At 48.3% G+C, this 121,896-nt stretch overlaps 1 long non-coding RNA gene across 3 annotated transcripts; it reads left to right on the forward strand.

Moving 5' to 3' along the window:
* Positions 1-64,350: 64,350 nt before the first annotated feature.
* LOC112546074 (uncharacterized) lies at positions 64,351-101,257 on the forward strand. 3 transcript variants are annotated; one of them, XR_012897359.1, is made up of 5 exons: positions 64,351-64,422; positions 82,182-82,254; positions 82,780-82,925; positions 94,587-94,846; positions 100,919-101,257. It is a non-coding gene; the product is annotated as an uncharacterized LOC112546074 (long non-coding RNA). The 3 variants fall into 3 exon arrangements; XR_012897361.1 differs by having other exon boundaries at positions 100,923-101,257; XR_012897360.1 differs by having other exon boundaries at positions 64,371-64,486.
* The last annotated feature ends 20,639 nt before the right edge of the window (positions 101,258-121,896 follow it).

The following is a 121,896-nucleotide window of genomic DNA, read 5'->3' on the forward strand; positions in this document are numbered from 1 at the left end:
GGTGCTCTGAACCCACATTTGGGGCTGTGAAGTATAGCTTCCAATGCAGCCTGCTGTTGCTCATTGGGATAGAAAGGAGAGTTATTCCTACTGGAGTGATGCTGCCGCTCTCTCTCTGGTCACCCGCTATCTAGATGTTTTATCTCTGACTTTTACTCTGTCTCTAGGAGGATAATAGAAATCATCCATTATTATGGCTCTTTCTGCTTTTGTAGCCTGTGGAACCTTCCGTAGCATTTCACAGTCCCCATCAGGAGGATATTCACGTGTGGCATTCCAGCCGTTTCTATCCATAACGTTCTGTCTTCCTCCCCCCACCCCGCTGCAGGTGGGTGAGATGCAGGATGCGCAGCGGCTGATGTGAAATCCTGAGCACATTCTCTGGTCTGGCTGTTTGTGCCCTGGGCCTTTCCTCTGGCTAGCAAAGGAGTTCTGGGGTTCTCGCTGCCAGAATGAGAGAGGGAGCGCTCAGTGGTTTGAGCATTGGCCTGCTAATGCCAGGGTTGTCAGTTCAGCCCTTGAAGGGACCATGTAGGGATGGTACTTGGTCCTGCTGTGAAGGCAGGGGACTGGACTTGACTGAGATAGGCATATCCCCATAAAGGGCTGGGAGCAAAGACATCAGTGCTGCTCTGAGTCACACGTCACTCAGAAGAGGGCTGATTTCAGTGACAGCAGGCAGGAGGGTCAGTGGCACCTGAATTAGGCAGCTGCATTCACCTGCTCAGGCATCTGACTGAAGGGCCCAGGCATCATCTGAACTGGTTGGCAGGGAAGACTTCTGTGTGACCGGAAGCTTGTCTAAAAGCTATGGGCTAACTGGCTGCTGATGGACAATTCCATCTGCATACGGGGGGGGGGGGGGGGTGGACCATCATGCAAGCCTGCTAGGGCAGGGGAGGTACATACAGTGGCCAGCTTCGAAAAGAGAGGACTGTGCAAACCACAGCAGGGGAAACCACTCCTAATGTTCCCAGCTCACGCCCACCACAGCTGCTGCCTGGAGAGTCAAACATTCAGCATGTCCCATAAAAAGTGTTCCCTCATCCGCTGTTGGGGGAATTCAGAGTGTCGCAGGGAGGGGAGAAATGCTACAGAAAGAAACCTGTATGGATTCAAGAGAAAAACGAAGGGAAGTGGGTTGGAGCAAGTCAAGGGGGTTGGTTTAAAACAAGGAGATAACTGTATTCTGCTGCCATCTGTGTTCAGAATAACCCTGGCCAATCACGCTCCACAGATTGAACCTCTCTAGTCCGGCAGCCTCGGGACCTGACCCGTGCCGAACCAGAGAATTTGCTGGACCATGGGAGGTCCATATGGCTGCATTACCAACACATCCACAGCTTGCTGGGCTCTTAGAAGAAATTTAGGGGTAAATTAAAGCTAAATAATAGCACAGAACACTGAGAGCCAGGACTGGTGGCTGTAAACAAATTTTATGGGGCCATGGGAAACGTGGCCACGCCCATGGTAAGTGGACATCTGGTTACTGAAATCATGCCAGATCACGGAGTCTGCGGAACCAGAGAGTGCCGGACTAGAGAGGTTCAACCTGTGCTGTACATATTCACAAATGTAGACAAGCAAAATATTAGCAGCACCTGAATACCGCACTGCATCTCCAGGACCCAAAACATGTAGGCCTGTCATTGAGTTCTAAATAACACAGGGCAAAAGTTCTGTCTCTAGCTGTTCCATGACACCGCACCAGGTGGCTTTGGGGGAGCCATATTGACAACAGTGAATGTGACGCCACGACAATCTTGTCACCTGTGAAGTCACAGGTGTCAGTTACTCCACATCCTTGCAGTGAGTTAAGGAGTACAATAGTTCCCTAAGGTTATGTCTACACTAGCCCCCTAGTCCGAACTAGGGTGGCTAATGTAGGCATTCAAAGTTGCAAATGAAGCCCAGGATTTAAATATCCTGGGCTTTATTTGCATCTTCCCGTGCGGGCTGCAATTTTTAAATCCCCCTTAGTTCGAGTTAACTTTAGACTGCCGCGTGTAGCCATGGGCAGTCAGTTCGAACTAAGTCCTTAGTTCAAGTTAACTGTTACACATCATTCCACAAGGTGTAACAGTTAACTCGAACTAAGGACTTAGTTCGAGTTAACTTTTGACTGCCGCGTGTAGCTGTGGGCAGTCAGTTCAGACTAAGGGGGATTTTAAAATGGCGGCCCACACAGGAAGATGCAAATAAAGCCCGGGATATTTAAATCCCGGGCTTCATTTGCAACTTTGAATGCCTACATTAGCCTCCCTAGTTCGGACTAGGGGGCTAGTGTAGACATACCCTAAGAAAGACAAGACTGATGATTCTTCCCTGCCAATGTGGGAAGCCACTGGCAGGAGACACGGCTCTGTGCAAGCTTGGGAAGGGAGAAAAGTGACTTTTTGAGATGCAGCTTCCTGCTTTTTCTTCTGGCCCATGCTCCCGGGCTGATCAGAAACAGGTTCATGGGCATTTCAGAGTCATGACACCTGGCATCAAATCCACTCCTGGGACCAGTTGGGCCCTGATTCCTTGGGAGCTACTGTCATCACCATGGATGTAGTGACAAATACCAGCAACCGCACTGGTGGATTCATGCAGGGGTAGCACATTCTCTCCTCACTAGAAGGGGTGAACACCAGGGTCGGTCGTGAGCCCCTCCGGCTGACCCTCACTGATGGGCTCTGCAAAGAACGCTGTCAGATCCTTTGCTAGGACAGTGGAGCATGGTGGGAAGTTTCTGAGGACGGACGAGAAAAGCTGGGAAGGACAGGAGAGACCAGAGGAACCACGGATTTAAAAACCCTCAATGAAAAGCAAGTCAGCAGCTATGTCTGGACCCAAGCTTGGGGAATGGCTGCTGTCCAGCCTTATGAAAACATGGCAGTGTTTGGCAGGAAAGAAGGGAATAATGTTTTGGAGAACAAGAGGTCGGTGACGATTATCATAAAGCGCTTGCGGGATTGGGAATATGGCCTTCATTTGTGCTGTGGTCGTTTTTAGGGGATTAGTATGCTACCGTTAACCATGTTGCTGCGTGCCACTGGACTGTGTGAAAGGAAGGTATTGAAGCCTACCCAGAATATGTCAAATGAGCATCAGTTTAATTGTAAGTGTGTAAAGGAAAGGCAGCATTGTGAGATACAGGAGATGTAAAATAAAAACAAAATTTGATTAGATGACCAACAATAACCCTGCTTTTAAAGAAGTAAGTAACTCAGACAGCAGTATGCCACAAAGTGCTGATTACCCCAAATAGAGCAGACGAAAGTTTTTGTAAAAGCAAAATAAGTCAACAAAAATCTAACGTCAGCAATTGTCAGGCGAGTGAAAGAGTACCAAAATACTGAAACAGAGTATATAAAGTTAGGTGGAACAAACCAAAAGTAGACAAGTTGCAAATCCAAAAAGCTAAGTCTGATCAACCAGAGCTCTCTCCCCAGTGCTGAATCTCGCTGCCGCACATAAGCTCCGAAAAAGGAACAAATAAGCTCCGAAAGAACAACACCAGTCGTAAGTTGCAACGAAAAATCCAAAAAAAGGAAAAACATAAAGAAAAGAATATCTCCTGAATCGAAGCAATGCTTCTCTCTTTCTTAACGTAAGTATTATATATTTGTTAACTCCATAAATTGTTTAAAGGATTTGAAACTACAGACAGAGGAATACTTCTTTTTAGGGTTAAACAAAGATTTTTTATTTTTTTATTTACTTTATAATTAATTTTCTATTTAAATTAATTCACTATTTTTTATTCTTTTAAGACAATATAATATACAAAGAAAAAGTAGAAAAACAGTACAGTTAAAAAAAACCAAGGAATAATAACTTCCCTTACAGATATACTCTCTTGATTTACCTTTAAAGAACCAAACCCAGTTACCAAAAGACCTCACAATTAACAAGGCTTAGTTGCTACCTTTGCCCGTGTATTTATTTGTATTCTTATTTTCTAGGCATTTCTACAGTGTCCAGGACCGGAAGAGCTGCGCCTCCCATTGCTTTATTTAACTGTCATATTTATAAGGTACAGGATTAGCAACACTCCTGCACAGACCAAAGCATCATGGAGGTCAACATTTTCAGATGTAGATGCCTGAAGTTAGTCTTTCCGTCGTGTATAGTCAGGCGTTGAGCAATTCTAAAAAATGGGCCACTTCTCTAGGGGATGAGCAATCGATTGGGGTATCCTTGGGCTTTGTGCCTAAGCTTGAAAATTGTGGCCTTTGAAAAGCGGGGTTCTTCAGTTTCTCGGTGACAGTTATTCTCTGAGGCTATGTCTACACAGCAGCATTATTTTGGAATAACTGATGTTATTCTGAAATAACATAGTACACATCTACACTACATAAACCTTTATTTCAAAATAACGTTGAGATGGAAGACTTCTTACTCCAAGTCCTGTAACCCTCATTTCATGAGGAGTAAGGGAAGTGGAAGGAAGAGAGCTCTTCCTTCAGCATCCCACTGTGTAGACATCATCAAAAGCCAAATTAAGCTACTTTGACTTCAGCTACGCAATTGACGGAGCTCAGGTTGTGTATCTTAATTTGACTTTAGCCTTGATGTGTAGACATGCCCTGAGTGAAAAAGTCTCTTTGGAAAAACTTATATTCTGGGTCTTGGTTATTCCTTTACTGCTCATCTGCAGTATATGACAGAAAAGGAAGAGGCAAAAAAACTGAAACAAACCCTGTCAATTGTAGTACCAGTGCTAAGGAGGCTAATTGAGTGGGCTAGAAGTGTCCCCTACTTAGCTTTTGATATAAATAAGGTGTTAAATGCAGGGAAGGCTGGTTTTATAATGGGCTATCCAGTTAATGTCATAGTGTATGTCTACATTACAGCGTTATTTCGAAATGTCTTATTTAGAAATAGTTAATTCGAAATAAGTTATTTTGAAATAACGCATCTACACATAAAATGCATTTCAAAATAGCATTTTGCTATTTCGAAATAGAGCGTCCACACTGATTGGACACTGAATCGCATTTAAGGCCAGCTGAAACCAGTTCCAGCAGGGCATCAGGTCAGTAGTTGCTCTGTGGCTGTTGTCTGAGGCTATCTGAGGGTATGTCGACACTACCACCCTAGTTCGAACTAGGGTGGTAATGTAGGCAACCGGAGTTGCAAATGAAGCCCGGGATTTGAAACGAGGAGTAACGGTAGTTCGGAATAGGAAGCCTAGTCCGAACTACCTAGTCCGTGCCGCGTGTAGCCGCGCAGCACGGAGTCCGCACTAGCGGACATTTAAAAATGGCGTCGCCCGGCAAATTCAAATCCCGGGCTTCATTTGCAACTCCGGTTGCCTACATTACCACCCTAGTTCGAACTAGGGTGGTAGTGTAGACATACCCTGAGGCTTGTGCTTAAAGGGACCCTCCTGGACAGCCGGTTCTCAGGTTTTCCTGCTTGCTTGCCTACCTCACTGAGGGACAGCAAAGCATTTTTTTTCTCTGATTGCTTTGGTTGCCCTGACTTGGGACATCACAGCACTCGGCACCATGGAGCCAGAGCTGCCTCTTGGCACTCTGGTGCTCATTTTGGATGTTTTGCTGCAAGCCTGGCAGCAAGTGCTAGAGACTGCCTGGCAGCTTCTGTGACAGCCCAACCCCCAGGTCCTCTTCCGGACACCCCTGGGGGCCATGTAGGTGCAGCGGCCGGACACATCTGGCATCTGGACCCCAGCAGCGACTGGTGGGACCACATCATCCTGGAGCACTGGGGAGACCAACAGTGGACCCAGAACTTCAGGATGAAGAAGGACACCTTCCAGGAGCTCTGCGAGTGGCTCGCTCCTGCTCTGCGGTGACGGGACATGCACATGAGGCCCGCCATCCCCCTCCAGAAGCCTGTGGCCATCACCCTATGGAAGCTCTCCACGCCGGACAGCTACTGATCCGTTGGGAACCAATTTGGTGTGGGGAGATCCACCATCGGAGCAGTGCTCAAGGGCTGCCCTAGGGAAAAGAGGGGGAGAGGGTGCAAGTCCCCTCCACGGGAGGGTTTGTTCTATCCCAGCCACACTAGAGACTGCCCGCGGTGGCCAGGATTGCTGGAGAGGTTGCTCCAGGGGAGGGGGCATGGGGCAGTGATGGGAAAGGAGCACTCTCAGCCACCCTGGCACCCCAGTGACTCTCGGTTTTGTGTGTCCCTCTGCAGGTGATCAAGGCCATCGACAGAGTGCTGCTCCGCAGAGTCATCTGCCGCACTGACGTGGATGCAGTGATCGAGGGGTTTGGCGCCCTGGGCTTCCCCAGCGGTGGGCGGGTAGGAGTGGGAGGAGGAGCGATAGCTGGAGCAGCAGCAGGCAGCAATCTCTGCACCATGGTCTGCAGGTGGTTGCGGATGGCACGGCCCAGATCACGCAGCTCCCGCAAGCTCTCCCACCGCAGCTGGAGGTCTTCCTGCACCCAGTGCTCCTGGCTGTGGACCTGCCTTTCCAGTAACTCCAGGTGCTGCTGCTTGTATCCCTCCTGGTTCTGGGTGCGCCTGCTGGCCCGGGTGCGGGAGCATGTCCTGGGCGGGGTGGTGCGCCCTGCATTTGCTGCTGGTGCAGCTCTGGAGAAACCAGACAGGTGGTCAGTTCTCCCTGTGGACACAGTGGGTGAAGCCCAGCCCTCCTCTGCAAGGTGAGGACGGCAGGTCTCTGCACCATCATGTCCTGCTATCCCCAGGAGTGTGAGCTGACCCGGGACTGTACCCATGCCCCTGAGCTGTATATAGTGTGGGTGTGGGGGAGAGGATGTGCCCTGCCTCTGCGGAGAGGGGGCTTGTGGAGGGAGGGCATTGTGCAGTGTCCCTCCCCGGGGTATGGAGCATGTCATGTGCCTTCATACATACATGTGTGTGGGTTACCGGCCAGGGCCCCTGTGTCCACATGCCCCAGCTAGCACGGCACATGCACAGGTTGCTGCGTGATCCGTGCTCAGCAAGACCCACACTCATGGTCCCCGGGCTTCCTCCCCCGCCGGCCCCGCATAAGGGCAAAGTGATGACACTCGCATGTCAAGGCCTCCCCGGCCTTGGAAGGCAGCGGTGCTAGTGCTGCTGTGACCCTTCGGGGGTCCAGGGTGAGGGCCAGGCTCCCTCCAGGCTCCTGCGACTCCTGGCCATCGTCCTCCTCCATGGCCTGGTCAGGGCCTTTTGCCCCAGGGTCGATGACCACCTGGGGGGCACGGACCATCCGGCCCCCCCCAAGATGCGGTCCAGGGCCTCAAAGTAGGGGAAGATGTCTGGGTCTGCCCCTGGTTGGGAGCTGCCCCCTGTGGCCCTGGCATAGGCTTGCCTCAGTTCCTTTGTCTTCATGCGCACCTGCTCCTGGGTGCGCATGTGGCCTTTGGTGGCCAGGCTGTCAGCCATCCATCTGTAGACAGCCGTGTTCCTGCGTCTAGTGCGGAGATCATGGACGTCGGAGGATTCCCCCCAATCCTCAATGAGGTCCACGATCTCCACACTGGACCAGGAAGGTGCCCACCTTTTCCGGCCCCTGACAGGTTCCTGGGAGCTGCCAGACTGCTCCTGGGGAGCGGTGGAGGGCTGGCTGGCACTGGCTGGCTTGCTCATGCTGGCAACTGGGTCGGGGCAGCACCTGCAGGCTCTGGGCTGGCAGACCTGGAGCTGGCACAGGCCCTGTGGCCAAACAGACTCTACCCTTTAAGGGCTCCGGGGCTGGGGCGGGGGGAGAGCAGCAGAATTTTCCTGGTTTGGCCCAGAGTGGCCACCAGGGCACCCTGGGAAGGGCTGGAGGCCCCCTATTTCGAAATAAGTGTCTACACAGCGCTTATTTCGATTTAGCTATTTCGAATTTGGCGTTATTCCTCATAGAATGAGGTTTACCAAATTCGAAATAAGCGCTCCACTATTTCAAATTTATTTCAAAATAGCGGTTTGCCTGTGTCGATGCTATTAAAGTTAATTTGAAATAATGGCTGTTAGACCTCCATGAGGTCTTTAATTCAAATGAAGGGGTTTATCTCGGAATCGCGCTTCTCTGCCACGTGTAGACGCGGGCAGTTACTTCGGGCTAGTCAGTTTCCAAAATGGTGACCGGCTGGGAATATGCTAATCAAGTGTGAGATATTTAAATCCCGTGCTTCATTAGCAATTTCGGTCGCCTTCATTAGCCTCTCTAGTTCGAACTAGGGGGCTACTGTAGACGTACCCTCTCTCTCTGTAGTTGGCTTCTGAAATTCCTTTGTAGGAGAACGGCTACTTTTCAATCCGTGACTGACTGCACAGGCAGGTTAAAATGTTTTCTGCACGTTTCTGTGTGTTACCATTTCTCTTGTCTGACTTGTGTCCAAGTATCCTTTGTCAAAGAGACTGTCCGGTTTAGCCAATAGACATGGCAGAAGGGCCCTTGCTCGCGCTCCGAGTGAAGAAAATTACTTACAGACCATTTTCCCTTTGCATAAGGTGTCACCTCCCAGATCACCCTCTTTTTGCAGGAGAGCGCAGCGTTCAGGACAGCTATAAATATATATTAATCAGTGACATATAAAGGAGCCATCAGACTATGCCTAAGATTCTGAGTACCTCTAACCAATCTAATTAGGCAGAGGCCTTTTCTTCTCTTTCCTTCCTTTCTTAAGGCTAAAAATAACTAATAAGATTAGAGGTAGCATTTTGTGCTAGAACAAGGTTAATTCATATTCTCTCCAACATTCAAATGGGATCTCTCTTTGAGTGCCATTCAGTGTTCCCTCTAATTTTTTTCCTTCCATGTGCAGAATAAATTTTGTTATGTGCATGGAGGCATGTGCAGATGTGCACCACCAGGGAAAAAATATGATGCTGGCTGTGGGTGGTCTGCTAAGCAGCTGAGCGGCATTTGAATCTCTCCTGAGTGTTATTCCTCTACCTGGATACTGTAAATACAGCCTTAGAGGGCTCCATACTTGCTGTCTTTCTCTACTTTCCAGATCCAGTTTGCTCAGTTTGGTTCTAATCTCAGTGTTTGTTACTCCTGTTTGCTAAGGAGAGATCTGTTCATCTCCCACCTGGCCCGATGTCTCCTTCCACACTGAACCATGCAGTTTGAAAAATGGCTCTGTTCAGGGTACTTTTCCTTGTCACCAGAGTGTGGCTGATGCTGTTCTCTCTTTGCCTGTGCTGTTCTCCCGCTGGTGCGAACAAGAGAGATACCCGCGGGTAATGACCGAATGTCTGGACCGAGACACACGGTGCAATAGAGGGAACAGTGTTTTTGGCTGTTTTGCTGAATTTGGCACAGTGTGGTCTTTCCGATGGCAACAGACTGTTCTCCGAGAGCGAGCTGGCAGGATTCAGGTTTGTGGGCTCACCGGTTTGCCTGCCCCACACCTTTAAGACTAAGGAAGAACAGCGAGAACTGTCAAGCCACAACCTCCAAGCGTTGCTGCCTCTCTGAGTGCACGCTCAAGCATATTTCGGTGATGACACCCGAGGCTCTGACCTCACTTATAAATGACCCCCTGGCAAACAGCATCTGTTTTCAGTGTGATCAGCGCCTAAGTCCCCTGTGCAGCAAGACAACGGAGGTGACAGCAAAGCAGTTTTGAAGCCAGGGAAGCAATGAGGAATGCTTCCCCAGGGAGGAAAAATGTCCTTATGCAGCCAGACTCTCTCCCTGTGAATGGCCTCGAGGGCAGGTTTTCAGATGCAGCCGCAGCAGAATCCCAGCCAGACAGCTCACCTTGGGCAGAAGAGCCTGATCTAGGCGGTAAGATAAGGGAGACGGTCTGAGTGCAGGGCTTGCTGACAATGACAGAGAGCACCCAGCAGCTTGCTGTCCAATCCCTGGGATGAATTGGGAGTCGGGGGGTGGGGAGGGGGATGCTAATGGGAAGAACATTCCCAGCCCTGACTATTAAAAAAAAACCTGGGGGAGGATCTAAAAGCTAATAGAGATCCGCAAGAACAAAGAGCACCTATAGCCCCTGCGTCTGGGTTACCTGGGAGCCATTGAAATCAACGACAGTGGAAAGACTCCCCGTGGCTGTGATGGGCTGTGGATCATGACCTAAGTAGGGTGCAGTAGGAATTGAGTATAGACCTTTAAATAGTCTGTGAGCGTTAGTGGTGGGCCCCATATTCCCGATCCCAGAAGCCAGCAGCACCTGGGCAGAGCCATGGCAGATGAACACAGCTAGGCCTTGCGTGGGTCATTAATAAAGGCAATTACCTGGAATGCCTGCATCCATGTGATCCCTTCCTGCTGCAAAGAGCGGGGGCAGCGGGTCATGTGGGCAAGGGAGGGCACAGCCTTCCCCAAACGGCCTGCACACCCAACCTCCAGGAAAGCCAGGGCCGCGGCACGGCTGCCCGGCTCCCCGGTAACAGGGGAAGGCTGGGACCGCAGTGCGGCAGCCCTGCTCTCAGGCCATTGCAGGGGCTGCGGCAGTGGTGAGGCAGCCTGGCTTCCTGGCCATCAGGTGGCCAGGAAGGAGGCAAGGTAGGCGGGGCTTGGCTCCAAGGGCGGGCCTCAAGTGGAAGGGGTGGGGTTGGGGTTTACCTTCCCCAGCTGGGCCTCCACCCACGGCAAAGAGGAAGAGACTTCAAGACTTTAAAGACTCTCTTTGGAGACTTTCTTTGCTGGCCTTGCTGACCCTTTGGCCGTCGTAGCGATTGGCCCGGGAATGCAGTTTCTTCTTGGGATCTGTACCTGACACCCTGAACGCCAGTGGAGGGGAGGTGCTGGGAAGCCAGGCAAAGATTCTCCTTCTCCGTACAGCAAGGAACCAAGTGCGCCAAACCCCCACTATCCAGTGGCGAGATATGGTGGAAACTCATCGAGCAAGCGTGGATCTGTGCAGTGCAGCAACCATGCGACACTCCACAAAAGCCTCATTTTTTATGTCCCAGGCTGTCCTAATCAGGAGTGTTGACCAGCACCTGGTGACTAAGGGTGTGTCTCGACTCCAGGGGTTTTTTCGAAAAAGTGGCCTTTTTTCAAAAAAACTTCTCCTGCATCTCGACTGCTGTTGTGTTCTTTCGAAATTAAATTGAAAGAATTCAGCGTTTTTTTCTCCTGCAGTAAATCTTACTTTACGAGAAAGAACACCTTTTTTCAAAAGTCCTCTTTTGAAAAAAGGCGTTCTTGAATGCAAACAGGGCTTTTTCAAAAGAGAGCATCCAGACTGCCTGAGTGCTCTCTTTCAAAAAAGTGGCTCGCTTTTTCGAAATAAGCGGTTGCAGTCTAGATGCTCTCCTTTGAAAGAGGCTTTTTCGAAAGATTCTTTTGAAAAAGCCTGTTTCAAAAGAGGCTTGTAGTCTAGACGTAGCCTATGGGGTTAACTCTGTCCCTAGCCAGGTATCTGGTCAACCAATAACAATGCAGGTAGGAATTTCAAAGTATGATAAAATAATCTTTATCTTTCCCTCCTTTGTCTGAAAAGCAGAGAAGTTTTTTCCAGGTATTAAAGGAGATGGAAGCCACTTCTCTCTCCAAGAACAGACTTCTTAAAATGTGTAAGTAGGGAAAAGTTTAGCTAGACCGTCAAGTTGTGTTGTTTTCCTGGATTGGGAATTTGGAACTAATGTCTGAGTTGGTTAAGTATTTGGTCTTTCTTTGCAACTAAGTTTTAATCCACGAGGTTCCCTGAGAATCTTTATCATTTGGTGGCTCTTCCCATCTAGTCACTTTATTATGCTTGCAACTGTGGTTTTGTTTTGATAATAAAAGTTTGTTTTCTTTTTCTAATTAACCGGTACTGGTTGATTTTTGTGTCCTAGAGGGTCTGTCTGTGGGTCCTCTCTGTTTTTCTCAACTCCAAGCAAAACAGAGGTTGGGGCAGGGGAGAGTTTTACCTTAGGGAGAAGGTTTCCCAGGTGATCTCTTCCCTGGTTTTCTTGGAATTACTTGTGTGGGGGCAGTAGATTTCCCCAAATCCAGGTATTAGGATTTTGGGGGGAAGTTTTTGTACCAATACCAAATCCTGTAAAGACAAGGTTTGGGGGTGTTCTTGAGGGCATCCACTTCAGCATTTGTTATGCCGGAGTGGGGAACAGCCTTAACATAGGTCCAGAGGCTTCCGTGTCTCTGTCTCTCCCTTTTTAGGAGTCGCACGTGCCCGGTATGAAAGTAGGTCTTTTTCTCCCTCTAGGTTAATGGTATTGTTCTGTGTTGCACAGGCTGGAGAAAATAGGCCATGTTTCCGCCTTCCGTGCCATTGCCTATCCGTCTCCTCTGTGCATCCAAATCCTCTCTCCGTGCTGCCCTGCAATGCCCTGTGACATCAGAGACATCATGCGCCAGCTGTCGCTCACCGCCGTGGAACAATGCCACCTCAGCTCAATCCTTCTAAATCACTCGGATTATCCGTTCCTGGGTTTTAATTAAAGGAGACTTTATTAGCTAATTTTAAGCCATTCTGAGAGCATCACATCTTATGCCTGCCACCCCCGCCGTGGCACACGCACACACACACACTCAGTCATGAGTGACTCTCCAGAATGGGTACTAGACCCTCTGGTGGGAATGCTTGGATGAAAACTGCAAGATGAGTGGCTGAAGAGGCTTCCAAATCTCCACAGAATCCTGGTTTCCTTCATGTTGAGTGCGAGAGGAAGAATCCCCCCCATGCAGGCCCTAATAATCACCACTGCAGCCCTCCACCGCTCCCCAGGACCAGTCTGCCAGCTTCCAGGAGCCTGCCAGGGCCCAGAGAAGGCAGGCGCCTTCCTGGTCCAGGGTGGAGATCATGGACCTTATTCAGGTTTGGGGGGGATGCCCCCAATGTCCATGATCTCCACACTAGATAGAGGAACACGGCCGTCTATGGCAGGGTAGCTGCCAGCCTGGCCACCAAAGGCCAGATGCAAACCCAGGAGCAGGTTTGCAAGAAAATCAAGTTGGTCCGGTGAGACCCTGAGCTTCCCCTCCCCCTTCTTCCCCTTGATTCCCCCTTCCAGTTCCCTTCTCCCAGGTTTCCCCCTCCCCTCTCCCACCCTCTCCTCTCCCCTCTTCTGCCTTCTTTCCCCAGTCTCACCAGAGTTTCATCCCACCTCCCCCAGTTTTGTTAAATAAAGACAGTTTGTGTTCATGAAAATACATGTATTTTATTTAACATCAGGAAGTGAGGTTAAGGAGGGGTAAGTGGAAGGACATGAGGGAGGAATGAGGCACAAGCCCCCGGTGGGACAGACCAGGGAGGCTCTTAGTGCTCCTCAGGGTGGAAGCTCTCCCTCAGGGCCTCCTGGATACTGACAGCCCTCCGATGGACCTCCTGGATTGCAGCCTGCAGCAAGTGCAGCCAGGCTCACAGCAACGCGTCCAAGAGAAGCACCAGAGTACCCAGGGGCAGCTCTGGCTCCATGTTGCAGAGAGCTGTGGTGTCCCAAGTGAGGGCAACCAGAGAACGCAGAGACAAAATGCTTTGCTGTCCCTCATCGAGGTAGGCAAGAAATCAAGAAAAGCTGAGAACTGGCTGTCCAAGGTGGTCCCTTTAAGCACAGTCCTCAGATAGCCTCAGGCAGCAGCCACACAAAGTAACTCCTGACCTGGTGCCCTGCCGGAACTGGTTCTAGACAGCCTTAAACGCGATTCAGAGTCCACTCAGTGTGGATGCGCTATTTTGAAATGCATTTTGTGTGTAGACGCGTTATTTTGAAATAACTTATTTTGAATTAACTATTTTGAAATAAGATATTTCGAAATAATGCTGTAGTGTAGACATACCCAGTGACCAGATTTAAATTAGCTGGTCTAGTTCATTATTTCTTTTCTGATTTCCCTGGATTTCTTCTGCCATCTTTCAGGACTTGCTCAGTGTGACTTTCTTCAAGCTACTGTTTGGTTGAAAGCGTGGAAAGTGCTGGAGCACGGGTCTTGCTGTAAATTGGGTTTCCAGCTCCTCTTCTCCTCCTCATCCAGGTAAAATTCACCCCATGCAAAGGGTCAAAGTGCAGGGTCTGTGCACTGCTTAAGTCCTGCTTTATCCTTCCAGTCCTGAGCGGTGTGCGGGCCTGGGGCTGTCTGTCTGTCCTGGGGCATGTTGCACCCTTGGAGAACTCAGGAAATGTGCCTTTCTCCCACTTGGAGTGGCTCAGCATTCTCCCCTGAGTCTGTAGGGCTCCGCACGGGAGACCACTCGTGCGACACATTTCACGCCTTAGAGAACCAAATGAGCTAAGGCATCGATTTTACTAAACACTTACCCGTACAATCTGTGACAAAGGATAAATAACACAAATTGGACATCAGAAATGGTAACACAGACAAACCTGTAGGGACCATTTTAACCTGCCTGGTCCCTCAGTCATGGATGAAAAAGCACCATTCTTCTACAAAGGAATTTCACCACCAATTACAGAAAGAGACCACAGAGCTGGAATTCATCCACAATTCTGACACCATTACACTGGGCTTGAATAAAGACATTGGCTGGTTAACACACTACAAAGCCAATTTCCCCTGACGTTGATATTTGCCTTTCCACATGTAAAGCTATGAATGGGATACATCCAGCCCATTTAAATAGCCTCATTAACACAGGTGCTACAATTGGCAGGTACTTCTTTTGCTGAGATATATATATACACCTTAGGTTCTATTATTTCCAGTCCAACTCTTCTGATGAAGTGGGTTTTACCCATGAAAGCTCATGATTCTACATGTTTTGTCAGTCTCTGAGGCTACGTCTAGACAGCAGAACTATTTTGGGATACCAGAAGTATCCTGAAACAGCAATTCCATGGCTTTAAACATGCCTGTTATTTCAAAATATATTTTGAAATAAGGGGTGCGCTATTCCGGCGTCCCTGTAACCCTCATTCCATGAGGCTTAATGGACTTGTCAGAATAGCGCTGTATTTGTGTAGACAGCGCCAAATTTCAAAATAAGCTATTTCCAGGTCAGGGTGCTGTGTAGACGCACCATGAGGTGCCCCAGGACTGCTCTTTGTTTTTAAGAGAAGAAATAATTCCCCAGTGAAACAGGGATCATTTTAGTAGTGGGGATACTGACAGCCAACTCCCTCACCCCAGACTGTCCCCTCCCCCAAGCTAGGGGTGGGCAGAGGGCCATGAGCAGAGTCCTGGGACCAGCAGCCAGGACCTGGGTGTCAGACAGGACCCCAGAATGGGGCTTTGTGTGGCAGTGGGACCCTGTGCAAGAGGCAGCGGTCACTGGGGCCCTGCAGTGTAACCCCAGCTAAATCCTGGGGGTGCTGCAGCAGGTTCCTTAGTTCCTACCTCTGTGTAATTCCTACCTACTGCACAGGGCCTGCAGGTACTGATCACGGCGAGGTGACATCCAGCAGCAGTGCATTGGCGTGAGGCGTGAAGAACGCAAAGCGCAAAGCTGTCTCTTCTTAGAACGTAGGTGCTGAGGAAACAGCGTAAGAAACACAGTGCCCCACCCTCTGTGCGCCCATAGGCAGCCGGGTCTCACAAGAGGCCAAGGAACGTTAAAATAAAAGCAGCCACCGGGAGCCTGTCTGGCTGAGGGTATCAGTGAAGGGATAATGAGCCTTTCTCACGTCCCTTGTCAGTCTGATTGTCTCCGGAGCGACTGGCAAGCATTTCTCTCCAGGGGCCGGGTGAAATTAGCTGGCAATCCAAATGTTTTCTCCCGGCTGTTTGCACATGGCCCGGTGGTCACATAGGGCTGTCAGCAAAGCATTCCCAGGGAAGTCCTGCTTTCGGGATTTAATCTGAAGAGATGTTCCTGAAGCACCCCAAATTGCGCCTCCTCTCAGCACTTTGAAGGATCTCCGCACTGAGGAGAGGCGACTTCCCCTCTCGTATGTACATGCCACAGACTAGAGTCATCGCAAGCCCCGCCATGGAGCTTATCTTGGAAGATAGTATACTTCAGCTGTGTGACTGACACGCCGTCCCTTTCCATCATGTCGCTTGCCTTTCAAGTTGAAACCAATAAAATTAGGACCGATTCTCCAGGTGTTCTCTGTCACGGGTTCCCTGAAGTTGACATCTCTCCGTGGGCTGTGTTATTTACTGTCATCCATGTTAGTTTTAACTCACCTTTCCTGGTTAACAAACAAAAACATGAGACAGCAACTCAAAGATTAACCTGCATGATGCAAGTTTCTGCAAGGACAAGAATTAAAAACTGCAGCAAGGGAGGTGGAGGTTGAACACTAGGAAAAATTTCCCAAGTTCAGTTCCCCCACTAAGTATTAAGTATTTCTGCCCCATTCCTGACAGCTGTTAATAATGAGTCATACAAAACACACTGGAGAAATCCAACTGCACCACAAAGAGCTCCTTGAAAGGTCAGTGATGACAGAAGGAATGTAGGGTGGGGTGAGAACAAAGGGAGGGGCGAATGGAGATACTTTCACCTCAGGTTAGAGATTTGAATGGGCTCCAGGCTTTGCAAAGTCCATCAGTGATTTTGACCCAGAGATGGTTGAGCGGGGATAAACCTCCCCTCTGCACCAGGAAGTCTGGGCAACCAAACTGAACCAGCCTCACTAGTGCTTTGTGGTGAGGCCAAAGGCAACGTGGCGAACGACGGGCTGAGGAGCTACAAGGCTGGTCGTTTCGCCCAACAAGGTCCGGGATTGTACCGAGGTCTGTGAAACGGGGCCTCAGTGCCCGGAGGCATTGACCCAAGCATGGAATGTGTCTTGTGGCCATAACTGTCAGAGGGCCTGAGTAGGGCGTCTGTCCTGACAGCAGGGAAGAACGGAGGCAAAAATCTGAGGTTGTGTCACGGCCTTTTCTTGGCTGGAACCAAGAAACGTGACTGGGGTCAGCCCATCCCCCGGAGACAGGGGCCTTTCAGAGTGGTTGGTGATTCCCTGGCCTTTCTGGGGTTTGCTCTTTGGTCTTTGCTTAGTGACTCAGGTTGGCCCTGGGTCCATTTGTTTCGTGTCAATAATCTAAAGCAACCCCCAACAATAGGTTTGGAGCTAGGGCGCGGCACGGGAGAGAGGGGCTGATGGGCCATATTCCGAAATCAAGCAGCACCGTGTAAGTCTTGGTGGGACTCTCATCCGACATGCCAAGACTGCCGGGTGCTGTGGCGATGAGGCCATAGAAGGATTTTAGACAGACATTCCGCGACCTACAAGCCCCCAGTGAGACAAGTCAGGCTTCCTGAGTCCCTCATGGCCTGAGTAGATTTGCCCTCCCAAAACTGCTGTGAGGCAGGAAAGTGTGTCATCTAGATCCTAGTGGGGGCACTTACTGGCCTCCCCCAAGGCCAGAGTGGGCAAATATCGGCCCACAGGCCAGATCCAGTCCCCAAGGGAGGCCCCCACACCGCCATATTTACCTGCACCTCTGCAGGTACGGGGACCACAGCTCCCACTGGCCGTGGATCAACGTTCCCAGCCAATAGGAGCTGTAATTACCTACTCCTGAGGAGGTGCAGGCTAACCCTGGTGAACCGCCGCCATTTTACTGCCCACCCTTGCCTGAGGCTGCCATGAGGGGAATCCAAGGCTCTGTGCTCGGGTTCCTCAAGACATTTCAAGCCTTGGGAGCCTGAGTCTGCTGCCCCACTCTCAGGCCCTCTAGGCATACTCAGGCCAGAGACTTCCAACTGGGCCTGTGCTTCCGATAGCTGCCGAGCCCCACTAAGGGGAGCGCTGGCCCTTTAGGCGCCCCAGCGCATAACCCCCTGCTCCCCCAGAACTCTGCTCCCAGCAAGGGGTGTTTGTGGTTGACAGTTTAATGCTCTCGGGGGCTTGACTTGACTAAAAAGGCCCAGGAGAGCACAGCTCCTTCAAACCAACGGCGCAGCCTCAAAGCGACGTTCCCCCTCCCTCGCTCACTCTGCGTGTGGGAGTCCTTAGGGGAGCAGGGGATTCCGTCAGGCCGTCGTCTCCTCCCCTCCCCGCCTCCATCCTCGCCTCAGCCTGGTACAACATGGCTCTCCCCGCGTCCGCCCAGTGAATCCCTTTCCTTTCCTCTCCTCTCCGCCCCTCCACATCAGACAAGAGGAGGAAGGTGCCAGAGGTTCTTCTGTTCCAGCAAAAGCAACAAGAAGTCCGGGAGCACCTGACAAAGTAACAATTTTAGGCCATAATAACACGGTAAGATCTTAAGAGGAGGAATCTTCTTTTGCCCACAACTTCTTTATCTCAGAGCAAATGTGTTGCCTTGCGGTGTTTTACTTGTCACAGTCTGCTCTGGCCTGGCAAAGACATGGCTGACTAACTCATGGAGGCTTTCCATGACGGCGTAGTTTTATACCATTTCATAAAACAGGGGCAGGCAATAATTTTTGCAGGGGGCCACTTAACTAATTTTGGCATGGAGTCATGGACCGGCTCCAGAAGGGGCGGAGTCTGGGGCAGAAGGGGCTGGGTTGGGGATCAGCCTCCCTCCAGGGTTGTCTGGGGCCGGAGGCTTTGGAGTAAAAACACAGCAAAGGGCTTGCGGCTCCCGGCCCCACAACTACCGGGTTGCCTGGCAGCCAACTCAGGTTGCCGTGACTTTTTTAAAGGCTCATGGCTCCAGCCCCTGCTGGGATAGCTCCATGACAATGAGCCGTGAGCCATTTAAATAGGATCCTGCTGCCTGAGCCAATGCCTGAAAACGCAGTGGCATGGACAGCAGGACCAGATCAAAGTGTTATGCTGGATCTGGCCCCTGGGCCGTATCTTGCCCAGCCTTGTCATAAAATATTCCACCCTTCACAAGTGGCATGGGCAGAACATCCCTTCTGCACACCGCTTTATTCCTAGTGTACACCAGGGGACCTGAAACACAGGGAGGCTAAATGACTTGCCCAAGGTCACATAGGAAAGCTGTAGCAGAGCAGGGTCCTGAATCTCCCTTAACTACTAAGCCACCCTTCTTTTCCTGACTGACGTTAACAGAAATGCTTGGATCAGCCTCTTCAGATATTTCCAGCCTCTTGTTTTGGATGCCTCCGACATGATAGCATCTCTGGTCTCCCCTCACCTAGCCACATTCCTTCCAGATCAGGATGAAGGGCAGTGACAGGGGCCTTGCTATGCAGCCCAGCTGCTTTCTGGCCAGGCTGTGCTCATTATCCTGATAATGAGGCTTCCAGAGTTGTCAACCCACTCCCTTTTACCCTTGCTAGATGCCGTCTTCTAATGAAAGGCAGAGAAAGAAAACAATTAGCTGGGCGCTTGTTGGAGGGGGTGATGTTTTAATAACCAACTGCCTCTTTTTTCTCAAACGCCTTGAAATAATATGAATCTTGATTAAACGCCACAGCGTTAGAGGCATCTGTTGCGAAAGCCCTGATGAGCTGACAGCATGCAGCTGCCAAGGAGGTATGATTAGCTGTCAGGAAGTGACCACTGCTGTGGGAATACATTGGATACCACGGAGCAGCCCTCGTGTGACAGGCCGTATCATCCAGACGTGAGCAGCCTCGCTTGTCAGTCCCAGCCAGGACAGCAGAGGTCGGGGGGTGCTGACCAGTTTCTGTCAAGAGTTAGTTCTGAACTGCCTGCCCCCACGGGGTCAGAGCAACGGGCCAGCTAGCCTACTGTCCTGGCTTTCGATGGTGCCCGATGCTTCACAGAACAGGACAACTTCTCAAGCTGTCCATCTCCTGTCATCCAGTCCCAGCTTCCAGCAGTCACAGACCAAGCACACCCAGGCTATGTCTAGACTGAAGGCTTCTTTTGGAAGAAGCTTTTTCCGGAAGAGATCTTCTGAGAAAACTTCTTCTGAGAGAGAGCATCCACACTGCCAAAGCACATCAAAAAAGCATCTGCTGTTTCGAAAGGGAGCATCTCGCATGGAAGCTGTGATTACCATGGGCGGAGTGGCCACCAGGGTACCTGTGCTTTTTCCTCTTCCCTCTTCTTCCGCAGGAACTCCCCCTTCCTCGTCCACACGTGCCTTTTTGTGAAAGAGCTCTTTCGGGAAAAGGCTTCTTCCTCGTAGAATGAGGATTACCAATGCCGGGAAATCCCCTCTGTTCTTTCGATTTTCTTGTGGAAGAACGCAACTGCCGTGTGGACATTCCTCAAGTTTTGTCGGAAAAACGGCCATTTTTCTGACAAAACTCCATTGTGTAGACATACCCCCAGAGCGTAAGTTGCATCCCTCGCTACCTTGGCTAATAGCTTTTGATGGACCTATTCTCCATGAATTTGCCTAGTTCTTTTTTTTTAAAACTTACTTATACTTTTGGTCTTCACAACCATCCCTGGAAAATAGCTCTGCAGATTGACTGCACGTGATGTGACAAAGTTCTCTCTTATGTCCATCTTAAACCTGCACCAGTTCATTTCATTAGGAGACCCTGTTTTTTGTATCATGAGAAGGGGTAAATAGCACTTCCTTATTTACTTTTTCCATACCATTCAGACCTGTAGAGCCCTTTATCCTATCCCCCCTTAGTTTTCTCTTTTCCGAGTTGAATACTCCCAGTCTTTTTAATCTCTCCTCATAGGGAAGCTGTTCCAGGCACCTATTATTATTTCTTTTGCCTTTCTCAGTATTTTTTCCAATTCTAATATATCTTTTTTGACATGGGGTGACAAGGCCTGCACACAACATTCAAGATGTGGGCGTACCGTGGGTTTATGCAGTAGGATATTTTCTGGCTTATTATCTCTCCCTTTCCTAATGCTTCCGAACATTCTGGTTGCTTTTTTGACTGCCGCTGCACGCTGAGTGAATTCGCAATAAGTAACTATTCACCACAGAGAACTGTAGGTTAATTTGGAGAGGGAGCCGTGTTAGTCTGTTTCAGCAAAAGCAACGAGGAATCTTGTGGCATTTTAGGGCACATCTACACAGCAGGGCTTAACTCGAAATAAGCGACACAAATTGAGCTAACTCAAATTGTGTAGCTTATTTCAAAATTGGGAGCGTCCAAGCAGCAATTATTTTGAAATCGAGCGCTCTTCCTCTGACTTCCCTTGCTCCTTGTACAATGAGGGTTCCAGGAGTGGGAGTAAGAAGTCCTCCAGCTTGACAGGATTTTGACACTATTTCAAAATAATGTTGCTGTGTAGATGTACCCTTAAAGACTCAGGGTATGTCTATACTAGCCACCCTAGTTCGAACTAGGGTGGCTAATGTAGTCATTCAAACTTGAAAATGAAGCCCAGGATTAAAATATTGCGGGCTTTATTTGCATGTTCCCGGGCACCGCCATTTTTAAATGCCCGGTAGTTCGAACTCCCTGCCTGCGGCTACAAGTGGCACGGGCAAGGTAGTTCAAACTAAAGCCCCTAATTCGGACTACCGTTACTCCTCATTGCAGGAGGAGTAATGGTAGTTTGAATTAGGATCTTTAATTCGAACTACCTAGCTCATGCCGCATGTAGCCGCGGGCAGGGAGTTCGAACTACCGGGCATTTAAAAATGGCGGCACCCGGGAACATACAAATAAAGCCCGCAATATTTTAATCCCAGGCTTCATTTGCAAGTTCGAAAGCCTACATTAGCCACTCTAGTTCGAACTAGGGTGGCAGTGTAGACATGCCCTAACAGATGTATTTGGGCATACGCTTTTGGGACAACGGAGATACAATCTACAAAAGCTTATGCCCAAATAAATGTGTTTTAAGATGCCATAGGACCCATGTTGCCTGTAAGATGAGTGCTTTGGCAACCGCCCAGGAGAGATTCAAGTGCTGCATATCTGATTGCAGAATGCCCACAGTGCCCACAGCTGGCGGCATGTGTTTCTACTTGTGGTGCACATCCACACATGCCTCAGTGCATACCACAAAATGTATTCCACACACAGGTGGGGAAAAATAGAGGGAACATTACCCAGGACTCCCAGTTGGTTTAGTTGAATTTGGTGAATGGAGCATTGGGATTGCTTTTCCCGTGTGCATGACTTTGCATTTATCCACACTGAATTTCATCTGCCATTGTGTTGCCTTGTCACCCAGTTTTGTGTGATCCTTTCGAAGCTCTCCCCAGTCTGCTTTCCCCTTAATACGCTTGAGTAATTGAACACCCCCATGTCACACCAGTCTGTTTAATTGGTTTTGCTTTGCTTTCACCCCGAGCATGATGGTTACAACTGAGCCCCTGAGATTTGAGATTGATGCAAACCCACCCTTCAGCATGTGCAACCAGACGAAGATGGCTTGTTCGAAAGTCCCTGGAGAGGGGACTCAGAGCTGCCAAGTAGCACACAGGTGTTGCGTGAACTCCAAAGAGAAAGCGAATCTGTGCTCCCTCCTGTGATACCGCTGGGGCCCTGCTCCGAAGTGCCTGCGGTTAAATGAAAGGACTGTTCTTTGCTTTACCTTGAAGCCGCCTCCCTTGACTCATTCTCATTTAAGCTCCCTGGTCCAGCGGGGAGCGATTCATTTCCAGGGCTCGCTGCTCAAGGACACACACGTGTCCCCGCTGCAGGTCTTTGAAGGGCCGGCAGCACAAAGCGAGGGGTGAAAGGCAACAGCATCATGCTTAGTCCCCGTCCTTCCTTTGCCCTGGACAGAGGGTGTCGGTTGAAATGACAGCTGGGTCTCACCCCTTCCTCTGGCCTGGGCCCTGCATTGCACCTGGTCTCCCCTCTGAGTATCGGAGGAGCTGTCGAGTAGACTGGAGTGAAACGTGACGGCCGTTTTGAGCAGGAAACGAAGGGTTACTTCACGCCGTCTTACGACTATTAATCTTCCCAGTAGCACCAGCTAGCAACCTTGGCTTATTTTTTTATTATCCACTTGCTGCACCGACCCCCCACTGTTATTTCCTTGCGGCGCAATTATCCGACAATTACTGGGATATTGTTAAGTAAATGGCATGCCAGAAACAGCCACTCCAATGTGCATAACTATATCAACAACCGAATGCAAGAGCACCTCCAAAGGCGGAGGGGAGGGCTTTTCTCAAATAAGGTCACGTGCCCCAAAGCCTTAGGGATGCAGGAACGGCCGAACTGGCATTCATAGAATCGTAGAAACCTAGGGCTGGAAGAGACCTCTGGAGTCATCGAGTCCAGCCCCCTGCCCAAAGCAGGACCAACCCCGACTCAATCATCCCAGCCAGGGCTTTGTCAAGCCGGGACATCACACCTCTAGGGATGGAGATTCCACCCCCTCCCTAGGGAACCCAGCCCAGCACTTCCCCACCCTCCTAAGGAAATCGTTTTTCCTAATATCCAACCTAGACCTGCCCCCCGTGAAACTTGAGACCATTGCTCCTTGTTCTGTCACCACTGACAACAGACTTTCTCCATCCTCTTTGGAACCCCTCTCCCCCCAGGTAATTGGAGGCTGCTCTCAAATCCCCCCTCACTCTTCTGCAGACTAAATAGGCCCAAATCCCTCAGCCTCTCCTCATAGGTCATGTGCTTCAGCCCCTTCATCATTTTGGTCGCCCTCCGCTGGACTTTCTCCAATTCATCCACATCCTTCCTGTAATGGGGGCCCAGAACTGGACACTCTAGTTCTGAATAAAGGAGAATAATCTCTTCCCTAGATCAGCTGGAAATGCTCCTCCTAATGCACCCTGTGACAGGGCGAGGCAGCCCCGCACTGAGCCTGCAGGGCCCGGCCACGGTTACCAGGCTGCAGAGGCCCCTCCCCCACAGCCCTACCGAGCATGCCCGGGCTGTAGCTCCACTATAAAAGCCTGGGGAAGGACTCAGTCTGGGGTGGCAGCCGGAGGAGAAGGACCTGTGAAAGAGGCTCCTGCACAGCGGTCGCCAGAGACTCCAGGAGAGGCCAGTGGGGACGCAGGGGCAAGCTGGTGCACCCCAGAGACTGCCCGCAGAGGAGACACTGGCCCAGAGGCCACAACAAGGTGGACGAGTACAGGGGAAGGAACCCCAGTGAACCAGGTAGGGAGTGGCCCAGGGCAGGAGTGGGAACCGCCTCTCCCGCCCCGAGAATCTCAGTGTGTTTCAGCCGGATTGCCCCGCCGAGGGAGTGACCCGCTATCCGGTCACAGGGCTCTGGGCTGGGACCCGGTGGAGTAGGGTGGGCCCGGGTCCCCCTACCTGGGGTGCGTCCCTGCTGCAACCCTAAACTGTGTTTTGGACTCAGGCCGGAGGGCCTTGGCCTTGCCTTAAAGGGGCCAGACTTGGGTTAGGGACTCAGGCCGGAGGGCCTTGGACTTAAGAGGTCCTGCGGGAGGGTCAGGCGGGAAGGGCCCGCCACACACCCCAATATGCCGTTAACCTTCTTGGCTACAAGTGCCCACTGTTGACTCCTCTCCAGCTTCTCATCCACTGTAACCCCCAGGTCCTTTTCTGCAGAACTGCTGCTTAGCCAGTCGGTCCCCAGCCGGTAACTATGCTTGGGATTCTTCCGTCCCAAGTGCAGGACTCTGCATTTCTCCTTGTTGCAGGAGCGGCCCGAAGCCGGCTGTGGCAGCTGGTGCCCTAGGCGGAAGGCACGATCAGCACCCCCACCTGCACCCCCACCGTCAATGGCCGTGATCTAATCACAGGTCGCCCCATCGCCCTGTGACGTCATCATCGGGCACCCAGGCCGGCGGTGCCCTAGGCAACTGCCTAGTTTGCCTAGGCTCACGGGCCACCCCTGCCTTGTTGAACCTCATCAGATTTCTTTTGGCCCAATCCTCCAATGTGTCTAGGTCACTCTGGACCCTATCCCTGCCCTCCAATGTATCTACCTCTCCCCTAGCATAAGGTCATCCGCAAACTTGCTGCGGGGGCAAGCCATCCCCTCCGCCAGGTCATTCATAAAGATGTTGCACATCCCATCTCCTGCAGTCTGCTGCCTCCCGTATCAGGCTGCACCGGATAGCTCAGAGCCAGGGGTTATCATCCCGCTTCTGGAATAGCCTGCCCGGGAGGGACGTTCCCGCCTCATCTCCTCGTCTCATTGATCGGCTTATGCCCTGACACGGGAGGGTTTAGGACCCTTTAATTAGTTTGCTTAATAGCTGCACGTGAGGGACTTTGTCAAAGGCAGCTTGGAAACCCATATAAATTACATCTGCTTGGTTCTCTTTTATCCGCTCCTTTGCTGGCCTGTTCTCAGGCAGTTCTGCTCAATTAGAGAGCCGTGATTTTCCTTAAAGGCAGCTGGGCTGGTTGGATTCAATCAGAGTATTTTCATTTCAGCAGAGACAAGCTCTTTTTGAAACTGTTGGATTGGCCCGATTGATGGGGTGCTGCGGTAGGGCTTTCTCTCCAGTGCTCTCTGCGCTACCGAGATGCTGGGAATGGGGCGAGAGGGCAGTTTGGGTTTATAGACACGTCGCCTGCCCTGCATGTTCTTTATTGCAGTTTGCAATCCAAAGGCGCCTCCGAACCGGGGCCATAGCATACGCCTCTTTAGAGGTCAGAGTTCAGACAGTGTGAGGCTACGTCTACACTGCCAGTTTTCGCGGCAGAAAATATGCTAACAAGGGACTCATTTGCATGAGGCGCGATCTCATTTGCATATTTTCTGCCGATACGTTTTTGCAGTAGGGGTTTTTGCTCAAAAACAAGCGGTGTGGATGTTTCCTTTTTGCGCAAAAAAACCCTTTTCCCATAAGATCGGTATACCTCCTTTTTTGAGGCCTAAGGATCTTGCTCAGAAAAGGGGTTTTGCGCAAAAAGGCCATGTCCACACTGCTTGTTTCTGCGCAAAAACGGATTGGCAGAAAATATGCAAATGAGATCACGCTGCATGCAAATGAGTCCATCCTTAGCATATTTTCTGCCACAAAAACTGGCAGTGTAGACGTAGCCTGAGAGATGGAACTCCAAGCACATTCCATGCTCTAGTCTCCACTTGACTTGATCCAGAGATTCAACGTAGGTCAATTTCGGCCGCATTCTTGTATTTTGTTCGCAGCAAAGGGGTGTTGATCCACGTAGCGCCAGAGAATAGAGCCTCACATGGAAGTGCTCTCTAGGCTGTTTTAAGGAAAACTGTGTTCTCTTCCTTAGTACTCAGCACTAGCTGGCCCCAGGTTGATAATGGTGGAGAGAGCCCTGGAATTAAGGCAATTCAGAGCCTCTCCTGGCTGTCTCATTTTAACACAAGCTGACTCCTCCCGCCCCGTGCATGACAGAAGAGCACAGTGATGTGTTTCTCGCCAGCCTACTATCTGGAACGGAGCTCGGGTCTTCCCGACAGGCCCCTGATGGCAGGGTCACATCACCTATCGACCGGTGCACGTGCCCATTGTGTGCCCACAGGCTCCCCTTGTGGCCACAGTCATTGCCAGTGGCACCGTGGCAGGATAAGTGGGTTGGAAAAGGCACCTTCTGCTACCATGTGCTCCAGAGACAGGCCTCAGAATGGGGCACTAAACAAAGCTGTGGGCTCTTTGGGGATAGAGGTCTCTGCTTGTGAAGGCTGGCTGTTGGGGGGTTGTGTATACGTGGGTGGGGACACACATATGCCGGGCTGCCCCATTGTCTCCTGAAGCCTCCTCATGGTTAGAATCCATGGTCATAGCCATCCATAACCCCCCCACTGCAAGGTTACAGGGAAAAAACGGAATGTGGAGGCCTTTATTTCAACAGGATGGAGAGCGATTCCCTCCTGGCCCCTTCACACACATACTGTGCTCTTCAGGTTCCCAACAGCAAGGAATTGCCGCCCAGAGCAGGCGGGCGTGCATGTGCAGGTTGCTTCGGGAAGGAGGAATCGTTCTGGGGGGCGTGAGGGGACGTTAGACAGCAAGCCAACGGGCAGGCCCCTTGTTGTGGTCAGAGGGGGTCTGCGCGTCAGAGACTCCCTTGAGACGGCGTTACGCAGCCTACATGTCCGGTTTTCTGGAAATGGCCCTCAGCCGTTAGCGGGGCTGCTCGCCGGCGGTGGAGCGAAGGACGTGCTGCAGCGCCATTACGAGCCAGTTAACCGCCATGGAGCGCTGGGGGGGAGTTAATCAGCCAGGCCCCATTTCCGCAAAGCCTGAAAGCCCAGGGCTTTGCTAAGCACACGAGTCGGTTCCCTGTCCTCACATTCCTCCATGAGGGCCTACCCCTCAGAACAGGGCCGCTTCCCCCATCACTGCAGGGCAGCCACCTCTGGTGTGGAGAAACGTTGGCGCCTCTATCGACCAGTTCTTTGGATTCACAAGGACGATGGGCCCAACCCAACGCCTGGGGAGCCCTTGCGTTGACTTTGATGGACGTGGCATCACGAAGTGCTCTCGGAGGGAGAACCAAACGCCGAGCTAGAAAGGGTTGTGGGCATTCTCTCCCATCCCAGGGGAGAGCATGAGAGCGGCCAGACTGGGTCAGACCAAAGGCCCAACCAACCCAACATGCTGTCTGTCCACAGCGGCCACAGGTGCCCCAGAGGGAGTGAACAGACTAGGGAATCATCAAGCGATCCCTCTCCTGTCACCATTCCCAGCTTCCGACAGTCAGGGTCTAGGGAAACCATCCCTACCCAGCCTGTCTAATAGCCTCTAATGAACCTCCTGACCATGAATTCACCTTGGTGTTTGGTGTCCAGTCTGGAGCAGCAGGATGATTTGCACAGGGGAGGAGAGAGTCAGTGCAGGTCTCACCGCTGGACAGGAGCACGTTGTCCCCTCTGTCGGACGAGAAGGTCATCACTGCCTTTTGGAACAAGACGAACTTGCTACGGTTTGAGCATCTCGCCCCTTGGCAGGAAGAGACATTGGCCTCTAGGTGATCTGATCCAATGATAGAGATTAATGGGAGCTTAGCCTTATGCAAATAAACCATCTTTTTCGTTCCATTATCAGTGTGGTGGCAGTTAAATTAAGTTTGGGAAGGAGGCAGGATCAGGGAGCTTGCCAAGAACCAATGTTACAAGAGAAAATTGGCTGGTTTGGAGTCGACTGCATATTAAGCATTTGTGCCCTGCTGAGGTTTATTTACCACATAATGTAACAATAATTTTTTGTATATAATTTAATGAGACATTAGTAAAGACTTAATCAATGGAAAATGCATTGCAGCTGTGCTTGGCTGCTTCCCTTGCGCACCGCGAGACACTCGTACATGGTTTTGAACCTCGTGTTTCTTGAGACGGGTGACTTTCTGAGGTTAAAGCGACGAGGAGTCCTGTGGCACCTTATAGACTAACTGAAGTGTAGGAGCATAAGCTTTTGTGGGCAAAGACCCACTTCGTCAGATGCATGCATCTGACGAAGTGGGTCTTTGCCCACGAAAGCTTATGCTCCTACACTTCAGTTAGTCTATAAGGTGCCACAGGACTCCTCGTCGCTTTTGCAGATTCAGACTAACACGGCTACCCCTCTGATACTTTCTGAGGTTACTGATTCAGGACTTATGCTGAGGGTCAAAAAAGCTCGGTTCACTTTCTGGATTTCCAGGCAGCCCAGAGGCAGTGAGAGGAGAATCCAGCTCTGTGTAACAAGCTGTCTCTGGGTGTTTTCATCCTATAGAACCCTCATAAGTCCTGCAAAACCCCAAATTCAAGCCAGACTCCAGAGCTCAGAAGGTTGGCTCATTTCTGACACAGCTAAACTCCGGCCTGCTTCCCTGAAGTGAACGGGAAGTTCTTTGTTTTCTGAGAGTCACTCGTCATAGGCATTGGAAAAAACATGGTGTTTTCCATGTCAGGGGTTCATAAGAATTTTCCCTCTTGGCTCCAAGACACTAAGCTTCTGATGCCAATCAAAGCCAAAAGTCTCAAAACCGAAAGTCACTTGAAAGCTCCTTCCCATACAGAGCTACTGTGTGAAACCTCAAAACTGGCCAAAGTTCATTTGACAATGGGACGAGAAATGTTCCCAAACCTCAGTGAATATTTTGAAGTGTCCCCTTGGAGTTTCCAGTGTCTAACAAAACATGACCCAGGGTAAAATTCCCCCATGTCACACCTGGTTCCTAGTAGTGATACCTGCAACAGCAATCATTTCAATAAACAGAACGGCTGCTAAACAATAACACACCCCTCACTGTGCATTTTCTCTGAATTATTAGTCCTTTGTGTAGGGCACTTTGTGACAAATCTGTATTTAAGCAGGATTCAGTCTGAACGTGTTCTACTTCATTTGAATTATCTTGTTGGACAATCATTCCCCGGAACATAATAAAACAAACATTAATTATTGCTCCAGCGGGTGTAATCTACTTGAAAGCACTCAGCAGTGCTCGAAATGCCTCTGTATCCTTGTGTTTCACGCTGTAAGGACCTGCTGCACACAAACCCAGGCATCAGCTAGAATGCACCAAGCAAACATACCCAGCATGTGTCACAGTGCATAGGTGTCTTTATAGCCATTTTGAAAATGTTGCCACCGACTGGGAAAAGGTTTGAAATTGTTCCTGCACTAGCAATGGGTGACACAAAGAGAAATCAGTCTCAATTAATTAGATCCTAGCAAGACTTAAGTCAGGAATCGGTGACAAATAAGAAACCTATTCACTCATGGGTTTTTCTGCATGGCCGTATTCATTGCAGCATATCATATATATAGTAGCCCAGTGTCTGTGACTCGGTAATGGTTTAACGCTTGGTGTTGCCTCTGGGCGGTGCTGTTGCCTCTGTAACATTCTGCGCCTCCTGCCGTGGTGCTCGGCTGACTTCTGTGCTGCTCAGCCAGGCCGCCACGGAGGAGCAAGCGGCACAAGCGACCGTTTGGGCCCCGCACTCCCCATGCAGGAGGAGGAGGAGAAGAGAAAGAGAGTGAGAGGCAGGAGGGGGAAAAGAGAAAGAGAGACGGAGAGAGAGGCAGGAGACGGAGGAGAGCTGAGAGAGAGAGAGAGAGAGGGAGGCAGTAGGAGGAAGGGAGAGATGGAGCGAGAGACTGGAGGCTCAGGAGAGAAGACTGAGATAGAAAGGGAATAGGACGTGGAGGAGAGACCTGAAAATCCCATCTTATGACGGGCTAATTGGCTAGTTATTTATATTGGCCTATCTCTGCCTGGTAGATTCTTCTTCCCTGGAGTGGGGACGTACCAAAATTAGGAGAAAATTGCCAGATGTGTTAGCTCACGCTGTTATTTGCCAGTGTCATAAGACAGCATGGCGCGGTGTACAGACAGATCCGTGCACACAAAGGGGATGTCTCCATTGCAGCGTCCACCTGGGCTCCTAATTGGGTGTTCTGGTCACCCGTCTTGCCTGGCTAAAATCTGGGTGTTAGTCACCCTTAGGCTGATAAGCCACCCTCTTTGCACTGAGGACATAGGCTAAGATGCTACAGTGATGCCCTTCAGACAACTGGCCAGCACAGAATCGTGGTGCTACGCCGGGTGATGCACCCCGGTGAGTACAGCACCAAGCAGGACCGTAATTCAGGTGTAATTTTGCAGTGTGGCTGTTCCACCCAGGCGCTGATCAGCTGACTTGATTCTCCAGTAAAGCCCGTGGGGTGTAGGTCTCGTCATTTCTCTCTGGCTACGTCTACACTGCACAGCTATTTCGGAGGTATCCCGAAATAGCTACCCCACATCTACACAAGCCGCCCATTATTTCGAAATATTTTTCAAAATAATGCGCGCACCATTTCAGCATCCCTGTACCCCTCGTTCCACAAGGATTAAGGGGTGTCTCCAAATAGCACATTATTTTGAAATTTGGTGCTGTGTACATGCGCCAAATTTCAAAATAAGTTATTTCAAAATAGATTTGAAATATGATATGCAAATTGCGTATCTTAGTTTGAGTTTAGGGTGCTGTTTAATCGCTCCTCCTGCATGATCTACACTTGGCAAGTGACGGTTCTCTAGTGGCTGGCCCACATCTGAGTCTTATGATATCTTGTGCACACAGAGCTGCACCAGTTTGATGTGTACCCAGCATGTTTTTAAGCCAGTTTAGTTAAACCAAAGGGGCTGTGTCGATGCTCTTGTTTCAATTTACATTGGGTTTATTTTTGTTTGTTTTCAGTTGGTCATGAAGAGATTTAATTTAAACCAAAATAAAACGATAATGCTTAAGTGTCCACACAGGGCCTATCACTAGTTTAAGTAACACGGTGCACATCTGTCTAAGTGCACTTTGGTGCCTTCTACAGCTGCCAGGCGCAGGACTATGAAAGGCCAGACTGTCAAAGGCTTTTAGGCATCTAACAGAAGCTGCATAACAACTGGCCCATAGTCAGTCAGCTGATGTAGAAGAAGCTCATATTTTTACCACCAAGTTAATCTTTCAGACCCCACAAGATCAGGTGTCCTTAACAGCTGCTAGCAGGGCTGATCACATGTGCTTGTTATTCCCATTTGTTGGGTTTCATCTTAAACACAGAGTTAAATGTGATTTAGGCATCTAAGGCCCACTGAAATCACTGGGCCAGAGTCCATGCCTTACTGAATTTATTGTGCACCCTTTTGTGTATGTGCACACCATCAGGATCCAGTCTCCATTGTGCAAGGCGCTATACAAATACAGAAGAAGGCATGTGTCTTGTGCTTTTCTTAACCATGCCAGGTGGATTGGGAAATCAAAATGGGTATTTTGGCTTATAATCATTTTTCAGATACAAAGTATAGTAAAACCTGTGTTATCTGGCACGTTCGGGGATTAGGGCATTCTGGTTATCTAAAAATTTCGGTTATCTGAGAGTCCCATTGTAACCCACACACGACGGCTACGTCTACACTGGCATGATTTTGTGCAAGAACTCTTTTGCGGAAGAGTTCTTGTGCAAAAACTCTTCCAGAAGAGAGCGTCTACACTGGCATGTGCCTTTATGCAAGAGATGTGCGTTTGCGCAAGAGCATCCATGCTAGTGTAGACGCTCTCTTGCGCAAGAAAGCTCTGATGGCCATTTTAACCATAGTGCTTTCTTGTGCAAGAAATTCATGGTGCTTGTCTACACTGGCCTCTTGCGTAAGAACAGTTGCACAAGAGGGCTTATTCCTGAGCGGGTGCATCATAGTTCTTGCACAAGAAGCCCTGATTTCATACATTAGAGCATCAGTGTTCTTGCACAAGAACTCGCAGTCAGTGTAGACAGGCAGCAAGGTTTTGCGCAAAAGCAATTGCTTTTGCACAAAATCATGCCAGTATAGATGTAGGGCTAGTGTGGTTACTGAGCAATTCAAGTGTTACCTAGACCACAGCCATAGTTAAGACCAAGAGACCTCTACAGCATGGACTAGAAGTCAGCTGGCTTTTAGCTCAGAGAATAGAGGTGCCTATATTCTGCTTCAGAGGTCCCTGGTTCAAATACACCTGATTGCTGTTATACCATCAACCTAGGAAAAACCAATGGACAATACTAGTAAAACTCAAGTTTTTAATATTGGTAGTTTTGTAGTGGGAGGCAGTTGGTCTCACATTTCTATTTTGAGTTAAAGATGATTAGTACTTCTTAAATAAAAAATTGTTAAGCCAATCATGGTAAACCAAGCCAGGCCTGTGCACCTGAAGATACGACAGTATTGTGGCTGGGGGCAATGTGGAGTCTCCAGTTACAGAGAAGGCATGTGAATTGCACACTTATTCTTATAAGTCATCAGCAATTATCTCAGTAGAAAACGCCCTGTTTCACTGGCAGCTTCCCAATTTCCCTGATGGTAAAGGTCTTTTAAAAGAAGTGCTTAGTGTAGTTTTCTGGTTAACAGAGTGCCGGATAACAAGGTTTCACTGTAAATGGAAATTAATGGATGACTGAAAATTAAGTGCTGTGGAGCAGCAAGAAGAGGTGGCTGTAGAATAAGAGAGGAAAGGGGGTATCCAGACTGTAGCATGCAATCTCTGATGCTAGTTCTGGGAAGGGTGCCTGGCTGTCACTTAGCCTTCCTCTTCTGGAGCAGCTGAGATTCTGTGCCAGCGTTTGGAGCCCTAATAGAGGTCAGCTGGCAGTAAAAGAGTTAATAGCCTTTCCCCACAGCTACCTGCTCCCAATGCAGAGATTGCAGGGTGAGACAGGGCAGGGCAGGTGTGGGGAATTAAAAGGCCAAGCCAGGAGTCTATAAAAGAGATGTGTTGCAGAGGTTGGGCTCACTAGTGAGGCAACATGTCTGTGGGGCTGGTCTGTGGTAGGGTCTCTGAAGCTGGCCTTCCATTGTGCTGGCTCTCTTCTCTGAAAGCCAGGACTCTGTTAGTGGCTAGGGCTACATCTACACTGGCAGCTTCTTGCACAAGAACTCTTCCAGAAGAGCGAATCTACACTGGCATGTGCTTTTGCGCAAGAGATGTGCTTATGCGCAAGAGCATCCGTGCCAGTGTAGACGCTCTCTTGCGCAAGAAAGCTCTGATGGCCATTTTCACCATAGGGCTTTCTTGCGCAAGAAATTCATGTTGCCTGTCTACACTGGCCTCTTCTGGAAGAGCTCTTGCACAAAAGAACTTCTTCCTGAGCGGGAGCGTCAGAGTTCCGACCCAAGAAGCCCTGATTTTATACGTTAAAAGGTCAGTTTACTTGCGCAAAAACGCGTGCACAAGAGCGGCCGCTTTGGTGCGAGATTGCACCAGTGTATGCACAGCCTCGAAGTGTAGAGTGAGCTTTAGGAATTAGGCTAGGGAGAGGAATATGGTGATCAAATAGCCAAAGCAGACAAGTCTCAGAGGGGGAGCTGGGTTAGTCTGAAACTGTAAAAACAATGAGCCATCCTAGGGCACCTTATAGACCAGCAAATATGAGGCCATGAGCTTTCTGGTGAAGATGAGTGGGAGTGGAAATGACAGAATCTAGGGGTTTCTATAACAGCAAAGGCAGTTACCTGTCAATTGTAGGACCAGGGTTAGTGTAGCTAATTAAGTCAGGCTGGATGTGTTCCATGCATAGCTTTAGATGTGGAAATCAGTGGTGGGGAAACAGGCTTGAATAAAGGTATTAACTGGCTAACACACTACAAAAGCAAAGTTGATAATGCTCCATTTGCAAATGAATTCCAGTTCAGCTGTCTCCCTCTGCAATGGGGTGATAAAATTTCCTTGTAGATGAATAGCTACTTTTATAACCATGACTGAGTGTCCAGGGAAATTAAAATGTTCCCCTACAGGGTGTGTGTGTGTGTGTGTGTGTGTGACCATTCCTGATGTCTGTGTCTCTTTATCCTTTGGTGCAGAGACTGTCTGGTTGGGCCAAGGGGCATTGCTGGCACTGGAACACAGACAAGCACACTGACCACAAAGCTCCTATCTTTTAGCATGAGTCCCTACATCCCATGGAGTCCTGCTCCAGCAAAACACAGTCAGGGACTGTGTCTGCACTGGGGAGCCAGAGATCAGGAAAGAGGTCTTGGAGTTATCATGGATAGTTCTCTGAAAACTTCCACACAGTGTGCAGTGGCAGTCAAAAAGGAAAATAGGATGTTGGGAATTAAGAAAGGGATAGAAAATAAGACCCAGAATATCTTACTGCCCTGTATAAAACTATGGTACGCCCACATCTTGAATACTGTGTACAGATGGGCTGTGTCTACATTGGCACCCTTTTCCGGAAAAGGGATGCTAATGAGACCAGTCGGAATTGTAAATGCCGCAGGGGATTTAAATATCCCCCGCGGCATTTGCATGAGCATGGCTGCCGCTTTTTTCCGGCTCGGGGCTTTGCCGGAGAAAAGCGCCAGTGTAGACGGGATCTTTCGGAAAATAAAGCCTTTTCTGGAAGATCCCTTATTCCTCTTAAAATCAGGAATAAGGGATCTTCCGGAAAAGGCTTTATTTTCCGAAAGATCCCATCTACACTGGCGCTTTTCTCTGGCAAAGCCCCGAGCCGGAAAAAAGTGGCAGCCATGTTCATGCAAATGCTGCGGGGATATTTAAATCCCCTGCGGCATTTACAATTCCAACTGGTCTCATTAGCATCCCTTTTCTGGAAAAGGGTGCCAGTGTAGACACAGCCATGTAGTCTTACCTCATAAAGGATCTTTTGGCCTTAGAAAGGGTTCAGAAAAGGGCAACTACAATGATTAGGGGTTTGGAACAGGTCCCATATGAAGAGAGGCTAAAGCGACTGGGACTTTTCAGTTTAGAAAAGAGGAGACTGAGAGGGGATATGATAGAGGTCTATAAAATCATGAGTGGGGTGGAGAGGGCGAATAAAGAAAAGTTATTTATTAGTTCCCATAATAGAAGAACTAGAGGACACCAAATGAAGTTAATGGGTAGCAGGTTTAAAACTAATAAAAGAAAGTTCTTCTTCACACAGCGCATAGCCTGTGGAACTCCTTGCCAGAGGAGGCTGTGAAGGCTAGGACTATAACAGAGTTTAAAGAGAAGCTAGATCATTTCATGGAGGTTAGGGCCATAAAAGGCTATTAGCCAGGGGATAGAAATGGTGTCCCTGGCCTGTTTGTCAGAGGCTGGAGATGGATGGCAGAAGACAAATCGCTTGATCATTGTCTTCGGTCCACCCTCTCTGGGGCACCTGGTGCTGGCCACTGTCGGCAGACAGGCTACTGGGCTAGATGGACCTTTGGCCGTTCTTCTGTTCAAAGTGAAAGGAGAGGAGGGATGCAATTCCTCCTAAACTACAACTCTCAGACACATCCAGGAGGTGGAAATGGCTAGATGTGTCTGTATTTTCTGGGCTTTTGTCTTGGCATTAACTAGCTTCATTTATTCACTTGTAATTCTGGTAAGTTGGAGGTATAGTATTTAAAGCCCCAACATTCTTTAAAGTAATTTAAAGGCAAGGGGAGATGTAGCTATTCTGCTAATGCCCTGCAAAATCCACTTCACCGGATGAGCTGGATTGAATGGGTTTTACCCACGAAAGCTCGTGATACCGTATATAATTGTTAGTCTCTGCCACAGGATCAGTTTTTTTAAATTTAGTAGCTAGTTATTAAATGTAGCTGTCTGTTGTAATGATGTGCAGACCAGAGAAGTGCATGGGTCTAATGGTACACAACCCCCCCATATTTATAAGGAGCAACTGGGCTAGTTGAATAGTGTTCGGCTACTGGCAAGATAGCAACAACTACCTCCCATTGGGAAACAGGGGCATGTTGAGGAAGGAGCTGGTTTTCAGCCCATGCTTCTCATTAAAATACAATGGAATTGAATCCAGCAGGGTTGAAATTTATTTCATTTAGTGAGTTTCCGTGTCATGAACGCTCCCTGTTAGCCACCTGCATTTGATGTCGAAAGCATAAATTTAGCTTCCGACACTTCTGGCAACCATGCCAGATTTTCAAGAGAAATAAATATCAAGCAGCCAGTACTTGTATCCTTATGTGGATTGATCCAATATGATTTTTCCTCCTCTCCTGAAACCGAACTAGCATTGCTTCTCTGACACTTCATTTTGCCATTAAATTATATTAAAAGGGCTTTCTGCTTCTCTCTGAAGTGGGTGTTTTTTATTCCAGCCACATGGCCTTCTCGATCACCAGATCCGACTCTCCAAGAAGCAAACTCCTCTGTAGTGTAACTGGCAATGGAAAGCAGTTTGAATATTTCATTGTACGGATCTGAAACACCTTTCAACTTGTCAGGATGCTGTTTATAGACTAATCTGACTGACCCTGAAAAACCCTCTAAAAATCATGTGAATTAAATTGTCACTTGGCACTAACTGATAGCTACAACGAATGCTTTTGTTCCTTTGAATTCATCCACTTTGTGGGAACACAAAGAGTTTCAGTGATGGGCAAAAGCCAACTTGTCTGGAACAGTGCAAAGTTTTCAATTACTCTAAGGAGATGTACATTTTCCATTACGGTTTTCTGCACCATTACTCTAGTTACAGAGACAGGCATGTGAATTGCACACTTATTCTTATAAGTCATCAGCAATTATCTCATTAGAAAAGGCCCTGTTTCGCTGGCAGCTTCCCAATTTCCCTGATGGTAAAGGTTTTTTAAAAGAAGTGCTTAGTGTAATGTTAGGCTTCTAAAATACCATCACCAGGTGACGACTTTTTGGTTCAGGACTTTGCTGGGATTTCTAACCAAAGTTCTGCGGATGCTGTTAGGCTGACTCTTAACCCTGGTCTACGTTAGGGCCTTAGTCCGAAATACCCTCTTCCCCCTCCCCAAAGTTCGATTTAGTAAGTGGTGTGTCCACACTACCAGGTCTGTTATTTCAGATTAATGTGCTGTGGAATTCAAACTGCTTTTCATTGGGAATAACGCTAATTCCAAACACGTGCAAATTTGAAATAACATTAGTGTGGACATTCCGGTGCCACTAATTCGAACTAATTGGCCTCCAGGAAGCCCCCTACAGCTCCCCAGTGCTACTTGGGGCTCTGAGTCTGAGGTAGCGTGTCCACGGTCATGGAGCCTGCCTCAGACTGCGTTCGACTCTTCCCGGTAGAGCGGACACGCGAGTTCAGATTTGGTACATCGGGAGTTCTTCAGTCCAATTTAGTAATTCTGAAATAACTTGCTTGTGTAGACGTGGCTTTACCGTTCCATTAAGGCACCAGCCCAGGACTCGGGAGACAGAGGTTTTATCTCAATGAGGCAAATCACTTCATATTTCTGGTTTCCACGGCAATGGTGACCACACGCGCTCCTTTCCCTCACTGTTTCGTCTGGTTTTAGCATACAGGGTTTTCAGGGCCCTTGGGTGCCCGATGGGGCCGGGTGCCCGACAACCACACCGCCAAAGACCGGCCAAGCAATGAGTCCTGGGCCGGTGCTGTAACACATGACCAATCTCTGCATGATGATTTGAGGGCTCGGGCCACCCGCAGCACACAGCAGGGGGGTGGTCAGACCCCAACCGATTGCAATGAGTTTTTGGGAAAAGTACCCAAACCTTTGTGCCCTTATTTGAACCTCTGGAGGCCCCAGCCCTCCACTCACTAACCCTGGGCTGTACATGCTGGACTGCATGTTAGAGGAGCATCCCAGAGTGTGAACACAGTGAGCAGGCCCTCGAGGGCATCTTTTTAACAGCTGCAGATGCAGGTAGAGACCAGTGTTCCCTGTAGGCTGTGCATTTGGATGGATGGCCAGAAGAGATTTAGGTGCTGCCCCATTGATTAGCAGAGCGCCGATATGCTGCCGGCTGTGGGCATCTGTGTTTCTGCTGGTGGTGCACATCTGCACATGCGTTGGGGCACATAAAAATATTCCGCACATGGATGGAAAAATGTAGAGGACCAGAGGAGGAAATGGAATCTCAGTCATGGAGGCAGGTATTCAGGATATGATGGGGGGATTTATTTCAAATGGAGAAGAATCTAAATGGAGCTTGAAGTTCAGAGCAGGGGGCTCCGAGCCCGGAAAAGGAGGAAGAAGAATGTTGTGAGAGAGAGAGCCCAGACAGTCCATGTCCAAACATCAGAGTGCGACGCTGCAACCAAGGTGACGAAGGTTTCAGGGAGGCTGTCTATGGACAGGCTGTCAGGCACAATCAGCTGTTCAAGCAGGGATGTATCAAGTCTAGCGACTGAGACAGCGCAGCACGAACTGGCTCCCTCTAGTACCTCCTGCAGCACAGGGAACCCAGCTCTGTGCTTACCTGGCACCCCGCAGGGCCCTGCCCAGAGCACACACGGGCCCAGTGCAAATCTCAGCCGAGGTTTAGTGACACATGTGTCCCCGCATGGGGGGAGAGGGAGGATCTCCGATTGGCTGAGCCAGCTCTCTGCCTCTGGGACCAGACATGAATGAATTACTCACTTTCCTGCGGTTCTAGCAAGTGCCTGATGTCGTGGGTAAAGAGCGAAGGGTGGAGACGTTTCCTCGTCCCTTCCCGCATTGCTCCTGACTACCACCCCCAATACACCACGGGGGAGTAAGACAGGATCTGCAGGCTGGATCCGGCCCACCAAGCTGTTTGATCCGGCCTGCGGCCTCCCTGATGCCTCCCCCATCCCCAGATCATTCAAGACCTGGGGTTGGGGGGAGCACACGAAGTCTCCTCCCCCCGCCAGGGGCTCGTAGCACCAGAGGGAACCGCCAGCTGTTCAAAATGGCTGGCAGATCTCTCTCGGTGCCATGTGCCCCTGGTAGGGCTGGAGTGGAGGGCAAAGACTTCATGTGCTCCTCCTCCCCCAGACCAATCAGGGCTTGGCGGCAGGGGAGCACGCGAAGTCTCCTCCCACATCCGGGCAGGCTGCACCTAAAGGGAACAGCTCCCTTCTGCCTGAGGCCCCGCCCCATTCGCCCAAGGCCCCGCCCCTTTGGGAGCAGCCCACAACCTCTTCCAGAATTTCAAGTGGCCCCCCTGCAAAAATGATTGCCCACCCGGGCATTCGGGCCTCTGTTCTCTTAAATGCTGTCCGCATGCACGTGACTTTCCACCACTCATGGTAGTTCTTGTGCCGATAATGCACGCTTCCAGCAGCCTTGCGGAGACACCCCCGCGCCCAGCTGTGTGCTTGCTACCTCAAGGCACAGCAGGCGCCTTTCCCTTAACAGCTGGCGAAAAACTGTACATCACACTTGCCAATGAATAGCAGTAGAGCCCCACCCTTCTGCTCTGCCTTCCCTTTGGGAACGTGAGAAAGATCCCGTTCTTTGTGCATTTTTGGCTGGCTGGCTGGTTTCTTAGAGGGGGAGGTCTCCCTCCATTAGCAGCTGACATTCCTTTTAATTTGGCAGATGGTTCCATCAGCAAAGTTGGGGTGCACAGAAATCCGAAACCAAATCTCCACTCTCCTCTTCCTCCCCCACGAGGCTCAGTTTGCAAAGTACACTACTACTGCTGTTCGCGGAGAAAGGAATTCAAGCAGCAAAAAAGAACCTCCGCTTGCTTCCATTGACCGTGTCATTTACTTGTTCCGCTTTGGAAGTCATGTCTTTGCCCACACATTTCTTTTTAACATGCATCAGGCCAATCACAGTTGTGCAGCCAGGAAATTGGCAAAGTCTTCCTCTGTCAGGGCCCAGCACAATCTGATCGTTCAGCCAGTCTAGTAAATAAATAAGCAAGTAAAGTATATTTAGAACTCCACTGCTTTCTTTCTGTGGTTTTTGAAATTGGAAGGAAAGAGACATTATGAAGCCCAAGTATGGAAAAGCTGCCTACGAGCTTTCCACTTAAAGGAACAAGCTTGCTGGAAGAATATCATCCACACATCAAAGAGAGTCATTTAAATGATTCCTGAAAACATTTTAAGGATGAATTTCCTGTTCACCCATAGGAAATTGCTTAAAGAAAATGCTGGATGATTTGGTTTTTTCTTTTGGTGCAGCCAGAATACTGTTAGTTTCACCAGGAGATATGAGTAAAAGCAAAGTTCTGGGTGCCTGGGACTTCCATCCAGGAGAATTGTGAACATGTAGCAGAAGGCAGAGTGTGGCTCTGAGAATTTGTCTTCCTGCAGAAATAATCCACACACACACAGTCGCTTACCTTGCATGGGACGGTGCTTTTCATGTGAGTGGTGGAGTCTGTCTGGGTACGTAGCAGATGACAATTTGTTCTGCTCCATTTGGAGGCTAACGGCCTTGCTGTACATCTCCAGTGCTGTTTCCCAGTATGGCTGCTCTCATTCCAGGGGAGATTCAGCTGAGACGTCCCCCACGGAGGTAGTTTCCATAGGAGCCGTGTGACTGCAACCCCTAGTCTGCTCTGGAAATTTCAGCCTAAATGATTTGCCCAAGGTCTCATACAAAGTCAGTGGCGGAGCTGCGATTTGAACCCAGCTCTCCAGAGCCCTGGCCTAGTTCACTAAACCGTTCTTCATCCCAGCATGCATCTGTGGTAACTACCTTCCTCCCTCACAGTCTGTTCAGAGCAGGTCTCCTCAGAGAACAGCTTCACCCTCACTCTTTCCCCTCTCAGACCATCTCCCCTCCCGCTTGCTGCTGCACAAAAGTTCACGCTCATTTTCCTTGCAAAGAGCCTCTGACCCAAACAGCACACTGGCCAAAATGGATTGCAGGGGCACTCTGCGTTGTGAGCCACGTGCCGTTGCTGGGGGAGGCTCCAGGGGAATTGTATTGTCAGTTGCTGCTAGAACTGCGTGGGGTTTGCTTTCCATATGAGCTTTACCCAAGGCTGGAGTTTCCTGAGTCAGCTGAGATGGATTTAGCTTGTGAAGCCAGGGCTGAGGCTCTCTCTGCCTCAGATTCCCCGCCGGCCGTGCGCCAGCCTGCCGGTCCCTTTGGAGGTGAGGGGAGGCCAGCCACAGCTCGGGGGCTCCCAGAGAGGTGAGGCCGCTCATACCAGCCTGGGAAGGAGTTGCTGAGGGCAGAGAGAAATGGCCTTGGAGCAGCAACGCCAGTGAAGGCCAGTGTGACGTGGTGCCTCCAAACAGAGCACCGCCTGCCGACCGGGATGGAGGGCAATGGTTAGGGGGCTCCTTCCTCCTGCCCCTTTTCTTCCCCCCAGTCTCTCCATGCATGTGCTCTCCCCAGAGATGACCGTCTGCTCCGCCTCTTTGTCTGAGGAGTTGGGAACGAATGGCCTGAGCTGTAACTGGGCAGCGTGGGCGGCGCATGAACTGCTGGCTGGGGAAGGCTGGCCTCCAGCCCCCACTTCCAACCCCAGCTCAATCGGCCCAGCCAGGGCTTTGTCGATGGAACTTAAACACCTCTAGGGATGGAGATTCCATCATCTCCTTAGGGAACCCAGCCCAGAGCTTCCCCACCCTCCTCGGGAAATAGTTTGTCCTAATCTCCAACCTAGCCCTCCCCCAGTGTAACCTGAGACCATTGCTCCTTGTTCTGCCACCCGTCACTACTGAGAACAGCTTCTCTCCAACCTCTTTGGAACCTCCCTTCAGGGAGTTGCAGGCTGCTCTCAAATCCCCCCTCACTCTTCTCTTCTGCAGACTAAGCAAGCCCAAATCTCTCAACCTCTCCTTGTGAGTCATGTGCTCCAGCCCCCAAATCGTTTTGGTTGCCCTCCGCTGGACCCTCCCCAATGCGTCCACGTCCTTTCTGTAGTGGGGGCCCGGAATTGGATGCAATATTCCTGACGTGGCCTCACCTGTGCTGGAAAATGGAATAATCACTTCTCTAGATCTGCTGCCAATGTTCTTCCTAACCAACCCCAATATTCCATTTGTGTCCTTGTAGCCCAAGAAGGCTGTTTACTCATCTCCAGCTCCTCGTCCACTGTCATCCCCAGGCCCTTTTCTGCAGCCGGCACTAGATGGTGAGGAGAAAGCGATAGCATCACGGCCTTTGACATCAGGCCCTGCGTCCGCTAGCCCCCGTGCCCTTGGAAGGACTCCTCCTTCAGCATCGCCCCACTCTGTCCTTTCCTCTTGCTGCATGGCCCCATGGGAGCCCAGCCACCTCAGCATCAAGGACACCGGCTGCTAACTGTGCCTCACCTCAGACGTCTGAGTCCTTTGTTCATGCAGCAATTTACATCGGAATCCGTCTGTCAAAGGAAACCGAATCAGAATAATTTATGGAGTGTGAGGGTGTTTGGATTTCAGCAGCAAACATTCATCAGTTTCGGAATAAATGATTAAAACGTGCTAATGGAATTCAGCTGGCAATGTGGCCCAAGCCCAGTAAACAGATCGGGCTGCTGGCCAGTTTGCTGCACTGCTTAATGAGACATTCTAGGCTCCTCCATTGGAGTCCGGTGCATTATAACGGTTTCTGTTTGAGGGCAGGCATGTGGCTGATGCAGCAGACGCCAACGTCTTCCCGCGGCAGGTGACTTGCACATACCAGGGCATTTGTTAACCACGCATGTCATTTGGGACATAGGAGGGCATGGCCACCCCAAACCGCACGCCTCAGACAGGTGTGCTCCCCACCCCCTGCACAGCCCCTTTGGTCTGACGGGAGCTGCCCCTCCCATATAGAAGTCAAAGTATCCAATGATATGAACTGACCTTTGTGCACACACGTCTGCCTGGATTTGAGCCCCACAAATTCAGGTCTTTAGCCGTGCTCTGTTCTTGGGTGGCATTGTGTAACACCTCTGGCATGGCCCCATAGGCAGCTGTGGAACAGCCCATAAGAGGAAACCCCCAGAGGATATGGAGAGAAGGAAGTTCAGAGATGCAGCTAAAACGGCACCTTTTTAGCAGGGAACCAGAGTCCGTCGAGTAAATGAATCCACCCTGAGCCTCCCAAGCCATGTCAGACAGAGAACTGAGCCTCACTCTACAATCCCATGGGCATTCTCTTCTTCCAGAAGGATGCTTCAGAGCATTTGGATGCTTCGTAGTGGGCCTTGTTTGTATTTTCTCTCCCATCGTTTTCCATTTCATGTGTCATAGTTCAGCACAATCCTCATGCGACGTTTAAACTGTACAGAAAGTACTTGCTCCTGGGGAGGGAACTGCTGACGGCAGATGTAGGTGTGACACGGCATTCATATTAAGCCAGCAGTCCCCTTTGGTGCTATTCACTGGAATCACCACACGCGCACAGAGAAACAGTGTAATAGAAACTGAAATTTTAACTCTGTTTGAAACGTCACATTTATTTGTTCTCTTACTGTGCACTTGCAAATGCGCCAACACATTTTATTAAGGGTCATTCAGACTGATGTGTCTGTTAATAAATTAGCTGTTGTCTGTGTGTCACTCAGTAACTTGTGATTATTCACAGCGATTCCAAGCTAAGTCACTCAGATACATCTAGTTTGGCTAAATTGAATTTAAGGAAAGGCCTAGAAATGCTGTTGGAATGTGCTCAGAGCCACTCTGCTTTGGGGGTTTGGGGAGGGGGGCACAGGATCAAAAAAGGGGCTGAGGTGGATTTGAGTTAGTGCTAGAGTCCCAAATAAAACCAGTTTATTATCACTAGGCTGGCCAGAAAACGGAGCTCAAAGGGATTTGAAAAGGCTCTCTCCTTGAAGCAAGACGAAGAACTAGGAAGGCAAAATTGGGACTTTTCACAGCTGGACATCAGTTTGAAATTTTCCCTTTTCTACAACAAAGAAAGAAGGTGACAATTTTCTGTGTTATCTCTGGAACAAAAATATTGTTGGGATTCTCTGATGGAACTTAGAATAAAAACTTGACGGAAGGTTCCAGTTAATACCCAAGGGAGCTGTTCTGACTGGAATTCTATAGATACACAATTTAGTTCAAACGTCTGTGGCACTGCACAGAAGATGACACATGATCACACATGCTCAGGTTCACATGTGTGTGCCCTCACAGCTGTCCCCTCTTTTTCCTTGACTTTGTTTCATTTAGGTCCTTGCATTATAGTTTGGCTTAGCTCTAGCTATTGACTCAAAACCCTGTTCTGAACCTCCAAAACAGTAGTTAAATTAAGGCCTTGTCTACACAATCATGTTTTTTTGATAAAACCTGCCTTTTGGTGACAAAGCTGTGAGAGTGTTTACACTGCCATGCGACTTTTGTTGGGAAAAAACACTCCGTTTTGGCAACAGAAAACTTCCATCCCCATGAGAGATTTTGTCTTTTCCCCTCCCTTTATTGTTGACAAAGAGCCAGTGTGGACTCTGCTGTTTGTTTTGTTCAGAGAACTGGCTTCCGCCAGGATCCCATAATGCCTGCCATGATGCCTCTGCTCGGTGTTCTGTGATCTCTGCTGCCCTGCAGGCCTGCGCCCCTTTCTAAGCTCTGGGAAGTGTCTGACAGCTGAGTGAGCTGCTCCGTTTGGGGAACAAAGAACAAATCATTGGAATGCTCCTGGTCTGCCCTGTTAGGAACACAGCAGCAGGCAGGCTGCAGGGGGAGGGCTGGAGAGACGGCTGTGCTGCTTTGATGTTCCTCAGCATGGAGAGCTCCCAGAGCTCCTAAGAAGTGCAGGGATCAGCTCTGCCTTCCCACAGCACTGCCCTGTGGGATGCTCACCCACAATGCTTTGCTCTAGCTGTTGTGAGGGAGCTAGCCATGCTGCCATGAAATGTTGACAACAGGAGACAGAAAAACCAGTTTGACTGTTTTTTGCTTTTGGCAGCTTTTGCATGTGGACAGCACTTTTGTTGCCTTCCCAGTGTAGACATGGCTTTAGGCACCACTTGGCTACATCCCTTACACCTGAGACACGGGTGTAAGTAAAGGGGAAGAAGGGGAAGTTGGTTTCTTAGGAGAAACACTAATCTAAAGAAGTGTGTCAGGACCTTAATTGGGATTTTAATCCCTAAATGGTCACAGGTATAGCAGAGCTCTGCTCTTAAAGCCAGGCCTTGTGATTTCAGAGCGAATATCCTTTCAATGGAGAAGAGGCTGCTGGATTTGCATAGAAATGATGCATTCCACCAGCCCCGAGACCCAAAGTTGATTTTCTTTTCCAGTTAAAAGCAGGCATGAGTGGTAATTTTTAATTTGAGTCCACCTCTGAATGCACTTAGCAATTCAAGTCCAATTAGTTTTCAGAGTGCCCAGGTAGGAAGTAATCGTTAAAAACATGTAAATTAAGTTACTGGGGAGCTTAATAGATTAGTCATTGACTTGCCAGCTTATGTTGGAGCTTAACCTTCAGCTGAAATTAATCACCAAACATTTCTCCGAGCCAGCTCTTAAAGGTCAGAGCTTGGTGGCTATCACATTGGCTAAATGTAACCCTTAGTGCAGAACCAAAGTGAGGAAGGAGGCAGAAAGGAAGTCCTGTGATAGTCCATCCTGTCGTTCAGGGACTCAAACACAGCCCTCCCTTGATATTTGCCTGTGAGAAAGAAGCCAAGTGTGTAACATCTGTGCTCCCAAATCCACTGCATGCAGAACACAAATCCCCTAATGGCACCGAACAGGAGTTGTTTGGGGGTTATGTGGGGTTGAGTTTGTTTTTTATTGGCAGCAGGTGAATCCAAGGTTTGCCTGCCTTCTCCCTCCCCATTGGGCCTTCCTCCCACATTCACTCCAGTGCAAGTCTACGTCTACACTGCATTGCTTTTTCGGGATTCCGGAGGTATCCCAAAAAAGTAACGCTGCATCCAAGGAACGCGTCCGCTTTTTTGAAAGGAAATTAGGAAGAATGGACGTGCTCTTTCACCATCCCTGTAAACCTCGCTCTACGAGGAATAAGCGATAGCTCAAAAGAGCACTTTTTTCTGACATTTGGTGCCGTGTAGATGTGCCAAATTTCAAAAAAGCCTATTTCAAAATTAAATCGAAATAAGATATGCAATTTGCAGAGCGGAAATTGAGTATCGTTTTCTGGCTTAAGAGTGCAGTCTAGACACAGCCCTCGCGCCCAAGTCCCCTTTGCAAACGAACGCCCTTTGGGGTAGAGCCTAATTCTCGACAGGGAAGCCAAGGAGTATTCTGAACTCTGTCGATATCTGGACTCCAGTAGCCGCTGCCCAAGCACAGCTCATTTGGACCCACTCTTGTATGACAGTAGATGGGGCTCTTTGTTTTAACTAGCCATAGAGGCAGATTTCTCCCAATACAACCTGCTGGTCTCTGGGTTATAGTCTCTCTCGCTACAGGTGATCAGTGCTGCATGGCTCCCATCACAGCAGTGCCTTAAAGGCTCCAAGCTGCACTGGATATTTGGATAAAAAAAAATGATGGGCATACCAGAGAGCCCATCTCTAGTCAAAACAATGCCAGCGAGCTCAGAAGTGTCCAATCCTGGAGCTTCCCCACCCAATGCACCGTTAAGCTGCGGCGTGAAACCATGAGCCCAGTTGTGCTGCCCCATCTCTCCTGAAAGTGGCACAGATGTGCCTGGAGCTAGTTGTGGCATCAGTGTTGGCAAAGCAGAGGCTGTTTCTCAAGGAAGGCAGGGCCAAGCCTTTGAATCAGGGATGCTATGAGCTTTACCCACTGCCGTCAATAGGTTCTGAGAATACAGCACTGAGAATACCTGGGCATTTGAGCCTCCTGTATTTCATAGGTCACCAGCCAGCCACCCTGTGACACACCCTGTGTTGACACTGGGTGGGTTTGGCGACAAATGTGCTGTCGACGTGCAAAAGCTGCCAAAAGTGAACACTGGCTAGATCAGTTTTTCTGCCTCCTATTGTCCACATTTCATGGCCACATTGCTAGCTCTACTGTTGACAGATAGAGCAAAACAGTGTGGGTGAGCATCCCACGGTGCAGTGTGGTGGGAAGGCAGAGCTGATTCCTGCACTTCTTGGGATTCCCTTCTAGCTCTGGGAGCTCTCTGTAATAAGAATATCAAAGCAGCACTGCTGTTTCTCCAGCCCTCCCCTCCAGCCTGCTGCTGGATTCCTAGCAGGGCAGACCAGGAGCATTCCAATGATTTGTTCTTTGTTCCCCAAATGGAGCCACACAGTCAGCTGTCAGACACTTCCCGGAGCTTTGAAAGGGGAGGGGGAGCAGGCCTGCAGGGCAGCAGAGATCACAGAACACCGAGCATAGGCATCATGGCAGGCATTGTGGGATCCTGGCGGAAGCCAGTTCTCTGAACAAAACAAACAGCAGAGTCCACACTGGCTCTTTGTCAACAATAAAGGGAGAGGGAAAGACAAAATCTCTCACAGGGCTGGAAGGTCTTCATTGCCCAAACTGGGTGTTTTTCCCAATATAACTGGCATCGCAGTGCAAATTCTTTCAGTTTTGTCACCAAAAGGCAGGTTTCTTGCAACCATACATGCCCGTGTAGACAAGGCCACAGTTCCGAACAACTGCCCACTTTCCCCACTCTATGCCTCTTGTTTGAGAGTCTGCAGAAGGAACTGCTACATTGCTATCAATAATGCATTGAACTTGTGTTCAATCAAAGGAGCAGAGTGTGTGAGAGCTGACTCACCAGCTGTGCTGAGTAGGGCAGAAGTCTCTGGCGTGTTCTGGGAGTTTCAGGCACAGGACTGGAATAGAAAGGAAACAGGAGAACATAAGGGGAATTCCTGTAATGCCAAAGCCAAGGCCGAGGTTTCAGAAACTGGGGCTGAAAAGAATTGCTAAAGTAGGGAAACTCCAGTAAAAAGTGCAGGGAAACTTCTCGAGTTCCCGACAGTAAGAAATGCTCAGATCTGAGCTCCAAATAGCTCCTACTAATCCAGGACATGAGAAACCCTTCTAGCCCAAGCACGCATTGTTAGTGAAGAGAATTGCCTTTCTAGGAATGATTCTTTTCCTGAACTGCGTGATTTGCTGGGTTTTTATTGCTGTGATTTGTTATAAGATGCAGACAGCAACCTTTAGCAGGGGAAAAAAATGTTAGTAAGAAAGACACCAATTTGTGGCAGACATCTGAAGAAGCTATTTCTAAAACGGCAATTACCCGAAAAGGGAACAAATTACTACTTACTTCAGAGACTTTCACACATGGAAAATCAGAGCGATGGAAAATAATCAGGGCAGTATGTTTGCAAAAGCACATTGATTGATATTGAAATATTTTACAGTGAAAGGTCACTAAGGGAAATGGAGAGTTAGCAAGTCGTATAATGCCAGGGTTGCTGGGATCACGGTACAGCTGATAGTCAACTTTGATTAAGATTGCATTAGGCACACTTTCAATCTATTAAGCAAGCCCAGGTCAGAGTCAAGCCGCAGCTCTCTAGGAAAACTAGGTGGAAGTGCCCGCATGCCACTCATAGCTTGGCCAACGTATTCGTTTGTGCCTGTGGTCATCCAGGATATTATGAATAGGATTGTGTAGGGCCTACACAAAACACCCTCTTTCAGCAGGTTGCTATGGGTCACATTTGACACAGGCATTCTGGGAAGAGGTTACAAGTAGAAGATCCTCCAATATCCTTGAAATCTCTCTCTCGTTCCAGTCCCTGGATCCGGTGGGATCTATATCTCCCTATAATTACTAGTGGTGGGTGTCTTCATTTCAGGCAGTTTTCAGCCTCTGGAGGACTCCCACACAACGGGGAGCCTCACTCTGGCACCAACACAGAGCATGAATCCTTAGGGCATTTATCAGCTTTCTCCCTAGTTCCACATCCTGAGCTCATGGGAGCCAAGTGGCTGCACCCCCAGGACGGAGGCTCTTCAGAAAATGTCCTAGGGGTGAACCAGTCACTCTAGGGCCTTCACTCCAAACTGCAGCCCAGCTCCCAGCTCCCAGCTCCATGGAATGTTTGTCTGGGATCTTCTATTATGAAACATTTGAACTCCCTGCACTGCTGAGATTCGTGGTTTCAGTCCCATTCAATTTTGAGTTTTTTAAGGTGGATGAAGCAAGTTTGGGTATGTCTACGAGGTGTACCGGTAGTTCGGAATAGGAAGCCTAGTCCAAACTACCTAGTCCGTGCCGTGTGTAGCTGCGGGCACGGAGTCCGAACTAGCGGGGATTTAAAAATGGCAGCGCCCAGCAAGATGCAAATGAAGCCCGGGAAATTCAAATCCTGGGCTTCATTTGCAACTTCGGTTGCCTACATTAACTACCCTAGTTCGAACTAGGGTGGTAGTGTAGACATACCCTTTGGGATCACTGCCTGATGAAGTTAATGGACAGACTCCCATCAACTGTGGTGAGCTGTGGGTCAGGCCCTAAAGAAAGGTGATGCCCTGTATGAAAATGAGCATAGCTGGTATTTTGGGGGAAGCATAAATGACAAAGGTAAAATTGAATCTGCCTTCGCTCAGAATCCGCTCTGGCTGGGGGCAAGCGAGTGGCAAAGTCCATGCAGGACTTTGTAACGGTGTTACACGTATTGGGAAGAGCCTAACCCAGAAAAGGGGCAGAGGCCGCATAGCTCGGGAAGATGAGCTGGCACTATAGGAGGGCTGGGGGAATACAGCTCGCCTTTCCCACGAATTGAGGTGCTAGCAATACATGGGGATCACTTCCCCGGGATTGAGACGCTGATGCGGGTAACCACATCCCCATCTGGCTCCATTGCTAACCAGTCACCGTTTTCAGCCTGTGTCGGGTGGTTCCGCTGGTCTTGGTTGAAGGAAGCTGTGATTGGCTCAGGCTGTAAAATCACCAACAGGGCACATGAATAAAGGGACTGTTGAAAAAGGACCGAGGATAAATTTGAATTTTGGAAGAGGCAAAACATTGCAGATGAACCGGTGTTGCTTTTTATGCCGCAGCTTTCAACAAGCATCTCATAACATTAAAAATGAGGAGTAACGTTAGTTCGAACCAAGGGTTTTGGTTCGAACTAACGCGTCCCGGCGCGCGCTTCCTGGTTCGAATCAGCTGTGATTCAAACTAGCGCACCAGCGAGATCATGCTAATGGAGCGCGGGATATTTAAATCCCGACTTCGTTAGCTACTTCACTCGTCTGCATTTGCATCCCTAGTCTGAACTAGGAAGCAGATGTAGACATACCCAAAGAGACTAATAGTGGGCACTGGACATAGCAAAAAGTCTAAATAAGCCCCGCACCAAGTAATGAACTGTAATGAGTAAGAAGGTACCACCCAGCACCAGAACTTCATGCTGGAAGGCTCCCATGTAAATTTCTAAAACCAGACAGACCTGACACTGGCTGAGCAAGACAGGCCTGGTTCCAGGGGACCACGTTGGCTTTTCCGGCTGTATGGGGTTGCCTCCCAGTGGCGTGCGAACCAGAGCCAGGCTCTGGTGTCTCTTGTACAGCGTGCTGTCGAGGGCGTTGATTGCTTGCATCATTTTTTTTCTCAGCCAGTATTATGTTATAAAAGAAAGCTGGGTGTGAGACACTCCGTGTGTACACACACACATCATCCTTCTCCCCAGCCCCGGCCTTATTCAACATTCTAATATAAATATGATCCCTTTGGAAGCTTTAAACTTGCTGATCGTATCTGCTCCATTAAAAAAAGAAGAAAAGCCCAAATTTAGAAACTTTCCTCTCTTGTTTTCCTCCACAGATAAATCGTTTGTCTGCCTCGCGCTCTCCACAGGACTCATTAATCACTTTCCATCTGATTCCTTTAGATGTATCTTTTGCAAGAAGATGAAATCAGTCTCTTTTTTTCCCCTTCCCTTTTATTTTATTTTTAATAGATCATTTTAATACCGAGTCAAAGTGTAAAGCTTTCTTGGATGTGTCTAAGCTGTTCCAAAAGGCTTGCAAAAGATAGAGACAGACTACGTTCCTTGGGCAGCACAGAAGCCCCTGTGATGTAGCAGATAACTGTGTAGCCCCGACAGGTGGAATCAAACCGGGGATCTCCGGGGCTTAATGCATGAGTCTCTACTGCATCAGCCAGAAACTGACTGGCTCTCAGGTAAGGTTGTGGAGTGGGCTCATTCTATCAGTAAGTGGTCTAGATGCCACTACAGGGGATGGGAAATCGCACCCAGAAGGTGTGTGAGTTACAACAAAGTGACTGGGCAACAAAACGGCAAATGAAATTTAATGTTGATAAATGTAAAGTGATGCACATTGGAAAAAATAATCCCAGCTACACATACAATATGATGGGGACTAATTTAGTTACAACTACCCAAGAGGGAAACCATGGAGTCATCATGGATAGTTCTCGGAAAACATCCACTCAGTGTGCAGCAGCAGTGAAAAAAAGCAGAATGTTAGGAATCGTTTAAAAAAAAGGGATAGAGAATAAGACAGAGAATATCTTATTGCATCTGTATAAATCTATGATATGCTCACATCTCCAATCCTGCATATAGTTGCTTCATCTCAAAAAAGACATCTTGGCATTGGAAAAAGTTCAGAAAAGGGCAACACAAATGATTAGGAGTTTGAAACAGGTCCCATATGAAGAGTGATTTAAAAAGACTTGAACTTTTCAGCTTAGAAAAGCGGAGACTAAGGGGGGAGATGATAGAGGTCTATAAAATCATGACTGGTGTGGAAAAAGTGAATAAACAAAAATTATTTACTGGCTCACATAATATCAGAACTAGGGGTCACTAAATGAAATTAATAGGTAACAAGTTTAAGGCAAACAAAAGGAAGTTTTTATTTACACAGTGCACAGTCAACCTGTGGAACTCCTTGCCAGAGGATGCTGCAAAGTCCAGGACTTTAATAGGGTTCAAAAAAGAGCTAGATAAATTCATGGAGGGTTAGGTCCATCAATGGCTGTTAGCGAGGATGAGTAGGAATGGTGTCTCCAGCCTTAGTTTGTCAGAAGCTGGGAATGGGCAACAGGGAAGGAATCACTTGATAATTCCCTGTTCTGTTCACTCCCTTTGGGGCACCTGGCATTGGCCACTGTCTGCAGACACTGCGGGTGTTACAGTGATTTATACCCAGTGAGAATATGGCCCATCATTATGATTACACACCTTTAACCACATGGCTAATGCACTCTGGCCAGGGATGGGGCAGAATTCAAGGGGTTCAGAGAATTTTGTCAAGAATGGCTCAGGAAACTGAAAATCTCATGAGAAGACAAAATGGAAATATGGAGATAGGGATCTTAGAAAGAAGGTAAGCAAGGGGGTAATCCAGGTGTATAAAATAATGAATGGGATAGAGATGGGAGGTTAGGTCCACTTTTTCTCCTCTGGTGTGCACTTGAAACAGGGAGAAGTATTTCTTCCCTCAGTGCACCGTCAACCTGTGGAACTCCTTGCCAGAGGATGTTGTGAAGACCAGGTCTTCAGCAAGTTTCCAAAAAGAACTAGATAAATTCATGGAGGTTGAGTCCATCAATACTTATTAGCCAGGATGGGTAGGAATGGTGTCCCTAGTCTCTATTTGTCAGAGGCTGGATATGGATGACAGAAGAGGGATCACTCAATAATTCCCTGCTCTGTTCACTCCCTCTGGATCACCTGGCATTGGCCACTGTCGGCAGACAGGACACTGGGCTAGATGGACCTTTAGTCTGACCCATTGTGGCCATTCTGATTTTCTTACATATGCCATGGAAGCTTCTTCACGCATACCCATTACTCCCAAACAGGCAGATTTAATTCTCAGACTTGCTCATTTCTGCCACTGTAAAGTTTCCTCCATTTTTTTTTAGCTTAAACTATTGAGTTGGTGACATTTTCTACACAGCGCTAGTAAAGCCATGGGCCTGTAAGCTGTGTGCTCTCACCTTCTGAACGCAGCATGGCGTGTGATAGGAGAGAGCCACCTAACTGCCCCTGCTTAAAGCAAAATTGGTAATGTCGTTCATTGAGCTTTCCAAGACAGTCTGATGAATAAGCGAACAAGGTGAACTGTGCTGGAAAACCATCCCAGACAGATTTGCGTGCATTGCTAACTGTGCCTCACGGACTCCTCCTATCCTTTTGCCCCAATTCTCAAATACTCAAATAGCCCTGACAGAATATTTGCAATGAAAGCTGAAGTTTAAAGGTAGGGAAATAGGACTGATCCATTGGAGCCACAGATGCAAGCACGGAGTTCCATTTTTACATATGGACCAACCATTATGTGTCAGAAGACAGCCGAAAAGTCATCTGCTTTTGTTTTGCTTTTTCATAGCAACTGCACAGCCCCTAGAGAAAGTCATATCTACACACACATTCAGGGAGCGAAGGCAGGAAAATATGTTAAGAGTTCACAAAAGTGCATTCACTGTGGCAAAAAGGCTATTCATTCTTGTACTCTTTTCATTGTTGCAACATTCTGCTAACAGCTAACAAGTGTATCTGAGTAATTTTTCTCAACATTGCAGCTGTTAAACTAGCTGCCTCTGGACAGTGCATTGAAATCAAAATGACAGACATGTCTATATCTAAAGGAGCATTCGACTACCACAGAACGGAGAGCATGCAGGCCCAGGCAAGGCAAACAGCACCCCCAGAAGGATTTGGAATCATTTCTAGGAGACCAAGAGTAAGAGGCCCTGTAGTCAGCTCTTTGTATTTCTACCACTTTGAAAACACCTGTCTGGACAGAACCAGTGCTCCAGGCTAATTGCACCACACGTCTTTTGGTGGAGAATGCACTAACAGGAAATTTGGACTATCATAAGGATGCTAACAGGCACCAGAGCCAAACAGTTGCTCTTCTTGGGAAGAAGAAATGCACCCTAGAGATAGATCTGTGGATCGCTCTCTCGTCCAAGGTAGGTTGTATGTGGAGGCTTTTAAATTGGTACACTGCATATGTACTCGATCCCTGCCCAGGATCAAATTCCAACCCAGAGGCTGTTGTAAAATCTTTCAAAGATGGCAGACTGCACAGGACTAGGAATTTCCTCTACCCGATGCTAAGTCTCAAAGGCGTGTTAATCTCAAAGGTGTTAATCTGTAACTAAAAAAACGTAAAAAACAACAGTGGTCCTGTAGCACCTTGGAAACTAACCAAGAAATATACAGATGGTATCATGAGCTTTCGTGAGCACAACCCACTCTTCAGATGACAAATATGGAGCAAGAGGCACAGAGGTTCACCTATAAAGCAGAAAAAGGGGAGAGAGGGAGGACATATACATGGCAAAGGGGCATTCCTGGCACTTCATGGCTCCAGTGCCAACTCTGTCCACACATCTGCACAAGCAACACCATCACAAGCCCTCACCACATCAGAGGCTCATACAATTGCACATCCACCCATGTGATCTATCCAGTGCCGGCAATGCCCCTCCGCCGTGGGTATGGGCAGGGGAACATTGTAACCTGCCTGGTCACTTATTAATGGATTTAAAAGTAGCCATCCTTTTACAAAGTAATTTCAGGAACCAGCTAGAGATCCTGCCTGCAGAACTGGCTTTCATGTGCAAATTTGACACATTTTGCCAGGGACTGAACAAAACCATGTCTTGGATGGGACACTATATTCAACATGACAGCCCACTCTAGTAGCCTCGTTTAATACAGACACTTTAATTAACCGAATGTTTTATTTCCTCCCCTCTTTTTCTGCTTTATAGTTGAACCTCTGTGCCTCTTGCTCCATACTTGTCATCTGAAGAAGTGAGTTGTGCCCACGAAAGCTCATGATGCCATCTGTATATTTCTTGGTTACTCTTCGATGCTACAGGACCACGTACTAAGGAAAGGGGAAGGCACCTCCCCCTGTGATGTTGCCTCGCTGGGTGGGATTAGGCTGACAAGAGGCTCTGACAGCATTTCAGCCAAACCACAAAGCCATTTCTCATCCCCTGTCTCCGGCTTTTTTCTCTCCAGCCCCCACCAGTAGCTCTTTGCAAAGGGGCTTTGCAACTTTTAATGGCATTCATCTGTCACCAGGTGTCACGGGGGAACAGTTTGTCTCTGTTCCAAATGGTAATAACTGCATATTGAACAGCGCTGGCCTTGGATTTATTCACAATGCGAGTTTCCAAGCCACCTGCTATTGACAAATAGCTGCAATTTTAGCCTCTTCACCCCTCCTCCCCCAATCGATGCCTTTTAATCGAGTCAAATCTCAACAAATTAAATGGAAGTAGGCCCCCAAACGAGTCCCCGAGCAAACAAATGAATCTGTGTAAAAATTACCCCTTTGACATATTATCGGTGAATTGAAAAAAAATGAGAAAATTGCTTTCTCTTCTCTGGAGATGTTGGTTTCCATCTAGCTTCATGGCTACACATGTTGCTTGAAGGGCTGTGTAGGTAGGGCTTAGCATGTGGCCTGCACATCACATGATATTCTGCACCAGCTGAATTTCAACTCATTCATCCCAGGCCAGAAGAAATTAAACCAGGAAAAAAGGCAACCATGATGCTGGGAGGAAAGAATGATTAAAACAGGGAAATTCATTCCAATTGACTAATCACAGAAGGGCTGGCCATTCAGAACAAATCCTGCGGCTAGGTCTGCACTCGACTCCGCAGCTCGGCTTAAAATGCGCAATGTAGCTGAAGTTGGCTCACTTTAAGCTGAGCTACCTACCTAATAGAACTAGAAGGGACCTTGAGAGGTCATCAAGTCCAGTCCCCTGCCCTCATGGCAAGACCAAGCATCATCCCTGACAGATTTGCCCAAGATCTCTAACTGGCACTCTCAAGGACTGAATTCACAACCCTGAGTTTAGCAGGCTAGTGCTCAAACCACTGAGCTATTCCTCCCCCTGACAGGCAGCCCCACAGCTGGAGGCCAATGGAGGCCAACTGCTCCCATCAGCATCCCTTACTCCTTGCCAAAGCAAGAGTACTGGACACCAGCAAGGGCACGCTCTGAGTGCGATTCAGTGAGTCTTAATTAGACCCATTAAATCAACTCTGGATGATCAGTCGCAACTGCAGGGATCTTCTGTTTAGTGTAGACAAGGCCTGAGTCTCTTGTGTTAGGAAACTGGCTGGAAAAACTCCCGCGCTGGAGTTTTCTTGTCGGAGAACCTACTCACAGCCATGCCTGGGTCAAATACAGCATTTCTGCCACCCAGGCCTGGAGGTTTCCCAGTAGTGGGTCTAGGGAACGCAGTGGCTGAAGGCAAATTGAAGCAAACATAAGAAAGACGATAATTAAACTTTTTGCCATTTTCATTCTGTCTTGTTTAATTGTTCCCCACGTGGCAGCATCCTTCAGTTGTAAGGGATCTGGCTGGCGAGGGAACCTTAATGTCCTGGCGTTCCTGCCGAGTCGTGTTCTGCGTGGAGCAGTGAGAGCACGGCTTGCACCGCAGGGCTGCTGCTATCCCGTAGTTATTGCTTCACACACCCCCAGGCCAGAAGGGAGCACTGTGATCATGTAGTCCGGGGTCTCAGACTCCCAGCCCATGGGCCATCCCTGGCCTGAGCTGCTGTGCAATCCAGCCCCGGAGTCCCAGCAGCCCAGGGGGAGAGACCATCCATTCCCGTTCCCCAAGCCACGCCCCTTCTCACCCTCTCCTCCCCCAAGCCACGCCCCTTTCCATCCTCTCCTCCCCTGGCCACGCCCCTTCCTACCCTCTCCTCCCAAGCCACGCCCCTTCTCATCCTCTCCTCCCCTGGCCACGCCCCTTCCCACCCTCTCCTCCCCAAGCCACGCCCCTTCTCACCCTCTCCTCCCCAAGCCATGCCCCTTCTCACCCTCTCCTCAAGCCATGCCCCTTCCCACTCTCTCCTCCCCAGGGCACCCCATCCTCCCTCCCAAGGGAGGTGGCTTTGGGGATTACTGGGGGGGAGTGGCCTGGCATGGGGCGGCAGCAATGGTCAGTCCTGTCCCCCACTCCCCAGAGGAGTGCACTTTGCATCCCTATGGCTCCACAGCAGGGAGTGGGTGGGTGGGTGGGGGGGGGGGCTGACCCCTGCTGCTGCCTCATACCAGGCCCTTCCCCCCCAGGAATTCCCAAGGCCAGGTCCTCCGGAGGATAGGGCGACATGGGGGAAGGAGGGCAGGGAGAAGCCCCAAAGGGGAGGGCTTTGGGAAATGAGACCGGACAGGCCCCTCCTAGGCTGGATTGTACAACTGCTCTGGCCGGGGATGGCCCGCAGGCCAGGAGCTTGAGACCCTTGATCTAGTCTGGCCTTCTGTATGACCCGGCCCATGGAACTTGCCCAGGATAACTCCTAGAGCAGAGCTTTTGGACACTCGATTTCAAACATTGGCAGGGACGGGGACTCGACCGTGACCTTGGTAAGATGTTCCCGTAGGTAAGTCATGTCTCTGTCAGACATTCCTACCTTGTTTCCACTCTGAACCGGTCTATCTGCAATGTCCAGCTGCGGCAGCCTGTTCCCCTTTGTCTGACTGACCGAAGAGCCCACCGTTAAACGTGTATTCCCCGGGTCGGTTCTTGTAGACCGTGATCAAGTCACCCCTTAGCCATGGGGGGCTGTTAGCCTAAGTAGACTGAGTGTCTTGTGTCTGTCACTGCAAGACATGGTTTCTAACTCTTTCAGCATTCGCACCACTCTTCTCCACCCCCTTCGCCATTGCTAGGAATTGGACACAACGTTCCAGTGCCAAGTACAGAGAGTAATAACCTCTGTCCTCCTCGTCAAGATTTCCCTGTTTGTGCATCCATGGATCTCATTAGCCCTCTCGGTTCCTAAATTACGCATGATATATTCCTTGCTAGTGCATTCCTTGCCATTTGCCATATTTATCTGCCCAGAGCTTCCACTAAGGGGCCAGGTTCCATCTGCAGAGTACAGGTGATGTTGTGCTCTAATTTTGCAGCGACGGCTCTGTCTAGAAAGCACGTGCATTGGCTGGGGCTTTGTAATCTCCCACATCGTTGGCTGCGTTTCTCTGATTTCTCTTCCTCATGTCGTTGGCTTCGATGGATATGGGCTCACTAATTCTATTGGAGGATGCTGTGCAAAATAGAACTGGCTTGTAAACAGTTGCTTCTTGGCTGCGTTCCATGGTGGTATATAGGTTGGGTCAGGCCTCTGGCAGCCGTGCAGAAAGCCGTTCTTAGGCGTGTTTGTTAGCGCCAGGGTACCTCAACAGATAACCACAGTACAACAGTGCAACAAGACAGCAATTCCTAATGACAAACAATGTTGCATTTCTGCCCAGTGCCCCCATCAAGGACATGGCTTATTTTTTTGGCCTGGTGTCATCCCATTTGGGTCAGTACAGACAGGGGGGCTTTTTCTCGCCTTCAATGTCACCTCACCACAAAGAGCAGTGCAGGCTTCCAGAACACGAGCCTGGGCATGCTCAGGGCTTTTTTTATTTTGGAGGGACAGGGGAAGGCCTTCATTGCTTGCCCATCATGGGTGCGACTAAAAAGCTGCCTGCAGCGGGGGCATGTTTCCAGGGAGAAGACTTGGAAGACTTGCCCTGCCGTCCTCCCTCTGTCAAGATGACTTACTATTGTATATTGGAGGGCGAGGCTGGGCTAGTTCTAACCCCATTTCACTCCTCACTGGGCCCTCATGTGCATAATGCCAGCCCCGCTTCCTCCCTCACCTGCTTTGCCTTGGTTTATTTTTAATATTCTCTTGTTCACACTCCCCCAGCCAGCCCCTGTGTATAGTTCTGCCTACAGAGCTCTGCTCTATCACCCCAGCTTCTCTGATTTATCGCCCCTCACCACATTAACCTGAGCTCCGGCTCACCGGCCCCCGAGGGCAGTGGGTAATGTAGGCAAAGGAAGGCATTGCCTTCCCAAAACTGCCTACGCTGCCCCACCACCCGGGAGAGCTCAGGCCATAGCGTGGCAGCCCCGGCCCTCCAGGTGACCAGGAAGGATCAGACTTGGGAGCTGAGTGTGGGTGGGGCTTGGCTGGCGCGGGAGGTTGTTGCGGGGGTGTGGTCTCAGAGGGAAGGGGCGTGGCTTCAGGTGGAAGGGGCGTGGCTTGGGCTTGCCTTCCCCACTGCCCATGCTGGCCTCCACCTGCAGTTCAGCTTCCTCGTTCTCATGTCAGCTCATGCCCACAGCCCATCTCCTACTGTTCCTCCTGTCTCCTGCTCTCTCCCCCCACCTCACCCCATCTTGGTTTTTTCACATTGATCCTCACACCTGAACTTCACCCATTTCCCTGGGCACCAGGTGTCTTTTAATCTGGGAGAAATTCACCACTGCACACAAGACCTTGTGCTCAAGCCTCAGGCGCAGCCATGGGAGGGGGTGGAGGTGAAATTCACCCTTCACAGGCCTCAGGAAAGGTCCATACAGGTTCCTCCAAATCCTCAGAATTTGGCGTGCATGGGATCGAAGGGACATCTAGGCCTGGCTCTCGCTCTTAGTGGTCACGGGGTGAGTTTAACTCTTTTTTAAGACACTCCTTTCTCTTTGCTCCGCTCATCCCTGACTCCATCTCAATCAACGTAGGGTGATCGCATGCCCCATTTTATAGCAATTTGCAGCTTTCTCTTATGGAGGTGCTTATCTAGTCACTCTTGCTACCTGCTCACCCTGATCCAGGCGACTCTTCGTTCTTTAAGGAAAAGGGATTATGGATAAGGAATATTATTAATTTTAAGCCCACAATGAGCACTCCCTTACGTGGTTGCAACCGTCCTGCCCCTAAAATCAGCAGGACTGTTTGATGGGTACGTTCCTACGCTAAGTCTAAGTGAAGCCAGCAGTAGGACCTTCAGCTCCCTGAAAGGGGGTTCCAAAGAGGATGGAGAGAGGTTGTTCTCATGATGGCAGAAGAAGGAGCAATGGTCTCAAGTTGCAGTGGGGGAGGTCTAGGTCAGATATTAGGGAAAACTCATTCCTAGGAGGGTGGGGAAGCACTGGGATGGGTTCCCTAGGGAGGGGGTGGAATCTCCATCCCTAGAGGTGTTTAAGTCCCAGCTTGACAAAGCCCCGGCTGAGATGATTTTGTTAGGCTTGGTCCTGCTTTGGGCAGAGGGCTGGACCTGATGATTCCTGAGGTCTCCTCTAGCCCTAGGATTCAATGATGTTTATGATTTGTAGCAGGGTATGGAAGACATGGACAAGGTGCAGCATTCCTTTGGGAGAAAGCAGATAGCCTGAACCTATTGAACTAGAGTTAGATCCAAGTCCGGCTGCTGGAAATCAGCCCCAGTTGAAATACGACCACGATCACCAGGTATGAACTTACACTAACAGCTTTTTAGACTTTGCTTATTTATGATAGAAATTGCAGCCATCCTGTGGAAATTATGGAGTACACAAATGCTCAGTGTAATATAGCATTGCCCTACGCTGCACGAATGCGCCACAAATCACACCTGGGCTTCAGTTACAAATTAAGCAGAAGCCATGATGAAGTGCAATCTTTTTATCCTCCCACCCTATGCTTTCTTTGGATTAATTCCTAAAAGCCTCCTTCTCCCATGGTTTCCAGTCTCCTCCTTGGCTAAGGTGCAGCAATCAACAGCTGTCATGAATCAAATCGGAGCAGCTTGATCAGTTTCAAAAGAGAAAAAAAACCAGGAATAAAAGCGATTTTAGACTCATGATAAATGCTGAATGTTTCCAGCGAGCACAAAAATACAGGTATAAACATTGAGGGTTCTGCAGGGAGAAACCTGAGCTGGGTCAATGCCCTGGGCCCCAGCTGAAACACCACTACCACCGAAACGTCCGCCCGCAGCATGAAACATACACTCGCCCCCACTCAGTGTGGGATGCTTTCGAGAAAGGGGGGATGGAGAATTTCCCTGCATCTGGCCTCGTAAGGCAGCTAGCGCTGGCTGTGGCAGTGTAGGCTGGTGCATGCTCTCCACAAGCCCCGGCATGGAAGTGCAAAGACATCTCAGGCCCAGCCTGTCCTTTGCTGCTTCCTATTTTGATGGCACACACCAGCTGCATGCAGCACTGACCTACTTAACCAAGTTTAATTTTACAACACAGCCCAAAAAGAAAGCAGGAGAGAGGGTGGAATTAAGCGACAGCCTCTTCTGCTGAATCTGTCCCTCGCTGCCAGAATAAGAAGCGATCTTGCTGCTCTCAGCAATGTGGACGCTCCCAGCAGGAGATGCACAAATGTCTTTTGTAATTGGAAACTTTCTTTTCCCCATATATCTCTCCCGCTATATGTCCCCCCACAGTTTAATCCCAGTGCCAAGTGCTTTGCTCTCACCCGCATGAGCCGTGCTGCGGCTCAGCTCGGCCTGCAGGGGACAGTTTGTCTTTAAATTGCCCAAATTCCCACTGTTTTCGGAGAGGCTGCTTTGACTGGGCTTGACTCTGGGCTTGACTCTGAGCTGACTGATTTTGGTGTAAATCAGAACTAAGCCCCCCTGGCACCAAAGCAATATCACTGGGGAAAAACCGATGTGAGGCAGCTCAGAGTCCACGTCCTACGTTTTCTCTTCTAAGAAGAGGACGGTGGTTTGGTTTGGTTTGGTTTTCTTAACTAGGAACATGACTGTTCTGAATGACACAATGACACGGCTCCTGTTTTATTATGGCAGAAGCTTTCCCAAGTTGCAATCAGATGCATGAAGGAAGAGAAAAAGAAACAGATTGTCAGGGTCCCGAGATGGGAGTGGTACCTTAGAGCTAATACAGTCAGGGTGGAGGTAGATAAAAAGGAGAGGCTGTCTAAAGGGGAAAGGTGCTTAGGATAAGGGGAGAAGCATTCCCAGTCTCTATTCAGATCCATTGCCACCGGACTCCTTGGTTTTGCTGAAACAGACTGAGGGTATGTCTACACTTGCAAAGCTATTTCAGGTTACCAGAGGTAGTCTGAAATAGCTCCTCCGCATACAAGGAACACGCCCGTTATTTCAAAATAGTTTTTGAAACAAGACATGCTATTTCACCGTCCCTGTGAGCCTCATTGCATGAGGGATAAGGGATGGCTCGAAGTAGCACTTGATTTCAAAATTTGGTGCCGTGGAGACGCCCTAATTTCGAAACAGCCTGTTTTGAAATAAAATTGAAATCAGATACGCAATTTGCATAGCGCAAACTGCCTATCTTATTTCCTGTTTAGAGTGCAGCGTAGACGCTCCCTAACACAGCTCCCTCTGAAACCCAACATCCCCTGTTACTGTTCCGGATGCAGCTAAGGGGGCCTCTCTCCGCAGACACGGGACCACATCAGTGAGTTTGGTTCTATTCAATTGCTTCATTTTTCATTTCCGTGTCACAGTGCACACCTTCCTGCAGCGGGCTGGCTCTCCGGGCGGTGGGTGACAGCCCAGCTGGGGAAGGCAAGCCCCAGACCCTCCCCTCCCCTGGAGCTAAGCCCCGCCCACTCTCAGCCTGATCCTTCCTAGCCACATGGAAGGTCGGGGATGCTGCGCCACGGCCCCAGCCTTCGGCGGTCGGGTGTGTAGGTGGTTTTGGGAAGGCTGCGCTTTCCCTTGCCTACATTACCCGCTGCCCTCGCTCTTCCTCCTCCCTCTCTCTGGGTTCCAGCCATCTTGGGTTGAGTCTGCTCTCTCCATAGGCTTTGCTTCCTGTGCAGGATTCCTGGACAGCATTACGGAGCAGACGGGGTGCAGACTGGTGCTTTTGCAAACGTGCTCTCACTTTGTGCCGGCCGTGCTAATTGGGCTCCAGCTCATCGCGAGTGCGAACGAGAGACAGCCCCGGCTGGGGTGTGGAGAAGGCATCTCCTGCACGCTCCCCTTCTTCCACGGGCAGCATGACAGTCTCTGTAGTTCTCAAGTCCATCTGCTCCGAGGAGACCGAGCGGTGAACTCGTGCAAAGTGTCCTGTTTCTCACTATCACGAGCCTTCTCCCGCTTTCACACTCCCTGGCCTAGCCCCTCTGAGCTTGTCTCACTGTTCACCTTCCTTCCCTCCCCCACTAACCGCCCTGTGACTTTTGTCTCCTCTCTGGGATACAGCCTGGGAGCCCGGTGATACCGCCACACCGCTAACACGCCAGCCGTCACAGTGAGAGACTCTAGGCCTGCCATGACTGGGGAACACGCCTTGAGCTGGATGGGGCCTCACACTTGCAGAGAAGCTGGTGTGTTTGCAGGGAAAGAGAGAGAAGCCCTGGGAGAGCTCTTTGATTTCCTTCTCCCACTGGCTCCTCCAGCCTACATCCCTTTCAACCACGGGCTCACCTACGGCTCCTCCCTCCCAGAGGGGACAACGTTTCTCAGCTCATAGACTCATAGACCTTAAGGTCAGAAGGGACCATTATGATCATCTAGTCTGACCCCCTGCACAGTGCAGGCCACAAAATCTCACCCACCCGTCCTAGAATAATCCTCTCACCTATAGCTCAGATATTGAAGCCGTCAAATACTTTGAAGACCCCAAGATGCAGAGAATCCTCTAGCTGTGATCTGTACCCCAGTAGAAGGGTCACAGTTTGTTCAATAGGAAGCATGCTCTGCAGCCGGCCAGGGCCCTACGCTTTGCTGCAGCCACACCGGAATGGAATGGGCATGAGTCAGAGAAGCAACTCCATGGGAATGCCCCGAAAGGCCATTGCTGGCCCAGCCTCAGTTTCTCCAGAGCCATCCCCTCCCCCTAGCTGGCGAGCAGATCTTGTCCTGAGCTCTCTGTCCAGAGATTGGATTGTGAGACCTGTATTTATCAGCGCATGCTGGAGGTGAGCTTTCAGCCTTCCCAGACGGCTACATACGTACAAAATCTGGGGAGTTTGAATTACTCACATCTGAGTGAGGGCCGTGTGGACTAACCAGGCATGTGTAAATGGTTAGATGCTAAAATATTTACAACTTTGAGTATTTCGTCAGCAATCAAATGGCATAAAAAGCTCTCGTCTTTTGGATTTAGGTTTGTTTGGTTTTTCGTTTTTGCCTAGCTGCCCTCCTGTTTCACAGCGATTTGCAAACGGCTCGCCAGCAGAGGCCTAATTCAAATTCTATTCAAAGAACTGCAGCATTTGGTCATTTGCGCTCCTGCATTGATACTGTTTGGTTAATTTTGGCCAGTGGTTTGTGAGGTTTCTTTTGGATTAAAACTAACATAGTAAGTGCCCTCCTGAGGAAAGGGTAGGCATCAGTCAGGGAATTTCTCTTTCCCCCTCTCGTCCCAGTGCATGAGAATAAAGGGTTCTGTTGCCTTATGCTTCCTACCTCAAGGCTGAGGCTTGGTCAACACTGGGCAGGTTTGGCGACAAAAGTGCTGTCGACATGCGAAAGTCGTCCAAAGTGAAAACCGGTCAAACCAGTTTTCTGCCTCCCATTGTCCACATTTCCTGGCCACGTGGCTAGCTCCCTCTCAACAGCTAGAGTAAAGCATTGTGGGTGAGCATCCCACAGGGCACAGCTGTGGGAAGGAAGAGCTAATCCGTGTGCTTCTTGGGATTCCCTGGGAGCTCTCTGTGCTGAGGAATGTCAAAGCAGCACAGCCGTCTCTCCAGCCCTCCCCCAGCAGCAGCTGCCTGCTGCTGTGTTCCTAGCAAGGCAGAACAGGAGCAGGCCAATGATTTGTTCTTCCTTTGTTCCCTAAATGGAGCAGCTCACTCAGCTATCACACACTTCCCAGAGCTTTGAAAGGGGAGGGACGCAGGCCTACCAGGCAGCAGAGATCACAGAACACTGAACAGAGCCATCAGGGCAGGCATTATGGGATGCTGGCAGAAGCCATTTCTCTCCACAAAAGAAACAGCAGAGTCCACATTGGCTCTTTGTCCACAATAAGGGGAGTGGAAAAGTCAAAAGTCTCTCTCACCAGTGAAAGGTTTTTGTCACCAGCCTGGCTATTTTTCCCAGCAAAAGTGGCATCACAATGAAACAGTGATGGCATCACAATCTCACAGTTTTGTCACCAAAAGGCAGTTTTTGGTGACAAAACATGCCAGTGTAGACGATGCCACAAGCCATTTGAACATCACAGCTGACCACTGCAGGAGCTGTAGACATCCACAGAACAAGAGGTACAAGGGGAGACCCAAGAGCAACAAAGATACTAGACCATGAGGTAGTCCTGTGGCACCTAAGGTATGTCTACACTTGCACCCTAGTTCGAACTAGGAATGCAAATGCAGGCATTCGAAATAGTCAATGAAGCGGGGATTTAAATATCCCGCACTTCATTAGCATGATCTTGCCGGCACGCTAGTTCGAATCACAGCTGATTCGAACCAGGAAGTGCACGCTGGGATGTGTTAGTTCGAACCAAACCTCCTTCCCACTAACAAATATATATAGATGTACGGTATCATGAGCTTTTGTGGGCAAAACGCACTTTGTCAGAATCAAAACCCATAGCCACTGAGGAAGTGGATTTTGCCCATGAAAGCTCATGATACTATATTTTTGTTCATCTCTAACAATGCAGCTAGATTGCGAGGATCTATCAGAAAAAGAAACACAAAATGCTCTCTGCATTTTGCATATCTTTTTCCTATACTTTTGTTGGAAGAGGCTTTTCCGACATTTGGCCCATCTAGACTGGGCCAAATTTCTGAAAAAAACCCTCTTTGGAAAGCCCCCTTCTTTCTCATGGAACGAGGAATACAGGGGCTTCCAAAAGAGCATGTTTGCTCTTCCGCAAAAAAAAGTGGAAAAGAAAACGTGTTCCCTGGATGTGGCGGAGTTTTTTCAGGATACTAGAGGTATCCTGAAACACCCCTGCAGCTTAGCCGTACCCTAACATGCCACAGGACTACTCGTTTTTAAAGTTGCAGACCAGCAGGGCGCTCCCTCTGAGACTTTTAAAGATACTAGAAATTCACTCAAGCGTTCCAAGTCAAAAAAATATCCGAAGAAGCAGAGCTGGCTGAGAATTGACCTTTTGTGTTGAGGGTAAGTTTCCTAGGGTATGTCTACACTGTCACCCTAGTTTGAACTAGAGTGGCTAATGTAGGCTTTCGAACTTGCAAATGAAGCCCGGGATTTAAATATCCCGGGCTTTATTTGCATGTTCCCGGGCACCACCATTTTTAAATGCCCAGTAGTTCGAACTCCCTGCCCACAGCTACATGCGGCACGGGCTAGGTAGTTCGAATTAAAGCTCCTAATTCGAACTACCGTTACTCCTCCTACAATAAGTTTGAATTGTGAGCTTTAATTCGAACCACCTAGTCCGTGCCGCGTGTAGCCGCGGGCAAGAAGTTCTAACTATGGGGCATTTAAAAATGGTGGCGCGTGGGAACATGCAAATAAAGCCCGGGATATTTAAATCCCGGGCTTCATTTGCAAGTTCGAATGCCTACATTAGCCACTCTAGTTCGAAGTAGGGTGGCAGTGTAGACATGCCCCAATTGTTCTCCCACCAGTAAAATGACAATGAAGATTCGAATCACCTATTTTGTTTTCTTCCATGTGACTCTGGCTTCAAAATTAAAGGGGAAACCAGAGACCTGATGACTTTTATCAGCCTGACTCTGCTCTCATTATCAAATGCATTCTCTTCTTGGTGAAGCCCTTGAGGCGAACAACTCTTGTTAATAGATGAATATCATTTAACAGGAGCTTTGAAGAGCTCAGGGAGATACATTTCCTCTGAATGCCCTAAGACAGGTTGGTAGGTGGGGACAGAAGGAACGGTAGATGCTGTAGTTCTAAGGAAGCGCTCATCTCCCAGAAGGCAAGTTAGTGTGTCTGATGTATGCATCGCACAAGGTGCTTATTTATAATATCGCATTTATTGAAGAAAGAATATTTGGGGCATGAAAATATCCTCCTTTTTTCCCCATGCGTTGCCTACATCTTTTTAACTAATGGGAAAGTTTCCTGCTAAATAATAGATAACTCCATTTTGCCTGCAAATTGACTTTCCACGGCATAATTTTCACCTACCATGTACAATGATGCATTTTGTACTCATTGCGGAGGTAATATAAGGTAAAATTGGCCACATTTTCATTTAAAGAAGCAGGGGCGAGTCTTTTACAAGGTAATGGCTGCTTTTCTGCTGATGGGGGATTGAAGGTCTCTGTGGTCAAAGGAGCGATTCTCTCTGTGCATGCATCTTTACTGACATTTGTTGCTTTCCCTTGTGGATTGTGGGTTTGTGTATGTGCTGCCGGATGCAGGGTTCTTTAGCTTGTTTTCTGTTAGCCCTTGCAGTTTCGGAGTATGAGCACCTCGCAGTGGGGAAAAAAATGGTTAATAAAACAATAATGACACTAACGATGTGTTGCCTGCCAAGTAGGAGCTAAAAACCGGAGCAGGCCATCAAAAGGTAACAAAATGAGGAGTAAATTGGGAACCCAGCCAGGACTCCTTGATGAGCAGGATGAAGAAAAAACTCTTAGGGAGACGGTTATTGCAGCAGACTTTTTTTTTTTTAAATGGGGAGACATTTTCATGAGCATTTCGTCGTGTTTTCCCTCCTGCCTTTCCAAATCTGGAACTTCATCAGAACGATCAAAATAATAATAGTCGGACGTAACTGGATCCACATTTGTCTCTGGAGGAGGAAATACACGGGGATTAGAATAGAAGCAAGCTGAGTGCTGGGATTTGCAGCACACAAGAAGTTGGGGTGTTGAACCTCCTCATCCAGCCCTGCTCCTCCTATGGCCTGGTGTCCATTGGCACGCTCACAGTGGACACCTTTGCTCTGTTTGTGTCACCTTCTGGAATGGGGTGGGGGCTACACTCGATGTGAGCTAGAGATGAATCTTCCCCCCGATACTCAGAGTCACAATGGGCTCACGTCTGCTCCCAGTCGCGTTTCTGGGAATGTTACCACTGTCTTAAATGTAAGTGGGATGAACCCAGAGCTCAGACAACACGCATGGATTACAGGGGTGTTTGAAACAAAAATAGTCAGTCCACTCAGGAATTGTAATGACCATTGCTGCAGGTTATCTTCACAAAAGTCTCACTGATTTGTACAGACTCCAGCTTGAACGCTGCTTTTGATCTCCAGTCCCCGTGGAACCTGGACCATCAAAGAGAGTGATGTGTAGCTCGTCGGGAAAGGATTATGTTAGTCATGTTTATTGAGTGTTGGATATTGACATATGCTGATTTCCTCAAAACATTCACACCCCGTGACTTAGTATATGGTGTTGAGTTTGCAAAATATAGGGAGTGATAAAATGCACCTTGGAAAGACTGCCACTAGATGGCAATCAAAATGTCACAACATGTTTGTCTGTAACTATCAGAGCAAGTGAATGCCAAATTGATGCTCCCCCGATGCAGGCAGTTGGTAAACCTAGAAAAAAAATGTGCAAAGCTGCTGAGAGGGAAGGCAAGAGAAATAACAAGGACCATGCTGACAAATGTCCAAATACAGTGCCATTGTTGCCACAGTGTCCACGGGTATTCCCCGGGTGGGTAAGGTAATTTCTCTTATTGGACCCGTTTCTGGCATTGAGAGACACAAGCTTTCAAGACACGCAGCGCTCTTGTCGAGGTCTGGGAAATGTCACCACTAACGACAAAGTGGGACAGACTATTTAGCATAAGCAGCTAATACATTTCAAGGGACCATTCAAGGAGAAGTATCCAATTAACCCCTCTAGTCCTGGGATGGGGGAAGGAGAAAAGCATGGAGGTGTTTAGTGGGTTCTAGATTGTTGTACCAAGCCCCAAATCCAGTAAAAACAAGGAGATGTCCTGGAGCACCTGCAAGACTAACACATTTATTTGGGCATAAAGTTTTTGTGTTCTGGAAGCCAAGAAAGCTCTATATTTCACACTGCAGGGCGCGGTTCACACACTTTGTTATTGCACTTGGTTTAACATGGACGTCCATATTTCAGCCTTATTTGTGTGTGTCGTAAGGAACATGATAGTTCTACGAGACAAATGGGCGCACAGAGGTATTTTCACTATAATTTGAACTTTGACTCATGATTGTTTTCATATACAATGAAATACATGGTCTCCATCTCCAGCGCATGAAAACAGAGCTTTGGGCGGGGCCAATCATACAGCGCAGGGCCACATGCTGGGGAACCGACCACATATGCCTCACGTAGGCCTGACTCTACAGTCTTTGTTGACACCCCAGGGCCGGACGGAGGCATGGGCGAGCCGAGCAGCTGCCCAGGGCGCCAACAGATGTGGGGCGCCTGATGGCAGCTGTAAGGGGCGCGTGGTGTCCCTTAAAGCTGCCATCAGGCACTGCATGTCCAGCTCCCACAGCGCCGGCCCACCCGCATCCCCATGGTGCCGGACAGCAACTTTCCCCTACGGCCTTTCCCCTACGGCTGCGGGGCCCTACAGAGCCTAGCGTGCACGCCAGCAGCGACGGCCAGGCCAGACTGGGCCGCACATTCGCCATGCACCCCAGGGGTGGGCCCCAGGCTGCGCGCCAGTGGCCGCGCATGCGCCGTGCGCCCAGGGGCAGCGCCACACACCCGTGCCTGGGACACCAGAATGCCTCGGGCCGGGCCTGTGACACCCGCTACTGATGGTTAGTGGAGCCCTGCTGTTCTCTGCTAGCGGTGGCTCACAGCTGTGTGGTGGTTTTGTGATGCAATTGTTTGTGGAGCCCAGTTGAACCCTTTGCTGCAGACAGGTGGAGGAGGCTTTGCCGAGTTTTTGTCCTTTACAGCAGCGGTTTTCAAACGACAGGCCAGGACCCACCGCTGGGGGGTGGAATGTCGGGCGCTGGGACTCGTTGCTGCAGGGGGATCAGGTGGGGGGGGGCTAAGGCAGCTCCCTGCCTGTCTTGGCACCACAGACTGCACTGCGCCTCAGAAGTGCCAGCAGCAGGCCCAGCTCTGAGGTGAGGTGGAGAGAGCGCACAGGACTCGGGGCACTGCCCCTGCCCCTGGCACTAGCTCCACTCTCCCATTGGCTGGGAGCCTGCGGCAGGCTGCTTCTGGGGCACAGCATGGTCTGTGGTGCCAGGAGAGGCAGGAAGCTGCTTTAGCCCCCCCCCCCACTGCACCACTGACGGGGAGCTGCTTGAGGTCAGCTCCTCCTGCCCCAGCCCTGACCCCCCCAAAGCCAGAGCTCCCTCCTGCACCTCAAAGCTCCGTCCTCAGCCCCACCCTGCAGCCCACCCTCCAGTCACATGATGTTGGGTCGCGGCATGAACAATTTTCTTCACTTGGGTCATGAGAAAAAAGTTTGAAGGTGGCTGCTTTACAGTATCCCTAGGCACCCTTCTGTATTCTGAAGACGCGCTCATTCTGCTAAGCCAGGGAACCCGGCGGCTGTTCCCTCCTGTCCCTCCTGCTCTTTAGGTGCAAAATCAACATAGGAGCGAGAGAGTAGTGCAGGCCCCCATGGCGTTCCCGGGTCCCAGCGCAGGGAAAGGATCGCGGACAGGAAGCAACACAACCTCTTCCGAATCAACAGATGCGGCTTTCACAGTCAGACATCAGCTCCTGGGCTCTACTCAGACATTTCCTGTCTCCGTCAACATCGGTTTTTATAACCCTCCTCTGGCGTTGTTCCAACTTAGCAGAGACAGAGAAGCCAGCAAGTCTGTGGGGACAATCCAGGGGAAGATTATGGAATCACCAGTCAAACGGGTTATTTCTATCTATAAAACCCTGCGACACTGTGACGCTTTCCACTTGACTCCAGAACCAAGGAAACGAAATGGCAGATTTTATGTGAGAAGCGCAACACGCTGAAGGGAAGAAAAGCACCACACTCCAAGTTTAAGAGCTCCCTGGCCCTTGGGGAATGGTCTGAAGTGATTCGATTAAGAGAGAAGGAGAGTTGCTCACCTAGGAATTATACTTGAGTTTGCAAAATTCCCAGAACCCCACACAGTAAAGAAGCAATAACGGTAACTATTACCTGGGAGCCTCCCGGATCTAGTGTTTCTGCCTTTCAATTACGTGCTATGCTGTGTGTTTGCAGTGTCACAGGAAATATCAAATAATCATAGAATCCCTGTTGCAAAAAAAGCAAACATGATTCTGGGATGCATTAACAGGTGTGTGGAGCAAAACACGAGAAGTCATTCTTCCGCTCTACTCTGTGCTGGTTAGGCCTCAATTGGAGTTCTGAGGTGAGCAGTTCCGGGTACCACATTTCAAGAAAGATGTGGAGAAACTGGAGAAGGTCCAGAGAAGAGCAACAAAAATGATGAAAGGTCTAAAAAACATGAGCTATGAGGCAAGGTTGAAGGAATTGGGCCTGTTTAGTTTGGAAAAGAGAAGACTGAGAGGAGACATGGTAGCAGTTTTCAGGTATCTAAAAGAGTGCCCCAGGGAGGAGAGGGAGAAATTATTCTCCTTGGCCTCTGATGATAAGACAAGAAGCAATGGGCTTAAATTGCAGCGAAGGAGGTTTAGGTTGGACATCAGGAAAAGCTTCCTCACTGTCAGGGTGGTTAAACACTGGAATAAATTGCCCAGGGAGATTGTGGAATCTCCATCCCTGGAGATATTTAAGAGCAGGTTAGACAGACACCGGTCAGGGATGGTCCACGGTCAAGGTCCCTTCATTCTAGTGTGCTATAATTCTGTGTTTCTATGATTATGCGGGGTAAAGTGACCTCCTTAGGCCATGCTGATACCACGAGCTAAGGTTGAATCTATTACGGTCAATTTCTGGTCACACAATTTTGCATGTGGAAGGTCCCTGGTGCCCACTGTAGGGTCTCGAGTAGCAGACCGAGGTGAGGTTGGATTGGTCCTGCCTTGGGCAGGGGGCTGGACTTGACGACCTCCTGAGGTCTCTTCCAGTTCTAGGGTTCTGTGAGGTGTGATTGAACTGGAAATGGGCCCAAATCAATCAGTGAGGGCTCCTGGGAGCATTTTCACTCTCCTCCCTGCTTGGGGCTGGCATAGACCCGCCGAAGTCGGGGTGCTAGATCGATTTACACCCGCCACAGTTCTGCTCTCTCTTCAAGTGGAGCTTTGCTGCTAACTAAGAGCAAGGAGCCGAACACTTCACAAGAGCAAGGGCAGTCTCTCGTGGGCAACTGCCCTTCTAGTCTGATGCTCTCCTTGCTTTTCAGTACACTCCCAGAGGGACTCGTCCTTGGGGAGGCAGCACTGGGGCCGGGGCGGGGAATGGACAAAAATCCCCATTTTCTCTTTCCATGTGAGTGCTCTAGCCACGGGGACCTTCCCAGGTGGGGAACCCTTGTGTCTCTCCTGTTGAAGCTGTTACACTGGAGATAAGCATAAATCATTGGAGCAGGGGGATCAAACCCTGGGCTGCCCACATCCTCAGACAGTGCTCTGCCCACTAGTTCTGTGCCCTCTGCTCCTTTTTGAGATCCCCAGGCTGCAAATGACAAGTGTTCTCGGGCACCTGTCTCTCTCCGTTCAGCGGATCGCAACCTCAGAGCCCCGCCTGGGCTCGGTGATTGACAGTGACTTTTCCACATTCTAGAAAGTGAGGTGTTCTGATGCTCACACACCCAGCACCCAAATCCATCAGCTCATCCAGTCCAGGTGGGGACTGTCCAAAGCCTGGGGAATGAAGCACAAAATCACAGAGCTTCCAAACTGCATCCGGGCTGCTGCATAACTGCAGGGGATGGATCCCGATAGCCTCTTGAGGTTCCTTCCAGCTCTAGTATTCTGTGCTGCTAGGATTTCTGGTATGGCCAGGCCAGGTGTGGCCTGAGCTGGTGTAAATCAGCACTTGAAGTCAAGAGACCTACGCTGATTTATGCCAGGGGCTGACCCAGAAGGTCCTAGCAGCTCATCTCTGCTACTCCTCTGGGAGCAACTCAAGCTATTTTCTCGGCAAACCCTAATGGCTTGGCTCAATGAACTTGATTGCCTTTCTGTTCTCCCTTCCCCCTGCCCAGGATGCAACGCAAAGGCCATCTGATGCTCGGAAGGAGCAGACAGATGTGACTATAATGAAAACAGGTTCATGCTCTTCAGATTGTTTTGAAGGAAAAGAATGAGAGAAGGGAGAACGAACCGGCCCACATGGCAGCCAAAACATTTTAGAGCTTTAACGTTCATGGTGTCAGCTGCAGTGTCCATGCCGAAACCTCTAAGGACTTCCCTCCTTTTAGAGGAGGTTCCCATCTCCCGGGACTACAATTAAATATGCTCGCGCAGCCACCGCTGAGTGCAGCCGAAAGCACTTCATTTCCATTCCAACGATGACATTGCAGTAATTATCAAGGACGGATGGCAGTCACTTGTATTCGTGTTCCTGAAGACAGAAGGGAGCCCACAGAAGCATAAATTATCGGGTGCCTTGTTCATTTTTGTTTCCCAGGGAATATCCATTAATTATGGGTGAGCAATAGCTTGTCCTACATGATCTATACCAGTGCTGAATAACCTCTCCATCATGTCCATTCCAATGGATTCCAGGTTTGCCAAGCAAAAGTGAGTCGTTTGCTCTCCTGTTCAGACATTGGGGCTCTACTACCTTGCGCCTATGGGGGTCATTTACATTGGAGTCTGGTGGGGTGTAACATACTGGACTTAGTCCCTGCTGTGGGAGAAATGGGCACGACATTCCAATACCTCCGTCTTAAGGCCCTTTTCTCAGAGCTTGTTCCATGGTGACAGAAGGAAAACAGGCCAACTGCAAATCATCGAGCAGACCCCCTACAGGTGTCCTCCTCGTCAGCGAAGAGACAGTAACATCCATTCCCCTCTGGTCCTCGCTCCCCCTTCCAGCTATTCTCATCCCCAGCACCTATGCCCAGCTGGGACCTGCGCAGCCCATGGCATGTTTCCCTTGCCACACCCCGCATTTCAACGATTCACTCTGAGTGTCACTCTTATCAGTGATCTTCCAAGCCCAAACTGCAGCCATCTTTTGGTCCTTTCATAGCTTCTTCTAGCCCTCCGGCCTGCTGCTTTAATTCCCATAGTCTTAATATGTTCTTGACTAACAACGATTAGAGGAGAAACGCCTGATCCTTCACCTTTGTGAACCTCAGTCCCTTGATGACAAACACAGGAACTGAATCGGCACAGAGGCAAATCGATGTTCAGTCAAGTAAATTGGACCTTTTTCTCTGCACTCTGCACCCGCTAAATGTTTTGGAACAAAGCTCAGTCTGAGACTAGTCAATCTGTCCATATCAGCTCCTGTGGGAGTTCTCTGGGCCTTCTCCACTTCGGGCAAGTCTACGTTAATTATGTAGCTGAAATCGAAATAGCGTAACTCGACTTTTGGTGCTGTCTACACAGCAGGAAGTGGAAGGAAGAACACTCTTCCTTCGACTTCCCTTACTCCTCATGAAATGAGGATTACAAAAGTCATAGTAAGAAGTCCTCCAGCTCGACAATATTTCGAAATAACGGCTTGCTGTGGAGACACACTATATCATTTTGAAATGGGAGTTATTCCAAAGTAACGCGTCTGTGTAGACGTACCCTTATAGTCAAAATCCAATGCAGAAGTAACAAAAGCCACGCTTAATGTTGGAATGTTGTTAGTTTTCCTGCCAACTTCCCTGAGACAATTTATATAAGGTTGCGAGTGGTTTAAAAACCGACTTAACACATCTAATAGGTGCCAAGGAGTTCCCAGCCATCTGATTTTCGACAATTCGCTCCGTGTGATCCATTGTACTTTGTGATTGTGCTTGGAACGGGGTCACGTGTGAGCCATTACCCCAGACTAATGAGATTTTTCTTACCGGCTTGAGTTTACTATCAGATTTTATCCTACATGAGCAACATGTGCTGATTAACTTGGCCACTTTCTTGAGGCGGTTCCTGGCAGGTGAAGGTGTCCATAATCAACAGTTTCCAGATGCAAATGTTCTGCTTTTGAATGCGCTCTGAGAAGACTGAGCATCAGAGAGTGAAACTGGAGAAAGCAAAGGGACTCGCGTCACACGCGTGTGATAGATGGAAGGCAGAAGTGCTGCGGCTTTACAGCATTGCTGTGCTCCTGGATTTCTCATGGGGCTTTGGAAGGGATTTGTGATCACCTTTGCTAGCTTGACCCTGAATGCTTTCTGCTGCTACCAGCAAGTGAAAGCAGTCGTTCTGAGCCTCTTTCTTATTTTAGTTTTGGTGTAAAATCAAAGGGCTGGACAAGGAGGAAACTCAACGCGAATGGGCACGTATGGGTGCATGATCAAAGATCTTCCCAGCCATTGGGAACGCCTGCTGTCAGTCTGAGTCTGTCCATCCCACCTGAAAAGGTGGGTTATTGGCAGCATCTCATGCTCTCAGCAGTCGGTCGATACACTACCTCTGCATTTGGGACTTACTCAGACATGGCAGGAGGAAACGTAGCTTAGGCAGGACTTTAGGTTTGTTTTATTCATGGAGGTGATTTCTCTCACCCGCCGAAAGCCTTTGCAGGGTCATGTCCCCTTTTATTAAAACAGATTTCCATTGTCTCCGCTCACCGCCTAGAATATGTATTTATGCCCTTACAGATGCCTTCACATTAAATAATGAATGCATTTTTCTACCAGCCTCCTTGACGGAACACAACCCTTACCCAATGTGTCCATTAGATTCAAATCAACCACTCGCTTCTATGCCATGAAGGGAGGCCGCATCCTGTTCTCTCTAAAATGCAGGGGAGCTCTACCATTGACTGCAACAGAAGCCGGGTCCAACCCTAAATGAACTGGTCACAAACGAAATGGAGCCACGCTCCTAGTCGCTGCAATCTGGATCCAGATTCAGAGTTTGAGACTCGGCCCCAGCCGACACATGGTGAGAGTTTCCAGGCCTGGCTGATCTAAACATCCCCGCTCAATCAGGTGTGATCATGCAATTCGCTGCTGTCAGACAGAGGGTGAAATAGGTAATGGTACCTAAGGGTATGTCTACACTACAGCGCTAATTCGAACTAACGCATGCAGACTAAAAAACTAGTTCGAATTAGCGTTTTGCTAATTCGAACTGGCATATCCACATTAAGTGGACCCTGAACTGGGGTTAAGGATGGCCGGAAGCAGTGCCGGCAGGGCATCAGATGAGGACTTAGAGCGTGGAGCTGCTGCCTCAGGCTAGCCGAGGGCTGTGCTTAAAGGGACCCGACCCCCACCCCGGACAGACAGTTCTCAGGGGTGCCCCGCTTGCAAAGCAGTCCTGGCTTGGAGTGCCCTGAGTGCCCACACTGGGCACATCACAGCACTCGGCCATCAGACCGGCTGCACTTGCCGCAGGCTGCCATCTGCGGAGAGGGGAGAATTTGGGGGCTGCAGGAGAGCTTCCACCCCCAGAAGCCCGCAGAGCCAGCCCAGTCCTCCACATCGGGGGCTCGTACCCCATTCCTCCCTCACCTCCTTCCACTTACCCTTCCCTAGTCCACCTTCCTGATGTACAAAATAAAGAAAACGTGTGGTCAAAAATAGAATCTGTCTTTATTGAACAAAACTGGGGGAGACTGGGAAAAGGAGGTGGGAGAGGGGAAGAGAGAGGGTGAGAGAGGGGAGGGCAACTAAAATGATCAGGGGTTTGGAACAGGTCCCATATGAAGAAAGGCTAAAGAGACTGGGACTTTTCAGTTTAGAAAAGAGGAGACTGAGGGGGGATAGGATAGAGGTCTATAAAAGCATGAGTGGGGTGGAGAGGGTGCATAAAAAAAAGTTCTTCATTAGTTCCCATAATAGAAGGACTAGAGGTCACCAAAGGAAAGGAATGGGTAGCAGGCTTCAAACTAGTAACAGAAAGTTGTTCTTCACAAAGCAAAGAGTCAACCTGTGGAACTCCTTGCTGCAGGAGGCTGTGAAGGCTACAACTAGAACAGAGTTTAAAGAGAAGTGAGATAAAGTGATGGAGGTTGGGTCCATGGAGTGGTATTAGCCAGGGGGTAGGAGTGGTGTCCCTGCCCAAAGTTTGTGGAAAGCTGGAGAGGGATGGCACGAGACAACTGGCTTGGTCCCTGTCTTCGGTCCATCCCCTCCAGGGTCCCTAGGGTTGGCCACTGTCGGCAGACAGGCTACTGGACTAGATGGACCTTTGGTCTGACCCAGGACGGCCATTGTAAGCTCAGGGCTCAGGGTCGGTGGTCTCAGTGGACCACCTTGATTTTCATGCACACCTGCTCCTGGGTGGCCAGGCTGGCAGCTCTCCTGCCCTAGACAGCCACTTTCCTGTGCCTAGTGCGGAGGTCGTAGACGAGGTCCATGATGTCCGCACTAGCCCAGGCGGGTGCCCGCCTCTTGCGGTCCCGGGCAAGCTCCCGGGAGCCGCCAGCCTGGTCCCGGGAAGAGGGGGAGGGCTGGGGGGCATCAGGTGGCTGGCTTGAGCCGTGCCAGGTGCAGGGTCTGCTGGCTGGGTGCTGGCAGGCTTGCACCTGGCACGGGCACCGTAGCCAGCCCGTGCCCCTTTAAGGGGTCCGGGACCGGGACGGGGGCATACAAGTTTCCCTGGTGTTGGCCAGAGTGGCCACCAGGGCAAGCTGGGAAGGGCTAGCCTCCCACTAGTTCGAATTCAGTGGCTACACAGCCCTTAATTGGAACTGCTTAATTCTAATTAGGTGTTACTCCTCGTAAAATGAGATTTACCTAGTTCGAACTAAGCGCTCCGCTAGTTCGAATTAAGTTCGAACTAGCGGAGCGCTAGTGTAGCCCCTATCAAAGTTAATTCGAACTAACATCCGTTAGTTCGAATTAACTTTGTAGTGTAGACATACCCCAAGGGACTTAGGGTATGTCTACACTACAAAGTTAATTTGAACCAACAGCCGTTAGTTTGAATTAACTTTATTAAGGGCTACACATACAAACCGCTAGTTCGAATTTAAATCCAACTAACGGAGCGCTTAATTCGAACTAGGTAAACCTCATTCTACGAGGAGTAATGCCTAATTAGAATTAAGCAGTTCCAATTAAGGGCTGTGTAGCCACTGAATTCGAACTAGTGGGAGGCTAGCCCTTCCCAGCTTGCCCTGGTGGCCACTCTGGGCCAAACCAGGGAAACTCTTCTGCCCTCCTCCCGGCCCCAGAACCTTTAAAGGGGCACGATCTGGCTACCCAGGGAGGAGCTGCTATTCAGTGGGGCAAGGCCAGGTCTCTCAACCCTTTCGGTGCTACTGCATAGGGCCCTGGGCCAGAACCTGGAGTAAGTGGATGGGACTGGGTTCCCCCCAACCCTTATCCCGGCTGGTGGGCTGTCAGTAAGAAAAGGGGCACCCTTGGACTATCGAGGGGCTGACCTCCAAATCCTTGACTGGATGGTGATGAAAAGGGCTCTTGGAGCGGGGTACCCTTGCTCCCTCGGCAGTGGTAGGGACACCGTGAGCTTCTGAGGCACACAGAAGACCGCACTAGGAAGCGCAAGACCCAGGGTCGTAGCCCAGACTTGCCTCAGCCCCTACAAACCTTCTCTTGAAGAGAGGTTTTGATCTGGTCTTATTTCAGGAGATCTCGCTCTTCACTCCTCTCCCAAAAGACACTGAAATGCAGCTGACCTCTCCTGCACCCCAGACATTAGCGGCTTTGCACTCAGAAACGGACCATTTCTATGTTGGATTTCTCATCTCTTACCTAGTTTTTAACCCGTCAGGACTTTGCCTTTCACCCTGCGCTCCATTTCCAAGGAGAACACAGCGAAGCTTCGCCGACAAGAGCTGGGCAATAAAAACTACATGTGGCTCGGAGAGAAAAAAGCAGCACTGGATAAAATGAGGCCCTCTTTATTTTTTCAATTTTCACATGTTCATGAAAGCCAAGATTCATGTGGCTGAGCCTGAAGACAAACTGCTTCAAAGAGCAATTTTAATTGAAATGATAATGATGGAAGTTTTCTAGCCTAAGTTGAAATATGCATTACAAATACACACTCCTCTTAGGAAACATGTACATGAATAATAATATAATAGTGGGGTTTTGCTGATAGCTCTTTGCTTACGATTTATGACAGCTACTCGGTTTCTGAGGCCATGGATTATCTTTTTCTCCCTAAAAACAAACAACAAACACGTTTATATCAACTCCTTTTTCTTACATATTTAATTTCCCTCACCCCCTCATCTCTCAGACATTAATGTTGTCTTAGCATTGTTGCTGCAAAAGGGATCGTTCAACCTACTTCACTTACCGAAGAAATTCTATGTCGTCTATGACAACACAGAAGTGGATTGCAGAGAGAGTCTTTCATACCATAAATTCAGGGCCTGGCCCTGTGAACAGTTTCCTTATTAAGACCCTTCTCATGAGCAAGGAATCATAGAAGATTAGAACTGGAAGGGACATCGAGAGGTCATCGAGTCCAGTCCTCGGTCTTCATGACATGACCAAGCACCATATAAACTATTCCCGATAGATGTCTATCTACCCTGCTCTTAAATATTTCCCATGATGGAGATTCCACAACCTCCTTAAGAAAATTCTAGTGTTTAACCACTCTATCAATGTGGTTCCCCATTTTTCCTAATGTCCAACCTACACCTCTCTTGCTGCAGTTTAAGCCCATTGCTTCTTGCCCTATCATCAGATATTAGGGAGAATAATTTTTCTCCCTCTTCATTGTAGCTTCCTTTTAGGTAGTTGAAAGCTGCTATTATGTCCCCTCTCCAACTTCTCTTTTCCAAACTAAACAAACCCAATTCCTACAGCCTTGCCTCATAGATCATGTTTTCTAGACTTTTAATCATTTTTGTCGCTCTTCTCTGGACCTCCTCCTATTTCTCCATATCTTTCTTGAAATATGGTGCTCAGAACTGGACACAATACTCCATCTGAGGCCTAATCAGCACAGTGTAGACCGGAAGCACTTGCAACTCCTCCCAGTTTGGTATCATCTGCAAACTTAATAAGCATACTCTCTATGCCTTTGAAGGCCAGTAGTCCTCCCGGAGGGGTTCCTCCGCCTCTGGGTCAGTGGGCAGCACGTCCACCCCACTGCCCAGCCCATAAAATAGTCCCCAAATCGCTAGTCCCACTAGCTCAACTCCCGGCCTTACATCAGGTCGGGGTGAACGTCCAACAGTTCAGGCGCCCGGCCTTGCTTCAGGTCCAGGCGGCAATAAAGAGTCCAGTGTAGCCCCAAAGCTCTGGGAGGGCAGGCAGTGAACACAGCCGGTTAGGAGGGCCTGGCCCTAGGTCAGGGTGAGGCAACAGACAAACAAGCCCCCAGTTAGTTCAGGCTCCAGCCCTGGCTCAGGGCGGCCCTACAAAGAGTCCCACAGCTTCACAGCAGCTCCAAGCCCGGGCCCTGGCTCAGGTTGGGGCAACACACTAATAGTTCCCCAGTTCAGAGGCCCCAGGCCTGTCTCTCAGGCAGGGGCAATCCCCCTTAGTCAGGATGGCCCTGGTTCAGGCGGGGTGGAAACCCAACACTCCACAGTTTAAGAGGCCCAGGCCTGGTTCAGGCCGAGCAACAACCACAGTAGCAGGTCAAAGGGAGAGGCCAGGCCCCGAGTTCAGGGCATGGCAGCAAACTCACACAGGTTTGGGGAGCTCCTTGCTCAGGAGGGTTGCAGGGGATTCACCTGCAGTGGTGGAGAGGGGGAAGACTGAACCCTGGTGCCAGACTGTACCCCGGGACCCGGAGACCCTGCCAGCACCGCTGGACGAGCCAGACCCCGAGGACCAGCCCAGACACCTGCGTCGGGAGCAGCAGATCAGTTTCTGCTGGCTCATCGGGGGCTCCAGCCCTCAACGCCCTGGCCTAGGGCTTCTACTAGCTTGTCCTATCCCCTGAACCTCTTCCCGTCTCCCCTCAGCGGGTACCTGAGTCTGCAGCAGGTCACTCAGGGAGCCCAGAGCGGTGTCGTCCCAGCAGGCTCTCAGCGGCCCAATCCAGGCCTCGGCGGTTTCAAGGTCTTCCGGCTCGAGCTGGTAGATTGGCTGCGGCAGGCAGGGGTGTCTGGGCTAGTCCTCGGGATCCGGCTCATCCAGCAGCACTGGCAGGGTCTCTGGGTCCCGGGGTACAGTCTGGCACCAGGGATCAGGCTGGTCCCTCAGGTCGACCAGGTCCTCCAGGTTACAGCCATCATCGAAATCACTGAAGAATTGAACAGAACCAGTCCCAGAACAGACCCCTGCAGAACCCCACTTTTTATCCCCTTCTGGCATGACTGTGAACCATTAATAACTACTCTCTGAGAATGGTTATTCAGCCAGTTCTGCACCCACATTAGACTAGCACACATTTCCCTAGTTTATCAATATGAAGGTCATATGAGACTATATCAAATGCTCTACTGAAGTTAGGTATACCACATCCATCACTTCTCCCTTATCCACAAGGCTTGATATCTTATCAAAGAAAGCTATCCGATCGGTTTGACATGATTTGTCCTTTACAAATCCATTCTGGCTGTTACCTATCACCTTATTATCTTCCAGATGTTTTCAGATGGATTCCTTAATTACTTCCTCCATTATCTTTCCTGAAACAAAAAAACAATACTATGTAGCACTTTAAAGACTAACATGATGGTTTATTAGATGATGAGCTTTCGTGGGCCAGACCCACTTCCTCAGATCAAATAGTGGAAGAAAATTGTCACAACCATATATACCAAAGGATACAATTTAAAAAAATGAACACATGTGAAAAGGACAAATCAAATTTCAGAATAGAAGGGGGATGGAGGGGGAGGTAAATGTCTGTGAGCTAATGATACTAGAGGTGATAATTGGGGAAGCTATCTTTGTAATGGGTAAAGTAATTAGAGTCTTTATTCAAACTTAAGTGTAAAGTGTCGAACTTTAGCATGACTGACAGTTCAGAGGATTCTCTTTCAAGTGTATTCTTAAAAGGTCTTTGAAGTAGGATGCAGGTAATCAAGTCATTGAGACAATGTCCTTTCTGGTTGAAATGGCAAGAAACTGTTTTTTTCTTTGTGATCCTGTTTAATATCTGTTTTGTGGGCATTGATTCTTTGGCAAAGTGTCTGAGACGTTTGTCCAATGTACAAATGTCTTCCCTGGCACAGAAGTTTAACTGATTGGTCTGTAGTTTCCTGGGTTGTCCTTATTTTCCATTTTAGAGATGGGCACTAGATTTGCCCTTTTCCAGTCTTCTGGACTATCACCTGACTTCCATGACTTTTCACAGATGAGAGCTAAAGGCTCATACCTCCTCTATCAGCTCTTTGAGTATTCTCAGGGTGCATTTCATCAGGCTCTGGTGACTTGAAGACATCTCACTTCTCTAAATAATTTGAACTTGTTCTTTTGCTGTTTTAACTTCTACCTCCTTTTCTCCAGCATTCTGCATTATAGGCCTCCAATCATCTCTTTGGTGAAAACCAGCACAAAGAACTCCTTAAGCACCTCTGCCATTTCCACGTTTTCTGCTATTGGTTTTCCCTCTTCATTGCCCTATCCTTGCTCTTGCTACTCCTTTTACTATATTTATAGAATGTTTTCTTGTTGCCCTTAATGTCTCTAGCTAGATTGAGCTCATTTGATGCCTTCACCTTTCTAATTTTGCCTGCACATACTCGTGTTATTTGTTTATATTCACCCTTTGTACTTTGACCTAGTTTCCACTTGGCATAAAGTTCCTTTTTTATTTTTAGATCGTTCAAGATCTCCTTATTAAGCAGGGGGAACGGGTCTCTTGCCAAAGTTCCTATCTAAGGAGCATCACAAAAGCACTTAGGGCACATCAGCCCTTGAAATGCTACAGCAACATAACTACCCTGCCGCATCTGCATCACTGCGGCACTTGAGTGTCATCACCAGCCACCTCCACAGGAGGGGTTCTCCCTTAGGCGCAGGTATGCCTCTTCCCCAAGAGGTGGAAACTAAGTTAACTGAAGAATTCTTCCATCGACCTGATGCTGTTTACATCGCGGAGTAGGCTGGTTTAATTGTGTCACTTCAGACGGGGGTGGGGAGGGGTTGGATTTTTCACACTCTTGAGTAGCGTGGCTGGGTCAACCTAATTATTATTAATATTTTTTGTAGACCAAGTCCTAGATGCATTATATAACTGGATAACCTACGGACCAGAGATTCAAGGAGTCACATTCCCAGAGAAGTAAGTGGAGTTACTCCTCTCGAACACCAATATCCTTCTCTTGGAATCTTTCATTATCCCCCATGTCTCACATCCGTACAACATGATGCTGAATACACACGTTTTCAAGATGTGCAGCTTCGTTCCTAAGCTCATCGCTTTACTTTTCCAGATCTTATCCATTGCCTTCAAACTCACTCTTGCTTTCGTTATTCTAGTCACTATTTCCTTCTTATAGTCTAGATCATATGTCATGTTGCTCCCCAAATACGTGAACTTTTCTACGTTCTCTAGTTCGATCCCATATACACTGATCTTCCTTCCTATTTTCTTATCTCCAAATACCATTGTCTTCGTTTTATCGATATTCATAATCTGTCCATACTGCTTTCCTTCCTCATTTAGCACCTGCACCTTTCTCGCTAGCTTCTCTTCATCTTCCTCGATAATAAATATATCATCCGCGAACCTCAAGTTGTTAATTCTCACCCCGTGCACCAATATCCCTTCTACCTCTTCCTTAATCTTGTCCGTTGCTCTCTCTAGGTGTGTGATGAAGATTGGCCTTGCCTACACTAAAAGAAAGGTTGCTACTGCTGTGATGGATCTTCCAGAGTTTGATTTAGTGAGATTTATCAGTGTTTGCTCCTGTCAGTCTCCGGCTGTAAGGATGCCACCAATCTCAGCTTAAGGTAAACTGATTCTAGCTACATATTCTGGGTAGCTGGAGTTGCTTCCCTTAAGCCAATCTGACGGATCTAAGGTAGACCTGGCCTTATAGTTAGAAAGTCTTTCCTAATATCTAACATAGAAGCATAGAATCATAGGGCTGGAAGAGACCTCAGGAGGTCATTGAGTTCAGCCCGCTGCCCAAATCAGTACTAATCCCAGGTAAATCAGCCCAACAGCATAAATCTCCTTGCAGCTGATTAAGCACCTTACTTCTTCTACTTTCAGTAGACATGGAGAATAATAGATCACATTCATCTTTACAGCAGCCTCTAATACATGTGAAGACCACAGCCTACAGAGACCTTTCTTCTAAGAGGTTGAAATTGAAGGCTCTGGTTTCTGGTAGGAACAGAGCTTCGGCAGCAAAACCATTCTTCCCAGAGACAGCATTTCCTGGGGCTGGGCAAAATATGTTCCAGTGAAGTGTTTCAAAAGAAACGATTCTCCCCTCCCTAAATTCAAAGCTTCCCATTCTTTGTGGTGTTTCTATTCCCCCCTCGCCCCCAACACGCACACTGAAAATGAGGAGGAGGAAGGATGGGAAGGGAGACCAAAGAAAAAGCCCCAGAGAAAAATGGAGAACAAATTGGACCTGGTCTTATTGTTTGAAAAGTCATATGTCATTAAAAAAAAAAAAGAAACAGTGAAAAGCTCCTGACCAGTCTGCTGAGGAGATGGTATTGGTAGAGAAAAAGTAGGGCAGGATCCTTAGCCACTTGTGTTCTGGGTGCCCGTAAATGAAAAAATTGATGCCATAGGAACTGGAAATACTGTCTGCCGCTCACCTCTAACAAGAAATGTGTTTGCCCCCTTCCGAAAGGCCTTGGTTGATAACGCCACCCGGAGAGATAGTGCACAGTGTCGGAACCAGAGACAGGCTGAAACTGGACACATTTATCGACGAGAAACGATCTTTCCACATGCCGTTTCTGAAACAACACCTGCTTTGCAAAAGGCAAGGAAGGCGGAAGGGATGCCGCGCTCCTATTCCAGTCACAGCACCCGTGCCTGACTGTAACAGGGCTCACCGCCACCGGTGCCTCCAGCTGGTCACTCAGGGGATCAGCTCTTTGGGGCTGAAGCGCCCCCTTCTGGCTGGTGCCTTGCCTGCTGTTACTTCTTGTTCACCCCTCCACGTCAGGGCCCACGTTCCTCCCAGACCATGGCACCCTCCTGCCTGGGTACTGCCCTACCACAGTGCACTCGCGCTCTGGAGTCCTCCCCCTCTGGGAATCCCCCAATCCCTATGCCCACCTTGCCTCAGTGACCCACTGCCAGTCTTCATCTAGCCCCTCCCTCAGGGGAAACTGCCGTCTGAAATGGCCACTCAGCATTGGCAAGGGGTGTGGACCTGCTGCTTTTGCCTGCCCTGGCTGCCTCCCCACTGCCTTAGTACCCTGAGGCCCTGCTGCCTGGGAGCTCGCCTGGCCAGAGCTTCCCCAGCCCTGCCTGCCTTTCCCCAGCCCTGCTCTAATTTAGGAAAACTCTCACTTCCCTGGTAGCCAGGTCCCTCCTGCTCCACAACAAGAGTGCGTCCATCTCTTCCCCTCCAGGAGCCTTTATTTATACTGCCCTCCACTGGGCCCTCATTGGCTGCTGTCAGCTGCAGCTGCTGGCTCCACCTCTCCAGCCCTCTTCCAGGGCTGGGTTTTAACCCTTAAAGAGCCAGTGTGGGGTAAACACCTCACTACACAGACCCAGGTAATGCCTTCCATCTTGTCACACACTTCCTGGTAAATCCCAAGAAGGCTGCCATGACTAGATCTCACGGTGTGTTCGTTTTCTGAAGTTAGTTACTGTTCTGGCACCAGGGATTCTTTGCTGAATAATGGGGTGGGGAGGAGGTTTAAAACAATCAAACATCCCTGTCTTTGAAATGTTCCATTCATCGCACATCCCCTGCAACTTGTTGCTAGTCCAAGAATTATGGGCAGTTAGAAACATGCATAATTCTTCTTAATGGATGCCAGACGTTTGTCATTGTCCTACAAAGGCTGGGAGAGAACAAAGTAGTGTTCAATGGGAGGCCATTATGGAAACAAATGTCTTTTAAGAGCTAAGTAGGAAAGCAGGAACGTGTGCAGCCCTCAGCACACTGCAGATGCTACTTTATTAATATGGGGATACAGAGCAAGCTGTAACGAAGGGTCATCGTCACAGTAATAGACAGAGTTGTTGACTTGAGTCCCACGACTTGAACTCCAACTTAAGTCACCTAGGTAACTCGACTTGACACTCGACTCGGGTTCGTTGTTTGTGTCTTGAGACTCAATTTGAGACTTGCTCATTTTGTTAAATCGACTTGGTAAAAAAATTGTCCGAAAATGCCGATATTGATGGCTTGTACAAAAGAGACTTGACATTTTTTAAATTAAGACTTGAGACTCGACTTGGGACTTAACTTGAAAGTGACTTTAGGGACTTGAGACTCGACTTGAGACTTGAACTGTAGTGACTTGAGACTCAATTTGGACTTGTCAAGACAACGACTTGACAAGACTTGACGACTTGAAGACAACACTGGTAATAGATGGTTTCCACTAGACTTCCTACTTGGGTTGTAGTTGGGGTTCTTCTACTCCGCACATCACTCTGCCTGTAGGCGTTTGTTGTGGAATTTCACTCTGCTCTGTGAGCTAATCACAGGTAAGCACTGATCATTTCTTACCTGATCATTTCTCAATGGGCTACTTTCAACGAGAAGGTGGATGTTCCTGCGGCATCTCACCCTGGAGTGACTCAGGTAAACCATAAATCATTCCCCCGTGATAATAAGACTGAGGAAATATTTCACACTGTGGTAGTCTCATTCATGGGGGTTTGGAGCAAAGCACCATGAAAAGGAGGGATTCGTTTTTCAGTCACTGTCAACTGTGAAAAATCAGGGGCAGATTATTCTGGGTCAAATGCTGAAGACCAAAGTTCAATGAATTGGAAAGGTGAAAAAAATTGTTTGAGGTCAGGTCTGGTGTTTTGTTGGGCCAAGACAAGTATTTCAATTTGATTTTGTAGATTGTAAATGTTGTTTAACTGTTTCTTTGTGCCATTGAAGGGCATTTCCAAACCAAAAAGTATTTTGGAACAAACACTTTCATTGTGAAAATACAGAACTGTGAGTCTCCAACATTTTTCTGACACAAAAATTCAGTCAAAATTTGTGGTGTAGGAAACTTCCCTATTTATGGCAAACAGGTCTGGTGAATGTGGAATCGCCCAGGGTTTTGTCCCATGCCCTCAAGCAGGCAGGCCATTTTTTTTCAAGTGGCTACAATCTTTGGGTGCCTTACATCCGAGGGCACGTCTAGATGGAGCCATGTAGATTAGGGTTGTAGGCAAAGGGAAATGAAGCGGCGATTTAAATAATTGCCGCTTCATTTAAATTAAAATGGCTGCCGCGCTGTGCCGATCAGCTGTTTGGTGGCAAGGCGCTGTCGTCTGGACACTCCGCGGTCAACATCAAAGGCATTTATCGACCTCCCCATTATGCCTTGTGGGATGAGGTTTACTGGGGAGGTCAACAAATGCCTTTGATGTCAATCGCAGAGCATCCAGACGACAGCGCCGTGCCACCAAACAGCTGATCGGCACAGCGCGGCAGCCATTTTTATTTAAATGAAGCGGCGATTATTTAAATCACTGCTTCATTTCCCTTTGCCGAGTAAACAAATCTACATGGCTCCCCACATGGACTGCTCTTGATTCCCTAGACATCAGGACTTAAATGTTTCTAGCTGGACCCCCAATAATCAGTGGTGACTCTGGCAAATGTTGGCCATTTTTGGAAGTCCTCAGAAAGTCTGACCCAAACCTGGTCACGAGTGAGCTCTAGATTCCAAGCCAGTCATGCTGCTGCTATTATTGTGGGCTGTAACAGCTGGGAAGTAGCTCAGCTTCTAGCAGCCGCTGCTTTTCTCCTCTGCCCCCTCTGCGCCATCACAGGTACCTCCCTGCTGCATGAAGCTTCCTGCAGCATCACGTCACCTGCCTTTCACTGGGCTTCCTGCACCCAGACACTTCTGGCAGCAGAATGCCAGCAACAGGGGGAGAACCAAAATGATAGTGCCACTGCCGGGCCTCCGTGGGTAATGGAGGGGTGGACTGAGCTATCCCCCACTCCGTCTGCTGCAAGGGACCAAGGCTCAGCTCCCATAATCACAGTTTCTGGCTCCTGAGACCAGCCTGGGGCGGGGGTGGGGCTTTTGCAAGGAAGCAGCGGCGAGAGGGGCCAAGGCCTTTGCAAAGTGGAAAAGCTCCTCAGCCTGGACTGTTGAGCCTGATGCAAGATGTACTGGGAGGAAGCATTTGCGTGACTCCCACCATCTGATTAACTTCTGCCTTAACATAAGAACGGCCAGACTGGGTCAGACCAAAGGCCCATCTAGACCAGTGTCCTGTCTGCCGACAGTGGCCAATGCCAGATGCCCCAGAGGGAGGGCTCACAGCAGGTAATCCTCATGTGATCCCTCCCCGTCTCCCACCTCCAGACAAACAGAGGCTAGGGACACCATTCCTACCCATCCTGGCTAACAGCCAGTGATGGACCTAACCTCCATGAATCTATCTAGCTCTTTTTTGCACCATATTAAAGTTCTAGCCTTCACTGCATCCTCTGGCAAGGAGTTCCACAGGTTCACTGTGCGCTTCCTTGTGCAAGTGGAGCATGCGGCCTGTACTGGGGCTGCCTGAGAGATGGCCTTTCCTAAAGCGGGGAAGCCATATGAGGTGCCATTTGCATTGCATTTGGGTCCCATCAAAAGATATAAAGTGGGCAAGGAGGGGCCTGCTACCTCCTGGGGAGGAGGAGAAAGACAGTATGGTAGCAGGGTATTTGGTGGGGGAATCTTAGCTATGCCAGTCCCCGGGTCACCTCTTGTTGGGCGTCACCTTGTTACTCCCCCTCCTCAAGCAAGCAGGAGTCTCTCTTGCCATAGCTGGAGGTCCACTCCCTCAGGCTGCTGGCCACTCCTGCTCACTCCTCCAGGCTACCACAGCCCGCACGTTGTCCTGATGAGGCATGCCCGATCCCTCTGCTGTCCAGTCCAGAGCACTCCCAGAAATCCCAGCACAGCGGTGGCCATCCTGCAGCCCATCTAGGTTCTAGGTGTGGCCCGCGAGACACTGTTTACTGTTGTCCAGCAATGTTGCCACATTCTGCTTCTTTCTGTGCTCCATGTCGTCGTTTTCCTACCGATCTTATCAGAGTGACCCCCACATAGACCAGGACCCGTGAAGGGAGGTGAGCATTGACTGTGAGAGCCGGGCACTCCGTCTGCAGCCGATCACAGTGCGGCGACGGTACAATCGGCACAGCCCACAATTTCTAGGCGCACAAGCATCATGAGCAAACCTGCCCCATTCCAGGAGACTGTCTGGGTTAGGACAATTTTATGGCCCCCTGAGATAAAGCAAGGTTGCTCCTGTGGTCCACTCACTAGCTTAGGTTGCCCATCAATGTGCAGGAATCTTTGCACCCAAGGGAGTAGCATACCCCTGTGCACCTGTATTACCTGAAGCCATCCCTCGAAGACAACACACGGCGCTTGTGAGCACTTACGATGAAACCAAAGTAGGTTTCTTTAACAAAGAATAAAGATTTAACCAGAAATAAGTGGGTTGTGGAAACAAACCAATATCCTAAAGGGTGAACCTGTTCCTAGACATATCAACAGTTACCTTTCCCGTCTAACCCAGTAGGTTACTGGCCTTCGGTCTGTTGCAGAACTGTTTTGTCTGGTCTTTCAAGAGCTGGACTCCCAGGGTGTGTCTAAACTACATGGGTCCATCAATGGAGCCATGTAGATTAGGCTGATCGGCAAAGGGAAATGAAGCCGCAATTTAAATAATCGCAGCTTCATTTAAATTTAAATGGCTGCCGCACTGAGCTGACAAACAGCTGATCAGCTGTTTGTCGGCTCAGCGCACTAGTCTGGAAGTTCCCGCGCCAACCTGAAAGCCCTTTATCGACCTCCCCGTTATGCCTCGTAGGATAAGGTTTACCGAGGAGGTCGATAAAGGGCTTTCATGTCGGCGCGGGAGCGTCCAGACTAGCGCGCTGAACCGACAAACAACTGATCAGCTGTTTGTTGGCTCAGCGCGGCAGCCATGTAAATTGAAATGAAGCTGCGATTATTTAAATCGCGGCTTCATTTCCCTTTGCCGAACAAACAAATCTACATGGCTCCGCTGACGGAGCCATGTAGTTTAGACGTACCCCCAATATTTCTAGTAGAACCACACACCTCAAGGGATTTTCCTAAACACATGGACACAGAGAGCTGCCCTGTCCTCTGTGTTAGACTGAAAACAGCCGTTTCACACTGTTTCATCTCTACCAGTAGCTGGTTTTGATTGTTTCTTGTTGCCTCTGAGGCATTTAACTTCGATTGCCAATGACAGGATTGTGCAGGGCTAGGAAATTGAGCCTTGTATTGCATCACTGGTCAAACCGGGCACGACCAGTCCCCCTTGCCCAATCACCATAACACTATAACATGATCTCTGGAGGATTGATTTCCATGCTAACTCCATAAAGCAAAGGTCTGATAGAAATACAATATTCCTTAAATATTACCTGTGCATACATCTCCACAATGATTATGAAGCTTGACAAATTGCAAACTTTCCATAGATACCTTCTGTGTTGCTCTTCATGGATAAATGTCCTGTAAGCCATGGTTGGTGTAGTGAGTTTTTCAGGTCAAACCAAAGGTCCATCCAACCCTGTGACCTGTTTTCTGACAGTGTCCAAAGCCAGATGTCCCAGAGGGAGTGAACACAACATGACATCATCAAGTGATCCCTCTCCTGTCTCCCATTCCCAGCCCCTGACAAACAGAGGCTAGAGACACCATTCCTACCCGCCTGGCTAATAGCCACTGATGGACCTCACCTCTGTTATGAATCTACCTGCCCTAATGATTGGAGGAAGCCAATCCCAGTTCTGTCTAGAATCTGTTAATGTCATGCCTGGGTCAAACAGAAAGAGGCATTTAAGACATGACTTCCATCCTCGTTCTTAGATTGCTGGTTGATTGTTGTGGCTCTGATCCCTTTTTGGAGCGACGGCAGCTCCCAGTGTTTTCAGATGCACTCAGAAGCCGCAGGATCCTTTAAGAATTTAAAAAAATATATCCAAGGTTCTGTTTTCTCAGCTCTAATCTCTCTCCCGCGGGGCAAGTGACACCACAATAAATCTTTATTTCTCATGATGGGTTGCCAACTTTAATAAAGGTTTCACAGGAGGATAGGACAAGCCAGCGAGCCAGTGTTCTGAGCAATGGATGTAAGAAGATGCTATTCCGCATGTGTCTGTGCACAAATAGGAACTGATCTGAATTAATTTATTTTCTGTTTCAGTCTGAGCGCCCCATTTCTGCAGCTATTCCTTAGAGCCAGGCAAATAATTATCACTGAATAGTTTCACCAGTAGTTTCACCACTTTTTCCTATTCCTAGAATATTCCTGATTTTCTTCAATGAATTTGAGCAGCACATACATTAAATAATTTTAAAAAATCTGTTAACACTCCATAGATTGCTCCAAAACCACTTCCTGTGAGCCTTTGGTATCAGAAATTCAATCACTGCAGTTTAGTTGTTATTGGCCAGGTAAGACACATGGCATAGTTTCTCTTCTCCTATTGGCTGAAGGATGAAGTACAACTATTTTCCATTTAGTTTCCACAATATGTGCAGATGTGACTGTGAAAGACTGGGAATTTTTAGCAGACATCTCAGTATAGCAAGTCCCTGAGAAGATTTCAGACTATACGATGTAACTGGCAAAGGAAAACTCTCCTACCAAAAGGAGTTAGAGAAGAACTCAGAAGTCTGTGATTTGTGCTCTCACATTTCCTGTCGTGGGGATCCTTGTAAAATAATCACCTGAATGTCAATTATTTCATCTCCTCCAAAATATAGCCGTCTCCCTCGTGCTGGGATCCCTGCATTTCCATGCTCAGCAATCTTTCCTGCACTCAGACGTTCTTCCCTGCTCCTTGGCTGCTTCAGGCAGGAGATGGAGGTGTACACAGATAAAAATTAGCTTGTACCAGCACACAAAACACAACTATGGTTGGAAACTCTCAAATCCAGCATTCTGGTCCAGCAGTATCCGTGGTCCGGCAGGCTTTTAGTTAGCCAGGCGTCCACTTACTGGCTATGGCCCAGTTTTCCACGGTCCCATAAAGTTTGTTGACTGCCACCACTGCAGTTATTTAGCTATAATTTATCCTGAAATGTCTGCTAAGAGCCCAGCAAGCAGTGGAAGTGCGGGTAATCCTGCTAGACGATACTGATGCCCCGTTGTCTGGCAGATTCTCTGGTTCAGCACCAGTCAAGTCCTGAGGGTACCGGATAGCAAAGTTGAACCTGTATTTATTTCCTGCTCATCGGGGGCAACCTCGATACCCTTTCCAAAAAGAGTTTGGATGGGCAATGATGCTCACCCTGGTTCCGACCAATCACAGCTAGAGAGGATCCATCTTGTCAAAGCACAATATTTGGTTTGAGCATCTTACAAAAATATAAATGGGGGTCAGGGAGAGAGAAGAGCAGCAAGAAGTGTCCAGCCATTGCAGAAGCTGGATACTAAGAACTTGGCTGCAGTTTATTGCTTGCCTGGAAAGGGGGTGGCCTGGGTTTACATACCCTCTCACAGATTGGTGTACGGATGCGTCACGTTTTCCCTTTTCTCTGCCTGTGCCTCCCAAGTTTGTAACAGAGATGGATTCTATCTCACTGTCTGTCCAGCAGGGGGTACCTACCACAAGCATCACCATGGAAACCACCACTCGTGGTCACCAATCTTCCCCCCACCGCATCTTCGTCAGCACGAATTGTGGTTCTCTCCATCCCTGAGTTCACAGTCTCCAGAGACGCCTGGAGTACCTGTGAGATGAGTCTCGTGGTTAGAGATGTTAGTAACTCACAGAGAAGAAGGGCGCTTTGGATTGTGGGTGGCCTTTGGGCTCATGAACGCTCTTCAGAAATGACTGAGATAGGTCTCCGGCCTCCTGTGTGCTTCTATGCCCTGCTAATAGTCACACTACCCCTGCCGTGTAGTGGCCTGGCTCATTGGCTCAACCATCTCAGCCGCGCCTGTTCCTTCTCCACTCCAGGAAACCACCACAGCTGTTCTGCCAATCCACGGGGCTCCTTTATTGCAGGGGATAGCTGAGCCATCTCTCACGAGACATCAGAATTTCACCCTACCAGCGACAACAGGAACAGTAATGTAATTCTAGTAGATAATCTGCTAATACCCAATAGAAATGCAATTATAGAAGATGCATTAAATTCCAATCATTCTTGAGTCTGAGCAACCAAGTGAACAAAGTCAAAGTAAATAAAAGAACGCGCCGGATACAACGATTAAAAATAATGATGGGTAATAAAATATAATTGGACAGAATAATCCCCAATTCCCCGCTCACTAGTGACACTGGCTCAGCTCAGAGGTTGAGAGGAGACATTGCTTGCAAATCTCATTCCTCCCATTCCGCTCTTGTGGCTCTTAGTGTCTCAGTCTATCCACATTCACATTCTAATTAACATTGTGCCCTGCATTAGACAGGGAAGCTCAGTGGGCAGGAACTGATTGCAGATAGGAAGGCAAGCTAGGGCCCTGCCAAAGATGAATGCTAACCCCATTAATTATATTTTCCAATTAGACTTTAATTACTTATAATTAGCAATAATTCTTTATCCTTTCACTTGTTTGGTTCTGACATTTGTGAACAAGATGTATTGGCATGGACTTTTGAGGCACACTACACTGGTGAAAGTGGCTTGTCAGAGTCACAATTGTCTTCACATTGCATTGTGACCACCATGATCTATCTATCTATCTATCTATCTATCTATCTATCTATCTATCTATCTATCTATCTATCTATCTATCATTTTTGTAACTGTCTCTGTCTGTCTGTCTGTCTGTCTGTCTGTTCAAGAATTCCTCCTAAGCAGATTAGCTATGCAGTTTCCTCTTCATCTTGCTTAAAGCAAAGTGTTTGCCAGGAAAACAGGATGTGCCTGGAATGGGATTGTGTTTCATAACATGGAAAGGGAGAGGGGGAAGAAAGGAGGGACATGATGCTCACAATCACACCTGGGCATTGTGAGTGCAGGGGAGATCTACATGCAGAGTGACTACTGGGGAAAGCCGCCCCACCAAGAGTGTGCCCAGCTGGGGATGGGGCTCTGCCATCTTGACTGCCACTGGTAAGTGGCCTCCCTGCCTTAAACCCTCACCCTTCAAACTCTGGCCCCATCCCTGGCCCTACTATTCTCCCCTTCCTGGGAGAACAACCAGGACCAGCCAGCCCAGCTCCAGCCTTACCCCCAGGACCCACTGGAAGCTCTCCCCCCACTGTGTGGCCACTGCAACCCGGCCTGCACAACCTCCTTCCTCCACACTCCTCCAGGCCGGCCCATTTAGTGCCAGTGGGGGAGGCCTGTGCAGTCACCCCTTCCCTCATGGGCAGGCCTACGTGGCTTCCTTCTCCCCCCCCCCCCCCCCCCATCCCCTGGACTTAGCACGGCAAATGCTGGCAGAAGAGGCCTGCGAGCTGGGATCCTTCACCCATCCCCCCCTTCCCAACCCCTGGACTCAGGCCCTACTCCCCAACCTCAAACCCCAGTCCACAGCCCCCTCAGAGCCCCCTTCCTAAACCCTGGGCCATGCTCCCCCCCCCCCCCCCCCACACGCAAATATTTGTAATCTTATTGTAGAGAATTCGGATCTCAGTCACCTTTGATTTAAGTTCATTTATCTTTTAATTACATGGTGGAGGGTGGAAAGGGAGACGAGAGAGACACCCTTTACTTTTCAGAGGTGGTTTAAAAGTAAATCTTTCACACCCCAGAATGAGAACATTACCATGCCAGTGTAGACAAGCCCAGAGTTAAAGAACATCTCCTCAGTGCAGCAAGACACAGCGCGGTAAAGTCCCGGTGTAAACGGGAGCCATGCTCCTCATGGAGGTGGCTTTGCAAGCACGCTGGTGCCGCGACCACACTGCCGCGTTAAAGCGCAGCTGTGCAGTAAACTTGGACGTGTCGACCAAGCCCACATCCCTTTCCAAGGTTTTAAAACTATGTAAGACCAGGTTGGTTCAGCGTGAGAAAATGTGGCCATTCCGTACAGTTGCCAGGTGTCCAGTATTTGTGGCTTCTGTCCGGTAAAAAAAACAGAAAAAGGCCAGTTGGGACATTCTTCTTCTGCTGGGTCTGGTGGGGGTGGGGAGAGAGCTTGTGGATTTAAAGGGGCAGGGGTTTTGTATGGTTGGTTTTTAGTGGGTTTTTTTGCTCAACCAAAATATCTGGCAACCCTACCATTCGGTGTCACTGGGACAGTAGGTTGTGTCCTACTTTCTGTTTCAACAACAATAAATAATAGTAATGCCCCAGTGTGATCAGAGGAGAGCTGTGTGGCTTGGCAGTACCGTTTTTACGATGACATTCAAAACCCAGCCCTGAGCACTGCTGGTCATTAAAAATCTAATCTCCCATTTCCAACTTTACGGCTCCCCTGGCTAAATTCCAGCGTGGCTGTCTTTTATTCTAGCTCCTAAATATTCCTGATGTCAATTAATAATTCATTGTTTGTATTCCATGAGCCAGCTACAGCTGCGAAACCAAGCTCAGGGCTGCATTGTAGGTGACATCAAGAGAGGAAAAAACAGTCAACCCCAGAAGCTTTCCACTTGAAGAGGCAAGGGTAGGAGAAGGAAGGGTTGTCCATTGTACACATGTGGAACCAAGATGCAGCAATATGAAATGATTTACGTGAACACAGCTAGGAAACAAACGCCTAATCTCCCCTGCCCAAAGCTCAAGACCACTCTTTCTCCTCCGCCAGGGTTTTAATGGAGAAGTTATCTGTGAGTAGTTTGGCTTTGATTCTCAATTGATATCAGTTTATTGATTAAAAATTGATCAGCACAAATGTTGAGGTTCATACTAGGGATGTGGTAGTGCAGTCGATTAACTGATTAACCGATAAGCAAAAGCGTATAGGTTAATGCTATCGACTACATACATTCCCCCCCACCACTTGCCGGTCAATTTTTTAGCAGGCTGGCTAGCAGTCCAGCTCAGTCCTGGCTTGAAATGGGTCTAGGACCTACCCCTGCTGCAGCTCTGCATTTAAAGTGTATTAGGAGTCAGGCGGGCAGACTCAGTTCTGGCTTGCACCGGGCTGGGAGCTCAGACCCACCCTAGACGGGGCTGCTGCCTCTTTATCAGATGGTCCACCAGGGGTCCTGGTTTTTAAACTGGCTCCCCTCATGGATCAGCAGGGTGCTCCTAAGGAGTAAGACCAGAATGCACTGGCTCCCGGCTCCGCCTCCAGGGACTATAGAATAGTCGACTAACCAATAAGAATTCTTGAGGTTACTCGACTATTCAATTAACCGATATTTAACATCCCTAGTTCATAGGTTACCGCCTCTAGAGAACAGGCCTACCTACTTCTCACCAGCTCTGTACATACAAAGACCAAAGGTTGGAACAATTTAACACTTAATAGATGTTCACAGTAACATTTAGCATGAATACAAGACATTTTGGGAATACACTTCATAGTAATACCAGCTTAGCCTCAGTACAAAGTGTTCTGGTTCATAAATGGTATTGACTCATATATCCCTCACTCTTCCTCCAGCACAACTCCCAAACACTGTTGTTTTGCTAGATCCATACAGCTATTGAAATCTATCCCAGAGGTGCCAATTTCCATAGCTACGGTGACTGTAAACAAAAATGGGATGCTGATAGAGAAAAGGTCTTCTTCCTAGTTGATTGTTTAACTAAAATCTGTTTTCCATAATGCTGCATTGCTAACTCTCACCGTCTGTGTTTCTCGTCTCTTAAAGAATTCTTTATCTCTGTCCTTCTTATTATCTGCCTGTCTGGAACACTGTGCATCAGAAACACTTATTATTTTTGAATCTCCTTGTTGAAACTGTAAATCTTATTAATTTACCCATAAACCTGTCTTGCTCATTTCCTCATGCAAGTCCATCCATCCAGGGGGACTTCTGAGCAGTAGCACTAACCTTTTCCATTCTTAATGAATAAATCTCTCATGCTGACCTCAAACATTTGACTAAAAATCAGTCAGAAGATAATTTAATATTGGTGGGGGTTTTTCATTTTACGGTAATAGCCCTGTGTAGACAAGACATACCCAATCTATCCAGCACAGTTTTATTGAGTCTGACTCTCTAAGGTAGAGACTGTGACATTGTTGAAAAAAGGCAGACATGATTCTGAGATGCAGTAACGGGAGTGTTGTGAGCAAGAAATGGGAAGTCATTCTTCTGCTCTACTCGATGCTGGTTAGGCCTCAGTTGGAGGATTGTGTCCAGTTCTGGGCATCACATTTCAGGAAAGATTTGGAGAAGGTGCAGAGAAGAGCAACAAAAATGCTTATGCGGCGAGGAGTCCATAAACCTGTCTTGCTCATTTCCTCATGCAAGTCCATCCATCCATCCATCCATCCATCCAGGGGATGATGCATCTGACGAAGTGGGTCTTTGCCCACAAAAGCTTATGCTTCAACACTTCAGTTAGTCTATAAGGTGCCACAGGACTCCTCGCCGCTTTTGCAGATTCAGACTAACACAGCGACCCCTCTGATACTTGACAAAAATGCTTATAGGTCTAGACAACATGACCTACGAGGGAAGACTGAAAGAATTAGGCTTGTTTAGTCTGGAAGGGTGTGTCTAAACTACATGGCTCCATCGATGGAGCCATGTAGATTAGGCTGATCGGCAGAGGGAAATGAAGCCGCGATTTAAATAATCATGGCTTCATTTAAATTTACATGGCTGCCGCGCTGAGTCGACAAACAGCTGATCAGCTGTTTGTCGGCTCAGTGTGCTAGTCTGGATGCTCCTGCACCGACCTGAAAGCCCTTTATCGACCTCCCCGTTATGCCTCGTAGGATGAGGTTTACCGGGGAGGTCGATAAAGGGCTTTCATGTCGACAGGGGAGCGTCCAGACTGCCCCGATCTGCCGACAAACAGCTGATCGGCAGAGCGGGGCAGCCATTTAAATTTAAATGAAGCCGCGATTATTTAAATCGTGACTTCATTTCCCTCCGTCGATGGAGCCATGTAGTCTAGACGTACCCGAAAAGAGAAGACTAAGGAGGACATGAAAGCAGTTTTCAAGAACCTAAAAGGGTGTTACAAGGAGGAGGGAGAAAAATTATTCTCCTTGTCCTCTGATGACAGGACAAGGAGCAATGGGCTTAAATTGCAGCCAGGGAGGTTTGGGTTAGACATTGGGAAAAACTTCCTGTCAGGGTGGTTAAACACTGGAACAAATTGCCTAGGGAGATTGTAGAATCTCCATAATGGGAGAAATTTTAGAGTAGGTTGGCTAGACATCTATAAGGGATGATCTAGATGATGCTTGGTCAGGCCATGAGGGCAGGGGACTGGACTTGATGAATTCTCGAGGTCCCTTCCAGTCCTAATGTTCTGATTCAGTGGGGAGTGTTTATTTCCTTATCTATAAGGAATAGTTTTACATTAACGCTCTGTACACAAGTGGTCAGATATCCATGTTCTCTCTTCCGGGCTGGGCAGTCATCCCTATACTGCAGATCCACAGATTCCATGTCCAGAAGGGATTGTTGGAATCATCCAGTCTTTTAGAAAAACATCCTCTCTTGATTTAAAAATAGTCATTAATAGAGAATCTACTATGACCCTGGTAAATTGTTCCAGTGATTTATTACCCTCATAGTTGAAAAAAATAGACCTATCTCCAGTCTGAATTTGTCTAACTTCAACATGCTGCCAGTGAATTGTGTTAGACCTTTCTTTGCTAGACTGAAGAGCTCATTATCAAATGTTTGTTCCCTGTGTAAGTACTCGTAGACTGTAATCTGTTTGTTACAGTGAATAGGTTGCACGTTTTGCATCTATCATTCTATGGCATCTATGGCATGCTTTCTAACCCTCTCAGCATTCTTGTGGCCCTTCTCTGAACTACTCCCACCCCAAATGTATTCACTTTTTAAAAATGGATTGTGCTGGATTCCCCTTTCTCCCCCGCCCCCCTGCTTTACGAAATGGACTTATGGATATGAATATACATAACTCAAAGGTGCTTTGAGCAAATGATTTCATGTAATCCAGCAGTCTTCATGTCATGATCTGCTGGTTCTGTTTATCTTACTTTGATGTAGGTGTCATTTTTGTGTGTAAAATTAGACACATGGGGTACGTCTACACTACATGCCTCTGTCGGCAGAGGCATGTAGATTTGTTTATTCAGCAAAGGTAAATGAAGCCGCGATTTAAATGATCGCGGCTTCATTTACATTTACATGGCTGCCGCGCTGAGCCGACAAACAGCTGATCAGCTGTTTGTCAGCTCGCACGCTAGTCTGGACGTTCCCCCTGTCGACATCAAAGCCCTTTGTCGGCAGCCCTGGTAAACCTCATTCCACGAGGAATAATGGGGCTGCCGACAAAGGGCTTCGATGTCGACAGGGGGAACGTCCAGACTCGTGGCGAGCCGACAAACAGCTGATCAGCTGTTTGTCGGCTCAGCGCGGCAGCCATGTAAATGTAAATGAAGCCACGATCATTTAAATCGCGGCTTCATTTACCTTTGCCTACAACCCTAATCTACATGCCTCTGCCGACAGAGGCATGTAGTGTAGACACAGCCATGGAGTGGGGGATATTTTGTGGGTTTAAATGTGTGAATGAGAGACATGGAGGGTGTTGCCCTCAAAGTCTTGATGAGCAACTGTTAAACAATCTTTTTTGTCTTTAAGTCTGAGCAGTGATTGGTTTGGAGTGGCCTCAATTCTTTAACAAAAGGAATAGGAAAGGAGAGGCCTGGGTCTTTGGCTGGGTTGCACCTGAAGGAAGGAGCTGAAGACCCCAGGGCGGGGAGACAGGCCTGGTTTGGAGGGGCAGCTGGAAAAGAGGTTTTAGGGTGAGTTTGAAGAGTTTGTGCTGAGGTTTCAGTGTAGAATTAGCCAGGCGTTTTTGATGCTTTTGATTTGTAACCTACTTTGCGCTGCCTGTTCTCACCTATTACCACTTACATCCTACTGCTTGTACTTAATAAAATGACTTTTATTTTCTATCAAACCCAGTGTAAATAATTGTTGGTGGAGGAACCAGTGTATACACTCCCTCTTTCATTGCTAAAGGGAGCTTACTCAGGTCACTCATTGGGGGAGTGGTATCCCAGGAAACTGCACTCTCCTTGGACCTGAAGAGGTTCAATGTCTGTACTGATTCTCGGGGGGCAGGGATCTCAGCTCGGGGCCTCAGCTGGGGGGACCATCAGAGCTGGCCCAGCAGGACCAGGTGGTGAGAAGCCCCAGAGAGCAGGAAGGCGGGTGGTAGTGGCCATATCAGGACCCCGGGATGTCCCCCCCCACAGTGTCATCTGTGACCTCACCCCGTCACATTGATGCTCTCAAAAATCTTCAGGGACTGAACCAGAAAGAACCACATAGGGGCTGTGTCTAGACTGGCAAGTTTGCCAGCTGTCTACACTGGCTGCTTGAATTTCCACAAGAACACTGACTACCTACTGTCTGAAATCAGTGCTTCTTGTGGAAATACTACGCTGCTCCCGTTTGGGCAAAAGTCCTTTTGCGCAAAAGGGCCAGTGTAGACAGCTCAGATTTGTTTTGCGCAAAAAAGCCCCGATGGCGAAAATGGCGATCGGGGCTTTTTTGTGCAAAAGCGCGTCTAGATTGGCACGGATGCTTTTCCGCAAAAAGTGATTTGCAGAAATGCTCTTTTCCGCAAATGCTTTTAACGGAAAACTTTTCCGTTAAAAGCATTTGCGGGAAATCATGCCAGTCTAGACGTAGCCGGTATGTTTCGCCATCCTGTGGAGAACCAAGTTTTCTCCCATGGCTGGATATAGGTGCACTGTTCATCTGTTTTGGGACCGCAGGAAAGGAGAGGAGCTTCTAGTCTCCTCTGGTATGGTACAGTTCAGCACTTGTGGCCATGTGTGTCACTATCATTTACTTATGTCAACTCAAAGTGATACAAGCCATTTCCCCTGGTACTACCTTGAGTCTTTAATTCACCCTGTAGCATATGAAGTAACATAAACTCAGCAAAGTAGTGTAAGTGGCTTCCAGGGTGGAGTTAAGAACATAAGATTAGCCAGACTGGGTCAGACCAAAGGTCCATCTAGCCCAGTGTCCTGTCTGCCAATAGTGACCAGTGCCAGGTGCTCCAGAGGGAGTGAACAGAAACAGGCAATCATCCCTCTCCTGTCACACATGTCCAGCCCCTGACAAACAGAGGCTAGGGACACCATTCCTACGCATTTTTGGCTAATAAGCATTGATGGACCTAACCTCCATGAATGTATCTAGTTCTTCTTTGAATCCTGTTAACGTCCTGGTCTTCACAACATCCTATGGCAAGGAGTTCCACAAGTTGGGTGAAGAAACACTTCCTTTTCTTTGTTTTAAACCTGGTACCTATTAATTTCATTTGGTGACCCCTAGTTATTATGTTATGGGAACATGTAAAAACTTTTCCTTATTCACTTTCTCCATACCCATCATGATTTTATAGACCTCTATCATATCCCCCCTTAGTCTCCTCTTTTTCTAAACTGAAAAGTCCCAGTCTTTTCAATCTCTCTTCAGATGGTTAGCCCTAACCCCATCCTCCAATGCAGCAAGCACCACAATTAAACAGTCAGCCTGGTGTAATGTTGCAGATATTCTGTTAGACATTGAAAATTACTACTTGATGCCATTGAAATCAATAAGATGCCATGGACTTCAGTAGGATGAGAATTGGGCCATGGATAAATGGTAGCGACATAGACTATTTCATGTGGCAAAGAACTCACTTTGCATGTTTGTTCTCTGAAGCAGACTCCTACATGCTGCCTTCAGGATGCACCCAACTAAGATTTGGGTTTTTGTTCCCCCTAGCCAGGGTTCGATGGAATTGTACAATGTTACAGCAAGCCTTTTCAATGGGGGACCGCACTATCTGCTTCAGGAATCACAATCCCTCAAGCATCTCTTCTCAGGTTAATTTTCATGGGACCCAATGCGAGGAGCATCAGCCAGTCTGACAGAAACAACAGCAGAATGCCAAGGCAGGAGAGGATGTGGCCGTCTGAGCAGGCAGATGGATAACTGACTGGGAAACTTTGAATCTGTGAAAGACTGTGAAAAGGTCACCACAAATTTCCAATGAGACCAGGCAACAGAAAAGAAGCAAGAGAAATGTGAATTCAGAAAGTCACTTTGTTTACCAACAATAAATCAGGGAAGGTTTAGAATTCGTAACATATTGCTTCTGGTGCATGGACGATTGTTCATCCAGGTTTAGGTTTATAGAACTTTCTTGTCTGCGGTTTCTGAAGGGAATGAAATGAACCGAGGACCAGTGTAATGCCGATTGTATACAGTGCCCCTATTCCCTTCATTTCATATTTGATAGGGCAAATACACCAAATATGTGAGAATGGCAGCTGCATGATAAACCGCAGCTCCATGTGGTAATTCGAAATGCAGCTTTAACCCACCGCACCTGCACTCTGCCTGCTAATCCATTTTGATGAGCACTAAGGGTACGTCTACACAGCAACATTATTTTGAAATAACTTAGTCTGCGTCTACACAGCAGGGAGTTATTTCAAAATAATGTTGAAATATTGCCAAGCTGGAGGACTCTTACGCCGACTCCTGTAACCCTCACTGTACGAGGAGGAAGGGAAGTCGGAGGAAGAGCGCTCGATTTTGAAATCAGTGCTGTGTGGACGCTTCCAATTTAGAAATTAGCTATTTTGAAATGATCCACACAATTAATGTAAATCAGTTGGCGGAGCTTATTTCAAATGCAGCTCTGCTGTGTAGACGCACCCTGAGAGAGACAAAGAAGACCTGTAATATAGTCTCGTAAGAGGGATTTGAAATTGCATCCAGGTGTTAAAGACTAGCTTGCTGCTCCTCTTGTGCACCCGGGAAATCTTCACTTCTCACCAGTGAAATAGTTTTGAAATAGAAAATGGTCTGGTTGCTGCCTAGGCCCACAGCCCAAACGAGGATCCTACACTCTGTTTTATATGACGCCTCCCTTGTGGTAAAACCCACATGCCCATGAAAATGCACTAGGCTGAAATGGATCCAGGAGCAAGGCTCACAAGCACAATGGAGCCCAAATTGGTGAGCCGGTCACTTGACAAGCCATTGCAACATCCTCTTAGTTTCCCCTCGTGAGGGCAGAGGCTCCCCTCCTTCTTCACAGTAGCATCCCATCATCCAAAAGCTCTGGTCCCCTTGGTGCCACTTCATCCCTAGTCCATTTGTTCGCCTTTTCCCCACCTCCTCCCCCCACACCCACACCCACCTGCAGCTAACACTGGAATCTGTTGCCACTGTGGAAATGGTAAACTCCTCTCATTTGGCACAGTCACTTTGTGTACAATCCACAGCAAACCCCCAGTCCATGGAGGGTTAGAATGCATACAACTGGAACATTTCCGGAAGCAGTGTGTCCTTCTCAGGGGAGCTGGAACAGTTTTATAGCAGGGGCGCTGTGAGTGTTGAGCCAAACTGTAAATCGGGTATAGAATGGAAACCACTTCAGGTCAGAAGGTCCTGCAACTCCCCCACCCCCTCCCCCATGCCTCTCGTTCCAGCGCCTATGGTCCTTCTTACTAAGAAGACAGTGAGAGGTATTTGTAAAGTGAAGAATTTATTTCATTGGCCATTTCCAAGCCTCCTGCAGGATAAGCAATATTATTTGGGATACGCAGGCAGGCCCACTCACCATGGTGGGCGGCAAGGGGTCAATGCCCCTTCCTCCCAAGGCCCCGCCCCTTCCAGAAGTGGGGAGCCGTGTCTCACAATGCCCAGGGGCCCAGCAATTGTGTTGTGTGCACTGGGCACAGGGCCACACTCACCCTTCAAGTCAAAGATTTTAAGACCAGGAGGAGCCATTATGATTGTTTAGTCTGACTTGTGCCAAAGAACCTTACCAAACCCATCCCTCCTCACTGAACAAAAGTGTCTCTTCTAGAAGGACATCCAGTCTTGATTTAAATATTTCAGGAAAACAAAAAATCCACCCAAAATTAATAACCCAGATGTTGTTGTGTTACTAAGAGTACCTCTACACAGTGGCACTATTTTGGGATACTTCCAGTATCCCGAAATAGCTGTTCCTCATCTTTGAAACAAGACAGTTATTTCAAAATATAACAGGCTCGCTATTCCAATGTCCCTGTAAATATCATTCCATGAGGAGTAAGGGATAAGAACATAAGAACGGCCGTATTGGGTAAGACCAAAGGTCCATCTAGCCCAGTAGCCTGTCTGCCAACAGTGGCCAGCACCAGGTGCCTCAGAGAGGGTGGGCAGAATACAATGATCAGCTATTTGTCTCCTGCCATCTCTCTCCAGCCTCTGACAAACAGAGGCCAGGGACACCACTTCTATCCCCTGGCTCATAGCATTTTATAGACCTAACCTCCATGAAATTATCTAGCTTCTCTTTAAACTCTGTTATAGTCCTAGCCTTCACAGCCTCCTCTGGCAAGGAGTTCCACAGGTTGACTACACGCTGTGTGAAGAAGAACTTTCTTTTATTAGTTTTAAACCTGCTCCCCATTAATTTCATTTGGTGTCCTCTAGTTCTTCTGTTATGGGAACTAATAAATAACTTTTCTTTATCTGCCCTCTCCACACCACTCATGATTTTATAGACCTCTATCATATCCCCCCTCAGTCGCCTCTTTTCTAAACTGAAAAGTCCCAGTCGCTTTAACCTCTCCTCATATGGGACCCGTTCCAAACCCCTAATCATTTTAGTTGCCCTTTTCTGAACCCTTTCCAAGGCCAAAATATCTTTTTGGAGGTGAGGAGACCACATCTGTACACAGTATTCAAGATGTGGGCGTACCATAGTTTTATACAGGGGTAGTAAGATATTCTGGGTCTTATTTTCTATCCCTTTCTTAATAATTCCTAGCATCCTATTTGCCTTTTTGACCGCTGCTGCACACTGTGTGGAAGTTTTCAGAGTACTATCCACGATAACTCCAAGATGTCTTTCTTAACTTGTCGTAGCAAAGTTAGCCCCCATCATACTGTACGTATAGTTGGGGTTATTTTTCCCGATGTGCATTACTTTACACTTATCCACATTAAATTTCATTTGCCATTTTGTTGCCCAATCACTCAGTTTGGTGAGATCTTTTTGGAGTCCCTCACAGTCTACTTCTGTCTTGACTATCCTAAACAGTTTGGTATCATCCGCGAACTTTACCACCTCACTGCTTACCCCTTTCCCCAGATCATTTATGAATAAGTTGAAAAGGATTGGTCCCAGGACTGACCCTTGGGGGACACCACTAGTTACCCCTCTCCAGTCTGAAAATTTACCATTTATTCCTGTCTTTTAACCAGTTCTCAATCCAAGAAAGGACCTTCCCTCTTATCATATGGCCATGTAATTTACGCAAGAGCCTTTGGTGAGGGACCTTGTCAAAGGCTTTCTGAAAATCTAAGTATACTATATCTACTGGATTCCCCTTGTCTGCATGTTTGTTAACCCCTTCAAAGAACTCTAAGGGTATGTCTACACTACAAAGTTAATTCGAACTAACAGACGTTAGTTCGAATTAACTTTGATAGGCGCTACACAGGCAAACCGCTAGTTCAAACTTAATTCAAACTAGGTAAACCTCATTCTACGAGGACTAATGCCTAATTCGAATTAAGTAGTTCGATTTAAGGGCTGTGTAGCCACTTAATTTGAACTAGTAGGAGGGCAGCCCTCCCCAGCTTTCCCTGGTGGCCACTCTGGGCACCATCAGGGAAAATCGTCTGCCCCCCTCCCGGCCCCGGAGCCCTTAAAGGGACACGGTCTGGCTACGGTGCCTGTGCCAGGTGCAAGCCTGCCAGCACCCAGCCAGCAGACCCTGCACCTGGCACAGTACAAACCATCCACCCGCTGCCACCCAGCCCTCCGCCTCTTCCCGGGACCAGGCTGGCGGCTCCCAGGAGCCTGCCCAGGTCCGCAAGAGGCGGGCGCCCGCCTGGTCTAGTGCGGACATCGTGGACCTCATCCACGACCTCTGCACTAGGCACAGGAAAGTGGCCGTCTAGGGCAGGAGAGCTGCCAGCCTGGCCACCCAGGAGCAGGTCTGCATGAAAATCAGGGTGGTCCAGTGAGACCCCTGACCGTGAGCCCTGAGTTTAGAATGGCCGTACTGGGTCAGACCAAAGGTCCATCTAGCCCAGTAGCCTGTCTGCCGACAGTGGCCCACACTAGGGACCCTGGTGGGGATGGACCGAAGATAATGACCAAGCCATTTGTCTCGTGCCATCCATCTCCAGCCTTCCACAAACAGAAGCCAGGGACACCATTTCTACCCCCTGGCTAATAGCACTCCATGGACCCAACCTCCATGAATTTATCTAACTTCTCTTTAAATGCTGTTATAGTTCTAGCCTTCACAGCCTCCTGCAGCAAGGAGTTCCACAGGCTATTTGCTTTGTGAAGAAGAACTTTCTGTTATTAGTTTGAAGCCTGCTACCCATTCATTTCATTTAGTGTCCTCTAGTCCTTCTATTATGGGAACTAATGAAGAACTTTTCTTTATGCACCCTCTCCACACCAGTCATGATTTTATAGACCTTATCATATCCCCCCTCAGTCTCCTCTTTTCTAAGCTGAAAAGTCCCAGTCTCTTTAGCCTCTCTTCATATGGGACCTGTTCCAAACCCCTGATCATTTTAGTTGCCCTCCCCTCTCCCACCCTCTCTCTTCCCCTCTCCCACCTCCTTTTCCCAGTCTCCCCGAGTTTTGTTCAATAAAGAGAGTTTCTATTTTTGAACACACGTGTACTTTATTTTGTACATCAGGAAGGGGGGGCTAGGGAAGGGTCAGTGGAATGAGGTGAGGGAGGAATGGGGTACGAGCCCCCAATGGGGAGGACTGGGGTAGCTCAGAGGGCTCCTCAGGGTGGAAGCTCTCCTGCAGACCCCCGATTGACCCCCCCCCCGGATGGCAGCCTGCGGCAAGTGCAGCCGGGCTGATGGCCGAGTGCTGTCATGTGCCGCGTGAGGGCACTCCAAGCCAGGACTGCTTTGCAAGCGGGGAATCCCTGAGAACTGTCTGACCGGGGTGGGGGTCGGGTCCCTTTAAGCACAGCCCTCGGCTAGCCTGAGACAGCATCTCCACGCTCTAAGTCCTAATCTGATGCCCTGCCGGCACTGCTTCCGGCCATCCTTAACCTCGGTTCAGGGTCCACTTAATGTGGACATGCTAGTTCGAATTAGCAAAATGCTAATTCGAACTAGATTTTAGGTCTCGATGCACTAGTTCGAATTAGCTTAGTTCGAATGAACTAATTCGAATTAAGTTAGTTTGAATTAGTGCTGTAGTGTAGACATACCCTAATAGATTAGTAAGACAGGATTTCCCTTTACAGAAACCATGTTGACTTTTGTTCAACAAATTATGTTCTTCTACATGCTTCACAATTTTATTCTTTACTATTGTTTCGACTAATTTGCCCGGTACTGAAGTTAGACTTCAGTTTGTAATTACTGGGATCGCCTCTAGAGCCCTTTTTAAATATTGGTGTCACCTTTAAATATTGGCTACCTTTCAGTCATTAGGTACAGAAGCCGATTTAAAGGATAGGTTACAAACCACAGATAATAGTTCAGCAATTTCCCATTTGCGTTCTTTTAGAAGCCTTGGATGAATGCCATCCAGTCCTGAGATTTGTTAACATTAAGTTTTGTTAACATTTTAACATTTTAACATTTTAAGTTTTGTTAACATGTTTTGGAACAGCGGGTTATTTCAAAATTTGGCGCTGTGAAGACTCCTTGCACTGCAGCACATTGTCTCTCAAATGCATGCCTCACAAGGGGCTTGTCTCTGCTACCAAGTGGATCAACGCTGCAGCGATCGATACACTGGTGGTTGATTTAGCAAGTCTAGTACAGACCCACTAAATCGACCTATTGCCCTATTGTTGACTCTGGTACACAAATACAAGATGAGTAAGGGGAGTCAATAGGGAAGTTTTTTTCTGTCAGCCCCCTGCAGTGTGGACCTTGTGGTAAGTAGATCGAAGCCACATTGATTTGAGTAACCCTACTCCTGGATCTCAGATTCCATCACTTAGATCAGGGCTACTCAACATACAGCCCGTAGGCTGGATGCAGCCCACAGCCCATTTCTTTGCGGCCCATGGTGCAGTTTAGGTATATGCAGGGCTCAACATGTGGCCCGCAGGTGGGATTTTTTGAACATGGCATCCACAATGGCGAGTCAATAGACTGGTCTTCTGTTGCTATGCGTTTTAGTAGTTACATTCCTGGACTGTCATTGCTCATTAAAAGTGCTGTCATACGGGTGGAAATCGGGTCAATATTGCATTGTATTAATATCAGCAGAACTGACTTAAATGGGCCCTGTGTGTAGTGTAGTCGTGCCTTAATCTTTGTATTCATGCCTCAGTGTGAAAGAAGCTATTTGCATATATTTGCATGTATTTGCAACCACACTTAAGTTTCAGCCCTCGACATGCACTGTGAGTATCACTGTGGCCCTTGAGGCTTCCAAAGCTGAGTGGCTCTTACTTAGATCAACCTGTCCTTGTAGTGTAGAGTTGCCCAAGGAGGGCAAAAACCAATTGTTGTGATGCACATAGGATCTAAGACGAAAATGCTTTTTTTCCCGTGCCTGTGTTCTGCAATGGAAGGGACTCTCCTGCAACTTTTGGGCCTCTCCCATGTGTTTGTGAAGAGAACATGGACTGGACTGGCCATAAGCTTGAGAGGAGCCAGTTTTGAACATGAGCCTAGACGCAACCTCTTTCTTTTCACCGTTGTTTTGGGCGGGAATCAGTGATGGTTCCATTAGTTCCCAAAGCTCCGATCCCAGCACAGGCTGTGAACTCCAGGGTTATCAAGCATACAAAGCAAGAGTTCCTGTGCCACGGAGGTCCAGCTATCTGCCGCTCCCCCAACAGATATGGCTCCAAGGAGAGCACACATACACCTCGGTAATCTGCCCCACCAATGGAGCTTGAAATTCAGAACATCAGCACTGCCAGCGTGAGCCCCAAACTTCAAAAGTGGACTACGCCCGTCTCTGAAGAGCTCCATGGTTGTATGCGAAGTAGCCCGGTTGACATGGCAGTGACTAGCTTTGAATTGGAGCCGGGTATTCCCTGTGGCTCAGCACGCAACAGTTTTTATTTGCTCAGGTGCTCCCGCAACCTACTGGCCTAATGGACATAGCCAAAAATGAAGAACAAACTTGGTGAGGAAATAGAGATTATTGTTAAGCTTCTTAGCAGAGCCATTGCAAACAGCAGTGAAGTGCAAGAGAAAATAGAAACCGTTTCTTTGTTAATCATCTCCCTTTAAAATCCTGTGGTGGCCGTTTAAAATGGTTACCATAATGCATGCTGGCAAAATTAGCATGGAGAGTCCTAAGCACACATCTTTAGGCCTGGGTTCCCACTGCTGAGCCTTGCAATTAAGGCAGGAGAACAGATTTACTGGGGTGAGTGTCAAATGTTTTCGAGGAGAGTTACTATAGAAACTATCTCAGCTGTTCTCCCTCTGCAGCCTCGTTGGTACTAATAAACGGACTCATTATTTTGCAGAAAGCACTTTGGAAACCAGCAGCACCACAGTTCGGACCCATACAAAATTAATGAGAGAAGATTTTGGAACGAAGAGGGGGATTTTTATTGACCACGGAGGGAAGAGAGGCAGAGGTTTCCATTAGGAAGAGTTATGGCTCATTTGTTCAGTTTTGCTGTATTTATGTTTATCTTTTACCCGAAAAAATATAAGAACATAAGATAAGAACGGCCACGCTGGGTCAGACCAAAGCACCGTCTACCCCAGTGTCCTGTCTGCCCACAGTGGGCCATGCCAGGTGCCCCAGAGGGAATGAACAGAGCAGGGAATCCTCAATTCACTCCAGTTCATTGGATGAAGTAGATTTTATCCACGAATGCTCATGATTCTATATATTTTGGTGAGTCTCTAACGTGCCATAGGACCCCTCATTTTTAAAGTTAAGGACTAATACAGCTACTCCTCTGAGGGAATCATCAAGTTATCCACCTCTTGTTGGCTTCTGGCAAACAGAGACGAGGGACACCATTCCTACCCACCCTGGCTAATAGCCATTGATGGACCTACCCTCCATGAATTGATTTAGCTTTTCTTTTAATGCTATAATACCAAGAGTCATTACATGTTACTACTTCCCTCAATACATATGTATGGGAATGGGAACCAAACTGAGGCAATATGTTACAGGAAAACTTATTGGAAAGACATGGAAGAAAAGGGGGATACTGGATAAAATGTTTGTGTCTCCTTGTCATGGATTAAATGGAGCAGTGTTCCCGTTATCTCGTTCCTGGCGTTTTTTGGGAGTACACATACTGCCTGGACTGAGCCTCTTGTTTGGACAGGTGAGTTGCCATTACAACTTCTACCGTGGTCTGATTATTTTCCATTTCTCTGCTGCACCAGTTCCTCAATCTCAGAGCACTCAGGTCACATTTCCCCGGTGACACCAACTGCCAGATTCCATGAGGAGAGACATGCTTCTGAACTACCCTGCCTTGATGCCAAAACCAGAATTGAAATCCCATTATCTCCTTCCGGTTGACATGAAGACTCACCTTGCAGAGGAGCTGGTGACAACTGGGGCCACGTCTCCACTTGCAGCAAGGTTGGCACTGCGTCATTCAATCTTCTGGCGTTTGATTTAGCGGGTCTAGTAAAGGCCTGCTAAATTGAATGCTGAGGGCACCTCCATCACGGTATTCCTGCTCCTCATGAGGAGTAAGGGAAGCTGATGGGAGCATTTGTCCCGTCAACTTCCCACCGCACAGATGGCACCAAAGCTCAGCTTAAGGTTCATTGACTCCAGCTACGGTTTTTACAAAGCTGGAATTGCGTGTCTTAAGCCAAGCTTCCCCTATCATGTGGACTTGGTCTGAGACCTGAAAGGGTTTCAGATTCCTCAAAGGAAAATATCTGATAGCCAGTAGCCCAGTGCTCAGGGGGGACCGAAATGACCAGATTCCACTCTTGATTATACATATGCAGGACATGTTGATTTCTATGAATGTTTTTTACACACCTGATCAAAAGAAGAATGAGTCCCTAAAATTAGCTGATGTAATGACTCCTAAATGGAGCTGGCCAGAAAACAACAATTCCATTTAATGGAAAACTTTTTTTTGGTTCTGCATTGGAACTAAATGGAGAACTACAACTCACACAGACACACACACACTCCAGAGTAGCCAGCATCCCACTGGGCTTAGCATTGGAGATATTTAAGAGTAGGTTAGATAAATGTCTATCAGGGATGGTCTAGACAGTATTTGGTCCTGCCATGAGGGCAGGGGACTGGACTCGACGACCTCTCAAAGTCCCTTCCAGTCCTAGTATTCTATGATTCTATGATATGAGACTCCTGGGTTGACCCATGCTCTGAATGGGGACTCTTTCTCCCATGCTGGGCCTGCAAACCTTCCTTGGGAAAGTTTTTTGCCAACTCTAATACATTTCCATGGAAGTTTCCATGTCAATGAATCAGCATATTCTGATGGAAAAAAAAAATTTGGTTGGAAAATTTCCAACGAGTTCTAACCCTAAATGACTTTATGATTCTCACCAGATACCTACTGCCCCTAGTTTACCTACAGCAGGGGTGACTGGACAGGTGGTAGTCATGGGTCTCTGACCCTTCTCCACTATGGCATAAGAGCATACTGAGCTCCCATGCTGGGCATGAGACTTGGAGATAAAGCTGGGAGTTCAATTCCCCATCTGGAAACTGCCAAGAAAAGTATCAATTAGTTCCAAGCAAGAGTAGTAACAGCTGTGCGATCTACTAGAAACCATCTAGACCACCACTGCATTTCACATTGTCTAGGAGCTTTCAGATAGTACTTTTTTGTCATCATCGGCAATCTGTGGTGACGAGGTAGTATTTAGAGTTTAATCGAAATAGGGTCGTAACATTTTAATTGTAAATTTTAATGGTGGGGGCTGTATCTGAATAAATGTTTCTAAATTATCATTTAGTTTCAAGTATACTCTCTTTCTGTTCCCAAAGCAGCCAAGGGTAAGACAATTTAAAACAATAACAGGAATAATATTACACTCCAGGGAGAGAATAAAGCATATATTGTTCTTTACATATAAATGGGCCCTGTTGTTACTCATTTTTATGGGGGTTGCTTCTTTCAAAGCTGGCGAGATGCTCCATGCAGACAGGCTGCAGAAGTATATACCCCTGACACGTTTCTTACTTTCCAGCACCAGGACTCTGCTGCTATTTTATGCCACATAAAGTCAGTTATAAAACTCCTACTGAAGTCAATGTGAAGCAGGATGAAGCACAGTATGAACTCAGCTGTTTGGGGATATGTACCTAGAGCCAAAGAACTAAAAGCCAGAAGACAGAATATTTATGTCCCAAATGATGCAATTGATATGAGTTTACCTGGAGATGTAGTCTTTGAGTGGCTAAATGCTGCAGAAGAACATGGAGCTGCTCCCATGATTTAATATGATGTATGGCTAGGCACATTATAGCAGGGTGATTTTTATTTTTAATGGACATGTTTGCAATTTCATAATAGCTGGAGGTTTCCCATCCAGGAAATTTAATTTTCATTCATAATTTCAAGAAATGGGATTTTGCTTTCAGAAGCATCAATATCTGCTGGTTCCATTTTCAAAGCCACAAGGTCTGGAAAATGGGCCTAGTTACACTATAAATGTCACGATGTTTTTTTTAACCAAAAATGTTTTCTTTGTGGTTCAAAAATGGCTGTTTGGACAGAAACGGTGCATTTTGAAAGACTAGTGTACAGTATAGGTCAGAATTGATCATGAAAAGACTTTTTATTTAATCTTGCGATGGAATCCAAACCCATGTCCACTCTAGTTGTTTTTTATTTCATTCTGGACATGGTGCACAGTAGCTCCGTGTTCAGCACTGGCTTTTGTTGATTGAATATTTGGAGTTATTCGTCTGAGACACAATCGTTGCCAAGAAGCAGTTGAATTCAGTAATTACCTTAAGAAAGAATAGCTCTCGGTTCTCACCAAAATAAGTGGTCAAAGTAGATGTGACACTCAGCGAGTTGTCTCCAATCCCTGGATGCCTCAGCAATTATTTGCCAGTGGCTAGTGGCAGCACGAATTTTCAGACCTTTCCTTTCTCTGTACATGTCAGCTGTAGTCATGCTCCAACCCCCAGGCCTCTGGTGTTCTGCTTCTCTGGACACTCAGGTCATGTCAACACTAGGAAACCATTTCAAAATAACTAAAATCGATTTAACAACTCCCAAAATAACAAATTGAAACGGCGTGTCCACACTACTGGGAAGCCTCAAAATTAGTCCAAGGCAGGCTCTGTTATTATGGACACACTACCATGACTTAGAGTCCCAGGAAGCACTGGGGAGTAATTAGTTTGAATTACTCTGGGAGGGAGCTATTTCAAAATAGCAGCACAGGAGCAGCCATGCTACCACTACTTTGAAATAACAATTTTGAAATACACGGTATTGCCCGTGAAAAGCAGGAGTGCAGATTTCAAAATCACCAGCCCGTTATTTCGAAATAACAGGCTTGGCGGTGTGGATGCTCCACTTGTTATTTTGATATAAGGGGGGGAAGGTTATTTCAACATAACTCCCTAGTGTAGTCCAGGGCTCACAGAATTTCCAAACTCACGACCACATGTAGGGGTGAATTAGAGCGAAATAACAGTATAGAACATTGAGAACCAGGACTGGTGGCTGTAAGGTAAACAAACTTTATGGGACTGCAGGAAACTTGGCCCCACTCATGATAAGTGGCCATCCAGTGAACTAAAATCAGGCCGGACCATGGATGTTTCTGAACCAGAGAGTGCTGGAATAGAGAGGTTCAACCTGTAGTAAAAACAAAGACATTTATTTCACAAAGATTTGAGAAGGAGCACGCAGCATCAGTGCAGACAAATGGTTACATATAAAATGAAATAAGAACGTGTTTGCTAGGTCCTAAATGTAACTAGGTGGTTATTATCCTGGCTCAAGAAAGTTTGTCTCACCCAAAGCTCCTTTCAGCCTGGCTGAGATCCCTTTCCATGAAACAAACCAATTCTCAGTTTCCTTACCAGGTGAAGGATAACTGGGGTCCTTATACACCCTAAATACCGTCCCCAAATTTCAGTGGCTTTACTTGTGAGCCAGAAATCCCTGCTAGTTTTGTGGCTTTTATTCCTGGAATCCCACCAAGTCTTGATTAGCATGTAGCTCAGAGCGTCAGTGGGTGTCTGTTGCGAGCTGTGCGATACTCAATGGGTGCATGACAGCCCAAGGGTCATACATGTCTCCTCTCCACTGCCAGGCAGAAGTTTTGTGGATTATCTTTTTAAGACCTGTTATAACTCACAGCTGTTGGGAACATATTTTTCCACGTATATTCCTATTTCCCGTACACACATCTCGCAGTGATTGTGACCGGCGTGAAACAAGCTTTCATTAGAGACCTTATATGACATTCTTTGGCAACTTGGTGTGTACATACCAGACCCAGGGGATCCCTTGAATTCATATGCGCACCTGTGCGCTCTGACAGTGGGCGTAAAGAAATCCCTGAATCGCGCTATATAGCGCATTGCCATACACACAGCTGCAGATGTCTCCCTTATAGCCATGAGTTCCAAAAAACCCACCCATGCTTGTTCTCTATTTGCAATTAACATAGAAAAGGTACATGCACTTGGAGATCTGGAACATTTATTATTCACCTTCAAGGGCAAAGATAGCAACTAAGTGCTGCAATTCATAATGCTCTTATTTGAATATGCAATATAACTGGCCCATCGAACATCATTAATAACAGTTGTCCTTTAACTTAGCAGGAACCACTTAGAAGACATTATTTGCATGTGCAATGGGAGCAGGTGCTATTCCTTCAGACCCGTAAGGAGGGAAACTATGGAATCTCATCACTAAATTCTGCTCTCATTTATAGAGGTGTAAGTTTGACGTAATTCCGTTGACTTCAGTGAGGTCATTTTGAATTTACATAAGAACGGAATTTGGCTCAGTTACACATATCAGACAATTGGTTGCAGCCACTCATTAGCCAGTATTTCCCCTTTTGTGTTCTTATGTTGTTTCTCCCCACATAAGAAAATATTTAAATAGGAAAAAATAGTGACCTGAAAGACGGAAAGAATGGACCGCAGCACTTGTCCCCAGACGGAGAATCATTACCAACAGTTGGTCTCCAAATCTCTCCTCTGAGGTTCTGTTTAATTAGATTCTACCAGCCCAGACCCAGCGTCCCTGTATGAGGCTAAGCCTAACATCTGTTGTGTCTGTCTTGCCCCATAGATTAAAACAAAACCAAACAAAATAGTTGCACCAAGAATGAACAAATGCGAACAAAGTAGTAGTATGCCAGTATGTTGTCAAAAGTATTGAAGGAAAAACAGGTTTGCTATGCAGAGAAGCCTAAATTGCATGCATTGCCTATTTTATTGTTCACAATAGTAGACAGCAACTGAAATCTCTTTTTTGTGAGCAAAGTGTAACAATAATAATTTGCTTCTTCATAGCATCATTCATGCATCTTGGACTACGATAAAAACCTTGGAGAAGTAGGTTCGCAAACAGTCCTGTAAGGTGGATGCCAATGCATGTGGCTATTTTATTGTTTCTATTGGTAAATCAAGGCACGGAGAAATTAATTTATTTTCTCAAGGTGACTTATTGCTGGCAGAGCTTTCCTGCATTATCTTAAGCCAGCTGCTCTATCCCTGGTGTGCTCCCGTTTGCCTTGAGCTCCCCAAAGTATTTCTCATGATTTCAATGCAAATTAGCCCACCAAGGTTTGAGCATCGTAGCAACCCTTGTGATAAACCTGGTAGGACAATGGCAGCTTTCCTCCCGCCTAGTACGAGTTCAGACTGACCCGACAAACACATACGTGAGTGCTTAGTGCTAAGCATGACTCAGGGGGGTTATTCACACATTGAACATTGACCTTGTGTAGGGTTGCCAGGTCAAATCCTGAGACACATGGCCAGGGTTCCCATGAGTTTCTTCATAGCAAAGTTATGCGTTGAGGTTCCCAGGCTCATTGTTAGGACGTGTTGCTCCATTGCGCGTGAGAGCTGAGAGGCCAGACACAGAGCGATCGCTCTGCGAAAAGCGTTCACCCACCGGCGATTGGATGGTTTTATGTTTTTTCATATTTAGACGTCCAAATGCGCATTCCACCTGGACGCGAGCCTGGCTAAGATGCATGTTAAAAAGCTCCTTGCTCGCATCCAAGTGGCTGGTGTAAGGCTTCATGAGCCACGGCATCAGGGGGTAGGCCCAGTCGGCCACGATGCACCACGGCATCTGCACAGCCTCGAGCGTGAGGTCCCACTGGTGGAAAATGTTCCTGTCTGCAACCTGCGGTGCAGGTAGGAGTTGCGGAATATGCAGGCATCATGTGCCCGCCCCAACCACCCGACACAAATGTCCATAAAATGTCCCCGGTGGTTGACTAGGGCCTGCAGCACCATGGAATAGTAGCCCTTCCGGTTTATAAATTGGGTGCTCAATGGGGCAGTGTGCAGTTTGGGATGTGTGTCCTATCAAGGGCTCCTCCACAGTTCGCGAAGCCAAGAGCAACAAACCCGGCAATGATGTTGTCCAGGTCCCTGAGACAGACAAGCCTCCTCAGCAGCTCCGCGTTGATGGCCCTCACCACCTGCAGCACTAGACAAATAGACAGAGAGAAACCAGGGAGTTAGGTTACCTAAGAGCTTGGGAGGAGAAACCCACCCCTCCCCTTGTCAGGATGCCCCTTTCCCCGGCATCTGCGCAGGGTTGGCCGAGGAGCCGCCTCCAAGTGCCACTCCATCCCCCACTCCCCCTTGCCCTTGCCTGGCAGTCCCCCTTTCTCAACCCCTGCACTTAGCAGGTCCTGTCCCCCAAACTGACTTACCTCCATCAAAATGGCCCCGACGGTAGACCTCCCCACGCCAAACTGGTGTCCCATGGAGCGATAGCTGTCGGGGGTGGCCAGCTTCCAAAGGACGAGAGCGTCCTGCTTCTGCAGGGGGATGACAGGACGCAGGTGGGTGTCCTTGTATTCCAGAGCAGGGGCGAGCCAGGCACACAGCTCCTGTAATGTGGCCTTCCGCATCTGGAAGTTGTGGAGCCACTGGTTGTCATCCCAGAGCTCCATGGCAAACCGATCCCACCAGTTGGAACTTGTCTCATGCCTCCAAATCTGCCTGTCCCCCCAAAAAAAGTTTGGGCGCAAGGACAGAGCTCCTGCATCCCAGACAAAGGCCTCGTAGGTCTGGTCCAGGTCCATATGGGGTAGAAGATTCACGACAGAGTTATGAAGAAGCTGCAGTATGGCAGCGTGGGGCCATCGCCTGCCCTGGGACAGCTCAGGCTCCATGGCCAAAAACACAGTGAAAAGCAGAAAAAAACCCAGAAAAGAAACTGCTGTGGTGTCCAAGAAAGCAGGGCAACCAGAGCAAGCACGGCAGCAGCTTTGCTTTCCCTCTAGGAGGTAGGCAAGCCAGAAGCAGAAGCAGAAGCAGAGCAACGGCTGTCCAGGGGGATCCCTTTAAGCACATGTCTCTGCAGCAGCAGTGGGAAGTAAATGCTGCCCCCATGCCCTGCCAGAAGTGGTTCCAGGTGCTGCTTTTTTTTTCTTTTTTTTTCTCGAAAAAATGGATCGATTTTTCAATCTGCATAATGCAGTCTAGATGCTCTTTTTCTAAAGAGGCTTTTTCAAAAGTATCTTTCGAAAAAGCCATGTAGTCTAGACGTAGCCTAAGATTGCACAGAACTTGTTGTTTTTGCAGACGCGGATGACTATGGCGACCCCTCTGAGATATGTAAAACAGTGGCAGCACACACACAAAAACAACGGCAACAGCTTTCATTGTTTCAATAACTGCACTCAGCCCCATGGTTATATTCTGATGGATTTCCTAGCTAGATGAGAAGCTCATACCCGTTTCGTTATTCTTGAACTCTCTGGTTCAACATGCTACTTTGTGCTAATGCTACAGGCCCCATGAATAATAAAGACTCCTGCCTTGACAGAAAGCAATAACTGGAGAGATGTGAAATGTCTCTGGTTTAGAATAACATGTGACTCCAGGCTCGGATGCTGTTTGTGACACCAATTGTCCTACCAAAGTAAGACTAGCTCCAGAGGGTTATTTAAAACCAGGCAGACCACTTCAACTCCATCAGGATAATGAAAGGGTTTTCTCCAGACACATGAGTCGGAATCATTTTTTCCCTTAAACTCTGATCCCAATTCATGCAGCTTAAGGTTTTGGGTTCGCTGAATCTGACTCTGAAGGCATCATCCAATTCTGTGAGCGGCAGGAGAAAACACTGACAGCACCTGCAGATCTGCAGATTTCCACCCAGAGGAGTTGTTAACATGGCTGAGTTAAACCAAGCCATGGCCTAGAAGTTAAGGCCCAAATTCTGTTTTTGGCTTCTGTGATGACGCAGTCGGGGTTCCCCTGTTCCTGCACCCCCGTAGCAGCAAGAACAGACTCCGCCAGTCATAGAATAGAGAGGGGTTTATTGTTCCTTCAGAATACAGCACAACATATATGTGATGTGGCTACAGGGCCCAGGGCCAGGATGCCTCAGACTCTAGGATCAGAGGGGTAGCCGTGTTAGTCTGAATCTCCTCGTCGCTTTTTCAGACTCCTCGTCGCTTTTTCAGACTCTAGGGTTAGGGGTCCATCGCCCCTAGGTCCCCAGCTTAGCCTCTTCTCTCCATGCTTACCCAATAGCAATTGACCCTTCCTCCTAGCCCTGCCCCCCAGCCAGGTGCTGGTCTCCACCTTCCTACCTTTGTCTCTCTCCCTGGGAGGCTGAGCCGAGGTGTCTGGGTTAATCCACATTTGGGTGAGTCAGTGAGAATCTCACATCACAGCTCAGGGGGATCCCGGGTCACAGAGCAGACAGCCCCCCCACTACGTCACAGCTTCCAAGTGTCTCAAAAGGTGCTCTGCTTTTTCAGGAAGGAGCAGACTTTTGCTTCTAGTTTATTGGCCAATATGTTTGCCTCTTAACCAATGGCGCTAGAGTTCATTAATAATTAACCTCTTCGGAGAAGAACCAGGTATGGTCACAACTGGTTCTTCACCAAATCTCCCTTCTCCAAATCTAAGCTCTGTTCTCTGATATACATCAGCAAATCCTTTGGTTCTCTCAACCCAAGTAAAGACCATATTCCCCTGTTCTTTCCAGACACGGCCTGTAAACAGGTCACACCGCCATGTCTAACACTGATGGTTTCCCACCCAGGAAGCACTTAAATAATCATCCTAAGAGCTGTAGTGCTTGAGGATACTCAAAGGAAGATGGTGGAACCTAACTTTTTTCATCAACCCATCCCACATCTTTTTACCCAATAACAAGAGGTATTTAAAAAATGCTCGTTGTTCACCTGGGCTTCCGAACAAGCTTTGATGTGCTAAGACTATGCTCAATGGGGCTGACATACTCGCTGGGGTCCTGGGCCAGGTGTGGGAAGCAGCTCTCTGCCCCCAGAAGGGGCAGAGCTGGGGCTAGATTCCCCTAGGCAACCTCAGTGTCTATGTGAGGCAGCCCTCAATGCTGCCTGGAGCACACAGCACGGGGCTCCAGCGGAGATTTAAAGGGCTCAGGGCTCCAGCTGCCGCTGTGGCTGAAGTAGCAGCAGTGGCGGCCAGGAGCCTCGGGCCCATTTCGATCGTCCAACCCCGGAGCAGTCGCCCTCTTTCTCCCCCACCTCCATTGGCTGCTCTGACTATCTGACATACCTTTAATTGACCGTATACTTCCTATTTCATTTATCTTATCCCACAGTCACCTCTTCGTGATTATAGTCCAGACTTTGCCTCTGCACGTGATCCAACAGCTCCCCACTTGTGCATTCTGTAGGCTCCTCCGCCGTCCTCTGAAATCCTGTGGTGCTTTATCCTGCCAGAACTGCCTAAAATACTCCTCCCCCTCCTCCCCGCCACCGTCCTTGCCTTTGGAACGATTCATGCCCATGTGGTTTATGGGTTAGCTGAGTCATGTGTCCAAATTGCAAGTTCCTCTTCAGCTCACTTCAAGCCAGACTGGCTGCAAAGAGCATTTGCAAAAAGGAAAGTAACCCAGTCCTCCCCCCTCCCCCAGAAATGGTTCATTGCCTCGTCTGTGTGTGCCGTGTGTGAACTGTACTAGTGGCTTGCTCTCGAGGAACTGTAACTTTAGGCTCATGCCTTTGACTGCGGTACTGGTGCAAGCCCCAAATATTTCATGAGCATTTACCTCGTCTTCTAGACCAAGGGTCTGCAAACTTTAACTCTGGAGCCAAATGTGGCTCAGTATGGAACCAAATAGGGCTCTTTTATCATTCCCAAAATACATACAATTTTTTTAATTAAAATAAAAAATTCAAAAGTTTAAAAACGTGTAGTTACTCGTGTAGCTTGACTGCACACGTGAACCTGAATTTGACCAGGTCTGATGTAAATGTTAAAGAAATGGGCAAAAAGATGCAGCAGCAGAAGTCCCACTAAATAAAGCCTGTGAGTACAAGGTTTCATTTACGCTGTTATTAATCATCATGTCAATTATCAGTAATATGAAGTTGTATATTTTCAGTCCTGCAAACAGGCATTCTCATGCGGTTCTTAGTTGACCACTTGTTCTGAATGTTGATGTAGTTTGGCCCTTTGGTTTGAAAAGGTTGCCAACCCCTGTCCTAGACAGCCTAAAGCGTATTTTTTTCAAATGATGCAACGTAAGAGAGAGAAAGAAAAAAGATCTAATTTATTCCCTGATCTCAGCCAGACAAATTGAATAAACACGTCTGACAGCAAAAGAGGGAGGTGATTCCAGGGGTCGGCAACTCATAGTCTGTAGTTCCCAAATAAGATCATCAAGGTTGTTCCAGCAAAGGGAAGGGGGATGGAAGGATGGTCAGGGGATTATGCAGTTTCTTTCAAAGCAATTTGCCATTTTTCAGACTAGGAATCGAACTAATCCAGTTTGTCAGACTAGCTGTGCCGTGGTTGGCAGTTTGGGTCTCAAGAGCCATCTCTTGTCACATCTATTTAGATTATGCAGAGGGTTAGAATGCCTCCTGCTAGGTTTATTGTCTAAATTGGTCTCTGGAGCAAACTCTGTAATGCTAAAGAGAGCATCCCAGAAAAGAGGGCATTCTCGCATGCACCGTACTGTTGGCAAAGTGGGAAGTGGCGTGTGTGATGGGCATGCGAAATTACACCGGATTACCTCCTCCCAGAGAAAGCTCTTCTGATGAGTGTAGTTTGGGTTCCCCAATCTTCCTGACAAATTTGGCTGAATTCTCCGCAGCCTTGTAGTTATTGGCACCTTTGACACGTGATCCAAACGGCCCCTTTTGGCATAGGCAAAAATGATTGTGCAACACGCTCACCTGCAAAAAGTCCGGATTCTATTTAATTTTCTGCAATCTGAGAATGGCATTCGGTTCATGGATTTGATGTTAGTCTTCATAAGTCTGAGTGCTGGATTCTTGACTCACATCTTTGCACATGGGTTGCTCTTCTTTCCAAAGAGGTGTAAATAAGTTCTGGTGAACGACTACAGATTTCATCTGACACCCTGTCCCTGGCTGGGATGTGCCTTGCAGCAAGACTGAAAACATGGGGGCTGTGTCTACATTGGTGCAATCTTGCACAAAAGTGGCTGCTTTTGCGCAAAAACTTACTGCCTTTCTTCACTGGCCACAAATTCTTGCACAAGTACGCTGACATTCTAATGTATGCAATCAGTGCTTCTTGTGCAAGAACTCTGATGCTCCTGCTCAGGAATAAACCCTCTTGCACAAGAGGCCAGTGTAGACAGGCAACATGAATTTCTTGCACAAGAAAGCTCTATGGTTAAAATGGCCATCTGAGCTTTCTTGCGCAAGAGAGCGTCTACACTGGCATGGATGCTCTTGTGCAAAAGCACATCTCTTGTGCAAACGCACGTGCCAGTGTAGATGTTCTCTTCTGGAAGAGTTTTTGCAGAAGAACTCTTCTGCAAAAGAATTCTTGCACAAGATCATGCCAGTGTAGACGTAGCCATAGTGTTTTTCTATGTTCATGTTAATTGTAGCCATCAGATGTGACTTATCTGTGCTCGGTAAGGACTCCAAGAAGTCTTTCTCTGGGTGTCATTTTGCAACTTTTCCATGCTGACTTGCACAAAAGCCAATATCCCACCTCCGTGTTGTGCTGAATTTCCAACTCATATGATGGGACCAGTTGTCATCCAGAATATTTCATTTTCAGTCTTCTTTCAAGATCTCTGCTGGGCTATGTCTACACTGGAATGATTTTCCGGAAATGCTTTTACTGGAAAAGTTTTCCATTAAAAGCATTTTTGGAAAAGCACGTCTAGATTGGCAGGATGTTTTTCCGCAAAAGCACTTTTTGCGGAAAAGTGTCCGTGGCCAATCTAGACACGGTTTTCCGCAAAAAAGCTCCGATCGCCATTTTCGCGATCGGGGCTTTTTTACGGAAAACAGTACTGTGCTGTTTACACTGGCCCTTTTGCGCAAAAGTCTTTTGGGAAAAGACTTTTGCCCGAACGGAAGCAGCATAGTATTTCCGGAAAAGCACTGATGATTTTACATGAGATCGTCAGTGCTTTTCCGGAAATTCAAGTGGCCAGTGTAGACAGCTGGCAAGTTTTTCCGCAAAATCATCTGATTTTGTGGAAAAACTTACCAGTCTAGACACAGCCCTGGAGTCCATATCTCCTATTATCCTACAAGGGCTACATGGTTCAGGGGGCTGCAAACGGTATAGAAAACAGTTCTCAAGTCTACATGAAACG

The sequence above is a fragment of the Pelodiscus sinensis genome, chromosome 23 (genome assembly GCF_049634645.1).
Source record: "Pelodiscus sinensis isolate JC-2024 chromosome 23, ASM4963464v1, whole genome shotgun sequence".
NCBI lineage: Eukaryota > Metazoa > Chordata > Testudines > Trionychidae > Pelodiscus > Pelodiscus sinensis.